The 144,179-nt window shown below is 45.6% G+C and overlaps 1 protein-coding gene across 1 annotated transcript; it reads right to left on the reverse strand.

Moving 5' to 3' along the window:
- Positions 1-3,134: 3,134 nt before the first annotated feature.
- On the reverse strand, positions 3,135-98,824 carry eepd1 (endonuclease/exonuclease/phosphatase family domain containing 1). Its single transcript, XM_033013440.1, has 7 exons — positions 97,240-98,824; positions 43,669-43,720; positions 20,088-20,198; positions 13,812-13,946; positions 11,275-11,401; positions 5,454-5,648; positions 3,135-4,273 (listed from the first exon to the last, which is right to left on the reverse strand). Exons 1-7 carry the CDS (start codon positions 98,103-98,105, stop codon positions 4,074-4,076), a joined length of 1,686 nt encoding a protein of 561 aa, XP_032869331.1. The 5' UTR covers positions 98,106-98,824; the 3' UTR covers positions 3,135-4,073.
- Between the last annotated feature and the right edge of the window lie 45,355 nt (positions 98,825-144,179).

A 144,179-nucleotide genomic window follows, 5' to 3' on the forward strand; every position in this document is an offset into this window, starting at 1 on the left:
AAGATTAGTGTTAAATCCACCAAACTTAACTCCTTTAACCCACCCATGTCTTTGCCTTCTTCCTTTGTTCAGTACTTTTTTAAACGTTATTTATTTGATCTCTCATTTTAATCCTTGCAGCATTTCATTGTCAATATATTCTGGTTAGTCCTGAGCTGCCATTTCTGATCTTATTCCTCACCCACTCCAACAGTTGTCTGACCATTGAAATTCTGGATCTAGGTTATCTCAACAAATTAAAAACCACAGATTTAGTTGGCTATTAGATACTCACAATGCTCCTCTTTGCTTCTGCCTAATCCTACCATGAAAATTGTTATTAATTCCCACGGTTTACTTAAAACCACTTAGCTTCATGTTTAATTCATGGCCCCTTCAGCCAAACTTAATTAAAATAAAAGGTTTGAAGAGCGCCATTCATCACAGAAACGTCACCAAAAATGCAGATGAATGGAAGATCTATAACATTTTAAATACCTAGCTTTCAAATATTTACCTCCTTTTCCTTAAAATAGACACCAAGCAGAGGCAAATGAAACAACAATACTCTTTCAGAAATTTGACTTTTTGACGGTTTAGATTAAACAGTCACTATACGCTGTAATATTCTAGGATCTCAAAAGATCTGTTGGAAATACGAAGTTGAGAAGTGACCAGTTATATATCAAATCACACCCAAACACAATGTTAAGATGCATTAAGTCAAGTCAGCTTAACAATCAGAAAACAGGCACTAACTGTTAAAAAGTCTTCAATATATTAGAGATTAGATTTACAGCATGGAAACAGGCCCTTCAGCCCAACGAGTCCATACCGATTGCCCGTTCATTTTTGTTCTGTTACCCCCACCCTACACACCAGGAGCAATTTGCAGAGGCCAATTAACCCACAAATCTGTAAACGTTATTCCCTAATCATGTACAATATCTATACACTGTAAATGGCTCAAATGTAATCATATATTGTCTTTCTGCTGACTGGTTAGCGCACAACAAAAGCTTTTCACTGTAGCGCCGTACACGTGACAATAAACTAAACTGTGACTGCATGTCTTTGGGATGTGGGAGGAAACTGGAACACCTGGAGGAGACCAAAGTGGTCACAGGAAAAACGTACAAACAGCACACAGACAGCACCTGAAGCCAGGATTGAACCCTGTGACTGGCGCTGTGAGGCAGCAACTCTGTCAGCAGCTGTGGAGGCGTAATACATGACACGCAGGGTCCTCAAGAAACTTAACCAGGTGGTTGTTTTCAAATGTGGCTTCATGGCCACACCGCAACCCACGATCCACAAGTAGACATCACACAGACATCCAACGCAGCCACTCTGCCTGATGTTTGGATAGACACATGGCTCTGCTCAGCAGTAGCAGCAGAGGATGTCTACAACTTCGCTTGGCCAGGCCAACCCTACAATGCTGCCACGGCAACAGCCCTTTATGGCCAGCTGCACCTAAAACAACTTAGACATTGAAAATGGCGGCACAACCTGGCGACTGTTGTACATTGTGTTAGCGGACTATTTCTATACACTTTATACTTAATCTACAATTGTGCTTATGTATTGAAGTACTTTGCTGACTGGGTGCAACAAAAAAGAATATCTCTGTACCTTGGTATATCAAGGGTAGACACAAAATGCTGGAGTCCCTCAGCGGGCCAGGCAGCATCTCTGGGGAGAAGGGTGTCAGGAGTTAAGGGGAGAAGGCAGGAGAATGGGATTTGGAGGGAGAGATAGATCAGCCATGATTGAATGGCGGAGTGTACTTGATGGGCCAAATGGCCTAATTCTGCTCCTATCACTAATGAACTTTTGAACAGCTTGCTGAATTGTAATAAGTTGTTGATGGCAGAGTACATAAGACTAGGGATGGACATTTTGTTCTTAGGCCTGGAAAGAGCGAATACGGAGAGGGTGTTTCTACCAGTGGGAGAGTTTTAGACCAGAGCTCATAGCCTCAGAATAAAAGGACATGCCTTTAGAAAGGAGATGAGAAAAAATGTATTTTGATTGACCGACTGACCATACGGTGTCAGCACAACAACCTGGCTTTCAATATCAGCAATACCAAAGAACTGATTGTGGACTTTGCAAGAGGTAGGTTGAGAACCCACAATCCTGTTTATATCAATGGGACGATGGTGGAGAGGGTCAAAAACTTCAAATTCCTGGGCGTGCATATTTCCAACGATCTTTCCTGGACCCAGCACACTGATGTAATCATAAAGAAAGCACATCAGTATCTCTACTTCCTTTTCGGTAATTCAAAGAGGATTCTCTTGAACTTCTACAGGTGCACAGTAGAGAGCATACTGACTGGCTGCATCGTGCCATGCTTCGGCAACTTGAATGTCCAGGAGCGGAAAAGACTGCAAAAAGTTGTAAACACTGCCCAGGCCATCACCGGCTCTGACCTCCCCACCATGGTAGGGATCTATAATAGTTGCTGCCTCAAAAAGACTGCCAACATCATCAAAGACCTACACCATCCTGGCCACACTAATCTCACCACTGTCATCGGGAAGAAGGTACAGGAGCCTGAGAACTGTAACGTCCGGGTTTAGGAACAGCTTCTTCCCTACAGCCATCAGGCTATTAAACACGACAACCTCATAAGCTATGAAGTACAGTAGATTATTATTATTATTATTGCACTGTTATTGTTTGTTCTTTTATATCCAAGATATTCTTATATTATTTATTATGATTACATATTCTGTTGTGCGGCAGCAAGTAAGATTTTCATTGTTCTATCTGGGACATATAACAATAAAATACTCTTGACTCATTGCCACAGACGACTGGGTGGCCAAGTCAATGTATATTTTTAAGGTGGAGATTGACAGATTCTTGATTAGTAAGGGTGTCGGGGGTTATGGTGAGAAGGCAGGAGAATGGGATTGAGAGGGAGAGGGAATTTTGAGAGGGAATTTCCCTCGGTGAAAGATAGATCAGCCATGGCGGAGTGGACTTGATGGGCCGAATGGCCTAATTCTGCTCCTTGAACCTATGAACCTTCTTCAGAGAAAACAGATGCCACTGCAGTTCTTGAACACTGAGGCACGGTCATCAGAATGCAGAGAAGTGTTTTAATCACCTCTACGTATTTAACAATAAAGGTTAAGCCACAGTTTGCTCACATGTTGTTAAATTTATTAGCTCTTTAATCAAAAGTGCAATTTCGGAGTACCATACAATCTAATATTACAAGTGGTAATTATAGTAGCAGTCATACACTGTACCATTTCAATGCGTTAGTCACAGATCTCCAAAGGACACAGTCCAGTACTGAGTATCAGACTGTGGCAATGGTTATATTGTGCTAACACTATTTCGCTGCTGGATGCAGCCTTCCCTTTTCACTCCCTGGATTCATGTAAAATGCGGATTAACACACCAGCAGCGTGATACTTATGTGCAACAGATGCAGTCTGAGCATACCAAACGTTTTTCTATTTTTTTTCCAAAAAAAGTACTTTACCATCACGAGCTCAGTACAAATATAATCTACTAATGTTTTATATTTTATATTTTGGATGCCAGAATAGGAGCAAATATATCCTAAAGTTCTGTGCAAAAACGAAAACAAAGAAAAATCACAAAATAAGATTGGATCTGCTATTTTATCTACAAGTTTAACCCTTTCACGTATTATCCAAAGCATTAAATGCCAGCAGCAGCTGTAGTTTTCAATCGTAGCTTGCTGGTGATGTCGAATAAAAATAGTGCAGTATTTTGAAGTTTTCCAAAGAGCAGGTGAACAGATTAGCCTTAAGGCCATCCAACTTTTTTTTTTAAACAGCATTAATAGACTTAAATTGCCAAATCGTTTGGCATAAAGTGTCCTTTTCTACCCATTTAAAATGTCTCTTCTTTTATCGCTTTCCAACAAAAATAGCCTATATTCAATTAAAAAAAACACACTTATTTGCAGCTGAAATTAACCACGTCATAACTGAAAGTTAATTGTTAAAAGGCAGATTAGATTTTTTTTTCACATTCAGTCGCTCACTTGCTTCATGGGTGAATAATTGTACTGTGATAACTGTCCACCGGCCACGTGTTGTGTGTCACCGCTCTTCCTTGGTGCTTCCGTCTGCTTGCTCGACAGTCACAGCACTGCCATTGCCAAATGGCACTTTCCTACCCAAGTCTCTCTCTACGTAGAGCTCTGCCCACAGCGGGCAATGTTCAGAGGCAACTCCGCCCCAGGACCAACCATCAGGAATCCAGGGGTTGGTGAGACCTTCCCTCACAACAAACCAATGACCTGGTGGTAGAAGGGGAAAAGAAAGGACATAGGTTAAGAAAGAAACTGAAAGGAGAGAAAAGAAAAGGAACAACGACTTCTTATTTGCAGACAGACGAGCTTAAATCAGTCTGAAGAAGGGTCTCGACCCAAAATGTCACCCATTCTTTCTCTCCATATTGCTGCCTCACCCGCTGAGTTACTCCAGCATTTTGTGTCTACCCTTGATTTTATCGAGCATCTGCAGTTCTTTCTCACACAAGCTTAACATAAAATTTACTACTTGTAAAAAGTTACAAGGAACCATTCCATCCCCAATACAGTTTTATCTAAAAGGCCTGTCCCACTTTCACCACCTAATTCACAACCTTTTTTTCCTCGTGGACTTTTTTTCATCATGCTAGTAAAAACGCCCTAACCTACTTGCTGCCTACGACTAGCATCACGGCCTGCTACAGCCTACCTACGACCTCGTGACGACCAGGTTGCGAGTATGAGTCAAGGGCAAACTCTGCAGAGGTCGTGAATTAGGTCGTGAAAGTGAGACAGGCCCTTAAGTGTATCTATCCTGAGAATGATCTGCAAGCCAAATGTTCCATCAGTCAGGATTGTTTGTATTCTATAACTTATTGTATTGTTCCTCTATTCTGTGACTAGTGGTGTGTTTCAGGGTTTGGTGCTGAGCCCATTACCAATTAACACTTGGTAGCATTCTGTCACAGTACCCCTAGCAAACTGACCGGAAAGGGGCACTCAAACAATATAATCTCACCAGAGTCTAATATACAAATTGTACAGATTTTAAAATGTGGCACAAGCTGTAACTTTGTGTGGGTCGAAATGATCTCTCCAGATCTGGCTGCATTGAATCTGAATATGGACACAAAATTCCAGGGTAACTCAACGGGTCAGGCAGCATCTCAGGGGAAAAGGAATAGATGACGTTACAGGTCAAGTCCCTTCTTCAGACTGAGAGTCAGGGGAGAGGGAAACTAGAGATTATGAAAAGGTGCAAAGAACAACTGAATGAAAGGTGTGAAAAGAACAAATCAAAGCAAGCCAGATGATCAAGGATAGGTGGAGCACACAAGGGTCCATTGTTGGCTGCGGAAAGGTGATAACAAGTGGATACAAACAGTGAAACTAGCAGGATGGCTAGGGTGGGGGATGGTGAGAGCGGATGCAAGGGAATGCAAGGTACCTGAATATGTCTTCTTGAGGGTACGACTAATCCAGATGTTGTCTGTCGACTTTGAGCCTTGAGGGTTTTTAGTGCTGATGTTGGTGAAGGTATTTGCTGGGACACAGTGAAGAAACTTCTCTTTCCGTAAGTAGTCAAAATCATTTGCGTCCGGCGATAGACTGAAGTCTCCCAAAATAACAACATCCTTTTCACCTGAAAATGAAAGAGAACTAAATTACACAGTTGGAAGGAGATTTACTGGAATGGTGCCAGGGATGAACGATTCCGTTATGTGGTGGGACTAGAAAACTGGGGCACACTCTGAGGGCAAAGAAGGTTGAAAGGACGGCACAAAATGCTGGAACAATTCAGCGGTTCCCCACCCGAAACGTCCCCCATCCACATTCCCCGGAGATGCTGACTGATCTGCTAGAGTTACTCCAACACTTTGTGTCGGTTTTCATAAACCAGCATCTCCACCTTGCTTCTACTCCCAAGATTGAAAGAACGTTTGACAGAAGTGCTCTCAACCATGAATGATTTTCTTACAGTAAAAACAAAGCTGTTTCACTGGCAGATACTCAGAGGGCAGAGACTCAAGTTACCGGTGGTTGGTAAATGAACTAGGACTGTTATGAGGGAAAAACACAGTAAAGGGTTTTTTTAATCTGGAACACATTATCAAAGCTCGCCGGAAGCAGTTTCACGAGGGACTGTCAAAAATTGAATTGTGTATATGGTCGAAGAGAGATAACATTTTGGAGGGCATAGGGAGGAAATTGGTTTTCTTTCATTGAGCTAGGTGAGGCACAATGGACCAAATGGCCTCCTTCTATGCTGTGTGATTCTTTGATTGCTGATATAGTCTAGTTTAGGTTAATGTAGATACAGCACGGAAACAGGCCCCTCGGCTCACCGACCAGCGATCCCCGCACACTAATATTATCCTACACACACACATTAGGGACAATTTACAATTTTACCAAAGACAATTAGCCTACAAACCTGTACGCCTTTGGAGTGTGGGAGGAAACTTGAGCACCCGGGGTAAACCTACGCGGTCACGCGGAGAACGTACAAACCCTGTACAGACAGCACCCAGAGTCAGGATCAAACCAGGCTCTCCGGCGCTGCAAGCGCTGTAAGGCAGCGCCTCTACTGCTGCTCCACGGTGCCGCGGTTAAATTGAAAGAAAAATGAGTCAAGTCCAGCATTGTGCTGCTTAGGTTCCAAAAGGGGAAAAAGCTGCAATCTGTGAACTGTGAACGATGAATATTTTCATTACATATTTAAGATAGCAGTGACTTTCCAGGAATCTGATTTTTGGCTGGAAAGGCTAAATTACAGCTGACACAAATTACTGGAAAATGCAAATAATCTACTAAATATCATGATCTGTGGCATAGTACATCAGTTAAGGGATCCCATGAGAAAAAGCAATCCCCCACATTTACTGGCTTGACTTGACTTGAGTTGAGAATTAAGGGACTGAAGTTTAGGGGTAACATGAGGGGGAACTTCTTTACTCAGAGAGTGGTAGCTGTGTGGAATGAGCTTCCAGTGAAGGTGGTGGAGGCAGGTTCATTTTTATCATTTAAAAATTGGATAGTTATATGGATGGGAAAGGAATGGAGGGTTATGGTCTGAGCGCAGGTATATGGGACTAGGGGAGTTTATGTGTTCGGCACGGACTAGAAGGGTCGAGATGGCCTGTTTCCGTGCTGTAATTGTTATATGGTTATTTAAGCAGTCCAGAGGCCTCATCCCCTTCTGTAAATGAAATGCAAGGATATAGTGCTCGAGTTATCCTGCATACCTTTATAACCAGGCAACCAGCATCAACGCAAAGACATGCTCTCATGCACAGCAAAGAGAGACCAACAGATTATCTGTCTGAGTGGCATTGATGAGAGATTAAACTAGAAACATAGAAACATGGAAAATAGGTGCAGGAGGAGGCCATTTGGCCCTTCGAGCCAGCACCGCCATTCATTGTGGTCATGGCTGATCGTCCCCTATCAATAACCCGTGCCTGCCTTCTCCCCATATCCCTTGACTCCACTAGCCACTAGAGCTCTATCTAACTCTCTCTTAAATCCATCCAGTGACTTGGCCTCCACTGCCCTCTGTGGCAGGGAATTCCATAAATTCACAACTCTCTGGGTGAAAAAGTTATTTCTCACCTCAGTCTTAAATGACCTCCCCTTTATTCTAAGACTGTGGCCCCTGGTTCTGGATTCGCCCAACATTGGGAACATTTTTCCTGCATCTAGCTTGTCCAGTCCTTTTATAATTGTATATGTTTCTATAAGATATCCCCTAATCCTTCTAAACTCCAGTGAATAAAAGTCTAGTCTTTTCAATCTTTCCTCATATGACATTCCCGCCATCCCAGGGATCAATCTCGTGAACCTACGCTGCGCTGCCTCAATCACAAGGATGTCCTTCCTCAAATTAGGAGACCAAAACTGTACACAATACTCTAGATGTGGTCTCACCAGAGCCCTATACAACTGCAGAAGAACCTCTTTACTCCTGAAATCCTCTTGATATGAAGGCCAACATTCCATTAGCTTTCTTCACTGCCTGCTGTACCTGTAAGCCAACTTTCATTGACCGGTGTACAAGGACGCCCAGGTCTCGCTGCACCTCCCCCTTGCCTAACCTAACCCCATTGAGATAATAATCTGCCCCCTTGTTTTTGCCGCCAAAGTGGATAACCTCACATTTATCTATATTATACTGCATTTGCCACGCATCTGCCCACTCACTCAACCTGTCCAGGTCACCCTGCAACCTCCTAACATCCTCTTCACAGTTCACACTGCCACCCAGCTTTGTGTCATCCGCAAACTTGCTAGTGTTGCTCCTAATTCCCTCTTCCAAATCATTAATATATATGGTAAACAGTTGCGGCCCCAACACCGAGCCTTGCGGCACTCCACTCGCCACTGCCTGCCATTCTTAAAAGGACCCGTTCACTTCTACTCTTTGCTTCCTGTCTGCCAACCAATTTTCTATCCATGTCAACACCCTACCCCCAATACCATGTGCTCTAATGTGCGGGACCTTATCAAAGGCTTTCTGAAAGTCTAGATACACTACATCCCTTCATCAATTTTACTTGTCACATCCTCAAAAAATTCCAGAAGATTAGTCAAGCATGATTTCCCTTTCATAAATCCATGTTGACTTGGACTAATCCTTTTACTGCTATCCAAATGCCCTATTATTACCTCTTTAATAATTGACTCCAGCATCTTTCCCACCACCGGTCAGGCTAACTGGTCTGTAATTCCCCGTTTTCTCTCTCGTTCCTTTCTTGAAAAGCGGGATAACATTAGCTATCCTCCAATCCACAGGAACTGATCCTGAATCTATTGAACATTGGAAAATTATCACCAATGCTTCCACTATTTCTAGAGCCCCCTCCCTGAGGACCCTGGGATGCAGACCATCAGGTCCAGGGGATTTATCATCCTTCAGTCCCATTAGCCTACCCAATACTATTTCTCGCCTAATGAACATTTCTTTCAGTTCCCCTACCCCCTAAGATCCTCTGTCCTCCAGTACATCTGGGAGATTGTTTGTGCCTCCCTTAGTGAAGACAGATCCGAAGTACCTATTCAACTCTTATTCAACTAGTGTTTTTAGCAAGTAGGCAGAACCAACTAGCAACTATTAGAACCAAAACACACAGGATTTTAAAAAAATCTTCATTGTATGTCACCAATATGGCGACACGGTGGGACAGCGGTAGAGTTGCTGCCTTACTGCGCCAGGGACCCGGGTTCGATCCCGAATATGGGAGCTGCCAATACGGAGTTTTACGTTTTTTCCCGTGACCTGCGTGGGCTTCCTCTGGGATCTCCAGTTTCCCCGCACATTAATTCCAAAGACATACAGGTTTGTCGGGTTAAATGGCTTTGGTAAACTATAACAAAATGTTCCTAGTGTGTGTGGGATAGTGTTATTGTGCAGGGATCGTTGGTCGGCGTGGACTCAGTGCGCTGAAGGGCCTGTTTTCACGCTGCATCTCTAGACTAAAAAAAACACAACATTTTTGACAGCCATTTTAAAAATGGTCGATGAGATCAAGTTCAGACAAAGGGCCTGTTCTTATGAGCCGATGGGCCTGTTCTTGTGCTGTACTGTTCTATGTTCTACATGGATAGTTGAGGCAGGTACTATAATAGCATTAAAATAAAAACCTGGACTGTATGTAGACGGGAAAGATTTAGAGGGAAGATAGACACAAAAAGCTGGGACAGTCAGCATCTCTGGAGAGAAGGAATGGGTGACGTTTCAGGTCGAGACCCTTCTTCAGACTGGTTTACAGGGATTTGGAGGGATACGGACCAAACGTGGGCAAATAGGAGTAGCTTAGATGGAGAATGTCGGTCGGCAAGTTGGGCCGAAGGGCCTATGATTGTGCTGTACTGACTCTATGACTCTAATCTGCAGGACACAGCAGCCTTGAACAGGGGCTGCTTTTATAAAAATGTGATGACCTTGAGTCTGTGACATAATCCTTCAAAATTAATGTAGCATTAACTGACAATTAAACTTAATAGATGTTTCCTCTGTTGAGGCAGTTAAACGTAAAAAGAAATAGCATAACTTTGTTGTATTATCTGCTAGACACAAAATGCTGGAGTAATTTAGCGGGACAGGCAGCATCTCTGGAGAGAAGGAATAGGTGAGGCCTCCTGACCTGCTGAGTTACTCCAGCAATTTGTGTCTACCTTCGATTTAGACCAGCATCTGCAGTTCTTTCCCCCGCGTGTATTGTCTTCCGCTGCCCTCTGACAAATAGAATTTTGGTGTGTAAACTTTGGCCTGGAGTGAAGCCCAGGAAGGTGACTGGTTACTGATGGAGTCCACGAGCAGCATCTTACATAGAACATACATAGAAAATAGCTGCATTGGGTCATTAGGCCCTTCGAGCCAGCACCACCATTCAATGTGATCATGGCTGATCATGGGGTGGGAGATTGCAACCTTCACGTGGTCCACCCAGTTTCGACGAATGCAATTAACCTGGTGTGCACAATCAAGTAAGATCAGATAGAACAAGTTGTCCTACAACCTTAGGCTGTGCACGCCATACGCAAGAAGAAGAAGATGGCTGATCATTCAAAATCAGTACCCCGTTCCTGCTTTCTCCCCATATCCCTTGATTCCGTTAGCCCAAAGAGCTAAATCTAACTCTCTCTTGAATACATCCAGTGAATTGGCCTCCACTGCCTTCTGTGGCAGAGGATTCCACAGATTCACAACTCTCTGGGTAAAAAAGATTTTCCTCATCATCTCAGTCCTAAATGGCCTGCCCCTTATTCTTAAACTGTGACCCATGGTTCTGGACTCCTCCAACATCAGGAACATTTTTCCTGCATCTAACCTGTCGAATCCCTTAAGAATTTTATATGTTACTATAAGATCCCCTCTCATTCTTCTAAATTCCAGTCAATATAAGAATCTTGACTAAAGTGCCTCAGGAAGAGGGAGAAGAGTGGCTCAGTGGCGCATCGGTAGAGTTGCTGCCTCGCGGTGCCAGAGACCTGGTTTCGATCCTGACTACAGGTGCTGGCTGTACGGAGTTTGTACGTTCTCCCCGTGACCGCATGGGATATGCCCGGGTGCTCCAGTTTCCTCCCACACTCCAAAGACGAACAGGTTCGTAGGTTAAATGGCTTCGGTAAAAATTATAAATAGTCCTATGTGTAGGAAAGTGCTGGTTGGCGTGGACTCTGTGGGCCGAAGAGCCTGTTTCCGCGCTGTAATTCCAAACTGAAATCATGCAGAGTATTTATTTCATGACATGTGTACAGTACTATACCTTTCAGGGTTTCCTGAAGAGTGTCTGTAAACAGTGAGACTTTATGGGCATGTGGAGGAGTTTTATCTCCATCTGCGAGAGTGCCTTTCAGATGGACGTTTACCAAAGTAACATCAAGGGTTCCAATCTGCAGAGAGGTCACACAAGTAATAGAATGAGACATTATAGACGAGCACTGAATGGCTAGAACTGTCAACCCTCCAAGTGTAACTCGGTCTCCCGGACATCCCAGACTCCAGGAATTCGGTCTCCCGGACATCCCAGACTCCAGGAATTCTCAATTAGTCTCTGGTGAAGACATGGATGGGACAAGTTTAGAGGGATATGGGCCAAATACAGGGCAAGTTAGGCCGAAGTGCCTGTTTCCACGCTGTATCACTCTCAGACTCTAGCTGAGTTCTGAACTCTCAGAACGTTCAAATTGACGCAGCCATCATTCATTTTGATCTTTTATTTATTAAATTAGTGGATCATAAAGTTATAAGTGATAGGATCAATAATATATCCAAATCATTAATATACAATGATATGAGAGACAGGCTCTTTGATTGGGCATAGTGGGAGAAGGAGGGTGATTGATGAAATTTCCATCCTAGACAGTCAAGATGGTTATCAAAAATTACAACAGGATCTTGATCAGTTGGGTAGAAACATAGAAACATAGAAAATAGGTGCAGGAGTAGGCCATTCGGCCCTTCGAGCCTGCACCGCCATTCAATATGATCATGGCTGATCATCCAACTCAGTATCCTGTACCTGCCTTCTCGCCATACCCCCTGATCCCTTTAGCCACAAGGGCCACATCTAACTCCCTCTTAAATATAGGTAAGTGGGTGAAGGCATGGCTAATGGAATTTAATGCAGATAAATGTGAGGTGTTGCACGACAGGAAGTTAAACCACGGCAGGACCTTCATAGTGAATGGTAGGGCCCTGACAAGTGCTGTAGAGCAGAGGAATCTAGGAGTACAGATACATAGTTCTCTGAGAGTGGCGTCACAGGTAGATAGGTTGCTACAGAAGACTTTTGGAATATTGGCTTTCATTAGTCAGAGTACAGAGGTTGAAACATTATGTTACAGTTGTACAAGAAGTTGACGAGGCCACATTTGGTGCCGTGTTCATTTGTGGTCACCTTGTTATGGGAAGGATGTCATTAAGCTGGAAAGGGTGAAGAGAAGACGAATCCTAAGTGTGGTAGGGTTGTGTTAGTGTGCGGGGATCGCTGGTCGGTGTAGAATGGGTGGGCCATGCTATATCTCGAAACTAAAGTAAAATCCTTCCACAAATTCCAATCCATTACAGGAGAAATTAAACCAAACAGCGTTAGTTTAGCAGTGAGAGGCCCAAGTGTCAGTGGTTATGGGGAGAAGGCAGGAGAATGGGGTTAGGAGGGAGAGATAGATCGGCCATAATTGAATGGTGGAGCAGACTTGATGGGCGAAATGGCCTAATTCTACTCCTATTCCTTATGACCAGTCACAGTCGTAACTAGGGTTGCCAACTGTCCCGTATTAGCCGGGACATCCTGTTTTTTGGGCTAAATTGGTTTGTCCCGTACGGGACCGCCCTTGTCCCGTATTTGACTGCTATTACTCAGGTCGAGGGGACTGTCGGGTCGGAGCGCCGCGTCCCGCCCCGCCTCACCCGTCCCGACGTAGTGCAGCCCGTGGAATGCAGCAACGGCGCCTTGCCGTGGCCCCGTCAGTCGGCAGCCCGGCCAGCTGTCCGACCTTCGAACCTTCGCTTACTGCTGACACCACCACCCCTCTTTCTCATGGCCGATCATCGGTTCATGAGTTGGATGGGGTGCCGGACTTTGCGCCTGACGTTGCGTGGGCCAAAACTCCTCACCTGGCCCGCTGGCTGGGCTATGTGTGCATTTCAGCACCCGTGCCAACTCATCGTTCACCCAGCACGGCCGAGTCGGTAAACGAATTGCCCTCGGGAATTTGTCCCATATTTTGACCTATTGTCCCTTATTTGGGAGTGAGAAAGTTGGCAACACTAGTCATAGCTGAAATCCTGTTCCACTTTTCTCACAGATGGTCAATGAGGCAATGTTCCCTGTAGTCCAGGCCTGAGCTCACTTAGGAATGTTGCAATGGCTGCATGGACAGGAAAGATTTAGAGGGATATGGGCCAAATGTGGGCAAATAGGACTAGCTTAGATGGGGCATCTTGATTGGCATGGACGGGATGGGCTGAAGGGCCTGCTTCTGTGCTGTTTGACTCTAGGACTCTCATCCGTTCAATTATTCAAAGCTCACTGCATCTCCATCACCTGCTACACTTTTGCTACAATCAGCAAAACTCTGATGGGTCCAAGGGAAAAAAAAAGCTCTTTAAACCTCCAAATCCATAAATTACCACAAGTATTCCTTGCGTGAAGCACTGGCCATTCTGATTCACAGAGTGGTTCAGAGGAGATGGTCATCGCTGCTCACAGTTGTATGTGTTTTTTCCGAAATATACGTTAAGCCGGCACGATCCCTTGTTGATTCCCATTGTAGGAGGGCTGCTCCTTAAAACACTCACCTTACAGCGCGCGAGGTAAGGCCTTGAGCCACATGGTTTGCCGTTCCCGTTGGTCTGTGTCTTGTCCAGAAGACAGGCTGTCTTTATTTCTACTCCAGCGCTGCTGTCCCACAGATAACCAGCATACTCTGCACTCTGAGAAAGAACAAAATTATTTGCATAATTGAATGGCGGAGTAGACTTGATGGGCCGAATGGCCTAATTCTCCCCCTAATCCTTATGACCGTATGAAAACTCAAACTCAAACACAGCCATTCACACAGCAAATCGGACATTCATCAGTTGTCACCAGTCTGTTTATAGACAAAAGACAATAGACAATAGGTGCAGGAGTAGGCCATTCAGCCCTTCGAGCCAGCACCGCCATTCTATGTGATCATGGCTGATCATCCCCAATCAGTTCCCCGTTCCTGCCTTCTCCCCATATCCCCTGACTCTGCTATTTTTAAGAGCCCTATCTAGCTCTCTCTTGAAAACATCTAGAGAATCTGCCTCCACTGCCCTCTGAGGCAGAGAATTCCTCACTCACCACTCTCTGTGAGAAAAAGTGTTTCCTCGTCTCCGTTCTAAATGGTTTACTCCTTAAGGGCCTGTCCCATGAACATGCGATTGCATGCGGCAAGAGCGACCTAGCATGGTCGCTTGAGCCGTACGGCCTCGCGGGGCCGTTCCCACTTCGATCGCCGGAGCCCTATGGAGTTGTGCCGAGCTGGTCCCGAAATCGCAGTGGGGCTCCGAAAAACCGACCGTGTTTAAAAATTCTACGCGGCAACGGCCTGCCGGCCCGCAACCGCCTCAACGCCATGTCACTCACTAGACCTCCGCGCGGCTCCCGCTTCTGGTTTGGTCGCGCTTGCCGCATGCAGGCGCATGCTGGTGGGGCCGGCCCTTTAGGTCGCGCTTGCCGCATGCAGGTGGGACAGGCTCTTTACTCTGTGGCCTCTGGTTCTGGACTCCCTCAACATCGGGAACGTTTCCTGCCTCTAGCGTGTCCAAACCCTTAACAATCTTGTATGTTTCAATGAGTACCCTCTCATCCTTCTAAACGCCAGAGTGTACAAGCCCAGCTGCTCCATTCTCTCAGCATATGACAGTCCCGCCATCCCGGGAATTAACCTTGTAAACCTACGCTGCAGTCCCTCAATAGCAAGAATGTCCTTCCTCAAATTAGGGGACCAAAACTGCACACAATACTCCAGGTGTGCTCACTAGGGCTCTGTACAACTGCAGAAAGACCTCTTTGCTCCTATATTCGATTCCTCTTGTTATAAAGGCCAACATGCCATTCGCTTTCTTCACTGCCTGCTGTACCTGCATGCTTACTTTAATAGACTGATGAACAAGGGTTTAGTTTTGAGATACTGCAAGGAAACTGGCCCTTCGGCCCACGGAGCCCATGCCGACCATCAATCACCCGTTCACGCTAGTTCTATGTTATCCTGCTTTCCCACTCCTTACACATTAGGGACAATTTACAGAGGCCAATTAACCTGGAAAACCCACACTTCATTGGGATGTGGGCGGAAACCGGAGCACCCGGAGGAAACCCACGCAATCACAGGGCACAAACCCCAGACGGACAGCACCCGAGGTCAGGATGGAACCTGGGTCTCTGGCACTGTGAGGGAGCAGCCCTACCAACTGCAACACTGCTCCTCCCCCTCCCATTACCCCATGAACCTGATGACTCGTCACTGTGTGTAGTTCCACAGACATTTCCTAACCCAGGCCACCATTCTTCATTTGTTTACACGAAAGAATGAAGCATTTATTCAGCATCATTCGTGGTCTTGGAGGAACCTCAGTGCATTCCACACAGTTCACTACTGTTCCCTCCAATGGCCACTGTTGAAATGTAGAACATTTTTTATGGCAGAGATGGAAAGATACTTGATTCGTCATGGTGTCAAGGGTTACAAGTAAAAAGTTCTTATTTGTAAATATCACCAGCAATTTGTCCTGGACTAGCCATACCGAAGCAATGGCCAAGAAAGCACACCAATGCCTCACAAGTGTGAAAACACATAACTCCAGATTCAGAGACAGTCTCTGAGACAGCTGTGGAGGTCGTGTCAATGGATATTTTTAAGCAGGAGGCTGACAAGGTTCTTGATTAGTACGGGCCTATCTAACTCTCTCTTGAAAGCATCCATAGAATTGGCCTCCTCTGCTTTCTGGGGCAGAGAATTCCATAGATTCACAACTCCCCGGGTGAAAAAGTTTTTCCTCATCTCCGTTCTAAATGGCTTACCCCTTATTCTTAACCTGTGGCCCCTGGTTTTGGAATCCCCCAACATCGGGAACATGTTTACTGCCTCTAGAGTGTCCAATCCCTTAATAATCTTATATGTTTCAATAAGATCCCCTCTGATCCTTCTTAATTCCAGTGTATACAAGCCCAGTTGCTCCATTTTTTCAACGTATGACAGTCCCGCCATCCTGGGAATTCACCTGGTGAACCTACGCTGCACTCCCTCAAAAGCAAGAATGTCCTTCCTCAAATTTGGAGACCAAGACCATAGGTCAATCATGATTGAATGGCCTACTTCTGCTCCTGAGTTTTATGAACTTATGAAGTGTGGCAGATTGCATAAGATCCTGTGCATCATTGGAAGAATGGTCATGTAATCTCTTTTAGTGAGTTTGGTTGAGAACATTGGGCAGAAGGTTAGTGACCCGGCAATCTGTTGATGTTCATTACGTGCCCCGTAATGCGCCTCCGCACGCTACCTTCACCCACCCTCAAACTCACCTTGTGCTTTGGTATTGACCTTTTTTTTCTATAGTTGTTTTCATAGCCATTTGGAAGTTGGAGAAGGGAAAAGTAATGCTTTTATTTTGTAAAGTCGTTTTTGATTAGCTGTTTTTTTAATGATGAAATGCTTGCTTATCACAGCTTCATCACATCTGTTTATGGGAGCTCAACACAGGCAAATTGACTGCTGAGTTTCCAGTACCTCATTTGTGGCAACACTTCGAAAAGTTATTTGGCTGTTAATAATAAAATTATTAGAGTCATAGAGTGATACCGTGTGGAAAAAGGTCCTTCGGCCTAACTTGCCCACACTGCCCAACGTGTCCCAGCTACACTAGTCCCACCTGCCTGCGTTTGGCCCATATCCCTCCAAACCTGTCCTATGCATGTACTTGACTAACTGTTCCATAAACGTTGGGATAGTCCCAGCCTCAACTACCTCCTCTGGCAGCTTGTTCCCTACACCCACCACCCTCTGTGTGAAAAAGTTACCCCTCATATTTGATTAAATATAAATCCTTTCCCCTTCAACTTAAACCTATGTCTTCTGGTCCTCAATTTCCCAACTCTGGGCAAGTGACTCTGCATCTAATGGACATCTATTTGGCTGTGAAGATATTTGGGATGTCTGGAGGTCGCCCAGGTATTCACAGTTACTCTCAGGACACCTGCCCTCATCAGTGCCAAATTCTTCGCTGCCGTGTGCTGGGGCAGCAGGGCGAAGGCCGCGGACTGCAATAGAATTAACAAACTCATCAGGTAGGCTGGCTCTGTCCTGGGGGCGGAGTTGGATTCATGGGAGATGGTCTTGGAAGGGAAGGATGCTCCTCAAACTGCAGAGCATCCTGGACAATACAGCTCACCCCCTCCATGACACACTGATCATCCTGAGGTGCACCTTCAGCAACAGACTGGTTCCACCAAGATGCAGCACAGAACGCCACAGGAGATCCTTCTTCCCCCTGGCTGTCAAACTGTACAACTCCTCCCCCTTCTGTTGTGGGGTAGACTGAGACTGAGACTCACCCGAGACCCAAAACGTTGCCTATTTCCTTCGCTCCAGAGATGCTGCCTCACCCGCTGAGTTTCTCCAGCATTTTTGTCCACCATCTATTATAGAGACATAGAAACATAGAAAATAGGTGCAGGAGTAGGCCATTCGGCCCTTCGAGCCTGCACCGCCATTCAATATGATCATGGCTGATCATCCAACTCAGTATCCTGTACCTGCCTTCTTTCCATACCCCCTGATCCCTTTAGCCACAAGGGCCACATCTAACTCCCTCTTAAATATAACCAATAAACTGGCCTCAACTACCTTCTGTGGCAGAGAATTCCACAGATTATAGCTCTTTTTTTTTCTGTCAATCTGCTGAGATGTACCTGATCTCTTGGTGTCTGCTCCTGTCTCCTGACCCACAGATTGATGACTCTGACAAGTCAGCAGAAGTTACACAAAAATGCTGGAGAAACTCAGCGGGTGCAGCAGCATCTATGGAGCGAAGGAAATAGGCAACGTTTCGGGCGGAAACCCTTCTTCAGACTGATAGGGGGTGGCGGGGAGAAGGAAGGAAAAAGGAGGAGGAGGAGGAGCCCGAGGGCTGAGGAAGGGGAGGAGACAGCAAGGGTTAACAAAATTGGGAGAATTCAATGTTCATGCCCGCAGGATGCAGACTCCCCAAGCGGAATATGAGGTGCTGTTCCTCCTATTTCCGGTGTTGCTCACTCTGGTCATGGAGGAGACCCAGGACAGAGAGGTCGGACGGGGAATGGGAGGGGGAGTTGAAGTGCTGAGCCACCGGGAGGTCAGGTAGGTTCTTGCGGACCGAGCGGAGGTGTTCGGCGAAACGATCGCCCAACCTCCACTTAGTCTCACCGATGTAGATCAGCTGACATCTAGATGGAAGAACTGAGAAACATTTTCCCCCTCACTATCAATGCCAAACCAACAGTCCTTTAAAGCAAGGGGAAGAAAATTAGAAGTGCAAGTGATCTTACGGAGGTATACAAAATAATGAGAGGAATGGATCGGGTAGACGCAGAGTCTCTTGCCCAGAGTGTGGAAATGATGGGGGGGGGGGGGGGGGGGGGAGGGGGAATTTAATAGGAACCTGAGGGGTAACTTTTTCACGCAAAGGGTGGTAGGTGTATGGAATGGGCTGTTGTAGGAAGTAGTTGAGGCAGGGACCATTGCAACGTTTGAGAAACATTTCGGCACAGTGGCGCAGTGGTAGAGTTGCTGCCTAAAGGGCCTGTCCCACCAGCATGCGACCTGCATGCGGCAAGCACGACCTAAAGGGCTGGTCCCACCAGCATGCGCCTGCATGCGGCAAGCGCGACCTAACGTGGTCGCTTGAGCCGTACGGCCTCGCGGGGCCGGTCCCACTTCGATCGCCGGAGTCGTATGGAGTTGTGCGGAGCTGGTCCTGACATCGCGCGGGGCTCCGAAAATTTGACCGTGTTTAAAAATTCCGCGTGGTAACGGCCTGCCGGCCCGCAGCCGCCTCGACGACGTGTCACTCACTCGACCTCCGCGCTGCTCCCGCTTCTGGTTTGGTTGCGCTTGCCGCATGCCGTACGGCTCAAGCGACCACGTTAGGTCGCGCTTGCCGCATGCAGGCTCATGCTGGTGGGACCGGACCTTTAGGTCGCGCTTGCCGCATGCTGGTCGCATGCTCGTAGGACAGGCCCTTTACAGTGCATGCAGCACTGGAGACCCGGGTTCAATCCCGACTACGGGTGCTGTCTGTAAGCAGTTTGTGCGTTCTCCCCATGACCGTGTGGGTTTTCTTAGAGATCTTCGGTTTCCTCCCACACTCCAAAGGCGTACGGGTTTGTAGGATAATTGGCTTGGTGTATGTGTAAATTGTCCCTAGTGTATGTAGGATAGTGTTAATGTGCGGGGATCGCTGGTCGGTGCGGACTTGGAGGGCCGAATGGCCTGTTTCTGCCCTGTATCTCTAAACTAAACTAAACATTTCGACAGGTACAAGGATAGGAGAGGTTTAGAGAGATATGGGCCAAATACAGGCACGTGGGATTAGCGTAGAAGGGGCATATTGGTCGGTGTGGGCAAGTTAGGTCGAAGGGCCTGTTTCTACGTTGTAAGACTCTACGACTGTCGTGAGAGAGGCAGCCTTAACATCTGCTGTGGAACACAGTCTGCTTTCATCTTTTTTTGGGATCTTTTCATATGAATGAACATACCTCATGATGTCAAGAACAAAGTTCCATTTCAATTACAAAACGGCACCATAAACTAACAGACGGAGATCAGCTCCAGACAGTGCCAGAGAGAATGGACGAGTGATAGTGTGCGTCAGCTGCTGGCACAGGCAAGCAAGTGAGTCGGTATTGGACGCACTGGCTTAACGGGATTACACACTGGAAAAAAATTACCTTGTCTAAAATCGGATTGCATCTCAATCCATTCAAAGCTGTGTTCGTTCGTTAACTCAGATGAATGTTGTCGATTATGAAGCACCAGTGGACAGTATCTCAGCGAATTGCACTGAACTTACCTTGAGCATTTGTACAGATGGTTTCTCGGATACCGCACACTTCCAGCATCCTCTGGGACCTTTCCATTTCCGAACATTTGGTAACATGGGCTGATTCAACTCCGCGCAGAACTGCAAAATACAAAGATCATTTGGGTCAAAGTAGGCTTACGCACTCACTAAAATAGGGCAACATTTTACGGTTTTGAAATACCTAAATATTATAACATGCTTTAAAACTGTTACGTCCCTATTTAAGAAATGCGTCAGAACAGTTAATACCGCTGCTGAATGATTTGCATGTGTCCTAGATACTGGACTATAATCGCATCGTTATTATAAAAAGCATTGAAGGAACAGCTGTAGGTTTTATACTGCGTCAATAAAACTCAGATGACTTATTGAAGCGGATTTTTTCCATGCAGACCTCATCACATGGAATAATGTGTTCAATGTAGTCTTGTATTTATGCAAGAGGTTTAACATCGGACACGGGAACAGGCCCTTCAGCCCACAATGTCCGTGCCGAACATGATGTCAAGTTAAACTAATCTGTGCCTGCATGTGATCCACACTCCTCATTGGGCCAAATGTAGGGCTGGTGGTACTAGCATAGATGGAGCATCTTGGTCAGCATAGACTGGTTGGACCGAAGGGCCTGTTTCCCTTCCGTATGACTCTATCTATGATGCAACGAGTAATCTGGGTCTGTGTGCGGCTTGCAGCTGCAAGTGATTTAATTTAATTTCCACATGGAATGAACTTCCTTCAAATCTGATAGCTGTGTTGAATAATTTACTTCTTACACTCCAAATCCTTATGTGGATTAAGACATCTAAATGATGTGGCAGGGTAGGATTTATGGAAAAATAAATGGAATTGCGTAATGAAAATGTTCAATTCAAGATCCATTCAGTTAAGTTACACGCTGTCACTTTCCCCAGCAGCAGAGAACACTAAATTATTGGGAAAAATAAGGTGACATTGCACGAGCAATAGAGTTGCTGCCTTACAGCGGCAGAAACCCAGATTGGATCCCGACTACGGGTGCTGTCTCCACACAGTTTGTACATTCTTCCCATGACCTGCGTGGGTTTTCTCCGGGATCTCTGGTTTCCTACCACACTCCAAAGATGTAGAGATTTGTAGGCTAATTGGCTTGGTAAAATTGTCCCGAGTGTGTGTCGGGTAGTGTTAATGTGCGGTGATCGCTGGTCAACGCAGACACGGTGGGCCAAAGGGCCTGTTTCTGCGCTGCATCTCCACACTAAACTAAACTAAAAAGCATTTGCTGAGGTTTAAAGTGTCACAACTTCCACAAATGCCTCATCCATGATCCATTTAGCATGCTTTCCTGCTTTCTCCCCATATCCCTTGATTCCGTTAGCCCTAAGAGCTATATCTAACTCGCTCTAGAATACATCCAGTGAGTTGGCCTCCATTGCCTTCTGTGCAGAGAATTCCACCTCCCATGAATCTGGGAGAAAAGGTTTTTCGTCATCTCAGTCCTAAATGGCCGACCCCTTATTCTTAAACTGTGACCCCTGGTTCTGGACTCCCCCAACATGGGGAACATTTTTCCTGCATCTAGCCTGTGCAATCCCTTAAGAATTTGATATGTTTCTATAAGATATTGGCAGTGTGAGGGTCCTCCCAGTCAGATCCTTCTTGCACTGTTGGAATCTGAGGAAGGATGTGCTGGCACTGGAGTAGGTCCAGAGGAGGATTACGAGAATGTTCCAAGGAATGAGTGGTTAACATACGATAGAAGGATGAGGGGAGTCCTTATTGAAACTTCCCGAATAGTGGAAGGCTTGGATAGAGTGGATGTGGGGAGGATGTTTCCACTAGTGGGAGAGTCTGAGAACAGGGGTCATAGCCTCAGAATTAAAGGACATTCCTTTAGGAAGGAGATGAGGAGGAATTCCTTTGGTCAGAGGGTGGTGAATCAGTGGAATTGATTGCTACAGATGGCAGAGATAGATAGATTATTGATAAGTACGGGTGTCAGGGGTTATGGGGAGAAGGCAGGAGAATGGGGTTAAGAAGGAAAGATTAAATAGCGGAGTAGACTTGATGGGCCGAATGGCCTAACTCTGCTCCGATCACTTATGAACATGAATATTACTACTGCCCACCTCTTTGCATGGTGTGAATTTGCAAAGAGAGTCTAGAGAAGGATGTAAGGGTCCTTGTCACAGTTTATCATTAACAGAGGACTGTGATTTGTGGACAGCTCCCAGGGACGGACGTCGAATGTTGCTGGAGGGTCATCAACTGGGTGAAGGACGCTCTTTGGTCGGCCTTAAAGTTGTTGACCTCCCAGCAGAGCGAGATGTCCGTTGGGGAATGTTGCCGACTGGCCCGCTGCAGTCTGCAGGATTACGTGCTGGCGGACACATTGAAGCTCGGTGCAGCCAAGGCCAAGGCTCGGTGGTGGAGGACCACAGTCTAGGGTCCTTCTGTTGTTGGACATGGGGGGGGGGGGGGCAGGGGGGGTGGAGACGCCCCTCAAACGATGGATGGGATATCATCCCCAGGGAGCCACATGAATGGCCAAGATATTGAGTATAATTTGCAGGATGGAACTGCAGATGCTGGTTTAAACCGAAGATAGGCACAGAATGCTGGAGTAACAGCGGGACAGGCAGCATCTGTGGAGAGAGGAATGGGTGACGATGGAAGTCTGAAGAAGGGTTTCAACCCGAAACGTCACCCATTCCTTCTCTCCAGAGATGCTGCCTGTCCCGCTGAGTTACTCCAGCATTTTGTGTCTATCTATTGGGTATAATGATGGCTTTTGTGAACACAACCAAATATAACGCTAATGAATGTACGTTCAACAGTCGTGAATGTCAGAGGAATTTTGCACAGTTCTTATTTTGGATATTTTTTAAAATTCTGAATAAACTTTATTTTGATTTTTAAAAAAAGGTCTGTACCAACTATGGTCAATAAAGGATGAAGAGTTAAACATTCAGATTCATTCCCCACACCCACAACTTGTCAGTCGATTTAAAAGATATAATGCTTTTGTTCTGGTATTCCTCCGAAATCTCGAGGCAAGGGTGGGAAGTGTATTTCAATTCATACCGTACAGAATGTCACAAATTGATGGAGTAACTCAGCTGATCAGGCAGCATCCCTGGGGAACATGGAGAGGTGATGTTTCGGGTTGGGATCCAACAATATCGCACAGAAATAGGCCCTTCAGCAGTAAATGCCCAGTGCCGAACATGGTGCCATGTTAAACCTATCTCTCCTACCCACACATGATCCATATCCATGTGTTTCTCTAAAAGCGTCTTAAATGCCACTATCATATTGCCCTCACTACCACCCCTGGCAGCACGTGCCAGGTATCCACCACTCTCAGCATAAAAACCTTGCCCCGCATTTCTCTTTTAAATGTTGAAAATTTAGCGCCGACCAGAAAGACGCTTCGACTTTTTGCGTGACTGAGGAAACTACTCCCGGCGACCACCGGCGAACATGTGGCGACAAACTGGTCGCCTGTAGTTGCCTAAAAAATCGCCTAAGTGGGACAGGCCCATAAGTCCACGTTTTATTCTTAATATAGAAGTAAAAATACAACCGAAGAGGAGGCACAGTGGCGTCACAGTAGATCTGCTGCCTCACATCGCCAGAGACCAGGGTGCTGTCTTTGCGGAGTTTGTAAGTCCGCATCCACTCCCTACACACTGAGGGCAATTTACAGAGGCCAATTAACCAACAAAGCCCACATGTCTTTGGGATGTGGGAGCACCTGATGGCAACCCACGTGGTCACAAGGTCATAAGGGATAGGAGTAGATATAGGCCATTCGGCCCACCAAGTCTACTCCGCCATTCAATCTCCCTCCTAACCCCATTCCAGCCTTCTCCCCAAAACCTGTACTAATCGAGAATCTATCTTTCTCTGCCTTAAATATATCCACTGACTCGGCCTCCACAGCCTTCTGTGGCAAAGAGTGTCCTTTAATTCTGAGGCTATGTCCTGTAGTCATAGGGAGAAGGTGCAAACTCCACACAGACAGCGTCTGATGTCAGGATAGAACCTATGTCCCTGGCGCCATGAGGTAGCATCTCTACAATATGTTTATCATATTAACCAAAATTAAGATTTAAGGACTGCAACGAGGACGGTTAATTCAATATCAAAACGGTTACAAAAATAAATAACAACCCGGAAGAAAAATATTAAAAAGTTAACAGAAAAACGTTTTCTCTAATATGTACACATGTGCAGAAGGTTTTGACACTTTATAAATATGCAATAACAATTACTACCTAAAGAAATAGGTCTCCGCAATTTTAACTGGCAAAGGTGGTTGACTGGCACCCATCACAAATTATGGTGCCATTTCGAAGGTACCTAGTTTGTTAATTGCAAGATTTGATTTTACGCTTTACGCGTCCTGAAATTTCGTCGCTTTTTGCATTCTGAATTAACATTGCTTTTGGCATTTTGAATTTTCGTCGTCTTTCATGTACTGAAGGTTCGTCGCTTTTCGCATGCTGATCATGCTTTTCATTGGAGGACAATTAATGTACAAATCATAAGATCATAAGATGTAGCAGAATTAGGCCATTCGGCCCATCAAGCCCGCTCTATTATTCCCTCACAACTTCATTCTCCTGCCTTCTCCCCGTAAATTTGGCGGCCATACTAATCATGGATATTCTCGAGTGCTCCGGTTTCCTCCCACCCTTCAAAGACCGAGAGGTTTGCAGGTTAATTGGCTTCAGTAAAATTGTAAATTGTCCCTTGTGTGTAGGCTAGTGCTAGTGTGTGGGGTGATCGCTGGTCGACACGGGCTCAGTGGGCCGAAGGGCCTGTTTCTTCGCGGTATCTGTAGAATCTAAAGTAAGTCATAGAGAGTCATAAAGTCTTAGTGTCAGAAACTGGCCCTTCAGCCCAACCTGCCCACACCGACCAACTTGTCCCATCTATACTAGTCCCACTGGCCTGCGTTGGATCATATCCTTCTACACCTGTCCTACCCATGTACCTGTCTAATTGCTGCTTAACGTTGCCATAGTCTCTGCCTCAACTGCCTCCTCCGGCAGCTCATTCCATACACCCACCACCCGTTGTGAGGTAAGGTCTGAATCATGCCGACTTTTCTCAGCCTCACAAGCACCCTTTCCCTTGCTAAACCAACAGATGCAATAGGGCATAGAAATCCATGAGAAGTGGCTCGACATTACAGGAGGATGCTGGGGCAGGCAGGCATGCGAGGTGTAGCGTGTGACTGTGGTATGAGGCAGTAGCAGTGGGGAGCGACACGATAATTATGTAAACCAGCGGGCCACAGTTATGTCCAACAAGATGCACTGCTGCCTGTGGCATGTTCAACACATTCGTTGCAGTGCTGGCCACAATGGATCGCAAATACCCAGCTCGTAACAATGGAACGACACCACAGGCACTTAACAGTGGGTGAAACGCACGCTGCCCGGAATTATAAAAACTTATGACAGTAACCTGTGCAATGAATGGGAAGTTTTTTTTCGACTGCATATGCTGGTTTACAATAAAAAAGACATAGAGGGCTGGAGTACATCAGGTAACATCTCTGGGGAACATGGATAGGTCATACAGCACAGAATCTGGCTGTCGGGCCAATTTGCCCATCTACGCGTCCCATCTGCCATGTTTGGTCCATGCCCCTTTAAACCTTTTCTATCCTTGTACATGTCCGATTGGTGTTGTTGTGCCTGCCTCAACTACCTCCTCTGGCAGCTTGTTCCATATCCCCACCACTCTATGTGTGAAAAAGTTGACTCACGATTCCTATTAAATCTTTCCCCTCTCATCTTAAACGTATATGTCCTCTGGTTCTTGATTCCCCTACTCTGGATAAAAAAGACTGTGCATTCGCCCTATCATCCTTATACACCTCTATAAGATCACCCCTCACCCTCCTGTTCCCCTCTCTCTATTGCGCGGCCCCTTAAGTCCTGACAACATCCTCGCGACAAGTCCTGGTAATATCCTTGTTTTTTTTAATAAAGTTTCAAAACAAGTTTGTAGCTCTTGGGGATAGAAACATAGAAACATAGAAAACAAGTGCAGGAGTAGGCCATTCGGCCCTTTGAGCCTGCACTGATATGATCATCCAACTCAGTACCTGCCTTCTCTCCATACCCCCTGATCCCTTTAGCCACAAGGGCCACATCTAACTCTCTCTTAAATATAGCCAATGAACTGGCCTCAACTACCTTCTGTGGCAGAGAATTCCACAGATTCACCACTCTCTGTGTGAAAAATGTTTTTCTCATCTCGGTCCTAAAAGACTTCCCCCTTATCCTTAAACTGTGACTACTTGTTCTGGGCTTCCCCAACATCGGGAACAATCTTCCTGCATCTAGCCTGTCCAACACCTTAAGAATTTTGTAAGTTTCTATAAGATCCCCCCTCAATCTTCTAAATTCTAGCGAGTACAAGCCAAGTCTATCCAGTCTTCCTTCATATGAAAGTCCTGCCATCCCAGGAAACAGTCTGGTGAACCTTCTCTATACTCCCTCTATGGCAAGAATGTCTTTCCTCAGATTAGGAGACCAAAACTGTACACAATACTCCAGGTGTGGTCTCACCAAGGCCCTGTACAACTGCAGTAGAACCTCCCTGCTCCAATACTCAAATCCTTTTGCTATGAATGCTAACATACCATTCGCATTCTTCACTGCCTGCTGCACCTGCATGCCTACTATCAATGACTGGTGTACCATGACACCAGGTCTCGTTGCATCTCTCCTTTTCCTAATCGGCCACCAATCGGATAAAAGGGGAGATGATAGAATCAGGGAAAGACACCAAGTGCTGGAGTAACAGCGGGTCAGGCAGCATCCCTGGAGAACATGGATAGGTGACATTTCGGGTTGGGATCCTTCAGACTTTGATAGATAGAATCAGGTCGACATTTACTTCATTCCTTTTACCCAGAGATGCTGCCTGTCCCACTGAGTTACTCCAGCATTTTGTATCTATCTTTGACATTAACTGGTTGGCACTGGCTCCAGAAGGTACACACTGGAAAATTACCTGTGTTCACTGCTTAAACCAAAGTTGGGTTATAACATCAAAGAACTGGAATTGTGTAGACACAGCATACAATCGGAGTCAAATAGACATAATTTAACTATCCAGACACAAGGATGGTCAAGATGAGATCATTTCTTCATGACTTGGAACAAGACATGGATTTACCAAAAATTGAATATTCTCCCTGAAGGTCCACATGAAAGAGTCAGATTTTATTTTTTCCCCGTCATTAAAGCTCCACACTGGCATAAAAGGTCAACCATGAAGAAAGCACATTTCATGTATGTTGCTTTGTGAAGGCTGACTGTGGATTCCAGGATGCTGATGCAGTTTGCTGGTCAGTCTTATCTCTTTGAGAAATGTACCGATCTGTGGTATGACTATAGAACCAGGGGACATAGGTTTAAGATGAGAGGGGAAAGATTTAATAGGAACCCGTGGAGTAACTTTTTCACGCAAACGGTGGTGGGTGTATGGAACGTGCTGCCGGAGGAGGTAGTTGAGGCAGGTACTTTTTGCAATGTTTAAGAATCATTTAGACAGGTACATGGATAGGACGGGTTTAGAGGGATATGGCCCAAATGCAGGCAGGTGGGACTATTATAGATGGGACATGTGTGGGCAAGAGGGTCGGAAGGCCCTGTTTCCACACTGTAAGACCCTATGACTGTGATGACCTGGTAGACAAGTGGTAATTCTAATGAATACAGCTATGATTGTACATGTTTTGTTATCATTACCTTTTAATCTAGTCATCCTCTACATAGCTAGAGCACTTTAATAATTGAAAAGACTATATTTTTGCATTCTACAGTGCGTTCCACAAACAGATAAAACTACATTCGCTTCTTACAATCTATGTGCAGCATTCTCAAAAGCAAAATAAATGAAATGAAAATTCTTCATGGTTGACCTTTTATGCCAGCGTGGAATTCTAATGACGGGGCAAAATGAAATCTGCCTCTTCAAAGGTTCAAAGGTTATTTATTAGTCACATACACCTAGGTGTAGTGAAATGCTTCTTGCCAATGCAGCACATAAAGAAAGAATACAGACATAACATTAATAAGAAATTTAAACATAAAGAACACCCCCCCACAATGGCTCCCACCATGAGGGAAGGCACAATGTCCAGTCCCCAACCCCAGTTCACCCATAGTCGGGCCCATTAAGGCCTCCACAGTTGCCTCTACGGAGGCCCGATGTTCCTGGCCGTTCTCGCCGGGTGATGTTGCTCCGGCGTCGGGAGAATCCTCGCAGCGGCCTGGGAACCCTGGAACGGCCGCTGCGTTCTTTCAAGTATATTTAGCTATACCCCTCCAAAACCCCACAAGAATCAAAAGCGAAAGCTGAAGACATAAAAATACAAATCCTATCTTCAACAATCAGTTCTGTCAACTCCATAACCACCCAAGTTCAAAGCTGAAGCACATCAGTTCCAGAGAACGTTATCTACTGTCAACATTAGCCACGCTGCAGAGTCACCTGCCTTCCTTCTGAATCACAAATTTCATTCCTTCGGAATTAAATCATGATTTTGTGTACAAAATCGTGAGAGGAATAGATTGGGTAAATGCATAGAATCTTACATTTAGTTTAGTTTAGTTTAGTTTAGACATACAGGGGGGAAACAGGCTCTTCAGCCCACCGAGTCCGCGCCGACCAGCGATCCCCATAGTCTCTTGTCCAGAGTAGAGGAATCGAGGATCTAGGTTTAAGGTGGGGGGGGGGGGGAGTTTTAATAGGAAGCTAAGGGAAATCTTTTTAAATGCAAAGTGTGATGGGTGTATGGAAAGTGCTGCCGGAGGAGACAACATTGAAGAAACATTTAGACAGGTACAAGGATAGGATAGGTTCAGAGGAATATGGGCCAAATGAAGGCCAATGGGACTATTGTAGATGGGGCATTTTGGTCGGTCTGGGCAAGTTTAGCCTAAGGGCCTGTATCCACGCTACACTAGTCCCACCTGTCCGCGTTTGGTCCATATCCCTTCAAACCTGTCTATCCATGTACTTGTCTAACTGTTTCTTAAACATTGGGATAGTCCCAGCCTCAACCACCTCCTCTGGCAGCTTGTTCCATACACCCACCACCCTCTGTGTGAAAAATGTACTTCTCAGATTCCTATTAAATCTTTTCTCCTTCACCTTAAACCAATTAAGTTCTACGAGCAGATTTATGCCATTCAGCCCATCAAGTCTACTCCACTATTCAATTATGACTGATCTATCTCTCCCTCTTAACCCCATTCTCCTGCCTTCTCTCCAAAACCCCTGTCATCCGTACTAATAGAATCTGTCAATCTCCGCCATAAAATGATCCATTGACTTGACCTCCACAGCCTTCTGTGGCAACAAATTCCACAGATTCACCACCCTCTGACTAAAGAAATTCCTCCTCATCTCCTTTCTAAAGGTACTTCCTTTTATTCCGAGGCTATGGCATTTACGGCAAGCAATGCAACTTCGGCCTGGACTACATTCAAAATTGATTTGACACCCTTGAAGATCAGAATATTAACATGTGTTTGCTGAAGCTCTTTGAATAGGCTTTGCACTTAGTCATAATTCTTCACACTTTAGACACATCCTCACCGTGTCTACATGCTGGCATTAATCCAAATTGTTGCTGAAAAGTGCCACTGCTTCACCATTATTTCAGGCTTCACCGTATTTCATTTCATGGAGACTTTTCCCAAACTCCCATCCTGGCAATTTTCACAAAGCTACATTAATAACCCACCTGCTTCAAATGCAAAATGAACAAAGGCAACAACAAAATCATGCTTAGATTCATACACCACTAGATCTGTGTAGGAAGGAAATGCAGATCCTTGATCAGACTTTGCTGGCTTAACCATGCACGAAACGTTATGCCCTCTATCATGCATCTATACACTGAAAACGGCTCGATTGCAATCATGTATTGTTTTTCTGCTGACTGGATAACATGCAACTAAAAACCTTTCACTGCACACTAAACTAAATTAAACTAAACTTACACCGCAGATAAGACACAAAATGCTGCAGTAACTCAGCAGGACAGGCAGCATCTCTAGAGAGAAGGAATAGGTGGCATTACAGGTCGAGACCCTTCGTCAGACCTGCTACTAGATCTGCTTTACCACCTTCAACAAAATAGTTAATGAGGCCTGAATGTGGATGACAGATGTTGCCTTGTTCTCTGAGGGATCGTTGAGGAGATACATTTCTGCAAAATCCAATTGAAAGCAGATCTTGTAGGTAAATGGATTATTTACCATTATATGAAAATGGAGTACAGCTCACAAAAAAACATTGATGTGCTATTTTCCTTAAATATATATCCTCTACTTAATAATCTTCCTACCTCAAATTCATGAGTGCAAAGCTTACAAATGCTCTCCCACAACTACCGACTTACTCTCCCAAACTTGGCTTTTAGAAGCAATTCTTATGAAGCTTGGAAGGAAATGAATTAACTTCCTTTGACAGACAAGTTCTATATATAATTAACAAATGAAATTGGACCACATAAACATTGTCTACGTTGAGGATACAGTTGCCCACAGAAAATGTGGGCGGAAACCCGGACAAAACCTACGCGGTCACAGAATGTACAAACTCCGTACAGACAGCACCCTTAAGCCCCTGTCCCATTTTCCCGAGTTATTCACGAATTCTCCCGAGTTTTCCCCTTGATTCAAAGTCGGAGAATGTCCGTAGCGAGTCCGTAGGAGGCCGTAGATATTTCATAGCGGATCATAACGCCAGCCATAGGTACTCGGGGCATCATGTAAGTCGGGACGTTTTTTCAGCCTGTTGAAAAATGTCCACGAGTAAAAAACTCTGAGCCACCGTGCTGCCCAATTTGGATGTTATGAAGTAATTTTAAGAAACAAACATGAATTCATAGGTACTGCAACTTTCATGAACTGAAGACAACCCAATCCACCAACCAATCAGTTAATGCTAAAGTGTAGTCACCCATGTAGGAACACAGCAGCCAATTATCACACTGCAACCTCCCACACAGAGGAATGAGACTAAATTCATCCCAATCATAGAAACATAGAAAATTGGTGCAGGAGGCCATTTGGCCCTTAGTGCCTGCACCGCCATTCATTGTGATCATGGCTGATCTTCCCCAATCAGTAACCCGTGCCTGCCTTCTCCCCATATCCCTTGATTCCGCGGCCCCCTAAAGCTCTATCTAACTCTCTTTTAAAATCATTCAGTGAATTGGCCTCCACTGCCTTCAGTGGCAGAGAATTTCACAAATTCACAACTCTCTGGGTGAAAATATTTTTTCTCATCTCAGTTTTAAGATTATTAATGTTTAATGTTTTATGTGTCATTCTTAATTGTTACTGTATGTCGTGTTGTTACTTGCGAGCGGAGCACCAAGGCAAATTCCTTGTATGTGTACATACTTGGCCAATAAACGTATTCATTCTTCTCATTCATTAATTCATTCATTCGTTCATTCATTCATTCCTGCATCTAGCTTGTCCAGTCCTTTTATAATTTTATACGTTTCTATAAGATTACCCTCTCATCCTTCTAAATTCCAATGAATACAAGCCCAGTCTTTCCAATCTTTCCTCATATGACAGCCCCGCCATCCCGGGGAAAATGACAAAATCCTTCAAATGAAGGCAGAGTACTGCAATGCGATTCATTTTTGTAGAAAGAACGAGGAAAGATAACAATAAATTTAGCATAATACAATTTTAAAGAGGGCCGTAGGAAGTGACTTGGAGATATATGCAGTCAAGGACTTGAATGGACAACCATATGGGATCCTTGACTTCATAAAGAATCAAAATAAAAAGTATAAAGCGGCCTTTTCACGGGGCGACTTGACGCAAGAGTTAACCAGAGTTTAACATCGTGGGAACCTCGTGCGATAACAGTACGGCATTCGTGGACCACCGTGGACCACCGTAGCGCTAACGGCAGGTAATCGTGTATCTTGGTCACTCGGGAGAAAATTCAAGAAAGTTTGAATTTCTCCAAGAGTGACTTGTACACTTGTGGTTGAGCATTGCAACATTTTATGGACGTAGTGGCCAGTGCGATATCCGTAATAACTCTTGCGGGTACCGTGGGAACTCCTGCGAACGGTGAACCCGGAAGCTGGACAGAGGGGACAGAAGGTGAGTAAAAATTGTCTTCTGTGGGATTGAATTTTAAAAATAAATAAAAATAAAGATTTGCATCCGCATATGGACATCAACTTATTCATGAGTTATGTTAATGAGATTCAAGAAAATAACTATAATCTTTAAAAGGGACTTTAAAAGGGACTTTACTGAAAGGTTACGCATTTTTATGGTCCGTGAGAAATTTTTCACATGTACTTCTTTGAGAGATACAGGTCGGAGTCCTCGCCGACTAGCGATCGATGCCTTTCCGAAGCAGGGTCCGGAACGCTACCAATCAATGTTGTACAGAGACCCGTGTAAGGAGTGAACTGCACATGCTGGTTTAAACCGAAGACAGACACAAAAAGCTGGAGTAACTCAGCGAGTCAAGCAGCATCTCTGGAGAAAAATAGCTAATGTTTCGGGACGAGACACATCTTCAGACTCAATTCCGATTAGGCTGTCTGAAGAAGGGTTCCGATTCCTATTCGTCACCTATTCTTTTTCTCCAGAGATGCTGCCTGACCCGCTGACTTACTCCAGCTTTTTATGTTTTTCTTCCCAGATCTGACTTACCTGCTGAGTTACACCAACATTTTGTGTCCTTCTGTGCATATTAACCAGCATTAACCAGCGTCTGCAGTTCCTTTAGACATTACCTAACTTCAGATTTTAGAGATATAGCACGTGGGAACTCCTGCGAACGGCAAACTCGGAAGCTGGACAGAGGGGACAGAAGGTGAGTAAAAAAGGTGGTCTCAATATCGACAAGGGAACATGTGTCCTTCGAGGACGTCCCACCTAATTGTCATTGTTGGATAATCTTTTTAACAGGAACACTTGCAGAGATGGCTCCCAGAAAATCTCAAAGAAAGGGGGTAAAGCGTGTCAGAGATGTTTTTGCCATGTTGCTCCATTCAGTTTCTATATTGTTTCAGTTTCTATATCTATATTGTTGCTCTATTCAGTTTCCCAGGGGGTCGGGACGGGACTGGAGTTGGGAGGGAAAGGTGGGGGAGTCGAGGGAGAGGAGGGGGAGACAGATGGGGGTGTCTTCATTTACTGGCGGCGGGTGTCTGTCACTGAAACAGGCAGGTGAGATTTCACATCCACCTTGTGTGTGCCTCTCTCTCTCTCTCCCTCCCTCTTACACAGGCTGAGAGACTCTGCCTCTGTGAGTGTACGTCTCTTTCTCCCCCTCACCCACACACAGTAAGACCGAGGTACTGTGCTCAGTCCATCTGTGTCTCCCACATACACAGTAAAACATGTCTCCAAATGAGCCAATTCAACCAAGGGAGGATATTTATAGTGTGTGAAAAAAAAAGTTACATCATTTGTGTCACGTGTAGTTCACGATGTTCATTCAAGATTTAACGCGAAAGCTCGGGAGACGGACAAGTCACTCGCACAAATAACAGAAATGCCAAGTACCGTGGGAACTCTTTATCTACCCCCCGTTATATCGTGCGAGACTCGTGCTGGACCACGACCACTTCACTCTGGTGACATCTTGCGTCAACTTGCCCCGTGAAAAAGCCCCATTAGAAAGAAATGCAGATGCTGGAAAAATCGAAGGTAGACAAAGATTGCTGGAGAAACTCAGTGGGTGAGGCAGCATCTATGGAGCGAAGGAATAAGTGACGTTTCGGGTCGAAATAAGTGTTCGGCACGGACTTGAAAGGTCGAGATGGCCTGCTTTCCGTGCTGTAATTGTTATATGGTTATATGGTTATATGGAGTCTGAAGAAGGGACTCGACCCGAAACGTCACCTATTCTTTCGCTCCATAGATGCTGCCTCACCCGCTGAGTTTCTCCAGCATTTGTGTCTACCTGAAATAAAACGTACTTATGGCTCAGTAATAGTAACACGTGGCTACTGAGTTCTCATGAAAAAAGAACTCAACCAGTTCACTAATGTCATTTGGGGGATGGAATCTGTCGGCCTTCCCCAGTTGGCTCCAAATCCAAATGTGTCGGAGGTGTTGGTCTAAACCGAAGACAGACACAAAATGCCGGAAGTAACTCAGCGGGTCAGACAGCATCTCTGCAGGAAAGGAATAGGTGAGGTTTTGGCTCGACCCGCAACGTCACCTATTCCTTTTCTCCAGAGATGTTGTCTGACCCGCTGAGTGACCAGCTTTTTGTGTCTATCCATGGTTCACATCAGCCCATCATCTGTGTCTATCATTCCTTCAACCACAGGAACGATAGGCTCCATGCGCCTCTTCTTTCTAAATCAGCCAAGATCTTGCACATCAGATCATATATCTCCTGCTTAGCTCAAAACAACCTTTCTCCAGTCTAACTTTGTCCCTCATCCATAGAACCAGTCCAATAAATCTCTCAGCACCCTTGCGAGGACCTTCACCACCTTCTTCAGGCTGGATGACCAGAATCACATGCACTAAAACCCTGGAGAGGCAAGAGGCTGTGGGTACTAGAATCCTAAGCTACAAAAACAAGCGCTGGAGGTACTCAGCTAGACAGCCGGCATCTGTGGAGGGAAATGGACAGATGACAACAGTCTCAAAGTTCCCCACCTAAAACATCATCCAGTGTCATAAGTGTCAATTTAAAGGCAGGGGAGGGAAATCAAATTCTTCAGTCAAGACCGCATATGGCCGTGTACAATCTACAGCAGGGCAGTCTCGCGTGGCAAGCCAATTGTTTCTTGCCTTCAACATGCCCACAAGGAGAAGGTTTAGTTAGGTGATCCTAGGACAGAAACAAAGAACTGCAAATGCTGGTTCATACCAAAGATAGGCAGTGCGGGAGTAACTCAGCAGGTCAGGCAGCATCTTAGTTTTGTTTAGAGAAACACGGCGGAAAACGGGCCCTTCGGCCCATCAAGTCCATGATGACCAGCAATCCCCGCCCACTAGCATTATCCTACACACACACTAGGGACAATTTACAATTTTAACTAAGCCAATTAACCTACAAACCTGTAAGTCTTTGGGGGGGTGGAAGGAAACCAGAGTATCCGGAGAAAACCCACGCAGATGAACCTACAAACTCTGTACAGGCAGCACCCCTAGTCAGGAACGAGCCCGGGTCTCCGGCGCTGTAAGGCAGCAACTCTACCGCTGTGCCAGTTTCCCCCCCCCCCCCCCCCCCTTCTAGAGAAAAAGGACGGGTGACGTTTCGGGTCGGGATCCTAACATCCAGCGAGTTTACTACTGTAAATTATTTCATTTTGGTCATAAGTGAGAGGAGTACAATTAGGTCATTCGGCCCATAGAAAAATAGAAAATAGGTGCAGGAGTAGGCCATTCGGCCCTTCGAGCCTGCACCGCCATTCAATATGATCATGGCTGATCATCCAACTCAGTATCCTGTACCTGCCTTCTCTCCATAACCCCTGATCCCTTTAGCCACAAGGGCCACATCTAACTCCCTCTTAAATATAGCCAATGAACTGGCCTCAACTACCTTCTGTGGCAGAGAATTCCAGAGATTCACCACTCTCGGTGTGAAAAATGTTTTCCTCATCTCGGTCCTAAAAGATTTCCCCCTTATCCTTAAACTGTGACCCCTTGTTCTGGACTTCCCCAACATCGGGAACAATCTTCCTGCATCTAGCCTGTCCAACCCCTTAAGAATTTTGTACGTTTCTATAAGATCCCCCCTCAATCTTCTAAATTCTAGCGAGTACAAGCCGAGTCTATCCAGTCTTTCTTCATATGAATCTTCATTCGTCATTCTTCATCAAGTCTACTCCGCCATTCAATCATGGCTGATCTATCTCTCCCTCCTAACCCATTCTCCCCATAACCTCTGACACCCATACTAATCAAGAATCTCTGCCTTAAAAATATCCATTGACTTGACCTCCACAGCCTTCTGTGGCAAAGAATTCCACAGATTCACCACCCTCTGACTAAAGAAATTTCTCCTCATCTCCTTTCTAAAGGTACTTCCTTTTATTCCGAGGCTATGGCATTTACGGCAAGCAATGCAACTTCGGCCTGGACTACATTCAAAATTGATTTCCCCCTTATTTGACACCCTTGAAGATCAGAATATTAACATGTGTTTGCTGAAGCTCTTTGAATAGGCTTTGCACTTAGTCATAATCCTTCACACTTTAGACACATCCTCACCGTGTCTACATGCTGGCATTAATCCAAATTGCTGCTGAAAAGTGCCACTGCTTCACCATTATTTCAGGCTTCACCGTATTTCATTTCATGGAGACTTTTCCCAAACTCCCATCCTGGCAATTTTCACAAAGCTACATTAATAACCCACCTGCTTCAAATGCAAAATGAACAAAGGCAACAACAAAATCATGCTTAGATTCATACACCACTAGATCTGTGTAGGAAGGAAATGCAGATCCTTGATCGGACTTTGCTGGCTTAACCATGCACGGAACGTTATGCCCTCTATCATGCATCTATACACTGGTATGTTTTCTCAATCGTTCTATGCTGTCAAGAACATTCTTTTACAAATAAATGAAGTCGACATTTAGAGTCATTGAGTCATGCAGCACAGAAACAGGCCCTTCAGCCCAAATTACCTACGCCAACCAAGATGCCCCACTGCACATCCCACCTGCCCATAATTGGCCTAGATCTCTCTAAACCTTTCCAATCCATGTACCTGTGCAAACGTCTTTTAAATGTTCCTGCAGTCCCTGCCTCAACTACCTCCTCAGGCAACTTGTTCCACACACCCACCACCCTCTGTGTGAAAAAGTTGCCACAGGTTCGTATTAAATCTTATCCCTCTCACCTTAACCCTGTGTCTTCTGTTTCTTGTTTCCCCTACTCTGATTTAAAGAGCGTTTCTGACCATCAGAAGAAATAAAGGACGTGATTTTTGATTGGATGTGTTTTTAAGTTACACTGGTGCTGGAGAGGAACGGTATAGTTCCAGTTATAAACAAAAATATATTGCATAAATTCATCAATTATATCCAAGGTGAGGAGTTGAACATTATTAATCTGAAAAGTTCAGTCTGAAGAAGGGTCTCGACCCGAAACGTTACCACTTCTCTCCAGAGATGATGCATGACCCGCTGAGTTACTCCAGCATTTTGTGTCTATCTTCGATTTAAACCAGCATCTGCAGTTCCTTCCTACACATCCTGAACATTATTAACATAAGTTAAAGTAATTAAATGCAACTTGGTGAGAAAGCAAGAGAAGGAAGTTTAAAAGAAGGAAAGCAAACAAGGCAAACTTCATCAATCCACACTGCAAAAATGGTGGAAAGATTAAAATTCATGACAAGATGCCATCGGATCAAAATAAATTGTTTCTCAAGGGCTTTAAAAGTGATTTCTGGCAAATTATGCTGTCAAATGCAAAGGCTGCATTTAAATAAGGAAGCATTTACTGGTTTGCTGTCTATTAGCAAGTGGAACATCAGCCAGGCTATTACTAAACTGTAGTGTTTGTGTTAGGATGTTGAGTTTAGTTTAGAGATACAGCATGGGAGCAGGCCTTTCGGCCCACCGTGTCTACGCCGACCAGCGATCACCCGTTTACACTAGTCCTATGTAATCCTACTGTCGCATCCACTCCTTACACGCTAGGGGCAATTTACAGAGGCTGATTAACTGGCAAACCCGTACGTCTTTGGGACGTGGGAGGAAACCGGAGAACCACGAGGAAACCTACACGGTTAGAACGAGAGCGTGCAAACTCCGCACAGACGGCACCCCAGGTCAGATCAAATCCGGGTTTCTGGCACTTTGAGGCATCAGCTCTACCAGCTGCACCAACGTGCCAGTATGTGACTAAAAATATCCTGACGTATATATATATATATGGGTGATTCAGATAAAGCATTGTGCATGAGTTGGCTCTCGTGTGACTCAGATGGTGTTTCCTGACTACCCCCGAGAAATAGATGTTCCCCATTGATCTCTGGCTAACTTGCAGCTAAAATGACCGATGCTCTCCCCGGTCTCCCTTCTGAAAGGGATGCTTAGATTTACAGAATGCAGAGGAGAAAAAGGAAACAGGCACGCAGAGGATAAGAACAGTGAGCTGCAGAAGACCAGTGCCAATGATCTCCCAAACAACGAGGAGAGCCTTTCAGAAGTCATTACGCAAATGAGCACTTACACCACACTGTTCACAGGTCAAAATTCATGAAGCAATTTAAACCACAAACCTAATCTGTGCTCAGTTTCAAGAGCAGTTACACCACAGGAACTGAACGTAATTTCCTCTTCTGATACTCAGCATCAATAAACTCAAAGCGGAATTTAAAAAAACATTTTAGCTCTCATTTGACACTTGGAATCTCTGCATCTAATGTTCTTATTTTCAGCCAATTTGGTGTTTTCACTTACCTCCAAATATTAATTTGTTCCATATCTCTCTCCTTCTATCTCTCGTTTCCCTTTCCCATGACTCCCAGTATGCAGAAGGGTCTCGATCTGAAATGGCACCTATTCCTTTTCTCCAGAGATGCTGCCTGTCCTGCTGAGTTACTCTAGTTTTTTTGTGTCTATCTTCGATTTAAACCAGCAGCTGCAGTTCTCATATGTTCATGTGATAGCAGCAGAATTAGGCCATTCTGTCTACTCCACCATTCAAGCATAGCTGATCTATCTCTCCCACTCAACCCCATTCTCCTGCCTTCTCCCCATAACCCCTGACACCTGTACTAATCAAGAATTTATCTATCTCTGCCTTAAAAATATCCATTGACTTGGCCTCCACAGCCTTCCATGGCAATTAATTCCATAGATTCACCACCCTCTGACTAAAGAAATTCCTCCTCATCTCCTTCCTAAATGAACGTCCTTTTATTCTGAGGCTATGACTGGTCCTAGACTCTCCCACTCGTTCTTTCCTACACATACCTCCAAACCTTACCTTTCCATAACTTTACCCTCTCTCACCCTACAGTATAACTTGTCATTCTTCAGTGTGACAAGTAATGATGTATTCTGCAATCCCAGGTAAATAATTCTGAAAGTAATTTACAGCAGATCTAGCCTTGAAAGATCCTTTCTGGTGCACATTGGCAATGTGATCATAAATTTGTCCGCATATCAAGGCCCATTCTCAGTCTGAAGAAGGGTCTGACCCAAAATGTCGTCTCTCCATCCCCTTCTCAAGTGCTGCCCGACCCGCTGAGTTCCTCCAGCACTTGGTGTTTTGCTCAAGATTCCAGCATTTGCAGCTCCTTGTGTCTACATTCTAAGTCGATGGCTTGATATCATCTCATTATGGTCACCAACACACTACAGTTCAGATGCTTCCCTGCCTTTGTCCTTTTTCAGCGCTCAGACATAACACAGAATTTAGTTTAGTTTAGTGACACAGCAGGGAAACAGGCCCTATGGCCCATCAAGTCCACTCCAACCATCAATCACTCGTTCACATTAGTTCTATGTTATCCCACTTTCCCCCACTCCCCACACGCTGGAGGCAATTTACAGAGACCAATTAACCTATAAACCCGTACGCCTGGATAGAATGGATGTGGAGAGGATGTTTCCACTAGTGGGAGAGTCTAGCACTAGTCATAGCCTCAGAATTAAAGGGCGTTCCTTTAGGAATGAGATACGGAGGAATTTCTTTAGTTCAAGGGTGATGAATCAGTGGAATTGATTGCTACAGAAGGCTGTGGTAGCCAAGTCAATGGATATTTTTAAGATAGAGATTGATAGATTCTTGATTAGTACAGGTGTCAGAGATTATGGGATGAAGGCAGGAGGGAGAGATAGATCAGCCAGGATTGAGACCTGGTTGTCATGGTACACCAGTCATTGAAAGTAGGCATGCAGGTGCAGCAGGCAGTGAAGAAAGCGAATGGTATGTTAGCATTCATAGCAAAAGGATTTGAGTATAGGAGCAGGGAGGTTCTACTGCAGTTGTACAGGGTCTTGGTGAGACCACACCTGGAGTATTGCGTCCAGTTTTGGTCTCCAAATCTGAGGAAGGACATTATTGCCATAGAGGGAGTACAGAGAAGGTTCACCAGACTGATTCCTGGGATGTCAGGACTTTCATATGAGGAAAGACTGGATAGACTTGGCTTGTACTCGCTAGAATTTAGGAGATTGAGGGGGGATCTTATAGAAACTTACAAAATTCTTAAGGGGTTGGACAGGCTAGATGCAGGAAGATTGTTCCCGATGTTGGGGAAGTCCAGGACAAGAGGTCACAGCTTAAGGATAGAGGTGAAATCCTTTTGGACCGAGATGAGAAAAAAACTTTTCACACAGAGAGTGGTGAATCTCTGGAACTCTCTGCCACAGAAGGTAGTTGAGGCCAGTTCATTGGCTATATTTAAGAGGGAGGTAGATGTGGCCCTTGTGGCTAAAGGGATCAGGGGGTATGGAGAGAAGGCAGGTACGGGATACTGAGTTGGATGATCAGCCATGATCATATTGAATGTCGGTGCAGGCTTGAAGGGCCGAATGGCCTACTCCTGCACCTATTTTCTATGTTTCTATCTATGTTTCTATGAATAGCAGAGTAGACTCGATGAGCCGAATGGCCGAGTTCTACTCCTATCACTGATGAACTTATGAACGCCTTTGGAATGTGGGAGGAAACCGGAGCACCCGGAGGAAACCAACGAGAAAGTTACAGGGATAACATGCAAACACCACACAGAGAGCATCCGAGGTGAGGATCGAACCCCAGGTCTCTGGAGCTGTGAGGCAACGGCTCTACCAGCTGCGCCACTAATTTACTGGAGCAGGCTTCATTTTTTCCATATCAAACTGAATTTGTTCGCTTTCCTTCAACCACTATTAAATCTATTCCAGATTTCTTTAAACACCAAATGATAACAGCAGTGCATGTTTAATATAGCATGGATGACTTTGTTAAATAGCATCAGTAAATGAAAAAGACATTCTCAGTGAAAGAGTTGTCATGGCCTATCAATGATATTTTCCCTTTCTTGTACACATTCCCTGCTTTCATCTGGCAATCCGCCACATACTCCATATATCTCATTGGACTTTTTGTAAGCCTCCAAATGATTTGGCATTAATGAGTCATGCACACATTCCTGCTGCTATAATCAGCTGTATGTATCTTTAGAGGCAGGTTCCGCCCAAAATGGAAAAAAATAGGTTGACAGCTGGACTAACAATAAATCCTGCCCATTATCTTAGAACATAGATAGACACAAAAAGCTGGAGTAACTCAATGGTTCAGACAGCATCTCTGGAGAAAAGGAATAGGTGTCGTTTCGGTCGAGACCCTTCTTCAGACTGGAGAGTCAGGGGAAAGGGAAACGAGAGGTATAGATGGTGCTGCAGAGAGATATAGAACAAATGTATGAAAGATATGCAAAAAAGTGTCGACAAAGTGAGAACGAGATGCTGGTGCGATGGGTGGGGGCAGGATGGAGAGAGAGGGAATGCAAGGGTCACTTGAAGTTGGAGAAATCAATATTGATGCTGCCTGTCCTGCTTTGTACCTATCCTCACAACCCTAATCCTACCTTAACAATGGATCAGGGGGTCTTATTGAAACATATAAGATTATTAAGGGATTGGATGTGCTAGAGGCAGGAAACATGTTCCCGATGTTGGGGGAGTCCAGAACCAGGGGCCACAGTTTAAGAATAATGGGTAGGCCATTTAGAACGGAGATGAGGAAAAACTTTTTCACTCAGAGAATTGTGAATCTGTGGAATTCTCTGCCTCAGAAGGTAGTGGAGGCCAATTTGCTTGATGCTTTCAAGAGAGAGTTAGATAGAGGTCTTAAAGATAGCGGAGTCAAGGGGTATGGGGAGAAGGCAGGAACGGGGTACTGATTGTGGAAGGTCAGCCATGATCACAGTGAATGGTGGTGTTGGCTCCAAGGGCCGAATGGCCAACTCCTGCACCTATTGTCTGTTGTCTATTGTCTATCACTATCAACCTCCTCATGCACTATCCTGGACATGTTTTTTTTACTGTACTGCAGAATTTGTGGCCACGACCCGAAACGTCACCTATTCCTTCTCCGCAGAGATGCTGCCTGTTCTGCTGGGTTACTCCAGCGTTTTTTGTTTACCTAGCATTGAGTTTGCTTTCTTTACTACCAATTCGACTTGCAGATTAACTTTTTTGGAAATTCTGCACCAGCACTCCCAAGTCCCTTTGCACCTCCGATTTCTGGATACTCTCCCCATTTAGAAAATAGTCTACGCCTTTATTCCTACTACCAAATTGCATGACTCCACACTTTGCTACACTACATTCCGTTCGCCACATCTCTGCCCACTCGCCCAACCTGTCCTTCTGCAGACTCCCTGCTTTCTCTGCACTACCTGCCCTTCCACCTATTTTCGTATCATCTGCAAACTTGGCCACAAAGCCTTCAATCCCCTCGGCCAAATCATTAATATACAATGATTTGGACGATGATGTTGCTGTCAGCAAGATCTCTATTATACCTGTGTCTCACCGTACGAGTGTGTATATGATGATAAACGTGACCTGACTTGAATACTTCTGACTTTCACAGGGCAAAACAGGTGATAATTGTTTCGTTTAGTTTAGATATACAGCGCGGAAACAGGCCCCCTGAATCCGCGCCAACCAGCGATTCCCGTACACAGACTCTATCCTACACACAACAGGGACAAAGTACAATTTTACCAAGCCAGATCGTCTACAAACATAGAAAATAGGTGCAGGAGTAGGCCATTCGGCCCTTCGAGCCTGCACTGCCATTCAATATGATCATGGCTGATCATCCAACACAGTATCCTGTACCTGCCTTCTCTCCATACCCCCTGATCCCTTTAGCCACAAGGGCCACATCTAACTCCCTCTTAAATATAGCCAATGAACTGGCCTCAACTACCATCTGTGGCAGAGAATTCCAGAGATTCACCACTCTCTGTGTGAAAAATGTTCTTCTCATCTCGGTCCTAAAAGACTTCCCCCTTATCCTTAAACTGTGACCCCTAGGTCTGGACTTCCCCAACATCGGGAACAATCTTCCTGCATCTAGCCTGTCCAACCCCTTAAGAATTTTGTAAGTTTCTATAAGATCCCCCCTCAATCTTCTAAATACTAACGAGTACAAGCCGAGTCTATCCAGTCTTTCTTCATATGAAAGTCCTGACATCCCAGGACTCAGTCTGGTGAACCTTCTCTGTACTCTTCCACCGATCTCTATGGCAAGAATGTCTTTCCTCAGATTAGGAGACCAAAACTGTACACAATACTCCAGATGTGGTCTCACCAAGACCTGCACATCTTTGGAGCGTGGGGGAAAACCGGAGCACCCGGAGAAAACCCACGCAGGTGAAGGGAAGAACGTACAAACTCCATACAGACAGCACTCGTTCTCAGGATCTAACCTGTGCCTCTGGCTCTGTACGGCAGCAACTCTACTGCTGTGCCACCGTGCTGCCCTTCAAATTGTTCTTCAAATTAATTGAACCATCCTTGCAAGTTTGTACAATTATTTAAAGGCAGCAAAACTTTTGAAAAACTTACCTTTTCCAGAGCTTCTCGATCAACAATTTCTTGCACTGCTAACAACTTGATGCTGGAAAACAGGAAAAAGCAATACCTAATGAAATGGACTTCTCGCATCCACTGCAACGCTTGCATATTAAAACATTTTGGGGACTTCTAAGGTTCATAAAATTATTGCTCATTAAATTCTTGATAAAGTGGATGACGCATAAGAGTCACAGGGTCATATGGCATGGAATGCAGCCTTTAGACCAATTAGTCCATGCCTACCAACATGCTGCTCCCAACTGGTTGCTTTTCTTTTTGACAAAGTGACAAATGAACATTTTCTTTAGCAGGTACACAAAAATGCTGGAGAAACTCAGCGGGTGCAGCAGCATCTATGGAGCGAAGGAAATAGGCGACGTTTCGGCCCGAAACGTCGCCTATTTCCTTCGCTCCATAGATGGTGCTGCACCCGCTGAGTTTCTCCAGCATTTTTGTGTACCTTCGATCTTCCAGCATCTGCAGTTCCTTCTTGAACACATTTTCTTTAGCAGGGTTTTAATAACAAAAACAACAAAAATGATACCATTAAGCTCTCTCACAAAAGGCAAAGCTTTGTTTTGCTCGGTGTAGAATGGTAAATTACCTTAAATAAAGGGTCATATAGTCATACAGCACAGAAACAGGCCCTTTGGCCCAACTCGTTCATGCCATAGTCATACAGTGTGGAAACAGGCCCTTCGGCCTAACTTGCCCACACCCATCTGCACTGGTCCGACCTGCCTGCGTTTGGCCCATATCCTTCTAAACCCATCCGATCCATGTACCTATCCAAATTTACTTTAAATGTTGTGTTAGTCCCTGCCTCAACTACCTCCTCTGGCAGCTCGGTCCTTACACCCACCACCCTTTGTGTCAAACAAGTTGCCCCTCAGATTCCTACTAAATCTTTCCCCCTAACTTTAAACATCTGGCGACTGCTTGGTAACCTCTGGTTCTTGATTCCCCTGCTCTGGGTAAAGGACTCTGTGCAGTTACCCTATCTAATTCCCTCACAATGTTATACACTCTGTAAGATCACCCCTCAGCCTCCTGTGCTGCAAGGAATAAAGTCCTAGCCTGCTTAACCTCAGGAATCACAACAATTTTTTCCTGGGAGGTGGGCTCTTGCTTCGGGCAGCTGAAACCAGCCCTGTGCGTGTGGCGTGTGCGTCTGTGTTTTGAGGTGTGAGTGTGTGAGACACCAAGGGCAACAGCGGTTGCGGGATTCACACAGTGGCCGCAGGGTTTGTATCAATCACTCGCTTCTCCAGGCGGGAGTCTCCGGCTTCTCCCGTTGGATTGGGGCGAGGTGGGGGGGCGGGGGGTAATTTGTTTGAAATAACTTCTTCACCTTTCCCTCCTTCTCGGGTTTCTGTCAGCTGCCACACCGATCTCCCGGCAGAGACACTGGAGACACAGCCCAGGGAAGGACAGGCTTGGCACCAGCACAGACTCGACTCTATCCTGCTCCACACCGCTCCGCAAAGCCAGCGAGTGCCTCGCACAATCGCTCCTTCCACCGATCTTTAACCCCTGCAGCCCCGGAGTTCCTTCCAGCGCTTTGGAGCGGATAGGATGAGGCCCGCCATCCGTCACAGACATGGGTCCTGTCCCCGATGCAGAACAAGGTTGCCAACTCCTGACTTATGGCACACTGACGTGTAACTTCCCGCACTACCACAGAACCCGCTAAATAGCCCGCCGCACGGAACGTAGTAAGAGCTTGCTGCGGGCCGGATAAAATCTCGTGGCGGGCCGGATGTGGCCCGCGGGCCATTGTTTGGAGACCCCTGCTCTAACTGATGAAGGCCAATGTGCCGAAAGCCTTCTTGACTACCCTGTCTATCTGTGACGCCACTTTCAAGGAACTATGTACCTGCACTCCTAGATCCCTCTGCCCTACAACCCTCCCCAGAGCATAGCCATTTACTGTGAAGGTCATGGCCTGGTTTAGGGCCTGTCCCACTTTCATGACCTAATTCACAACCTGTTTTAGGACATCCGGTGGCGCTGTCATGGCTGCCTCCGAATTCAGTCCGGTATCTTTTTTGTTTTTTGTTATGTTAGAAGTGCATTTTTTTGGGGGTTTTTTTTGTCTTTTATGTGGGGGCAAGAGGGTACGGTAAGGGGGATACCGTCCTTCAGTCGCTTCCTGGAGATGTGACTATTGTTCGAGTCGCGTCCTCGCCCCCCCCTCCTCCAGCGACCTACCTACTGGATTGGCGCGGCCTTTCCTGCCGGGACCGACCAGATCTCCAGCAGCGGTGGTGCAGCGCTGGATACATCACGGGGCGGGTGATGCCTTACCGGGGATCGCCGTTTGGAGCTCCGGAGTGCTGGGCCTGCTGCACCGACATCGCGGAGCTGTGGTTCGCGGAGCTCCGGTGGCACTGATCAACATCGCGGAGACCTGCGACCCTTTGTCGGGGGTCACCAGCGTGGGTCTCCGTCCGGCTCGGCCTGTGGGCTTCGGGAGCCGCGGACTCCGGTGGGAGGTGGCTGATTTGGAGGTCTGGGCCGCTGAGGATGTTCTCCGTCGGGGTTCGACGTCGGGGTCCCATCATTCCCGGCGAGAGGGCCTGAACATCGCGCCACCCGTGGCGGCGACTACGGGGTGCTCGGGAGGCCCCGACCACGGGTGAACATCTGGGAAGATCAGCGAGGAGGCTGACTGGACTTTGGTTCCTTCCCTAACTTTGGTGCCACTGTGGGGATGTTGTGTCGTGGACTTCTGTGTTTTTTTTATTTTTATTTTTTATGACTGTAAGGAAAATCCATTTCGTTGTCTCTTATGAGACAATGACAATAAATTGAATCCAATCCAATCCAATCTACTCGTGGACATTTTTCATCCGGCTAGAAAAAACGCCCCAACCTGCTTGATGGCACGAGTACATACGACTAGCATCACGGTCTGCTATGACCTACCTACGACCTCCGACAACCTCGTGATGACTATGCTGCGAGTATGAGTCAAGGGCAAACTCGGCAGAGGTCGTGAAAGTGGGACAGGCCCTTTAGACTTCATAAATGTATAATTTCGCACATATCTGTATTAAACTCCTTTAACCATTCCTCAGCCCACCTGCCCAACTAATCAAGATCCTGATGCTGACCAAGATGCCCCATCTAAACTTGACCCATTTGGCCCATATCCCTCTAAACCATTCCTATTCATGTACCTGTCCAAGTGTCCTTTAAATGCAGTTCGGGTGTCTGCCTCAACTACCTCTTCTGGAAGCTCGTTCCATATACCCACCAGCATGTTTCGGGTGAGTCGTGGGGGCGCTGCAAGCCGGCGCCCTGTCAGCAGCGTGTCCGTTTTTTTCAGCTTTTTTTAGTACGTTTTAAAGTATGTTTTTTGTGTATCTTTGTGTGTCTTGTGGGGGGGGTGGTGTGGGGGGGTGAGGGGGAAACCGCTTTGGTCGCCTCCTCCATGGAGAGGCGACTTTTTCCAGGTCGCCTCCCCCGTGGCCTAACATCAAGGATCGGCGCGGCCTTTCCCAGAGACGCGCCCGGGGCTCCAGCAGCGTAGACTCTCGGCGTGGAGCGGGTGAGCCCTCGCTGGGGCTCGCCAGAGGGGAGCGCTCCGTTTTGCTGGCGCGGCGTCTGCAGCCCGGGATCCCTCGTAGGGGACCCGGGGGAAGAAGAAGCTTCCACCGCCGGCCCGCGGCCAACTTCTACCGCGGGCCCGGCGCGGACTTACCATCACCCCTGGAGGGGAGCTTCGACCGCCCTCCCTGCAGTCTGCGGTGTTTCTGGCTGCGGCGCGGCGGGGACTTTAAATCTTCGACCGCCGGCCTGCGGCCTACACCATTCTGAAGCCGCGATCTCCGGTGAGGAAGAGACGACTATGGACTGGCTCTGGACTCTGGTCTCAACCACGGGGGGAAATGGAGGAGGACTGGCCAATTTTTGTGCCTCCACCACAGTGATGAATGCTGTGGTGGATGTTTGTGTTAAATTTTTATTGTGTGTTGTGTGTTCTTTCTCATTGTATCGCTGCTGGCAAATTCATTTCACTTGCACTTATGTGCAATGTGACGAATAAACCCGTATTGTATTGTTGTATTGCCTCTGAGTGAAGAAGTAGCCCCTCAGGCTCCTATTAAATCTTGTCCCTCTCACCTTAAAACAATTGCCATCTCGCTTTTGATTCCCCCACTCTGGGTAAAAGACCAGCCTATCAATTCCGCTCAGAATCACAGAAGCTTGAGAATTTGAAAATGTGAAAGTACTGCTGGACAGTGTCAGGAGAATGATGCAAACTCATATCCTTTGACTATTATGCTGTGTTTAAGAAAGAACTGCTGATGCTGGAAAAATCAAAGGTAGACAAAAATGCTGGAGAAACTCAGCGGGTGAGGCAGCATCTATGAAGCGAAGGAATAGGTGACGTTTCGGTTTGAGACCTTTCTTCAGACAGATGTGGGGGTGGCGGGGGCGGGAAGAAGAAAGGAAGAGGCGGAGACAGTGGGCTGTGGGAGAGCTCAGTTCGCACTAACCAACCTGATCTCCCGGTGGCTCAGCATTTCAACTCCCCCTCCCATTCCGAATCCGACCTTTCTGTCCTGGGCCTCCTCCATGGCCAGAGTCCCACTGCAAATTGGAGGAGCAGCACCTCATATTTTGCTTGGGTAGTTTATACCCCAGCAGTATGAACATTGACTTCTCCAATTTCAGGTATTCCTTGCTTTCTCCCTCCTTCCCCTCCCCTTCGCAGCTCTCCCACAGCCCACTGTCTCCGCCTCTTCCTTTCTTCTTCCCCCCCCCCCCCCCCCCCACCCCCTCCACATCAGTCTGAAGAAGGGATTTGACCCGAAACGTCACTTATTCCTTCGCTCCACAGATGCTACCTCTACCTACTATTATGCTGTGGTGATATTGCACTCCACTTCATCGCTATAAGTATTTACACTTACAAACAAGCTCTCTCATATCCCGTAATCTCGTGAATAATGAAAAGCCTGGATAGATTGGACGCGAACAGAATAATAAACTAAACTAAACCACCAGATTCAGGAACCTACCCTCTGTCATCCGAATTAACGAATGGTCTGTTACATCACTGTGGACATTGGACATTTTCTCTGGAACTATAATGCCACAATGCAGTAAAACTACGTTCTGCACTGCGATGTCTTTCTCTTTGTGCTACCTGGTGTACTTGTGTATGCTTTGATTATACTCACGCATAGTTTGATTTGATTTGCTTGGAGTGCACGCAAACAAAAGCTGTTTCACTGCATCTCGGTACACGTGACAATAATAAGCCAACACTAGGTTTTTCCACACGGATGGTTATAGATATGGGGAAACAAGCTGCCAGAGATGTTGCAGGCAGATACAATTACAACATTCACAATATTTATACGGGTTTTTTCCACGGTTGCTTGGACAGAAAAGGCCCAAAAGAGGCAAATGGGATTGGTCTGGATAGGCATGACAGTCACAGATGAAGTGGGCTGAAAGGGCTTGTTTCTCAGCAGTACAAATATGTGATTTAATTATTCCATTAGTGTGGCAAGGCTAAGACAGTACATGGGGAAGGGGGGGGGTGGAGAAACCAATGAGTTGGTGAGCTTCTGCCAGTCTAATCAGTCTAATTTAATAATGTGAATTTACTTTTCTCTACTCCGTGGTGGAATGTGGATCAATAGTCCAAGTATGAACACTTTAGTTTAGAGATGCAGCATTGAAACAGGCCCTTTGGCCCACCAAGTACATGCCGACCATCGATCACCCGTTCACACTAGTTCTATGTTATCCCACTTTCTGATCCACTCCCTACACACCAGGGGCAATTTACAGACGGAAAATTAACCTACAAACCCCCACGACTTTGGGATGTGGGAGGAAACCGGAGCACCCGGAGGAAACCCACACAGTCACAGGGAGAACGTTCAAACTCCACACAGACGGCAGCCGAGGTCAGGATCGAACCAGGGTCCCTGGCACTGTGAGGCAGCAGCTCTACCAGCTGCACCACTAGAATCATTTAATAGCAATGCTGCTTTAACCTAAGATAATGACGACAAAGGTGTAGGAGCTCTGGTGAATGTAATCCCAGCTCAGTCACACTGGGAACAAAGCCAGAGGCTTTGCTTTGTCATGTGATTACTGTGGAGGTTCTTGGTTAATAAACGTACTCAAAGGTTATAGGGAGAAGGCAGGAGAACGGGGTTGAGAGGGAAAGCTAGTTCAGCCATTATTGAATGGTGACGTCGACTTGATGGGCTGAATGACCTGTGACTTATGAGACTCAGCCAGGTATTGCTCTTCCTTTTTATAATGACATGTTTAGTTTAGTTTAGAGATACAGCACGGAAACAGGCCCTTTGGCCCACCGAGTCCGCACCGACCAGCGATCCTCACACATTAACACTATCCTACACACACTAGGGACAATTTACAACTATACCAAGGCAATTAACCCACGAACCTGTACGTCTTTGGAGTGTGGGAGGAAACCAAAGACCTCGAAGAAAACCCACATGGTCATGGGGAGAACATACAAACCCGGGTCTCCAGGGATCGAACCGGGGTCTCCGGGGCTGCAGGCGCTGTAAGGCAGCAACTCTTCCGCTGCACCACCGTGCCGCTGTGGTTAGCACGCAACAAAAGTACACGTGACAATAAACTAAACTAAAACTAAACTGAAGGTACACAAAATTGCTGGAGAAACTCAGCGGGTGCAGCAGCATCTATGGAGCGAAGGAAATAGGCGACGTTTCGGGCCGAAACCCTTCTTCCGAAACGTCGCCTATTTCCTTCGCTCCATAGATGCTGCTGCACCCGCTGAGTTTCTCCAGCAATTTTGTGTACCTTCGATCTTCCAGCATCTGCAGTTCCTTCTTGAACACTAAAACTAAACTGAACTACTTTTCCTTTTCATTACGTTGGCATGTGGTTAGCACAGCACCACTGACGCACTGTAACTGCCCTTGGGAAAGAGGAAGTAGGACTCAAGTACCCAGAAGAGACCATGTACTAAATTATGAAATATGACAAGCCCAGCTTTATTGCTTCTGCCTCTAATGAATGCAAGGGTCTGTATACAAAGCTGTGCCCGCTCACGGTTTGCAGAAAGCTTCCCTGTTGCCAAGGTAAGGACAACCTCTCGTCCTGAAAGGTTACGTTAATTTCCCCGTGCCAGATGACTGGAGTTCAGCTCATTGCCAGTTCTTTATGTACAAAGTTCACCCTAGTAATTTGAGGGCATCTTTTACGTATTTACGTTTACTTAACTTGGAAAGAATATCGTGCACACTCAGACACGGTCATTCAAATATTCCCAGTTAATTTGCTTCCACACATTCACAAGGTACTGAGTAATGCAACATGCTTTGGAAATAAACATTGATTAAAAAATTGATAACACCATGACATTTAAGATAAACCTCGAGTTCCTTAGCAACATAGATGAATTTGCAGAATGGAATCTGTAAAATTCATAAACACTTCACGGTACACATTGTCAATTTTCTTTGATCAACAGTTTCAATGGATGTACTCGATATGAGACAAAGCTCTGCTGTTGAGGTTGGGGACTGATGAAGGCCATTGTGCCAAAAACCTTCTTGGCCACCCTATCTACCAGTGGCGCCACTTTCAAGGAACTATGTACCTGCACTCCTAGATTTCTGCTCTACAACACTCCCCAGAGCACAGCCAGTGACTGCAAAGGTCCTGGCCTGGTTTGACTTCCCAAAATACACCTCACACTTATCTGTATTAAACCCCATTTAACATTCCTCAGCCCACTTGGCCGACTGATCAAGATCCAGATGCCAACCAAGATGCCCCATCTAAACTAGACCTCTTGCCTGCATTTGCCCCACATCCCACTAAACCATTCCTATTCATGCACCCGTCCAAGTCTCCTTTAAATGCTTAACTAGTGTCTGCCTCAACTACCCACTCTGGCAGCTCGTTCCATAGACTCTAAGTGAAAAAGTTGTCCCTTACAACCAGATGCAACAAAAGCTTTCCACTGTACCTTGGTACATGTGACAATAAACAAACCTGGAACTAAACTGAACTGAACTGCGTTTCCTTTTCATTATGTGTAGCTTGTGGTTAGCGCAGCACCACTGATGCACTGTAACTGCCCTTGGGAAAGTGGAAGTAGGACTCAGGTACCCAGAAGAGACCATGTACTAAGTTATAAAATATGACAAGCCCAGCTTTATTGCTTCTGCCTCTAATGAATGCAAGGGTCTGTGTACAAAGCTGTGCCCGCTCACGGTTTGCAGAAAGCTTCCCTGTCACCAACTCAAGGACAGACTTCCTCTCGTCCTGAAAGGTCCAGTTCATTTCCCCGTGCCAGATGACTGCAGTTCAGCTCATTGCCGATTCTTTATGTACAAAGTTCACACTAGTCATTTGAGGGCTCCTTTAGCGTATTTACATTTACTTAACTTGGAAAAAATATAGTGCATGGTCAGACACGGTCATTAAAATATTTCCAGTTAGTTTGTTTCGGGTTAGTTAGAATGGGTGTCAAGGGTTACGGGGAGAAGGCAGGAAAATGGGATTAGGAGGCAGAGATCAGCCATGATTGAATGGCGGAGTAGACTCGATGAGCCGAATGGCCTAATTCTACTTCTATAACTTGTGAACTTGTTTCCACGCATGCACAAGGTACTGAGCAAATGTAATATGCTTTGGAAATAAATATTGATTTAACAGTTGATAAACCTATGACATTTAAGATAAAACTCGAGTTCCTTCGCAACATAGACGTACTTGCAGGATAGAATCTGAACATTTTATAAACACTTCACGGTGAATGTTGTCGATTTTCTTTGATCAACAGTTTCAAAGGTCATACTAGATATTAAACAAATACTCTGCTGTTGAGGTAGTGGAGATATGGCCAAAATCACTAAGTTCAATCAGACTTAAAGCAGATCTTGAATACAGTCATTTGAGGGCTCCTTTAGCGTATTTACATTTACTTAACTTGGAAAAAATATAGTGCATGGTCAGACACGGTCATTAAAATATTTCCAGTTAGTTTGTTTCGGGTTAGTTAGAATGGGTGTCAAGGGTTACGGGGAGAAGGCAGGAAAATGGGATTAGGAGGCAGAGATCAGCCATGATTGAATGGTCTTTCCCCCCCCCCACCATGGGGCAGATTGGCCTTCCTCAGTGTTGGAGAGTTGTTTGAACATTTAGTTCTCTATTTTTCAAAAGACAATATTACCCGCTTCATACTTGCAGGGCGGAAATCAATGAGAAATATTTTTCTTGGTTTTAACTAAAACTAGAATATTCCAGCGCTTGGACTGCTGGCAGTCAATTAATCAGAATAAGATGGTCACCAAAGATAGAAACATAGACATAGAAATTAGGTGCAGGAGTAGGCCATTCGACCCTTCAAACCTGCACCGCCATTCAATGTGATCATGGCTGATCATCCAGCTCAGTGTCCTGTATCTACCTTCTCTCCATACCCCCTGATCCCTTTAGCCACAAGGGCCACATCTAACTCCCTCTTAAATATAGCCAATGAACTGGCCTCAACTACCTTCTGTGGCAGAGAATTCCAGAGATTCACCACTCTCTGTGTAAAAATTGTTTTTCTCATCTCGGTCCTAAAGGATTTCCCCTCTATCCTTAAGCTGTGACCCCTTGTCCTGGACTTCCCCAACATCGGGAACAATCTTCCTGCATCTAGCCTGTCCAACCCCTTAAGAATTTTGTAAGTTTCTATAAGATCCCCCTCAATCTTCTAAATTCTAGCGAGTACAAGCCGAGTCTATCCAGTCTTTCTTCATATGAAAGTCCTGCCATCCCAGGAATCAGTCTGGTGAACCTTCTCTGTACTCCCTCTATGGCAAGAATGTCTTTCCTCAGATTAGGAGACCAAAACTGTACACAATACTCCAGGTGTGGTCTCACCAAGACCCTGTACAACTGCAGTAGAACCTCTCTGCTCTTATAGTAACTGTAGGTACTGTAGGTGGCGTTTCAGATCGTGACCCTTCTTCAAACTGAAAGAAGGGGGTGGGGAGTGAAGAGCTGGAGGCAGGAAAAGACCAGGACTAATCAGGCCCAAAACATCACCTATCCATGTTCTCCAGAGATACTGCTTGACCCATTGAGTTACTCCAGCACTTTGTGTTAGTGGCTCTAGTCTTTGGCAGAGTTCTTGATATTAAACAAACTGTGGTAATAGTTCTAGACTTTGGCAGAATTCTTGATATTAATCAAACTACTTGCAAACGAGTCGCACCCTGGCACTCCCTCTTCTCCCCTCTCCAAATCGGGCAAAAGGTATAGAAATGTGAAGCTTCCTCAGAGACAGAGATGCACAGAGTCTCTTGCCCAGAGTAGGTGAATTGAGGACCAGAGGACATACAGTAGATTTAAGGTGAAGGGGAGAAGATTTAATAGGAATCTGAGGGGTAACGTTCTCACACAAAGGGTGGTGGGTGTATGGAACAAGCTGCCAGAGGAGGTAGTTAAGGCTGGGACTATCCCAACATATAAGAAGCAGTTATACAGCTACATGGATAGGACAGGTTTGGAAGGATATGGACCAAATACTGGCACGTGGGACTAGTGTAGCTGGGACATGTTGCCCGGTGTGGGCAAGTTGGGCCGAAGAGCCTGTTTCCACACTGATTCACTGTATGACTCCATGGCAGTTTCTTCCCAGCTGGTATCAGGTGACTGAACCATTCTACCACAACATGAGAGCAGTCCAGAAATAATATCTACCTCATTGGAGACCCTCAGACTATCTTGGATCAGACTTTACTGGCTTTATCTCGCACTAAACGTTATTCAAGTTATTCCTTTCATCATGTATCTGTCACTGTGAATTGTTTGATTGAAATCAATGTGTTGTCTTTCTGCTGACTGGTTTGCACACGACAACTGTACCTTGGTACATGAAACAATAAACTAAATCAACTCAGCGACTATCTTTGTTTCTACAGGTTAAGGTGGTCACTTCATTGTATCGGCAGGTGAATCTTGGAAAGTGTCTCTCAGGCTGCATCTTCCCCACTCCACGCTTCCGCATCTCTACACTCCAACTGAAAAAACACAACTACTTCTGCGTTTGTTAGAGTCAGGATGCTTCAATCAGGATGCCATGTTAATGAAGAACCTCAGTAGGTTTAGTTTGGAGATACAATGCAAAAACAGGCCCATCGAGGCCACACCGACCAGCGATCCCCGCACGTTAACACTATCCTACACACACTGGGGCCAATTTACACTTATACCCAAGCCTATTAACCTACAAACCTGTACGTCATTGGAGTGTGGGAGGAAACCTCCCCAAGCAGGTCAGGGGGAGATCGTACAAACTCCGTACAGACAGCACCCATGGTCGGGATCGAACCCGGGTCTCCGTTGCTGCAAGCGCTGCAAGGCAGCAACTCTACCGCTGCGCCACCGGGCGGCCGTTAACCTACTTTCACTCCCACCTGCAGTACTATTTGGAATGTCAACTTATACGCTGATGTCACAACCAAAGAATATGCTGTGGCAACAACCCAAGCAACATCAACAAGCAGCTTGCAGCAGCTGAAAGCATGGAAAATATTAAGGGGGATAGGAAAAGTGAGAGACCCTCCATGCCAGACTCTGCACAATTATCCCCTACCTGAAAAATGTGGCATCAGTGCCTGGTCCAGGTAGGTAGATTTGTATGTGCCATAGAAACATAGAAAATGGGTGCAGGAGGAGGACATTCGAGCCTGCACCACCATTCATTGTGATCATAGCTGATCATCCACAACCCGTGCCTGCCTTCTACCCATATCCCTTGATTTCGCTAGCCCCTAAAGCTCTATCTAACTCTTTTAAATGTATCCAGTGAATTGGCCTCTACTGCCTTCTGCGGCAGAGAATTCCACAAATTCACAACTCTCTGGGTGAAAAAGTTTTTTCTCATCTCAGTTTTAAATGGCCTCCCCTTTATTCTTAGACTGTGGCCCCTGGTTCTGGACTCTGCCATCATTGGGATTTTATTTCCCTGCATCTAGCTTGTCCAGTCCTTTTATAATTTTATACATTTCTATAAGATATCCTCTCATCCTTCTAAATTCCAGTGAATGCAAGCCCACTCTTTCCCATCTTTCATATGACAGTCATAGAAACATAGAAAATAGGTGCAGGAGGAGGCCATTTGGCCCTTCGAGCCTGCACCGCCATTCATTGTGATCATGGCTGATCCTGAATGGGAATCCCGGGGATTAACCTCGTGAACCTACTCTGCACTGCCTCAATAGCAAGTAGGTCCTTCCTCAAATTAGCCAATCACTCCTTGGTGTCAGGGGTTATGAGGAGGAGGAGGCAAGAGAATGGGTTTGAGAGGGAAAAATAAATCAGCCATGATTGAATGGCGGAGTAGACTTGATGGGCCAAATGGCCTAATTCTGCTCCTATCACTTATGAACTCCACTGAGGAGCTCAAGCAGAGGAGCAAGACCAGTGCTCCCTCCTTGTGCCAGTGGCTATAACTTGTGCTATCTCCAAAGTGAAGCATCTCACCAAGCCTTGGCCACAATGCGGCAGGGTGGCGCAGTGGTTGAGTTGCTGCCTTACAACGCCAGAGACCCTGGTTCGATCCTTACCTCGAGTGCTGCCTGTAGGGAGTTTGCACGTTCTCCCCGTTACTACGTGGGTTTTCTCCGGGTGCTCCGGTTTCCTCCCACATTCCAAAGCCATGCAGGTTTGTAGATTAATTGACTTCTGTAAATTGTCCCTAGTGTGCAGAATAGAACTAGTGCACGGGTTATCGCCAGTCGGCGCGGACTCAGTGGGATGAAGGGCCTGTTTCCACGCTGTATCTCTAAACTAAACTCAACCAATACTTCAGTGCCTTGGAGATCACACTCCCAGAGTCGTGACAATGTCCCCGCCGAAAACAGTGCATTGTGAACACCACCACCCAGCATAATTCCAGAGTTAAACATTAATTTCAGCTCACTTCAACACCGATGAATGTTGCTAACAATAAACCTCTCAAATCAATCCACCTCTTTTGCCAGTACCCATTGTACATATAAAGATAGATATAAAGGCTTTATTGTGTGTAAAAATAGTTAAGAATCCAACAAAAGGTCCTTTCTCTAATTTGAATAAACTCTGCCAAAGTCCAGAACTATTACCACAGTTTGTTTAATATCAAGAAATCGGCCAAAGTCCAGAACTATTAACACAAAGTGCTGGAGTAACTCAGTTCAAGCAAAGTCTCTGGAGAACATGCAGAGGTGACATTTCGTGTTGGGATCCTTCTTCAGACTGATTGTGGGTGGGTCGGAGGGGGGTGGGGGGGGAGACAATCCATGACATGTAATAAGTGCACACAGGCGAGGGAGGTTATTGAAGGAGAAAACTAGACCAGGTGCGCACCCGTTGGGCCCATCCACCACTGACCCATACCCCCAACTGCACAGGCACGGCTGAGGGGTTCCCGTTGTGACGCGAGTCACGACAACCCTCCCCCAACTGCGCCTCGCCATCCCTCTTCGCCTATCCTCCTCCATTCCCCCTCATCCCCCAGCACTCCCCCCCATCCTCTTCACCTTTCCCCTTTCCTCCTCCCTCCCCCACTCCCTCCCTCACCTCTCCTCTCTCTCCTTTCCCCTACCCTCAGTCACTCCCTTCGTCCCTCCATAACCCCTCTCCCCTCCCTACACCTCTCCTCTCCCTCTATCTCCCTGCTCCCCCACTCCTCACTTCCCCCCATCCCACTCCCCCACTTTCCGTCCTCACCTCCCCCAGTGCCCCCCTCTCCCTCTATCCCCCACTCCCTACCTCCCCCACTCCCCCTTCCTCTATCCTCCCTCCCCCCCCACTCTCCCTCCTCATCTCCCCCACTATTCCCTCCCTCTCTCTCCCTACCCCCCTCCTCTCCCCTCTATCCCCCTGCTCCCCCACTCCTCACCGCCCCCCTATCCCACCAACCCCCCACAATACAAATTGTGATTTTTATTTAATGAAACCTCCCCGTTAACCCACCGCCCCACAACGAAAATCGCAATTTTTTAAAATGAAATTCTCAATGAAAATTGCATTTTTTATTTTAAATAACCTAAACACTGTTAGCTGTTAATGGAAACGGAAGAATTTAATTAAAACTGAGTTTATTTGAAAATCGCGTCCCATTGTGAGGTCATTGTGACATTGAACGCGGCTGACGTGGCATGGCAAGTGCAAAATTGGTTTGAAAAGCGATGTTTGTAACATTTAAAATGTCAATAACTTGTAAAATATACCATCAATCTGAACGAAACTTGTTTCATTTACATCCCTGGACAATGGTGAGTAAGGTGGGCCAAAACTTGCAGCGCAATCGTGTACCGTTTTGGTGGGGTTTTGAGATCTCACGCACACGCACGCATACAAACAAACAAGATCAGACTTTTGTACATATATGTGCAGCCCAGGTGGGGCACAGCAGAGGGGGGAGGAGAGAAGTGGGGAAGTGGAGGGGGAAGTCAGCGTTGTTAGAGGTTACCTAACATTGGAGAATTCAATGTTCATACCGTTGGGTTGTAAGGTGCTGTTCATCTAGTACTGTTCCTCAATCTGGCAATGGAGGAGGCCCAGGATAGAAGGGTCAGTAGTGGAATGGGAAAGGGAGTTAAAATGGTTAGCAACCGAGAGATCCAGTAGATCCTGGCGGACTGAACAGACCGTGAACTATGAACAAAGTACGTTCAATATCAAGAACCCTGCCAAAGTTTTGAACTATTAACTATAGGTGCTTGTCTGTACGGAGTTTGTACGTTCTCCCCGTGACCTGTGTGGGCTTTCTCCTGGATCTTCGGTTTCCTCCCACGCTACAAAGAAGTACAGGTTTGTGGATTGCGTAGGAAGGAACTGCAGATGCTGGCTTAAACTGAAGATAGACACAAAACGCTGGAGTAACTCAGCAGGACAGGCAGCACCTCTGGAGAGAAGGAATGGGTGACGTTTCGGGTTGAGACCCTTCCGCAGACTGAGAGTCAGGGGAAAGGGAAAACGAGAGATATAGACGGTGATATGGAGAGATATAGAACAAATGAATGTAAGATATGCAAATATGCAAGTAACAATGATAAAGGAAACAGGCCATTGTTAGCTGATTGCTAGATGAGATTGAGAAGCTGCTGCAACTTGGGTTGGGGAGGGATGGAGAGAGAGGGAATGGAGGGGTTACTTGAAGTTGGAGAAATCAATATTCATACCACTACTGCCCACGCAAAATATGAGATGCTGTTCCTCCAATTTGCATTTAGCCTCACTCTGACAATGGAGGAGGCCGAGGACAGAAAGGTCAGTGTGGGAATGGGAAGGGGAATTAATGTGATTGGCAACCGGGAGATCAGGTAGATCCAGGCAGACTGAGTGAAAGTGTTCAGCGAAACGATCGGCCAGTCTAAGTTTGGTCTTGCCAATGTATGGGAGTGAAGGTGTAAGTTAATTGTAGCAGTATAGGTTAATTTGCTTGATATAATTGTAAATTGTTCTCAGTGTTAGTGTGCATGGATCGCTGGTCAGCGCGGACTCAGTGGGTCGAAGGGCCTGTTTCCGCACTGTTTCTCTAAACTAAACTAAACTTAACAAGTTTTGTTAATATAACCTTTTTTCAAATATTAATATTATATCATATGTTCATTTTAATATAAAGGACTAGCACTATTAACAAAAGTTTGTTTAAAATAAAGAATTCTGCCAAAGTCTAGAACTATTAACAAAGTTTGTTTAATGTCAAAGATACACTGGAAAGGCTGAGTGGTGTAAACTGCGTGTATGTGTCAGTGGATTCCCCCACAATTATGCAACCACCAGTGCCTTGCTATTTCCTACATGGGAACTGGGGGTGAGGTCATGGATGACTTGCAAGGTTCTGTTTTCTTGGGATAACAACTGGAGTCAGCACAAGTAAACAGAGCAACAGCAGCTGGAATCCAGCAGCTGACTGTCACATGCCACAGAATCAGCTGAGAGCCCTCAAAACCCGGGTCACATGTGAAGCGGAGCATGGGGCCGGCACGTCGAGTAGTTAGTGCACAAATCGGCTTCCACATCTTGCTTTCATTAGAGAGAGTTAGATTTAGCTCTTAGGGCTGTGAAGGAATATGGGGAAAAAGCAGGAAAGGGTACTGATTTTGATTGATCAGCCATGATCGTATTGAATGGCTCGAAGGGCCGAAGGGCCTATTCCTGCACTTATTCTCTGTGTTTCTATGTTTCTAAGCAACGCTTGAAATATGTTGAATGCAAAATATGCCACATGCGCATGTTATGAATCTGACATTGAGAGCTATTGTATTAACAAGGAACTGCAGATGCTGCTTCACACCAGAGATCGACACAAAAAGCTGGAGTAACCCAGTGGACCAGGCAGCATCTCTGGAGAGAAGGAATAGGTGACGTATCGGGTCAAGACCGCTTCTTCATGGACTCCTGAGCTCGCATATGAGTTTGGAAACAATATTTTCAATTTTGATTTGCAAAAGAGATGTTGAGCAAGAAATATTTGCGTCAGTGTTTGTTTACATTGATGGCAACTGCAAGCTGGACCGTGCAGAGCGCAGGCAAACAATCATTTCATCAACAAATGAGCTCCTATTAAAAAGCAATGGAGAAGTTGCAACTAATTCATAAGATTCATCCAACCCCAACCATCTTCATCTTCCCAGAGAGTAGCATTTTGTGCTAATAACCACTTTATTGCCCCGCCACAGAGCACGAGGGAGGGACCTGTCTGCCGTTTACTAAATGAGAAATGAATATTTTCAGCAGAAGTTGTGAAGCAAACCCTTCCAACAGCATCCTCTGATCAATGGTTATTGAAATGAATCCCCATCATTGCATTGTTGCAAAGATTATAGAGTCACAGAGTTTATCTCTGGAGGAGATAGTTGATGCAGGTACTATCGCAAGACTTAAGAAACATTTCGACAGGTAGGTGAATCTCTGGAATTCTCTGCCACAGAAGGTAGTTGAGGCCAGTTCATTGGCTATATTTAAGAGAGAGTTAGATGTGGCCCTTGTGGCTAAGGGGATCAGAGGGTATGGAGAGAAGGCAGGTACGGGATACTGAGTTGGATGATCAGCCATGATCATATTGAATGACGATGCAGGCTCGAAGGGCCAAATGGCCTACTCCTGCACCTATTTTCTATGATTCTATGTTTCTATGTACATGGATAGGACAGGTTCAGACGGATATGGGCCGGATGCAGACAGGTGGGACTAGTGTAGATGGGACATGTTGGCCGGTGTGGACGAGTTGGGCCGAAGGGCCTGTTTCCACACTATATCATTCTATGACTCTATAAGGATAGAAGGGTTGCGAATTGTAAAGCCAGAGGAAGGAATATAGGGGGAAGGGGAAGGGGAAGGGGAGGGGAGAATTGAATGTGAGTCCAAATGGTTCACAAGGAAGTGAGAGGGGTGGGGGGTGGGGGAGGGGGGGGGGGGGAACAAGGGCAGGTTAAATAAGTTACCTTAAATACTGCATCTCATTAAACTTGAGGTGCAGTGTGCGAATTTTGCTTATTGGATTGTCAAATCCTAACTAACAAAGAAAGTAATTGCAAAATTACAACCTGCTTGCGTTAAGACATTGATATTGTGGTCTTCTTCCTCTTAAGATTATTAAAATTGAACTTACATGCCTTACAGTGGATGTCAGAGCTGATGGAGAACAGGAGATGAGGAGGGGAATGGTGAAAAAGATGGGAGGCGGTGGTAATTGTCAGGAATACAATGGGATGCAAAAGAGAGAGGGTGAAGGCGCATGTATCTACATGGGAGATCATCATTGACCTCAAACGGCGGAGTAGCTTTGATGGGCCGAATGGCCTAATTCCGCTCCTATGACTTCTGAACTCATGAACTTTTGTCCATGCTGAACATGATGCCGTTAAGCTACTCGCCTCTGCCTGCTTGTGATCTATATCCTTGAAGATTGTTTGATGTTCATACCCCTTGGAGTAATCGAGTCACACATCACGGAAACAGGCCCTTCGGCACAACTTGCCCTTGCCGACCAAGAAGGGTTTCGACCCGAAACGTCACCTATTCCTTTTCACCAGAGATGTTGCCTGACCCGCTGAGTTACTCCAGCTTTTGGTGACTATCTTCAGTTTAAACCAACATCTGCAGTTCCTTCCTACACTCTCTCGGTTACTACTATGTAAAGAACAATGTCATGGGTTTGTGGTTGGGGAGGGACATTGAGATACGTAATTGGAGGAAGGTTAAACAATTTGCTACGGATCGGTAACCACTGCTTTTTTTTTGGACAGAAGTGACCGTCAGGAATAAAACTGGTCCATGCAAGTGTGGAACTCTTAAGACTTCTGAAATGCTGACCATGGCAGGAATTAAATTAAATGTGGCAGCTCCATTCAATGAGTCACAAAGGAAGTTTTCATTTCAATTGAATTGTTTGACCCCCACACCTCCCCCACTTCCCTTGGACAGGAATCCACACAAGCTAATTAACCATTGCACCAAGTATTAAATTAAACTGTGCAAAAAGCTGGATTTTAAACATTGACAGAAACTGGCAACTAAAAACGTTAACAATTTGAAGTGTTCAATTACTTGGTCAGTAAATATTGCTCTCTCATCAACTTTGGTTAAGATTCATCTGAAAAAATATTTGCAATTTATCAGTCTTAACAATATTAAGATATTTTTACAGATTGGAAGCAAGCCACTCAAACTCAAATTTACTCCACCCAATTGCAGGTAAACCTGTTATTATTTGGAAGATTAATTAAGACTGCCGGATATATATTAGCAGTCACAACTGTTAACAATCTGACATTTCTTATTCCTTCTAAAGATTAGTCATGCTCTTGATATTTCTCCAGCCTTCTCTTCACCGACCCCTCCCTTCCCCCACTCTACCCCACCCCATCTCCACACCCAGAAAAGAGAAAATCTGAATTGTGTGGGAAGGAACTGCAGATGCTGGTTTAAATGGAAGATAGACACAAAACACTGGAGTAACTCAACGGGTCAGGCAGCTTCTCTGGAGAGAAGGAAGAGGTAACGAAGGAAGGTCTTGACCTGAAACGTCACCTATTCCTTTTCTCCAGAGATGCCGCCCGGCCCGCTGAGATACTCCAGCTTTTGGTGTCTACCTTCAGAAAAAAATCTGAATCATTTGGTGGAACTTCAGTATAAAATATAATTTTCAACACCATATTAATACACAAAGCTTCTATCTTAATAAAAATTCAACGGGATTGGCAGGGACTACTTAGTTTTAAGCATGGCACAGTCTCGTCAGATTTTGTTGATGCTGTATTTGTTGAATTTGCTTTCTGTGATCGCTTTTGCACAAATATCTCTCGCTGCCTTTAAAATAAATCCCTGTGTTCAAATTTTCACTGACTCACTGGTGAAGGAGGCCAAGTTAATGGATTATTTTATGGCAGAGTTAGATAGAGTCTTGATTAGTACGGGTGTCAGAGGTTATGGGGAGAAGGTAGGAGAATGGGGTTAGGAGGGTGAGACAGATCAGCCAGGATTGAATGGTGGAGTAGACTTGATGGGCCGAACGGCCTAATTCTGCTCCTTTCACTTATGAACCCTTTGGGGTAAAATGTTTTAAACAGCCGGGTCAATGGTCCGCACAAGAATTTAATTGTCAGACAAACATGTGCATGGACAGATCTATTAGCTCAGAACCTGCCCCCCACCCCACTCCATGTGTGTTATTCGCTAAGAATTGAGCAATTAATCATCCATCAATTGAGAAACACGTGTTGTAGAAAGAGCAATCGTATCCTTTAGTTTTACCTTAATTGAGTGTGTCTTTACTGGAAAGAAAAGGGGGGGATAGTGTGTTATATACCTTCATGAGGTTCTGTAAAGGACAGGATGAACTGCTTCATCTTGCCCAGAATAGAAGCAGAGTTCGTGGAGTGTGTGAGGAAGGTAAATTTAAAACATGCCTGTGGAAACAAGTTTGATTGAGTGAGTGGGCAGCCTGCAAACCGAGATCTCAGGGGAGACAACAGAATAGCTAATGTCGATTCATTCAAATGCACATCAGGTTGTCTGTGTGATGCAACAGAGGAATAATTTACAATATGATTTAGCAGGATGTTTCTTTTTTAAGTTTTAGAGAAGTTTTACAGCCAGGAAACATGCCCTTTGGCCCGCCGAGCCTGCGCTGACCTCCGATCCCCGCATACCTACACTATACTACTCACGCCAGGGACAATTTACTATTTTAACAAGCCAATTTATCTACGAACCTGTACATCTTTGGAGTGTGAGAGGAAACCGGAGATTCCGGAGAAATACCCACGCAGGTCACGGGGTGAATGTACAAACTCTGCACAGACAGCACCCGTAGTCAGGATCGAACCCGGGTCTCTGGCGCTGTGATGCAGCAACTCTACTGCTGCGCCACCAAGCTGCCCTGTTGCCAGAACACGAGGGCATGAAATACAGTATAGGGAAACGTTGAGCAGGCTAGGACTCCACTCCTTGGAGCGCTGGAGGTTGGGGTGATCTTATAAAGGTGTACAAAATCATGAGAGAAATAGTTCGAGTTGACGCACAAAATCTCTTGGCCAGAATATGCAAATGGAGAAGAAGAGGACAAAGTTTTAAGGTGAGGGGGGAAAGATTTAATAGGGACCTGAGGGGTAACATTTTCATGCAAAGGGTGGTTGGTGTATGGAACGAGCTGCTGGAGGAGGTAGTTGAGTCAGGGACTATTGCAACATTTACGTAACATTTAGATAGGTACATGGATAGGATAGGTTTATAGACAATAGGTGCAGGAGTAGGCCATTCAGTCCTTCGAGCAGTACCCCGTACCTGCCTTCTCCCCATATCCCCTGACCACTATCTTTAAGAGCCCTATCTAGCTCTCTCTTGAAAGTTTCCAGAGAACCAGCCTCCACTGCTCTCTGAGGCAGAGAATTCCACAGACTCACAACTCTCTGTGAGAAAAAGTGTTTCCTCGTCTCCGTTCTAAGTACCTTACCCCTTATTCTTAAACTGGGGCCCCTGGTTCTGGACTCCCCCAACATTGGGAACATGTTTCCTGCATCTATCGTGTCCAAACCCTTAATAATCTCAAATGTTTCAATAAGATCCCTTCTCATCCTTCTAAACTCCATAGTATACAAGCCAACCACTTCATTCCCTCAGCATATGACAGTCCCGGAAATTAACCTTGTAAACCTACGCTGCACTCCCTCAATAGCAAGAATGTCCTTCCTCAAATTAGGGGACCAAAATACTCCAGGTGTGGTCTCACTAGGGCCCTATACAACTGCAGAAGGACCTCTTTGCTCCTATACTGAACTCCTCTTGTTATAAAGGCCAACATGCCATTCGTTTTCTTCACTGCCTGCTGTACCTGCATGCTTACTTTAATTGACTGATGACAAGGACCCACCCAGATCCTGTTGTACTTATCCTTTTCCCAACTTGACACCATTTAGATAGTAATCAGCCTTCCTGTTTTTGCTACCAAAGTGGATAACCTCACATTTATCCGCATTAAACTGTATCTGCCATGCATCTGCCCACTTACCCAACCTGTATAAGTCACCCTTCTTTCTCATAGCATCCTCCTCACAGTTCACACTGCCACCCAGCTTTGTGTCATCTGCAAATATGCTAATGTTACTCTGAAATTTAGAGGGATATGGGACAAATGCAGGCAGGTGGGGTTAGATGGGACATGTTGGTCAGTGTGGGCAAGTTGGACCGTAAGGCCTGTTTCCACGCTATAAGACTCTATGATGTATGGCAAGTGTAGTACACTGGCGGTGGTTTCATTTACTTTAGACTTTAGAGATACAGCGCGGAAACAGGCCCTTAGGCCCACCGGCTCCACGCCGACCAGCGATCACCACGTACACTAGCAGAGGTTCAGGGAACTGGACTTCTACATAGGAAAGGCCTGCAGATGCTGGTTTAAACCGAAGATGGACACAAAAAGCTGGAGTAACTCAGCAAGTCCGGTAGCATCTCTGGAGAAAAGGAACAGATGACGTTTCGTGTCGAGACCCTTCTTCAGACTGAGAGTCAAGGGGAAAGGGAAACGAGAGATATAGACAGTGATACAGAGAGATAATAGAACAAATTACTCGCTAGAATTTAGGAGATTGAGGCGGGATCTTATAGAAACTTACAAAATTCTTAAGGGGTTGGACAGGCTAGATGCAGGAAGATTGTTCCCGATGTTGGGGAAGTCCAGGACAAGGGGTCACAGTTTAAGGATAAAGGGGAAATCCTTTGGGACCGAGATGAGAAAAGCATTTTTCACACAGAGAGTGGTGAATCTCTGGAACTCTCTGCCACAGAGGGTAGTTGAGGCCAGTTCATTGGCTATATTTAAGAGGGAGTTAGATGTGGCCCTTGTGGCTAAAGGGATCGGGGGTATGGAGAGAAGGCAGGTACAGGATACTGAGTTGGATGATCAGCCATGATCATATTGAATGGCGGTGCAGGCTTGAAGGGCCGAATGGCCTACTCCTGCACCTATTGTCTATGAATCTATGAATCTAAATGAACGAAAGATATGCAAAACGTAATGATGATCAAGGAAATGTGGAGCCCACAATGGTCCATTGTTGCCAGTGGGCCAGGTGATAACGAGTTATACGGACAATGAAACTCTGCAGGACCTCTGGCTCCACTTCGGTTTTCTTTGTGTACCTTGGTCTAGAGGGAGACTAATCGCTAGAAACAGACTCCTGTGATACTTCCGAATAATCCTTAGGAATGTCATAGCAATATCTGCCATCACTTGCAGCAGACTAAATGAAAACAAACTGCGGTCGAACTTTTCTTTGTATTTGGCCCTTGTTAGTTCTTCTGACGGAAAACAAACTGATGGGCCAAGGTCTTTTTTTCTTTTGCCTCACAGTTTCAAATGGCAGAGACACAACAGGCCCCAATTAATCTCCAATTTTCTTCAGCAACTTTCACATGACAGCAAAATATTGCATTTGGAAAGTTTCACTCTAAATGCAAAATAAGCTACATGCTACATGTTATGAATCTGACGTTAAAAGCTATTGTATTAACAGGGAACTGCAGATGCTGGTTTATACCAAAGAAAGACACCAAATGCTGGAGTAACTGGAGGTGACATGGTGGCGTGGCAGTAGAGGTACTGCCTTACAGCGCCAGAGACCCGGGTTCAATTCCGACAACGGGTGTTGTCTGTACGGAGTTTGTTTGTTCTCCCCGTGACATGCGTGGGTTTGTTCCGAGATCTTCAGTTTCCTCCCAGACTCCCAGGCTTTGTTGGTTATTTGGCTTGGTATTGATGTAAAATTGTCCCCAGTGTGTACAGGATAGTGTTAATGTGCGGGGATCGCTGGTCTGTGCGGACTCGGTGGACCGAAGGGCCTGTTTCCTCGCTGTATCTCTAAACTCAGCGGGTCAGGCAGCATCTCTGGAGAATATGGATAGGTGCTGCTTCAGGTCGGGATCCTTTAAGAGCTATTTGTTTGTTTTTCTTGTGGAATTTGTTCTTGAACACACAATTTCCATAGCGCAAAGCAGACTGCTGTGGCCACACAAGCAGCATCTCTCCTGAGGCATCTTCGTCACGACCAGCAAACAGGTGTGGTGCAGCTTATCCAGTATTTTGTCAAAGAGGAGAGGCATCCCATGAAGATGTTTAATCACTGCGTAAAGATAAATGGCCTTAAACGCCTGCCTCAATGTCCATCTGCTGCAATAATCCAACCACCTGGTCCCTTGCCCACCCCGCATCCTTATCTTAGGGTGGTGCTGACAACTTTAATTAGACTCACCTTTGTTTTTAAATCAAAAGTTCAAAAACTTAGCGAATAATGAAAGGCCTGGATAGAGTGGATGTGGAGAGGATGTTTCCACTAGTGGTAGAGTCTAGGGCCAGAGGCCGTAGCCTCAGATTAAAAGAACGCACCTTTAGAAAGGAGATGAGGAGGAATTTCTTTAGCCAGAGGGTGGCGAATCTGCAGAATTCATTGCTACAGACGGCTGTGGAGGCCAAGTCAATGGATATTTTTTAGGCGGAGATTAATAGAATCTTGATTAGTACGGGTGTCAGGGGTTATGGAGAGAAGGCAGGAGAATGGAGTTGAGAGGGAGAGATTGATCAGCCACGATTGAATGGCGTAGTAGACTTGATGGGCCGAATGGGCTAATTCTGCTCCTTTCACTTTTATGAACTTATGAATAAAACACACGTATATTTTTTCACCTTTCCTCCATATCCCCAGCTCTACCTGTTGTGATTGTGTGTGGTTTGATTGTGTTCTTGATTTGACCGGATAGCATGCAGTGCAAAGACCTTTCACTGCATCTCGGTACACGTGGAACCAATAATAAGGCAATAAGAGGTTATTTTTAATGTCCAGGATCAGGCTAAATCACGGATGTATTTGCGGAATCAGCGCGATTTAAAATGCTCCGCCACTGGGAAGCACGCCATCTAATAAACTGGCTTACACTTGGTCTAATTAGCCAGTCTGCTCGAAATAAGGCACAGGGTGTTTTGTTGATCTCTGGGGAGGTGGTGGAGGGGGGGGGGGGAGGGGGGAGGCAGGTGCGGTGTGCAGTTTATTAAACGTTAATGGCGAAAAAGAATAAATGCACAGTTCAGGTGTAGAAAGCCAGCAAGCCCAGAGATAATGAGCTGGCCTGCAGAATGTGCTGTGAAATTGATATTAGCACAGCTAACATCACACAGAGCACTGTGTCTGACTTTCCTTCTCATCCAAGCAACAACAGCTAGCCCAGGAATTTGAACTCTGGGTTATGTATTCAGTTAGTCAATGCAACGCTCCTCTCTGCAGTCACTACTCTCACTGTGTTTAGTTTAGTTTAGTTTAGAGATACAGCACGGAAACAGGCCCTTTGGCCCACCGAGTTTGAACCGACCAACAATCCCTGCACACATTAACACTTTCCTGCACACACTCGGGATAATTTACATTTATACCAAAGCCAATTAACCTACAAACCTGTACGTCTCTGGACTGTGGGAGGAAGCCGAAGATCTCGGAGAAAACCCATGCGGTCAATGTACAAACTCTGTACAGGCAGCACCCGCAGTCGGGATCGAACACGGGTGTTTGGCGCTGCAAGTGCTGTAAGCTAGCAACTCTACCGCTGCGCCACCGTGCCGCCCTGTGTCTTGTGCATTTCCTCTTCTACTTTGAGAGTCACAGAGACATAAGTCCACCCAGCACGCAATCGGACCCTTCGGCCCAACATGTCAATGCCCACCCAAGATGCCCCATGTAAACTAACCCCCATTTTCCATGCTTGATGGTCAATGGTCTCTTTATTGTCACGTGTACCGGGTTCAGTGAAATACATTCCCTTGCATACAGATCTACAAGACTATCCCCACACATAAACACAATCGCCCCAGTTAGTGCAATACGCACAGAGCAGCCCACCAAGTCCATATGCAAGTGGCGCCACTTTGGTCCATATCGCTCAAAGCATTTACCATCCATGTACCTGTCATTGTGTCTTGTAAATGCTGTTATAATACCTGCCTCAACTACCGCCTCTGGCATCTCTTTCCATGTACCCATCACCCTCTGTGAAAAAAGTTATCCCTCAGGTTTGTATTACATCTTTTCCTTCTCACCTTAAGCCTGTTCTCCGGGTCTTGATTCTCCTATACTGGGTTAAAGACTGTATTCACCCAATCTATTCCCCTCAAGGTCTTATACGCATCTATAAGATCACTCCTCATCCTCTTGCACTCCAAGGAATAAAGTCCTATCCTGCCCAACTTCAAATTTCACTGTACCTTAATTGATACATGTGACAAACTGACCTTGCAACCTTGAATTAGGCCATTCAGCCCATCAATTCTACTCCGCCATTCAATCATAGCTGATCTATCTTTCCCTCTCATTTCCATTCTCCTGCCTTCACCCCTTAGTCCCTGACACCCTTACTAATCAATAATTTGTCAAAATCTGCTTTAAAAATATCCATTGACTTGGCCTCCATAGCCATCAGCGGCAATGAATTCCACAGAGTCACCACCCTCCGTCAGGCAGAAAATACTAAAGCTCGAGATTCTCCGCTGTCATCAACGCACCTCTCTGAGGAGTGTTCACCCGACGCCGGAGTTCCAGCTTTCCGGCAAGAGGGCCTGAAAACATCGGACTGGCTGAGGAGGCCACAAATAGGCCCTCGGGTGGACTATGAGGAGGAGGAAAACTGGACTTTTTGGTGCCTTCCCTCACAGTGGATTCTTCTGTGGGCGGATGTTTCATGTTGAATCCCATAGTGTATTGTGTCTTTTTTTAAATTTTATATGGATGTATGGAAATCTAATTTCTTCTCTGTAAAGCACTTTGGCTTCAACGTGATTTGATTTAAAAGTGCTATATAAATAAAAATTATTTACTTACTTACTTACTTACTTACTTACCCACATACCAAGGGTGCAGTCCCGATCACCCAGCGTGCAGATGCAGACTAGATATCAGACAAGCCAAAGCTTTTCACTATATCTCCTTACACATAGAAACATAGAAAATAGGTGCAAATAGGTGAAAATAGGCTCGTTTTTTAAAAATTGCTGTAATGCTGTATTCTGCATTCTGATATTTTCCTCTTTGCACTACCTGTGGTATTTGTGTATAGCTTGAATATATGGTATAATTTGACTGGACAGCAGGTAAACAAGACTTTACATTGTACCTTGGTACACGCAGCAATAACAAATCAAGACCAATACTTGGTTATCCAACTCATTGATGTTCCCGGGGCTTTGTGTGCACAGATTTTACACTGTACTATCTGCATTACAACAGTGGCAATTATTTGGTTGGATATCACTTTGAAAATTCCAAAGACGATGGAACTAGTGTAGATGGGGCGTGTTGGTTGGCATGGGCAAGTTGGGCCAAAGGGCCTGTATCGACACTGTATGACTCTTGACTACAAAGCCTGCTCCGCTGATATTGGTTAACTATGGCCACAGTCTTAGAATAAAGGGGAGGTCATTTAAGACTGAGGTGAGAAAAAACTTTTTCACCCAGAGAGTTGTGAATTTGTGGAATTCCCTGCCACAGAGGGCAGTGAAAGCCAAATCACTGGATGGATTTAAGAGAGAGTTAGATAGAGCTCTAGGGGCTGGTGGAATCAAGGGATATGGGGAGAAGGCAGGTACGGGTTATTGATTGGGGATGATCAGCTATGATCATGATGAATGGCGGTGCTGGCTCGAAGGGCCGAATGGCCTCCACCTGCACCTATTTTCTATGTTTCTATGTGTAAGGAGATATAGTGAAAAGCTTTGGCTTGTCTGATATCTAGTCAAATAGGAAATTGAGGGGTAGCTTTTTCACACAAAGGGTGGTGGGTGTATCGAACGAGCTGTCAGAGGAGGTAGTTAAGGCTGGGACTATCCCATCGTTTAAGAAACAGTTAGACAGGTGCATGGGAAGGACGGGTTTGGAGGGATTTGGACCAAGAGCAGGCAATGTAGGACTAGTGTAGCTGGGACATTGTTGGCCGGTGTGGGTGCGTTGGTCCGAAGGGCCTGTTTCCACACTGTATGACTCTATGGTACGATATAAAACGTTGTTTTATTCTGAGGCTGTGCCCTCTGGTCCTAGACTCTCCCATTAGTGGAAACATCCTCTCCACATCCACTCTATCCAGGCCTTAGCGAGTTCAGGCACAGAGTCTTACTGCATGAAGAGCACATCCACACAACTGTAAAATTAAAATAACGGAAACAGCTGCAAGGTGTGGAGAAAAATAAAAAAGTCCAATAACTTGGTCCAGATTCCAAAAAGCATATCTCTAGTGTTGTGGCCACAACATTTTGAACTTTAGTGTTTACGATAGAACAATAGGAAGATAGACACAAAAAGCTGGAGTAAACGTTTCGGGTCGAGACCCTTCTTCAGGCTGAAGAATGGTCTCGACCCGAAATTTCACCCTTTCCTTCTTTCCAGAGATGCTGCCTGTCCCGCTGAGTTTCTCCAGCTTTTTGTGTCTATCTTCGGTTTAAACTAGCATCTGCGGTTCCTTCCAACACAGAACAATAATAGCAATAATAACAACAATAATTGCTTGGCATAAAAGTGAAGCAAAATGGAGCTTATTGAGAAAATTCATCAAAACTAATGGTAGCCCAGTACTAAATCATGCATGTATATATATACACTGTACATGGCTCGATTGTCTTTCCGCTGACTGGTTAGCACGCAACAAAAAGCTTTTCACTCGGTACACGTGAGAATAAACTAAACTAAATGTAGCCTTTGTTAATGCAAAATATCGTCCCTATCATCTTCACCGAACATACCAAGTGCAGAACATTACCTTTAACAGGCAGAATATAACTATTTAAATAACACAGAGCAGCCACGGTGGCACAGCGGTAGAGTTTCTGCCACAGCGCTGGAGACCCGGGTTCGATCCCGACTACGGGTGCTGTCTGAACGGAGTTTGTACGTTCTCCCCGTGACCTGCGTGGGTTTTCTCCTGAGATCATCGGTTTCATCCCACACTCCAAAGGCATACAGGTTTGTAGGTTAATTTGCTTGGTATAGTGTAAATTGTCCCTAGGATAGTGTTAATGTGTGCGGGGATCGCTGTTCGGTGCGGACTCAGTGAGTCAAAGGGCCTGTTTCCGAGCTGTATCTCTAAAATTTAAAAAAAACTAAACTAAAACACAGATAACATTCAGGCAATCAGGCCTTTGAACAGTTTCAGTTGTTTGCTTCTCAGTACAAGTCTGGACAAAGCATAGATTTTCTGTTTCCCAACAATCAAATATCTTTCTTAAAGGCCGCAAAGTGCTGGAGTAACTCAGCAGGTTCTTTTGTGAAAATTAGCACCTGTAGTTCCTTGTTTCCAAATATCTTTCTTACTTTGTGTGGTAAGGAACTGCAGATGCTGGTTTAAACCGAAGATAGACACATAATGCTGGAGTAACTCAGCGGAACAGACAGCATCTCTGGAGAGAAGGAATGGGTAAGGTTTCGGGTCGAGACCCTTCTTCAGACCTTTCTTACTTTGTCCATTTTAGGTTCCACATGTAGTGAGCTAAGCCAACTGATCCACAACCATCTTTGCAAACATTCTCCTTCATATGCAGCAGACCATGTAGCAACAGTGCCTCTATAACACCGCTGTGCAGGAATTCTTGCCCAGCCATGCGGAAGGAACAGCAATAATTGACACAGCAATGAAAGCACCAACTAAACTTCCAACTACGAACTGTCTTGTTTGAACTAGGGACTTCAGGCTTTGCTTTGCTGTGCACTAATACTATTTTTATTCTTTTTTTTTTTTTTTTTTTTAATTATGCATATAAGTACGGTGCTTACAGACCTGTTATGCTGCTGCAAGTAAGAATTTCATTGTTCCCTTTTGGTACATATGACAATCAAACTCTCGGAAAAGATCCAGATCAAAAACGTCACCTATCCATGTTCTCCAAGGATGCTTCCTGACCCGCTGAGAAGGGTTTCGGCCCGAAACGTCGCCTATTTCCTTCGCTCCATAGATGCTGCCGCACCCGCTGAGTTTCCCCAGCAATTTTGTGTACCGGAGTTACTACAGCTCTTAGGGCCAACGGAATCAAGAGATATGTGAAGAAAGCAGGAACAGGGTACTGATACTGGATGATCAGCCATGACCATATTGGCCTACTCCTGCACCTATTTTCTATGTTTTGTGTAAACCAGCGTTTGCAGTTCCTTGTTTCTACTCTTGACTCTTGAGTTGAGTTTAGTTTTATTGTCACGTGTACCGAGGTACAGGGAAAAGCTTTTTGTTGCGTGCTAACCAGTCGACGGAAAGACAATACATGATTACAATCGAGCCATTCACAGTGTACAGAGACGTGATAAAGGGAATAACATGAATAGCGTTTAGTGCATGACAAAGTCCAGTAAAGTCCGATCAATGATAGGGTCTCCATGTCAGTGTGTTGCACGAGGTGGGAGAGGAGTCCAGGGGTGAAGAGATGTTGTTGTACCTCACTCCTTTTAGATGGGAGTTATTGTTATTTTGGGCACTGCTGGTGACGTTTTTTGGCCATGTGTTACTGGGTGAATTCGTGTCAGTTCCAACATTTACACCATAAGACATAGGAGCAGAATTAGGCCATTCAGCCCATCGAATCTACCTGCGTTCAATCATGGCTGATCTAATTTTCCCTCTCAACCGCATGCTTCTGCCTTCTCTTCATAACCTTCGACTCCTTTTCATAATCAATCACCGCCTTAAAATACTCAATGTCTTGGCATCCACAGCCGCTCGTGGCAATGAATTCCACAGATTCACCACCCTCTGGCTGAAGAAATTCCTACTCATCTCCATTTAAGAAACATAGAAAATAGGTGCAGGAGTAGGCCATTCGGCCCTTCGAGCCATTCAATATGCTCATGGCTGATCATCCAAAATCAGTACCCCGTTCCTGCCTTTTCCCCATATCCCTTGATTCCGTTAGCCCCAAGAGCTAAATCTAACTCTCTCCTGAATACACTAAGGTACATTCTGTTTTTTGTTGGGCTGTGTATCTAATATTTGTGGTGGAGCAGCCGTCCACGGACAACACGGGTGATTTATGTGCATTTAATTTGCCTGCTTTATCGCACTTAAACATTAACCTAACCGTGATAAACAAGTGTCACCCTTATATAACCCTTCTCCCATGTGCTTTCACACCTTCACAAAATAGCAACGGTGGTTTTTTCCTTCAGCGTGAAGAGCAAGCCATCTGGAATGGAGGTCAAATAAATCCACACAACAACAACAGGGAGCAATTAATGTTACAAATCAGCTTACTTCTCATCTGGGTAAACAGTGGCGATAACATTGTTTCAAGATCACACACTTATGCGCACATGCAACCACTGCAATTTCCCTGCGGATAAATGATCCATGACTGATACTGCCCGGGACTCCCATGAGAGATCAGCATTTGATCAAACCACCAGAGTGTTGTTAGAGGCAGTGGAAAACTACACCACCGCACGAGCCAGCAGCTACGGAGAGAAGGGAGAATTAACCTCATATTTATGTCTTTGGGTGTTGTATTCACATCTGCACAATAGATGCAAGATTATGATCAACTTAACTTGGTTATTTTAAGCATACTCAGAAAATTTAAAAAAAACATGTCCAGGTTCCTGTTCTGGCTTCGTAATGTACAAAGAGTATAATACAGGGAAGCTGTTTGCTTTGTGTAGAAGTGGGATAAGGGAAACCGTTCCCCGAAGCAATCAGAAATTGTCTCAGAAGATTAAGATAAAATGCCCCATATGGTACAATGTATGTGTTTGATGCCAATTCTCGGTATTGAAAAGGTCTTTTAGAAACATAGACAATAGGTGCAGGAGGAGGCCATTTGGCCCTTCGAGCCAGCACCGCCATTCATTGTGATCATGGCTTTTCCCCCCAAGGTTTCTCCACAAATTATTCCTTAAGTTCTATCTCAATGATCAAACACGACACAGGGTGGCACAGTTGGTAGAGCTGCTGCCTCACACCGCCAGAGGCCCAGGTTCGATCCTGACCTCGGGTGCTGTCTGTGTGGAGTTTGCACGTTCTCACTCAGCGTGGGTTTCCTACGGGTGTCCCGGTTTACTCCCACATCTCAAGGGCTTGCGGATGCGGCCTCGGTAAATCAGCTCAAGTGTGTATGTAGTGAGTGTGTGGGAAAGGGGGATAACACAGAACTGATATGATGGATGGTCGGCGTGGACTCAATGGGCTAGTATGTGGGGTGTTATATTTGCACCACTTGTACTATGCAGTGATCAATCCAAACGAGAAGATAACCACAACCCCTTGACTTTCAACGGCATTGCCATGATTAAATCCCTCACTGTCAACATACAAGGGGTTAATAATTGACTCTAAACCTAACAGGACTTGCCACTTCAACAATGTGACTATAAATGCCCATTAAAGACCAGGGGTTAAGGGCCTGTCCCACGAGCATGCGACTCCATGCGGCAAGCGCGACCTAACGTGGTCGCTTGAGCCGCACGGCCTCGCGGGGCCGGTCCCACTTCTAATCACCGGAGCCGTATGGAGTTGTGCGGAGCTGGTCCCGACATCGCGCGAGCTGGTCCCGACATTGAAACTGACCGTGTTCAAAAATTCCACGCGGCAACGGCCTGCCGGCCCGCAGCCGCCTCGACGCCGTATGCACCGCCTCGACGGGCTTACACAACGTCTTGACGCCGTACATCACGCGCGAACTTCCCGCGGACTTCGCTCGAACTTCACGCGGACTTCGCTCGAACTTCACATCAGTCACTCGACCTCCGCGCGGCCCCCGCTTCCGGGTTGGTCGCGCTTGCCGAATGCAGGTCGCATGCTCGTGGGACAGGCCCTGTACTCTGCAGCTTCTAACTTCTCAAACTCTTGGAGGGATTGGAGGTAAACAGGGATGTGGGCCAAACCCAGGCAGATGGGACCAGTGTAGCTGGAACATGTTGGCCGGTGTGCGCAAGTTGGGCCGAATGGCCTGCTTCCACGCTGTATCACCCTATGACTCTATGACTCTTATCAAGGTACAGGTTAGAGACCCAATGAAATGCTCTTCATTCTCCTGGATAAATGGAGCTTTAAGTAAATTAAGTAACCAAATTAGTTTTTTTTTAAATACCCACCAACACCATTTTTAAAAAAAATTGATGACGGGGGCGAACGTCGCGGGACTGTCGCACGTCAGTCACTACCGGCCTGTCGCATAAATGACGGCCAAGTGGGACAGGCCCTTAAGGGTTTGGACACACTAGAGGCAGGAAACATGTTCCCGGTGTTGGGGGAATCCAGAACCAGGGGCCACAGTTTAAGAATAAGAGGTAGGCCATTTAGAACGGAGACTAGGATACAGTTTTTCACACAGAGAGTTGTGAGTCTGTGGAATTCTCTGCCTCAGAGGGCGGTGGAGGCCGGTTCTCTGGAAACTTTCAAGAGAGATCTAGATAGGGCTCCAGTTTTGGTCACCAAATCTGAGGAAGGACATTATTGCCTTAGAGGGAGTGCAGAGAAGGTTCACCAGACTGATTCCTGGGATGTCAGGACTGTCTTATGAAGAAAGACTGGATAGACTTGGTTTATACTCTCTAGAATTTAGGAGATTGAGAGGGGATCTTATAGAAACTTATAAAATTCTTAAGGGGTTGGACAGGCTAGATGCAGGAAGATTGCTCCCGATGTTGGGGAAGTCCAGGACAAGGGGTCACAGCTTAAGGATAAGGGGGAAATCCTTTAAAACCGAGATGAGAAGAACTTTTTTCACACAGAGAGTGGTGAATCTCTGGAACTCTCTGCCACAGAGGGTAGTTGAGGCCAGTTCATTGGCTATATTTAAGAGGGAGTTAGATGTGGCCCTTGTGGCTAAGGGGATCAGAGGGTATGGAGAGAAGGCAGGTACGGGATACTGAGTTGGATGATCAGCCATGATCATATTGAATGGCGGTGCAGGCTCTTGAAGATAGCAGAGTCAGGGGATATGGGGAGAAGGCAGTAACGGAGTACTGATTATGGATGATCAACCATGATCACATTGAATGGCGGTGCTGGCTTGAAGGGCCATATGGCCTACTCCTGCACCAATGGTCTATTGTCTTTTGACACCAGGTCCACCACTGATGCCACATCCCTGGGACCCTCGTAACCTGATGTCAAGACAACAATCGTTCTCTCAATGTCAGCAAGATAAAGGAGATAGTGAGCGACTTCAGGAAGTGAAGCAGTACACATTTCAGAAAGCCTTGGATAAGGTCCCGCATGGGAGACTGGTGACTAAAATTAGAGCACATGGTATTGGGGGCAGGGTATTGACGTGTATAGAAAAATGGTTGGCAGACAGGAGGCAAAGAGACGGAGTGAACGGGTTCTTTTCAGTATGGCAGGAAGTGGTGAGTGGAGTGCCGCAAGGCTCGGTGTTGGGGCCGCAACTGTTTACCATATATATTAATGATTTGGAAGAGGGAATTAGGAGCAACACTAGCAAGTTTGTGGATGTCACAAAGCTGTGTGGCAGTGTGAACTGTGAAGAGGATGTTAGGAGGTTGCAGGGTGACCTGGACAGGTTGAGTTAGTGGGCAGATGCGTGGCAGATGCAGTATAATATAGATAAATGTGAGGTTATCCACTTTGGTGGCAAAAACAAGGTGACAGATTATTATCTCAATGGGGTTAGGTTAGGTAAGGGGGAGGTACAGCGAGACCTGGGTGTCCTTGTACACCGGTCACTTAAAGTTGGCTTACAGGTTCAGTAGGCAGTGAAGAAAGCTAATGGAATGTTGGCCTTCATAACAAGAGGATTTCAGTATAGGAGTAAAGAGGTTCTTCTGCAGTTGTATAGGGCTCTGGTGAGACCACATCTGGAGTATTGTGTACAGTTTTGGTCTCCTAATTTGAGGAAGGACATCCTTGTGATTGAGACAGTGCAGCGTAGGATCACGAGATTGATCCCTGGGATGGCGGGACTGTCATATGAGGAAAGATTGAAAAGACTAGGCTTGTATTCACTGGAGTTTAGAAGGATGAGGGAGGATCTTATAAAAACATAAAATTATAAAAGGACTGGACAAGCTAGATGCAGGAAAAATGTTCCCAATTTGGGAGAGTCCAGAACCAGGGGCCACAGTCTTAGAATAAAGGGGAGGCCATTTAAGACTGAGATGAGAAAAAACGTTTTCACCCAGAGAGTTGTCAATTTATGGAATTCCCTGCCACAGAGGGCAGTGGAGGCCAAGTCACTGGATGGATTTAAGAGAGAGTTAGATAGAGCTCTAGGGGCTAGTGGAATCAAGGGATATGGGGAGAAGGCAGGCACGGGTTATTGATTGGGGACGATCAGCCATGATCACAATGAATGGCGGTGCTGGCTCGAAGGGCCGAATGGCCTCCTCCTGCACCTATTTTCTATGTTTCTATGTTTACCAAAGCGAAATACATTGACTTCGCCAAAGTAAAGATGGTTGAAAACATCATGTTCCTAAGAGTAAATATCAGCAGGAACTTGGCCCGGACCACCCATATCAAAGCAATGACCAACAAAGCACACCAACGTCTCTACTTTCTTAGATGGCTTCGGAAGTTCGACAAGTCCCTAACAACTCTCCCCAACTTCTACAGATGCGCCGTTGAAAGCTTTTTATCAGGATGCATCATGATTTGGGAACAGCTCCATCCAAGACTGCAAGAATTTGCTGAAAATTGTAGATGCAGCCCAGACCATCACACAAACCAACCTCCCTTCCATCGACTCTGTTTACACTTCACCCTGCCTCGTCAAGGCCAGCAGCGTGATCAAGGACGAGTCTCACCCTGGACACTCCCTCTTCTCCCCTGTTCCATCAGGCAAGAGGTACAGAAGTGTGAAAACACATACCTCCAGATTCAAGGACAGTTTCCTCCCAGCTGCTATCAGGCAAATGAACTATCTATTTATCACCAACTAGAGGGCGGTTCTGACCCACCATCTACCTCATTGGAAACCCTCAAACTATCTTTAATCAGACTTTACTGGACTTTATCTTGCACTAAATGTTATTCCCTTTATCCTGTATCTGTACACTGTGGACAGCTTGATAGTAACAATGTTTACTATTCAGCTGACTGGATTGCACACAACAAAAAAAGCTTTTCACTGCACCTCGTAAACGTGACAATAAACTCGACTAAACTTTCCCTCCCAACCTCCACCACAATCAGCTGAAGAAGGGTTCCAACCTCTATGAAATGCCACCTATCCATATTCTCCACAAATGCTGCCTGACCTGTTGAGTTACTCCAGCATTTTTGTGTCCCTTTTTGTAAACCAGCATCTGCAGTTCCTTGCGTCTTCATAAACACATGTCTTACTAGGAACCTGCACATTGTGTGAAGTGCAGAAAACACCTCACCTCGGCCACTGGTTAATTAGGGTGCAAGAGTCATGGTCATATCATTGATAGATAAACCAAAGAGGCCACAAGCCACACAGACTGTAACAGGACGCGTCCTTCATTTCATTCTTTTCAGTTTAGTTTAGTTTAGTTTAGTTTAGAGATACAGCGCGGAAACAGGCCATTCGGCCCACCAAGTCCGCACCGACCAACGATCCCCGCACATTAACTCTATCCTACACATACTAGGGACAATTTACATTTACACCAAGCCAATTAACCTACAGACCTGTACGTCTTTGGAGTGTGGGGGGAAAGTGAAGATCTCGGAGAAAACGACGCAGGTCACAGGGAGAACGTACAAACTCCTTGCAGGCAAGCACCCGTAGTCAGGATCGAACCTGGGTCTCTAACACTGTAAGGCAGCAATTCTACCACTGCGCCACCGTGCCGCCCTATCTATTTCCCCCTCCCAAAAATGGACACACATTTATTGTTCTCTCTTTTGTTACTGGAAAGAAAGGCACAGCATTTTCCGTATGTTTTCAAAGTATAGCATGTTAAATTCTGCACATGCTCAATAACAGCTCCAACTCAACTCCTCCGCTGACAATGACGGTCTCTAGATTGTGAAATCAACCTAACTAATTAAACTAACCAGTTTCCACAGGCCCTTTAATATCCGGATAAGACAACATCAAAGGTCGCCTTCACTTGGATGCCAGATATTTAAATGCATCCCACTTTGGGAGCAGCAACCATTGAGAATTGATTGGGCATGACTGATGGATGTCAATGGCAGATTGGTGTTTCCACACATCCCCACCTCCAATTCCTGCCACATACCATGACGGATTGAATAGGCCTTGAGGCAACTGTACTTGATTTTTTTTGGTTCATGGAATAGCTGCAAGTATGCCTTGCAAACAACACTCAACACTCACTTTAGCATTTGTTCGAGGGTTCTCAAACAAGAAATTGATGTGGTTATAGTGGAGCGGATGTTTAAATGTTGGTCACAGTGGCAGATCGAAAGGTTCAATGGTTCTTTATTAGCACCTGTACAAAGGTGCAGTGAAACTTTTTTTGCATACAGTTCAGTAAATTATTACCATGCATAAATAAGTACAATCCCAGATTGAGTACAAAGTTGACAACAAAAACTTGTCACTGTACCTCAGAACATGTGACAATAGTCTATAGACAATAAACAATAGACAATAGGTGCAGGAGTAGTTCCATTCGGCCCTTCGAGCCATCACCGCCATTCACTGTGATCATGGCTGATCATACATATTCAGTACCCTGTTCCTGCCTTCACCCCACATCCATTGACTCCGCTATCTTTAAGAGTTCTATCCAACTCGCTCTTGAAAATATCCAGAGAGTTGGCCTCCACTGCCTTCTGAGGCAGAGAATTCCACAGATTCACAACTCTCATGGTGAAAAGGTTTTTCCTCATTTCCGTTGTAGATGGCCTACCCTTTATTCTTAAACTGTGGCCCCTGGTTCTGGACTCCTCAAACATGTAATCCCGTGCTACTTGCTCCATGATCAGATAGTTAGCGACTAAACCGTCTCCACCACCTGGTTTGCCAGGTGAGGAGGGGGCTGTGGACCCCCAGCAGGAATAAAACAAGACCTATCAAAGGGCGGATGAGCTCCTAGTGAGCCAATGGCCATCCATACTTCAGTAGAAGTTGCGATCACTGTCGTACACAGCATTGTACCCGTTGATGTTTGCAACGATGATGATGATGATGATAATGTCGATGATGATGATGATGATGATCGAGACAACCGTACTTGATTTTGTGGTTCATGGAATAAAATTGTGGGCTGATGGACCCGCTCGTGTGCTGTACTGTTCTATGCTGTAATGAAGCTAGAAATAGGGGACTGCAAATATTGGAGGACAATAGGACTGGAGGAGATTACAGATACAACAAGATTTTAAAAAAAATTTAAATTATACAATGACTTTTATTCAAAAGGGTAAAACGATCAAAACTGCCTTTGTGGCAGTATACAAAACAAGTCATCAATTTAAAAATAACGTCATCCTCAGTAATTCACTCTGCCTCCCGCGGCAACCAGCGTTCACGGAAGGCCTCCAGAGTCCCCGTATACACCGCGCGTTCCCTCTCCAGGGACACGTCGGCACGGACGTAGGCCCGGAAAGGGGGCAGGCAGCCGACCCCGGTGTGGCCGTCGACGACCCACCCAGATACAACAAGATGCGAACATCTGGTTGGATCAGAACACTAGGCATGAGCATTTTAACAATGGATCAGCATGGGTTAGCAAATTCTTGTCATCGTGTTCGGCATGGACATTGTGGGCCGAAGGGACTGTCCCTGTGCTGTACTGCTCCAAGTTCTATGTTCAAACACACAAGGGCATTAGGGTGTCTGCAGTGCTTAGGGTGGCCTCGGGTTTATGAAGAGTAGTCAAAGAGAACAGGTAAGAAGCTCTTTGGAGTCTTAGGATCCAGGCTCGAAGCTATTTCAGCGGAAGATAAGCCTGGCAGAAGGTGGGAATTAAGCATCGTTTCATGGTCCTCCTGACGGCACAGGCATGAAGTCCAAGAGTCAACAAGGGTGCAAACACAAAACAAAAAATCCAAACTAACAATTCCTAGAGAGTCTGCGTCCACTTTGTAACTTGAACTAAGGATAACAACTTTCGCATTCCCATTATTTAATTGGCAGACATTTCTTCTCATTCTACACCAGATATTAGATAGTAACTTAGAGACACAAGGAACAGCAGACGCTGCAGACTGGAATCTGGAGGAGGTCCCCGAGCCGAAACATCACTTGCCCATTCCCTCCCCAGATGCTGCCTGACCAGCTGAGTCCTCCAGCATTTTGTGTGCAACTTGACCTATTTATAACACAGGAGGCCATTTGCTCCATCGGGTCCATAACAGCTCCCAGCAGAGTAATCCCATTAATCTCATTCCTTTTCTCCATGCTTCCCTGTATCCCGAGCATTTATTCTCTCGCACATGCCCAGCAACTCCCTTGTCATTATTTTTTTTGTAACTTACCTACAACAGGAATAATTGCAGATGCTGGGCCTCTACTCGCTGGAGTTTGGCAGGATGAGCAGAGTCCTCATTGAAACTTACTGAATAGTGAAAGGCCTGGATAGAGTGGATGTGGAGAGGATGTTTCCACTTCTGGGAGGGTCTAGAACCAGATGTCAGAGCCTCAGAATTAAAGGATGTCCCTTTATGAAGGAGACGAGGAAGCATTTCTTCAGTCAGAGGGTGGTGAATCTGTGGAATTCAAGGCTGTGGATGCCAAGTCGATGGATATTTTTAAGGCAGAGATAGATATATTCTTGATTAGTACGGGTGTCAGGGGTTATGGGGAGAAGGCAGGAGAATGGGGTTAGGAAGGAGCGATAGAGCGGCCATGATTGAATAGCGGTGTAGACTTGGGCCGAATGGCCTAATTCTGCTCCTAGCACGTATGAACATGAATTTACAGATGACAGTTAACATACCAGCTCATCTTAGGAACATGGGAGTAGACCAGACCACATGAAATCGCACAAGAACAACACTGGAAGTTGGGATCAAATTAGCAGAGCTGTAAGAAGGTAACGCTACTGTTGTGTCACAAGGCATGTTAAGTCATAGAGTCATACTGCACAGTAACTGGCCCTTCCGTCCAACTTGTCATAAGTTCATAAGTGATAAGGTCAGTATGGGAATGGTAAGGGCAGCTTGCTCCTACTTCTCACTTTCTCTCTGAAGTTAGTTTATCTAATAAAAAATATCAGTGTAATTTCAGGGAATAGCTATTTATTCCTACTTGCTTTAAAAAAAGTGTCTGCTGCTTTTCAGTTGAATAAGGAGAAAAGAGCAAGTCTGCATTGATTTGGTGTGATTTTTAACTTGCCCGTGTACGGAATAACTTTATAATGACAGAAACGCTTTGTAAACATAGCTCAAGAAATATATAAGCTAATTTACACAAAAGAAGATTTCATATACAGACAAAATTTAGTTTGGTTTAGTTCATAGATACAGCGCGGAAACAGGCCCTTCGGCCCACCGAGTCCATGCCGCCCAGCGATCCCAGCACATCAACACTATCCTACACACACTCGGGACAATTTACCATTATACCAAGCCAATTAACCTACAAACCTGTACGTCTTTGGAGTGCGGGAGGAAACCGAAGATCTCGGAGAAAACCCACGCAGTCACGGGGAGACCGTACAAACTCCGTACGGACAGCACCCATTGTTGGGATCGAACCCGGGTCTCTGGCGCTGCAAGCACTGTAAGGCAGCAACTCTACTGCTGCGCCACCAAGCCGCCCTTGACAAAAAGGACCCAGCTCCTCAGAGTGGAAACCCTACAAGGCATAGCTATACGGTGAGCGGGAGAAAGTTTAATGGAAATGTGCGGGGCAAGTTTTTTTATGCAGAGATTGGTGGGGGCCTGGAACGCACTGCCAGGGGTGGTGGTGGTGGTGGCAGATACGAGAGTGGCATTTAAGAGGCTTTTGGATAGGCACATGGAAGTGCAGGGAATAGATGAATATGGATCGTGTACAAGCAGATTTGATCAGTTTAACCTAGGATCATGTTCAGCACAAACATTGTGGGCCGAATGGCCCGTTCCATGCTGGACTGTTCTACATTCTGTTACAGCAATGAAATTTCAGTAAATCCGTAGAAGTGAATGTCAGCAGCATGGTGTTGGGATCGATGCTCAATTGCTGTCGTTTATTAAAGTAACAAGCTTCATATTTCAGTCCACATCAGCACAACGCCGTGTCCATCAAACAACCCAACATATAGGCATATGATGTATGTGCTGTATCATGAAACATTGGCCTTGGCCAGTGTTCCCCTGTTGCCAAAGATCCCTCCGCAGCTCCTTCACTTTAAGCAGATTTGATGCAGCACTGCAAATAGTCAGGGGAAAAACACCTTGCAACAATGATAACCTTTGTTGCCAAAAGTAAAATTGCCCTTGTGACTGAACTCTAGACTTCTAGGTAAACCATTGTGCAACCACAGATCGAGACTTTGTGGTGGAGGTCGGGATGGTGTAGAGATTTTTCCAGTCTCAAAATCTATAGTGAAAAATCTATAGAAACAGGAGTAAGCCATTCAGAGTCTTCAACCGGTTTCGTCAGAGAATTAGATTGGATAATCTTGCTTTTGATGCATATCCCTCCATATTAAGGGCTTCGCTGTGGCGCAGCGGGTGGAGCTGTTGCCTCAAAGCTCCATAAACTCGGGTTCGATGCTGTCCGTGTGGAGTTTGCACATTCGCCTTTTAACCGCGTGGGTTTCCTCCTGGTGCTCCGGTTTCCTCCCACACCCCAAAGATGTTTGGGTTTTGTAGGTCAATTGGCCTCGGTAAATTGCCTCTAGTATGTAGGGAGTGTATGTGAGCGTGTGAAAACACATAACACATGTGACGTGTGATCAATTAAAACCTATTGCCCTTCAAAACATTAGAGTTTGTTGTTGATGCCCAATAGGCTTTTTGGTTCAAATATTCCATATTGCTATTAGTCCTTGTATGGATAAAATGCTTTCTGGTGACCTAGCTCTAGTTTAATTCAGTTTAGTTTGGAGATACAGCTCAGAAAAAGGCCCTTCGGCCCACCGAGTCTGCACCGAACAGCTAGCCCCGCACCATAACACAATCCTACACACACTAGGGACGATTTACATTTATACATTTATGCCAAGCCAATTATCCTACAAACCTGTACATCTTTGGAGTGTGGGAGGAAACCTAAGGTCTTGGAGAAATCCCACGCAGGTCATGGGAAGAACGTACAAACTCCGTACAGACAGCACCCGTAGTCGGGATTGAACCCGGGTCTCTGGCGCCGTAAGGCTGCACCACCGTGCTGCTCTAATTTAATGTTCTTTCATTCTGAATTCTGTGACTGTGGAAAAGAGTTGCTCAGTTACCAGATCAATTTTTTCCACCATTTTAAACATTCCAATCACATCACCCCTACTTTTTGGAAGTCTTCCAAGATTCAGTGGAGTTTCAAACACTTATTTCATGTTTTACACACTTTCACGATAGATACTGTTCGAGTTTCTTGACTTTTCGGTGTGGGTTTTGACTTCCCAACGCTTATGCTGATCTCTGGGTAAAGCAGAGATCTTTGCTGACAGTTGAGCCAAGGTATGTGAACTCAGAACCACATCAATGTCAAGAGTGTATAGTCATCAGTATTTATTTTGGAAGGTCACTGGGTTCTCGGTTGATGTGAACTGGGCGCGTCACGCCAAGTTAAAGGATCAACTAATATCTGACTAAATAATGGATTAGAACCAAAGTGGTGACTGGCCATAGCCTTGCTTCCCTTTCATACCTTGCATAATCATAACCCGTGTTGCAATGCACTGCCCATAGGAATCCACATCGGTTCAGTCACAAATTAACCTGTGAAGCCCTGGCATTATTTTGGTGAATTTTGGTTTCGCTGAAAAACGATTGTCGGTCTAGTTACCCCCAAAATGTACGTTGCACAGGTCCACCGCCAATTTTTCCGCACCTTTTGTTCCAGAGCCTTGCTGGATTATCCGTTTTGCCGGACCGACAGAGGTCACGGCCTCCAAGAGGAATTGAACGGTACCGGAATGATCCTCCGAAGTCGCCAGGGAGCCGACATACCGGGCCCGCAATGTTGCCCTCGGAAGTCGGATTTGGGAACACATCTGCTTGCTCCGACTGGGCTGGACTTCCAGAGCCACGGCCGCAGGGGGTGAAATTCGACCCGACGATCGGCCACGGAAGTCCCGATGAAGTGGAGATCGGCCGCCTCACCCAGCCTAGGCAACACATTTTCGGGAGGACTTCCAGGGGGGGGGGGGGGGGGGGATATCAAGTGCACTGTTGTCATTTTACCCGGATTAAAGGAGGTGCCAGACTACCAGTTGCCGGAAAATCGGTGGTGGACATGTCGTGCCAAATAGGATCAGACAAAGATTTTGTGTATCTGAAGTATAATTTCCTCCATGCTGCCGACACGAAGAAATAGTGGCAAAATGCCATGAAGCTTTTTATTGATAGATTCTATTCCTCTCCATTAAACTATACAAAAATTAAAATCCCTACAATTCTGTAGCTTCTTGCATCCAACCGGGCTTCACAAACATTGTGTTTGTGGCTAAAAGTTCAATGCAATAAAAAGTACTGTTTATAGTTAGTGCAAATACTATTTTCATAAGTTCACGTGATAGGAGCAGAATTAGGCCATTCGGACCATTAAGTCTACTTTGCCATTCAATCATGGCTGATCTATCTTTCCCTCCTAACCCCATTCTCCTGCCTTCTCCCCATAACCCCTATCTATCTATCTATTTATCTATCTATCTATCTCTGCTTTAAAAATATCCATTGACTTGGCCTCCACAGCCTTCTGTGGCAATAAATTCACTCTCTGATCCTCTGACGAAAGAAATTCCTCATCATCTCCTTCCTAATGGGAACGTCCTTTAATTCTGAAGCTATGACCTCTGGTCCTAGACTCTCACTTTTTCCCGCACTCCCACGTCCAATTTTCTACATTATCCCACCCCTTGTCATTCCTTCATCTCTCTGCTCCTCTCTGTCAGAAGGTACAAAAAATTGAAAGTGCACATCACCAGACTTAGGAACAGCATCTTCCTCTCTGTTATCCTGCTTCTGAACGGTCCTTCCATAAGTTAGTGTACTCACTGATTCACCTCTCCTCATTGTGGACATTGGACTTTATCTCTGGAACTGATGTGCCACAATACTGGGAACTATATTCTGCCCTCTGTATCTTACCCTTTGGTCTGCCTAATGTACTTGAGTTTAACTTGTTTGTATTAATGTATTCACCATTAACTTCCATCCGACACTCAAATACACCTGGACCATTTCCAACATCTCCCTACCGTTTCTAGACCTCACTATCTCCATCAGAGGTGACAGACTACTGACCGACATCCACTATAAACCACTGACTCCCATGGCTATCTGGACTACACGTCTTCCCACCCTGCTTCCTGTAAGGACTCCATCCCCTACTCCGAATTCCTCCGTCTACGCTGGATCTGCACCCAGGATGAGGTGGTCCAAACCAGGGCATTGGAGATGTCCTCATTCTTCAGGGAACGGGGGTTCCCCTCTTCGACTACAGATGAGGCTCTCACCAGGGTCTCCTCTATATCCTGTAGCTCTGCTCTCAATTCCCATCCCCCCACTCGTAACAAGGACAGAGTCCCCCTTGTCCTCACCTTCCACCCCACCAGCCGTCACATACAACAGATAATCCTCTGACGTTTTCGCCATCTCCAACTGGATCCCACCACTGGCCTCATCTTCCCATCTCCTCCCCTTTCGGCTTTCCACAGAGACCAGTCCCTCCATAATGCCTTGGTCAATTCGTTCCTTCCCACCCAAACCAGCCCATCCCCTGGTACTTTCCCTTGCAACCGCAGGAAATGCTATACTTGCCACTTTACCTCCCCCCTCAACACCATCCAAGGACCCAAGCAGTCTTTCCAGGTGAGGCAGAGGTTCACCTGCACCTCCTCCAACCTCATCCATTGCATCCGCTGCTCTAGGTGTCAACTGCTCTACATCGTGTGAGACCAAGGGCAGGCTTGGCGATCGCTTCGCCCAACACCTTCGCACAGTTCCAAATAACCAACCTGATCACCCGGTGGCTCAGCACTTCAACTCCCCCTCCCTTTCCAAATCCGACTTTTCTGTCCTGGGCCTCCTCCATTGCCAGAGTGAGTTCCTCCCCAAATTTGAGGAGCAGCACCTCATATTTCGCTTGGGTAGTTTACACCCCGGTGATATGAACATTGACTTCTCCAATTTCAGATGGCCCTTGCTTTCTCCCTCCATCCCCTCCCCTTCCCACCTATTAATGTATTAATTATCTTATCTGATGGATGGCATGCTAAACAATTTTTTTTCTCTGAAGTTCCATACACATGACAATAATAAACCTGAACCTATATTAATTAAATTATTTGGCCTTTTTCCTAGTGAGGTCCAATTAGTTTAGTTTAGTTTATTTTTGTGATCCAGCAAGGAAACAGGCGCTTCTGCCCGCCGAGTCTATCCAACCATCGATCATCCAAGTTCAAGTTCAAGTGAGTTTATTGTCATGTGTCCCTGTATAGGACAATGAAATTCTTGCTTTGTTTAAGCACACAGAAAATAGTAGGCATTTACTACAAAACAGATAAATGTGTCCATATACCATGATATAAATATATACACACATGAATAAATAAACTGGTAAAGTGCAAATAACAGAAAGTGGTTATTAATAATCAGAGTTTTGTCCGAGCCAGGTTTAATAGCCTGATGGCAGTGGGGAAGTAGCTATTCCTGAACCTGGTTGTTGCAGTCTGCAGGCTCCTGTACCTTCTACCTGAAGGTAGCAGGGAGATGAGTGTGTGGCCAGGATGGTGTGGGTTCCATTCTCATTAGTTCTACGTTGTCCCATTTTCTCATCCGCTCCCTACATTCTAGGGGCAATTCTAGAGAGGGCCTACAAACCCACACGTCTTGAGGGGGGATCTTTTAGAGGGAAGATTGAGGGGGGATCTTATAGAAACGTACAAAATTCTTAAGGGGTTGGACAGGCTAGATGCAGGAAGATTATTCCCGATGTTGGGGAAGTCCAGAACAAGGGGTCACAGTTTAAGGATAAGGGGGAAGTCTTTTAGGACCGAGATGAGAAAAACATTTTTCACACAGAGAGTGGTGAATCTGTGGAATTCTCTGCCACCGAAGGTAGTTGAGGCCAGTTCATTGGTTATATTTAAGAGGGAGTTAGATGTGGCCCTTGTGGCTAAAGGGATCAGGGGGTATGGAGAGAAGGCAGGTACAGGATACTGAGTTGGATGATCAGCCATGATCATATTGAATGGCGGTGCAGGCTTGAAGGGCCGAATGGCCTATTCCTGCACCTATTTTCTATGTTTCTATATTTCTATGTCTTTGGGGTGTGGGTGGAAATTGGAACAGCCGGAGGAAACCCACGTGGTCACATGGAGAGCGTGCAAACTGCCCACAGACGGCACCTTTGCATCTATCTGTGGGTGCAAGGACCCATGGATCAGTATCTATAGTGCATTCCACCTGGCTTTGGAGTCACCTGTTTTTTCCCCAGGTCAGTTCCCAGATCCATTCGTCTGAATTCCAATTGTGTTCTGGGACATGGACGCCTGCCAGACAAAACCTCCAGGTACAGAATCTCTTCGGCATTTCTAACATTGTTCAAACTATGGACAGGACACAGCCATCCCAGATGTCGTTGGCTCAATATTGCCTACATACATGGCTAAACAAGTGCTGGAACTTGTACGTTCTCCTCGTGACCGCGTGGGTTTTCTCCGAGATCTTCCGTTTCCTCCCACACTCCACAGACATACAGGCATGAATATAAATATGAATGAATATGAATATTTATTACATGTCATTTGAACCTCAGTGAGGCTCAAACGAAACTTAGTTTCCACAGCCATACAAACAGAGACAATTCCTACAAGACACACACACACAATTCAATTTACACAAACATCCATCACGTTGAATCTCCTCCTATTAACCTATGTAGGTTAATTGGCTTGGGTTTGTATACTTGGTATAGGTGTAAATTGCCCCTAGTTTGTGTAGGTTTGTGTTAATGTACGGGGATCGCTGGTTGGTGCGGGCTCGGTGGGCAGAAAGTCCGGTGTGCGCGCTGTATCTCTAAACTAAATTGCAGTTTTCTGTCAATCTGACCAATTACAGTTTATGTTCAAACACATGACAATTAAGCTTTACTTCCTTTTTTAATGTTACTTTAGTTTAGTTTAGAGATACAGCATGGAAACAGGCCCTTCGGCCCACCGAGTCTGCGCTGACCAACGATCACCTGTACATTATCCCAGATTTGCATCCCACACACTAAGCCAATCAATCTACAAACCCGCACATCTTTGGACTGTGGGAGGAAACCGGAGCACCCAGAGAAAACCCATGTGTTCATGGGGAGAACGTGCAAACTCCACACTGGAAAGATGTCTGAGTCGTTCCGTTTTATTTATAGATGTATTGGTCCGCTTCCAGATCCAAACACCATCTCTATAACTTTCACAGGGATGGATTCAGTGAGTGTAGACTGAACTCCCCTCTCCCCTCTTCCTCCTCCCACCCCCATCCCTCCTTCTCTACTCCCGCTTATCCTTCTCCTCTCCCCTCTCCCCCCTTTTTACCTTCCCCCCTTCTTACCTTCCCCCCTCATCCTCCTCCCCGCTTCACTCTTCTCCCCCTTCTCCACTCCCCCTCCCCCCCCACCCCTCCCATCTCCCATTCTCCAATGCCCCCCCCCCCCACTTCCCCCACAATTTATACGCATAGAAACATAGAAACATATAAAATAGGTGCAAGAGGAGGCCATTCGGCCCTTCGAGCCAGCACCGCCATTCATTGTGATCATGGCTGATCGTCCCCGATCAATAACCCGTGCCTGCCTTCTCCCCATGTCCCTTGATTGCACTAGCCCCTAGAGCTCTATCTAACTCTCTCTTAAATCCATCCAGTGACTTGGCCTCCACTGCCCTCTGTGGCAGGGAATTCCACAAATTCACAACTCTCTGGGTGAAAACGTTTTTTCTCACCTCAGTCTTAAATGACCTCCCGTTTATTCTAAGACTGTGGCCCCTCGTTCTGGACTCGCCCAACATTGGGAACATTTTTCCTGCATCTAGCTTGTCCCGTCCTTTTATAATTTTATATGTTTCTATAAGATCCCCCCTAATCCTTCTAAACTCCAGTGAATACAAGCCTAGTCTTTTCAATCTTTCCTCATATGACAGTCCGGCCATCCCAGGGATCAATCTCGTGAACCTATGCTGCACTGCCTCAATCACAAGGATGTCCTTCCTCAAATTAGGAGACCAAAACTGTACACTGTACACGCAGGGCGAGACCCTTCGTCAGACCTGCTACTAGATCTGCTTTACCACCTTCAACAAAATAGTTAATGAGGCCAGAATGTGGATGACAGATGTTGCCTTGTTCTTTGAGGAATCCTTGAGGAGATCCATTTTTACATCTGCAAAATCCAATTGAAAGCAGATCTTGTAGGTAAATGGATTATTTACCATTATATGAAAATGGAGTACAGCTCACAAAAATACATTGATGTGCTATTTTCCTTAAATATATATCCTCTACTTAATAATCTTCCTACCTCAAATTCATGAGTGCAAAGCTTAGAGATGCTCTCCCACAACTACCGACTTACTCTCCCAAACTTGAACCTATGCTGCACTGCCTCAATCACAATGATGTCCTTCCTCAAATTAGGAGACCAAAACTGTACATAATACTCCAGATGTGGTCTCACCTGAGCCCTATACAATTGCAGAAGACTGCAGACTGCTAGGCTTATATCAAGCCTAGCAACCTAGAGTTAGGGTTACGGTTACGGTTAAGGCTAGGGTTAGGGTAGGGCTGGGGCTAGGGTTAGGGTTTGAGTTTCCTCCCGCACTCCAAAGGCGCACAGGTTTATATAAATTGTCCCTGGCGTTTGTGGGATAGTGTGCGGGGGATCGCTGGTCGCAGGCTGAGTCCACAAATGGGGGGGCGTTGGGGAAATTGTGTGGGGGGGGGGAGAATGGGAGAAGGGAGGGAGAGGGGAAGAAGGGGATGTGAGGGAAGGTGCAGTGATTGGATCTGGAAGTGAACCAATACATCTATAAATAAAATTGAACGACTCAGACATCTTTTCTTTTGCACAATTGATTTTATTGTATTAATTTTAATATATTAATGTTTAAAATCAAATCCATGCATTGAAGGAAGAATATTTTACAGCCTCGACCCTAACCGGGCATCACCCGCAGGACAGCATACGTCAGCGTGTATGTCGTGCAACTTGACGGTTTTATGGCCGTCAGTCACTGATGCTCCGCAGTCGCCCAAATGTTGCCCAAGTGGGACAGGCCCTTAAAGAGGACACCGGACTGGGCAACTCCAGCGGAGTAGGATTCCAATGTCTGGGTGGGGAAGTACTTTATATAATCCAAATCATAAAACATTGCATCATTCACAGTTCAAACGGGTTTTTTTTCCCACAACCTAAAAGCCAAGAAAGGACTTGCACAATGCTGAAAACATGCAGAATCTAGGCATTGGCAACACTTTCTCTAGCTCGAACTCCATCTTCCCAAAAAGCTAAACAAACTCTGTGCAGCAGCTTTGGTGTGTATGCACACACACACACACACACACACACACACACACACGCCCACACACACGCAATACCTGGAGAAACCATCCCTAGAGTATACAAAGGTGCAGTATTCATGTTATTGTTTTTATCACTGTGTCTCAAAGTCAAATTATTTTCGCAATGAGCTTCATTAACCCAAGCAATTGAATTAATGCTTGCACACAGTCCTTGCCTCTGCTCTCTCTGTTTCTCAAATGCTTTGTAAATACTGATTACTTCAACATATTACCTCCTGACATTCAATTGATGGTGGCTCAGACACAAGATACAACAAAGATAGACACTGAACTCAGCGGGACAGGCAGCATCTCTAGAGAGAAGGAATGGGTGACGTTTCGGGTTGAGACCCTTCCTCAGACTGAGAGTCAGGGGAGAGGTAGACTGGAAACCTTCCATTTCTCTCATCTCCCTCTCCCCTGACTCTCAGTCGGAAGAAAGGTCTTGACCCGAAATGTCACCCATTCCTTCTCTCCAGAGATGCTGCCTGTCCCGCTGAGTTACTCCAGCATATTGTGTCTGTTTTCTGTGTAAAGCAGCATCTGCGGTTCCTTCCTAACACAAGATACAACATTAGAAAATAATTTCAATACCACATTGGATCATTTTTGACCATCAGCCAGACAGCTCTTTCCCACCCCGATCCTGCAGACTCCATTTTGTATTTACAGCCAATGAACCAAAGCACACAAGCGTGAGATGATTCATTTAGGGGTTGGGCATATAAACAATGAATGGTACAGCACCAAGCAATGCTGATGAACAGAGATCTCCTGGGGTACAAGTCCAAAACTACCTGAAAGTGGCAACATGGGTCGACAAGCGGTGAAGAAGGCCGATTGCACATCTGCCTTTGTAGATCAGGGCACAGCTGCCATTGGTGATGATGGAGGCAGATACAATAGTGGCGTACTAGTGGGTTTTAGATTGGCACATGGTTATGCAGGGAATGGAGGGATACAGATTATGTGCAGGTAGATAAGAGTAGATCTTGGCATCGTGTTTATCACAGACAGTTTGGACCGAAGGGCCTATTTCTGTGTTATACATGTGTAGGGAGGAACTGCAGATGCTGGTTTAAACCGAAGATAGACACAAAAAAGCTGGAGTAACTCAGCGGGTCAGGCAGCATCTCTAGAGAAAAGGAATAGGTGATGTTTCAGGTTGAGGTCCTTCTTCAGAAGGAGGGCCTCGACCAGAAATGTCACATAGGTCCTTTTCTGCAGAGAATGCTGCCTGACCCGCTGAGCTACTCCAGCTTTTTAGTGTCTAGCGTGTGAAAGACTAATCTATGTTCCAATATTCCGATTCCAATGCTTGCTACAACACCATCCTGCAATCCAAACATTTCAAAAAAATCTCCGGATCAAACCAAGTTAAAGCCCATTTACACAGTGGTGTTAAATAAAAAGTCCAGGAAGGAGGTGAAAACAGGTCGAGATTATTATGTAGGGGGGCAGTTCAGATTCACCAGAATGAGACCAAGACTGAAAAGGGTTAAATTACAACGACAGGTTCAGAGACTAAATGTAATTAAAAAAGGAACCGTTAATGCTGGTTTATACCAAATATAGACACAAAATGTTGGAATAACTCAGCAAGTCAGGCAGCATCTCTGGAGAAAATGGAGAGGTGACGTTTCAGGTCGGGACAATCTGAGGAAGGTTTCCGATCCGAAGCGTCACATTTCTAGTTTCTCCCGAGACGCTGCCTGACCTTCTGAGATACTCCAGCACTTTGTGTCTATCTTGCAGGGACTAAACGTGTGTTCTCTTGAGAAAAGAAGATGAAGAGGTTAAATAAAAAAGAAGTGATTAAAATACCCCAAATTTGAACGGACAAAGCTAGAACACAGTTCTTAACCTTACAATTAGACGTGGATACACCAGGAAACTGCATAAAAAGCCCAAAACCCCAGTGTCCCAACAAGTTGGTGCGGGTATATCAAATGAAGAGTTTGCAACTGAGAATGGCAGATTTTCAAGGGTTGCAGAAGCTGGGCAGATGTTTTTAAGATTCAGGTCACTGAGATCTGACTGAAAGGTGGTGCATGCAGATGTGGTGTACTGTACTCACCAGTTACCGTGGCCCAAAACTATGCTCTACATCAGGAATGTAATCAAAGAAACGAATCACATTTATGATCAAAAACGGCACATCTGGCGAAACCTTTAGCTGATACTAAGTTCACGCCGAATGTTCTTTGGAAATGGAAGGCCGCAGAGGAATAAAACAAAAAATGTAGAGCCTTTTACTTGAGGAAATTACACTCACACACCCACCCCCCCCCCCCCCACCCACATCTAACCCACCCCCCACAAAGCCCACCCCACCCCTCTCATCCCCCAATGGAGAAAGGGCCATTCTTCCAAAAGACTGACCCCATACTTTCATTTGGCCAGGCCTGGATAGAGTGGATGTGGAGGGAGTTAGATGTGGCCCTTGTGGCTAAAGGGATCAGGGGGTATGGAGAGAGGGCAGGTACGGGATACTGAGTTGAATGATCAGTCATGATCATATTGAATGGCGGTGCAGGCTCGAAGGGCTGAATGGCCTACTCCTGCACCTATTTTCTATGTTTCTATGTTTCTATGTTTCCACTAGAGGGAGAGTCGAGAACCAGAGGCCATAGAATTAAAGGACATTCCTTTCGGAAGGAGACGAGGAAGAATCTCTTTGGTCAGAGGGTGGTGAATCTGTGGAACTCATTGCCACAGAAGGCTGTGGAGGCCAAGTCAATTAATATTTTCAAGGCAGAGATAGATAGGTGCTTGGTTAGTACGGGAGTCAAGGGTTATGGGGAGAAAGCTGGAGAATGGGGTTAGGAGGGAAAGATAGAGCAGCCATGATTGAATGGCGGAGTAGACTTGATGGGCCGAGTGGCCTAATTCTGGTCCTATCTCTTATGAAAGGAGTCACGAAGGCTGGAGGTGCCATGCTGTGTCCTGCCCTCCACTCTGCTTGCTTTCATTCCTTCCACCCCAGCGATCAGTCAGGAGAAGGGTACTAACCCAAAACTAATTTCAAGTAGCCCTTGCATTCCCACTCTCTCCGTCCCTCCCCCTCCCTAGTCGTCCTGCTGGTTTCACTGTTCGTATCCCCTTGTTATCACCTCCTCCAATAAACCTACAATGGCCTATTGTGGGCTCCTTGGCCATCGGTGCCAGCTCTGATTTTTATTCCGTACCCTTTCCTCTAGTATACCCGTACCTAGTTTCCCCTTTATACCCGTACCCATGCCTCTAGTTTCCCTCTCCCCTGACTCTCAGTCTCGACCCGAAAGGTCACCCACTCCTTTTCTCTAGGGATGCTGCGTGACCCGCTGAGTTACTCCAGCATTTTGTGTCTTTTCTTAGTAAGCCAGCACCTGCAGTTCCACGTTTCAACAAAGGCTTTACGACAGCACGTCCACTTTATGAAATATTAATTTCAATACCAAACTAGATTAGGCAAGCAGAGCACAACATTGCAGATTGTACTCTCCAATGCGTTTCCGCAGCAGTGACATGCAGACCTGCAATAGTGTTTTTCAGAGGACTGTTGTTGGTGAGAAGCCCTCACCAACAACACCTCCTGTAGCAGCATTTCAACGTTAAAACGGCATCAGTAAAATATAAAAGTGGTGAACTACACTGAAGGACTGTTACTGGAAGGCTGCCAATGGAAAGCGGGCTCATTAAAATCACAAGCATATGACTAGCCAGAGAGCTTTGAGGAATTCAAGGAAATAAAAAATACTAAAGCTAAAAGGTGGAAGGAACCTAAGCTACAAAGGTTAGGAATATTTGATAAAATAACTGTATTAGAGATACAGCATGGAAACAGGTCCTTTGGCCCACCGAGTCCATGCCGACCACCCATCACCCGTACACTAGCTCTATCCTACACACGGGGGACTATTTACAGAAGCCAATTAACCTACAAACCCGCACGTCTTTGGAATGTGGGAGGAGAAAACCCTCACGGGGAGAACGTACAAACTCCGCACAGAAACACCTGTGGTCAGGATCGAACCCGGGTCTCCGACGCTGTCAGGCAGCAACTCTACCACTGCGCCATCGTGCCACCACCCTTTTAAAACCAACATTCAAACAACTACCAGGGCGGCACGGTGGCGCAGAGGTAGAGTTGCTGCCTCACAGCGCCAGAGAACCGGGTTCGATCCCGACTACGAGTGCTGTCTGTACGGAGTTGTACGTTCACCCCGTGACCTGCGCGGGTTTTCTCTGGGAGAGGCGGTTTCCTCCCACACTCCACAGACGTACAGGTTTGCAGGTTAATTGGCTTGGTATACATGTAAATTGTCCCTGGTGTTTGTCGGATAGTGTTACTGTGTGGGGATCGCTGGTCGGCACGGACTCGGTGTGGGCCTGTTTCCATGCTCGATCTATAAACTGAAACTTAATAAAACTATAACCAGAGATCTTGAAAATGGGACTCACCCGTTCTCCAGAAGAGTCATACACACAACCTCCCTCACTCCTGGGTTAGTGGCCTTTTCAGCTGAGCAGTTCTGGAGGTTCCAGCTGGCCACCCTAAGGACACGCTCGCCGTCCCTCAGGCCGTTGAAGACCTCCACGTTGGGGCGGGTGGAGATGATCTGAGTGGGTCCACCAGGCGGGAGGTCCAGGTCCTCGCTCTGCAGGCTGAGCGAGGTGGGGCTGGGCCGAGGCTTTGCGGCGAAGTCGATGCCGCCATTAGCCGTGTGGGTGGAGGCGGGCCGCGACAGGCCGACGGAGACGCGCGGCCTGAGCCGTTCGAGGAGCGACCAGCCGACAGAGGCCACCTTGGCCAGGTCGTCGACCGTCTCGAACGGCCCGCGCTCCTTGCGGTAGCTGACGATGCCGCGGGCGATCTCGTCCGTCACGCCGCGCAGGCCGGCCAGCTGTGCCGCGCTGGCCAGGTTGACGTTGACCCGGCTGGCGGACCAGAGGGTCTCTGAGTAAGGGTCCCTGCGCGTGGAGCCGGGCGAATGCTGGGCTGAGCCAACGCTCTTACTGCTGGCCACGCAGATCTCCAGCTTGACCTGTGCCAATCTGGCGGCGCCCACCCCGCTCACCAGCGCCAGGTCCTCCACCTTCTTGAAGCCCCCGATGCACTCCCGGTACGCCACAATATTCTGTGCCACCATTCGGTTGACCCCGGGTAGGGTCATCAGCTCCTCCTCGGTGGCAGTGTTGATGTTGAGACGCTCCTGGTTCACCAGGATGTGGCTGAAGTTGCACGCCGCGCTGAACTTGCGATTCTGCCCGGTCTCCAGGGGATCTTGGGGAATGGAGCGGTGGCATCCTAGATTCCCCCCCATCATCAGTCAGACATGAGCAGCGGTGGGCTGAAAGGATCATTCACTCCCCGCGTAGCAGTTGGTAGCAGCTCTCCCCGCGTAGCTCGAGGTTCAACAGTCCCATTTGTCTCCTGTCTCCCCCCCCCTGCTCGAGATGCTTTCAAACCGGAACAAACTACTGACCGATAGTTACCCAGGCGGCTGGCTCACGCATCGGCTAACCACAGGACATAGCAAGCTTCCTCAAGTCTCCTTCTCTCCTCGTTTCCCTCTTCCTCCACCGCAGTCGCCTGCCCTTCAACAAGCCGCTTCTTCCCCCCGTTTAATTTACTGCTGAATCCAGAGATGTATGCAACACAGGCGGCTCTGTGCCAGTTCCGCTGTCAAATCACTGTGCAGCATTAGCAACGGTCGTGAGCACACATCATTGGGGGGGAGGACCCAGCTTCTCCGGCCGACAAATCACACACCGAATCCAGGCTGAGTCACGAGGGGCCAGATCAGGTTACAGCCGTCGGCCCCGGAGTGTGGATTCTCTCAAATAAATGATTGAAGCCCTGCAGTCGGAAGAAGCAGAGAGTTTCCACATGCACCCGACCTGGCCTGGCTTCAACTCACTTGCTCAATCCATGACCGCCGAAGAAACAGCCAGCGAGCAAACACTCTCCCTGTTCAGAGTCAGGATTAACGCCGATATTTCCACTCACACCCAGAGCTGGCATTTGTCTGTTGTTTCAGCAGCCGGAATGCTTCTTGGCTTCTGCAGGAAAGAGACAAGGAGCCTGTTAGTGCGCCGTAGTCGCCCAGTGTGCAGTTACAAACTCATTGAAACTTAATCCCAGTTACAAACCAGATCAATCGCAGGAAGGTTCACTTTACATCAACACTCACAGGCCTGACGAACATTTGCTTTCAAACCCTCCTATTCTGGCAAATCACTTCATAAACTGCTTCATGAAAAATAACAAAAAGTTTCAAGCTCAGCGCAAGATCATTTAAACAACAGCATTTTTTTGGTGAGGTCTGAAAATACCTTAATCATGTCAATCTGAAATAAGATAGCTCTATTTTTTGGCTATCAGCACATTAGGGCACAAATCCATTGGCCAAAAGTGTTATCAGCCCATATTAAGCACAAGTACAAAAACATCATTGCTGAAGCAGGACTAAAGATAAATGCAAGGCATCAAACCATAGTGAGGTAGTGGGAAGGAACTTAGGGCGGCATGGTGGCGCAGCGGTAGAGTTGCTGCCTGTACGGGGTTTGTACGTTCTCCCCGTAACCTGCGTGGGTTTTCTCCGTGAGCTCCGGTTTCCTCCCACACTCCAAAGACGTACAGGTTAGTAGGTTAATTGGCTGGGTAAATTTGTAAATTGTCCCTAGCGTGCGTAGGATATTACTAGTGTGCGGGAATTGCTGGTCGGCACGGACTCGGTGGGCCGAAGGGCCTGTTTCCGCGCTGTATCTCTAAACTAATCTAAACTAATCTACAGATGCCGGTTCTTACCGAAGAAGATAGATGCAGAATGCCGGAGTAACTCACTGCTGGAGTGAGGTCTTACATTAAAAAGACAAAGTGGTCAAAGTATTTAATTACAGTACAGAACCACTTACTCAAAATCTGTAGAGACAAAGGGACAGTCGACATTTCGGGCCCAGATCTGCCTGCAGGGATCTCAGCCTGAATCATTGATTATCCCTCTGCTTCCACAAGATGCTGCCTGACCCGCTGATTTCATCTAGCAGTTCTGTTTTTTTGCTCCAGATTCTGGCATCTGCAGCCTCATGCCTCTGAAAGTACTTGTTTAATATTGTGATCTAGGGGACCACAAGTGGAAGGTCATAGTTTAATGAAAGTCACTGCATTTCTGTTAATTCAGTTTACAACCAAGCATGAATAGTACATTGGCAGAAGCCTGTCTATACAGAGTTTGTACGTTGTCACTGTGACACTGTTTTCTCAGAGAGTTGTGTGTCTGTGGAATTCTCTGCCTCGGTGGAGGCAGGTTCTCTGGATGCTTTCAAGAGAGAGCTAGATAGGGCTCTTAAAAATAGCAGAGTCAAGGGATATGGGGAGAAGGCAGGAACGGGGTACTGATTGGGGATGATCAGCCATGATTACAGTGAATGGCGGTGCTGGCTCGAAGGGCCGAATGGCCTACTCCTGCACCTATTGTCTATTGTCTATTGTGACCATGTGGGTTTTCTCCAGGTGCTCCAGTTTCCTCCCACACTCCAAAGACTTACAGGTTTGTAAATTATCAGGCTTTGGTTAAAAAAAAGTTAATTGTCCCTAGTGTGTAGATAGTGTGAGTGTACAAGGATCGCTGGTCAGCACGGACTCAGTGGGCCGAAGGGCCTGTACCGCACTGTATCTCTAAACTAAACTACTACGACAATATGAAGTGGATTCAAAAACAGTGAACTATGATATTGACATATTAAATATACATCCAAAAAATAATTCCAAACACATGACGATTGTTCCAGGAATTACAAGAATTTTTGAATGTAAGATTAGATATGAGATTTTAGTTTAGTTTAGTTTAGAGATATACGGCGTGGAAACAGGCCCTTCGGTCCAAGTCCCAGCCGGCCAATGATCATCCGTACACTACTTCTATGTAATCCCAGTTTCACATCCTGCACACTAGGGGCAATTCACGGAAGCCAAATAACCTAAAATCCTGCACGTCTTTGTAATGAGAGAAGAGACCGGAGTACCCAGTGAAAACAACACATGGTCATAAGGTCAGAAGGAATAGGAGTAGAATTAGGCCATTCAGCCCATCAAGTCAACGACATTCAATCATGGCTGATCTATCTCTCCCTCCTAACTCCATTCTCCTGCCTTCTCCCCATAACCATATAACCATATAACAATTACAGCACGGAAACAGGCCATCTTGACCCTTCTAGTCCGTGCCGAACACGTATTCTCCCCTAGTCCCATATACCTGCTTTCAGACCATAACCGTCCATTCCTTTCCCGTCCATATAACTATCCAATTTATTTTTAAATGATAAAAACGAACCTGCCTCCACCACCTTCACTGGAAGCTCATTCCACACAGCCACTGCTCTCTGAGTAAAGAAGTTCCCCCTCATGTTACCCCTAAACTTCTGTCCCTTAATTCTCAAGTCATGTCCCCTTGTTTGAATCTTCCTACTCTCAGTGGGAAAAACTTATCCACGTCAACTCTGTCTATCCCTCTCATCATTTTAAAGACCTCTATCAAGTCCCCCCTTAACCTTCTGCGCTCCAAAGAATAAAGCCCTAACTTGTTCAACCTTTCTCTGTCACTTAGTTGCTGAAACCCAGGCAACATTCTAGTAAATCTCCTCTGTACTCTCTCTATTTTGTTGACATCCTTCCTATAATTAGGCGACCAAAGTTGTACACCATACTCCAAAATTGGCCTCACTAATGCCTTGTACAATTTTAACATTACATCCCAACTTCTATACTCAATGCTCTGATTTATAAAGGCCAGCACACCAAAAGCTTTCTTTACCACCCTATCTACACGAGATTCCACTTTCAGGGAACTGTGCACAGTTATTCCAAGATCCCTCTGTTCACCTGCATTCTTCAATTGCCATTTACCATGTACGTCCTATTTTGATTTGTCCTGCCAAGATGTAGCACCTCACACTTATCAGCATTAAACTCCATCTGCCATCTTTCAGCCCACTCTTCCAACTGGCATAAATCTCTCTGTAGACTTTGAAAATCTACTTAATTATCCACAACCCCACCTATCTTAGTATCATCTGCATACTTACTAATCCAATTTACCACACCATCATCCAGATAATTGATGTACATGACAAACAACAGTGGACCCAACACAGATCCCTGTGGCACCCCACTAGTCACTGGCCTCCAACCTGACAAATAACCATCCACCATTACTCTCTGGCATCTCCCATTCAGCCACTGTTGAATCCATCTTGCTACTCCACCATTAATACCCAACCATTGAACCTTCTTAACCAACCTTCCGTGAGGAACCTTGTCAAAGGCCTTACTGAAGTCCATATATACAACATCCACTGCTTTACCCTCATCAATTTCCCGAGTAACCTCTTCAAAAAATTCAAGAAGATTAGTCAAACATGACCTTCCAGGCACAAATCCATGTTGACTGTTCCTAATCAGACCCTGTTTATCCAGATGCTTATATATATTATCTCTAAGTATCCTTTCCATTAATTCGCCCACCACTGACGTCAAACTAACAGGTCTATAATTGCTAGGTTTACTCTTAGACCCCTTTTTAAACAATGGAACAACATGCGCAGTACGCCAATCCTCCGGCACTATTCCCGTTTCTAATGACATTTGAAATATTACTGTCATAGCCCCTGCTATTTCTACACTAACTTCCCTCAATGTCCTAGGGAATATCCTGTCCGGACCTGGAGACTTATCCACTTTTATATTTCTCAAAAGTGTCAGTACTTCCTCTTCTTTGATCCTCATAGTTTCCATAGCTACTCTACTTGTTTCCCTTACCTCACATAATTCAATATCCTTCTCCTTGGTGAATACCGAAGAAAATAAATTGTTCAATATCTCCCCCATCTCTTTTGGCTCTGCAGATAGCTGTCCACTCTGACTCTCTAATGGACCAACTTAATCCCTCGTTATCCTTTTGCTATTAATATATCTGTAGAAACCCTTTGGATTTACTTTCACCTTACTTGCCAAAGCAACCTCATATCTTCTTTTAGCTTTTCTAATTTCTTTCTTAAGATTCTTTTTACATTCTTTATACTCCTCAAGCACCTCATTTACTCCATGCTGCCTATAATTATTGTAGATCTCTCTTTTTCCAAACCAAGTGTCCAATTTCCCTTGAAAACCATGGCTCTTTCCAATTTTTACTATTTCCTTTCAACCGAACAGGGACATAAAGATTCTGTACTCTTAAACTTTCACCTTTAAATGTCCTCCATTTCTCTTCCACATCTTTCCCATAAAACAAACTGTCCCAATTTACTCCTTTAAAATCCTTTCGCATCTCCTCAAAGTTAGCCTTTCTCCAATCAAAAATCTCAACCCTAGGTCCAGTTCTGACCCTCTCCATAATTATATTGAAACTAATGGTATTGTGATCACTGGTCCCGAACTGTTCCCCAACGCATACCTCTGCCACCTGACCCGTCTCATTTCCTAACAGGAGGTCCAGCACCGCCCCTTCTCTAGTAGGTACTTCTATGTATTGCCGCAAAAAACTATCCTGCACACATTTTACAAACTCCAACCCATCCAGTCCATTTACAGAATGTGTTTCCCAGTCTATGTGTGGAAAATTGAAATCTCCCACAATCACTTACTTGTGCTTACTACTAATATTTGCAATCTCCTTACATATTTGCTCTTCCAATTCTCGCTCCCCATTTGGCGGTCTATAATACACCCCTATAAGTGTTGCTACCCCTTTCCCATTTCTCAGTTCCACCCAAATAGCCTCCCTAGACGAGCCCTCTAATCTATCCTGCCAAAGCACTGCTGTAATATCTTCCCTGATAAGCAATGCAACACCTCCACATCTTGCCCCTCCAATTCTATCACACCTGAAGCAACGAAATCCTGGAATATTTAGTTTCCAATCACAGCCCTCCTGCAACCATGTTTCACTGATCGCCACAACATCATACTTCCAGGTGTCAATCCAGGCTCTAAGTTCATCCACCTTTCTTACAATGCTCCTAGCATTAAAATATACACATTTAAGAAACCCACCATCTCTTATTCTCTGTTTATTTTCTTTTTCTTCTCTCTCCCCTACATTTTGGGTCAGAGTGCTACCATTCTCTGCCTCCTGCCTTACACACTGACTGCTAGCTTTCCCAATTTGAGTCCGTCCCCCCAACCATACTAGTTTAAAGTCTCCCCAGTAGCCTTTGCAAATCTCCCCGCCAGGATATTGGTCCCCCTCGAGTTCAAGTGCAACCCGTCCTTTCTGTACAGGTCGCACCTTCCCCAAAAGAGGACCCAATGATCCAGAAACTTGAATCCATACCCACTGCACCAGTCCCTCATCCACTCATTTATCCTCCACCTCGCTCCATTCCTACTCTCACTGTCGCGTGACACAGGCAGTAATCCTGAGATTGTTACCTTTGCAGTCCTTCTCCTTAACTCTCTACCTAACTCCCTAAATTCTTCTTTCAGGACCTCTTCTCTTTTTTTACCTATGTCGTGGGTACCTATATGTACCACAACCTCAGGCTCCTCTCCCTCCCATTTCAGGATTTCTTGGACACGTTCAGACACATCCCTGACCTTGGCACCAGGGAGGCAAACTACCATCCGGGTCTCCTGTCTGCGTCCACCGAATCGCCTATCCGACCCCCTGACTATAGAGTCCCCTATTACAATTGCCCTCCTCTTCTTTTCCTTACCCTTCTGAGCAACAGGACCGGTCTTTGTGCCAGAGGCCCGGCCGCTGTCGCTGCCCCCAGGTAGGCTGTCTCCCCCACCCTTACTCAAACATGAGTACTTATTTTCAAGGTGTACAGCCACTGGGGTACTCACCAGTCCCTGCCTCTGCCCATTGCCCTTCCTAACTGTGACCCAGTTTTCTGTCTCCCGTGGTCTTGGAGTGACCACCTCCCTGTAACTCCTTTCTATGACCTCCTCGCTCTCCCTGAGCAGACAGAGGTCATCGAGTTGCTGCTCCAGGTTCCTAACACGGTCCCTTAGGAGCCCCATCTCGACGCACCTGGCGCAGATGTGGACGTCTGGAGGGCACTCAGACTCCATGACCTCCCACATCTGACATCCAGAACAGTAAACTGCCCTGGTCCTCATACTCCCCCTTGTCCCAATACAATAAAGCCAATCAGCTGCTTCCTCTAGTCCTGTAACGGCTGCTTCCTCTGGTCCTCTTCCACTAATCAGAGGCTTCCACCAGAATCCTTCTCTGGAAGAGAGATGGAACGTTGCCTCGACACCTGCACTAATCAAGAATATATCTATCTCTGCCTTAAAAATGTCAACTGACTTGGTCTCCACAGCCTTCTTGTGGCAAAGAATTCTACAGATTCACCACAGGAAGAACATGCAAACTCTGTACAATCAGCACCCGTAGTCAGGTTTGAAGGCGAGTCCCTGGCGCTGTAAGGTAGCAACTCTATCGCTGCGCCACCGTGCCTCCAGAAATGATGGTGGGAGTTGCCCTGGCTGCATCTTCTTGTGCTGTAAAAGAGAACACGGCATCCTCTTGATCAACTCTTGATTTCTAATCTCACTAAGTCTGATTTGTAACAAAACATCTCATTCGAAGGCAGATGAATGAATGGAATGCCTGCTATGATCAAAAATGTGCATAATTCAACAGAACGACACTTTTCTTTGAGGAAATTATACCAATATATCACTGCATTCCCCGACTCAAAAAATCATCGCAACTAACGCAATCAAGGTGCCTTTTAACTCTTTCTTCGTCGTTTTAAATTTCTTAACCTGGCCAAAGCTCTCAGGACTGTTACAGTTTAGGTTTGGGTTTTTTAGTGTTGCTCGTAGCGAGAGATAGTGAAAAGTTTTGTTTTGCATGCAATCCAATCGAATCAGATAACACGATTCATAAATGCAATCAAGGCAAACTCAAGTACAATAGGGCCAGCCAAGGGAAAGATACAGAGTGCAGAATATTGTTCTCAGCATTCTAGTGCAGCAGTTCCAGAGACAAAGTCCAATATCCGCAATGAGATAGAGGAGGATCGGCTTATACCTTTGTTTATGATAGGACTGTTCAGAAGCCTGATAACAGAGGGGTAAAAGCTGCTTCTGAACGCTGGTGGTGGGCCCTTTCAAGCTTCTGGATCTACTGCCCGACGGGAGTGGTGATATGAAGGAATGACAGGGTGGTCTGAAGAAGGGCCTCGACCCGATACGTCACACATTCCTTCTCTCCAGTGATGCTGCCCGTCACGCTGAGTTACTCTGGCTTTTTGTGCCTATTGACAGGGTGGGAAAGATCTTCAAACCCTGTCTACCTTTGGAGCATTTGGATTTTGCTAAGTTCCTACTAATGTTACCCTGCCTGGTTTTGCCTAACGCATAGAGAAATTCTTACCTGGATTAGTGGGACTCAACACCCAATTTAGCAGCACTGCTGAGCTGTACTCTGACCCTGAAATTCATTCCGTAATAGTCATAGAGTCATTCAGGATGGTAACAGCTACAAAAGACAGAAGTGAGGGAAGGATAGAAAATTAAAGTGAAGATAGACACAAAATGCTAGAGTAACTCGGCGGCTCAGGCAGCATCTCTGGATAGAAGGGTCAAGGGTCAAGAGTGTTTTATTGTCATATGACCCAGATGGAACAAGTAAATTCTTACTTGCAGCAGACAAACAGAATATGTAAACATAGTACACTGTCTATATTACTAAAAGTCTGATCTTGACCTCTTTTGGCCCACTGTGCTGCGATTTCCGCGAGAATGCCGCCACATATGGCTGTCATTTTTGACACCTCGCTTAGAGCCCCCCTCCGCCTTCCGGGACCGGAGGATTTTTCCCATTGATGAAAAATCAGAGAGATATTAATGTTTTTTTTTAAATTCCCCATTCTGTCTGCTGTCCCCGCTGGCGGCAGGGGGGAGGGACTATATAACCCGGAAGTGTAGTCCCTCACTCAGTCTCTGCCAGACGCAGGAATCGAGAGGGTCACGGCTCTCTGAGCTGCAAATAACACTGAACGCACGTCTACTCCACGGTGAGTCCCCTCGATGCGGCTGTAAGGTGGCTGCTGCCCAATTGTTTGCCTCGCCTTTTTAAAAAGTTTGAGTTCACAAAATGAATTTTGGTTGTCAGGTGTCTGCTGCCCAATTGTTTGCCTCGCCTTTTAAAAAAGTTTGTGTTCACAAAATGAATTTTGGTTGTCAGGTGGCTGCTGCCCAATTGTATGCCTCGCCTATTTAAAAAGTTTGTGTTCACAAAATGAATTTTTGGTTGTCAGGTGGCTGCAGCCAAATTGTTTGCCTTGGCTTTTAAAATCGTTGCAACTGTTGGCTGCCAGCCCAAGAATCCATTGGGCCCACAATGTCTATACTAGTCCTCTGGAAACCAGTACCTTCGGTCATTCGAGCCAGCACTGCCATTCACTGTGATCATGGCTGATCATCCCCAATCACTACCCCGTTCCTTCCTTCAACCCATATCCCTTGACTCCGCTATCTTTAAGAGCTCTATCCAATTCTCTCTTGAAAGCATTCAGAGAATTGGCCTCCACTGCCTTCTGTGGCAGAGAATTCCACAGATTCACAATTCTCTTGGTTAATTTTTCCTCATCTCCTTTCTAAATGGGCTTCCCCTTATTTTTAAACTGTGGCCCTTGGTGAACATGGGGAACATGTTTCCTGCCTCTAGCGTGTCAATTCCTTAATAATCTTATATGTTTCAATAAGATATCCTCTCATCCTTCTAAATGAGAAGTGCTGCAACAATAATAGTGCAATAATAACATTAATAGTCTATGTAGTTCAGAGCTTATTTGAGGTTGTAGTGTTTAATAGCCGGATGGCTAAAGGGATAGAAGGAATGGGTGACATTTCAGGTCGAGACCCTTCTTCGGACGACTGGAAGATCAGGGACACCTTTACAAAGGAGTGTTCCGACTTGCACTCAATATCTTCGATGTACAGGAGACCACATGACCAGTGTAGAATACAGCACACCAAATGGGAAGTACACATAGATATCTGTGAAGGAATGCTGCCAACTGGCCCTCTCCAGAATGCAGGGGCCACGTGCTGAGGGACGCACTGAAGCACGGTGCAGCCACCGCCAAGGCTCTGTGGGGGAGGACCACAACCTTGGGCCATTCTGCTGCTGCTGCACATTGAGGGGCTGTATCGAGACACCCCTCAAACAAGGGAAGAGATATCATCCCAGGGAGCACAAGTGGAAATGGTGCCATGTGTGAAGAACAAGGCAACTATTAACATTAATTGGGGTATGACTTGCAATTTTAGTTTAGACAATAGACAATAGACAATAGGTGCAGGAGTAGGCCAATCGGCCCTTCGAGCCAGCACCGCCATTCAATGTGATTGGGGCTGATGATCCGCAATCAGAACCCCGTTCCTGCCTTCTCCCCATATCCCCTGACTCTGCTATCTTTAAGAGCCCTATCCAGCTCTCTCTTGAAAGTATCCAGAGAACCTGCCTCCACCGCCCAGGCAGAGAATTCCACAGACTCACCACTCTCTGTGTGAAAAAGTGTTTCCTCATCTCCATAAATGGCTTACCCCTTATTCGTAAACTGTGGCCCCTGGTTCTGGACTCCCCCAACATCGGGAACATGTTACCTGCGTTTAGCGTGTCCAAACCCTTAATAATCTTAAATGTTTCAATAAGATGCCGTGCATCTGCCCACTTCCCCAACCTGCCCAAGTCACCCTGCATTCTCATAGCATCCTCCTCACAGTTCACACTGCAATCCAGCTTTGTGTCATCTGCAAATTTGCTCATGTTACTTGTAATCCTTTCATCTAAATCATTAATATATATTGTAAATAGCTGCGGTCCCAGCACCGAACCTTGCGGTACCCCACTAGTCACTGCCTGCCATTCTGAAAAGGAACCGTTAATCCCTACTCTTTGTTTCCTGTCTGCCAACCAATTTTCTATCCATGTCAGCACTCTACCCCCAATACCATGTGCCCTAATTTTGCCCACTAATCCATTATGTGGGACCTTGTCAAATGAATGAATGAATGAATGAATGAATGAATGAATGAATGAATGAATTAATGAATGAATGAATAAGTTTATTGGCCATGTATTCACATACAAGGAATTTGCCTTGGTGCTCCGCCCTCAAGTGGCAACGACATACAGTGACATCCTGGAGAGGATGCTTTCTGAAAGTCCAGGTACACTACATCCACTGGCTCTCCCTTGTCTATTTTCCTAGTCACATCCACAAGCTTTTAGAGATTCAGCATGAAAACAGGAAGTATTAGTTCTATCCTCCACACTAGGGGCAAAGGGGAAGTTTGTTTATGGATACAGCGTGGAAACAGGCTCTTCAGTCCATCGAATGCCCGCCGACCAACTGTCCTACACACACTGGGGACAATATTTAGACATACACCAAGCCAATTAACCTACAAACCTGTATGTCATTGGAGATCGGTTCCACAATGTCTGAGCTGAACATGATGCAAAGACCATTACCTACCTCCCTGCACATCACCCATATCCCTCCATTCCCTGCATATCCATATTTTAGTTTAGTTTAGTTCAGTTTAGTTTAGAGATACAGCGTGGAGATAGACCCTTCAGCCCACCAGGTCCGCGCTGACCAGCAATACCCGCATATCCTACACACACTAGGGACAATTTTTACATTTACCAAGCCAATTTACCTACATACAAACCTGTATGTCTTTGGAGTGTGGGAGAAAACCGAAGATCTTTGAGAAAACCCACGCGGTCACAAGGAGAACGTGCAAACTCCGTAGACAGCACCCGTAGTCGGGATCGAATACAGGTCTCCGGTGCTGCAAGCGCTGTAAGGCAGCAAGCGCTGGAAGGCTGCAAGCGCTGGAAGGCTGCAAGCGCTGTAAGGCAGCAACTCTACTGCTGCACCACCGTGCCTATCCAAAGTATTTTAAATGCCATTGTCATAACTGCTTCAACCCATCACCCATGGCAGCTCATTCCAGGCACTCACCACCCCATGTGTTAAAACAACTTGGCCCCTCTCACCTTAAAGCTATGCCTTAAAAATAATTACATTGAAGGAATTGGACACCAGACTTGAAATTGTTTTGTTTGTTTCTGTGCCTGGACAGATTTTCGTTAGTAAATACGGAATGGTATTTATTTTAGTTTAGAGATACAGTGCAAAACAGGCCCTTCAGCCCAACGAGTCAGCTCCGACCAGCGATCCCCGCACACTAACACTATCCAACACACACTGGGGACAATTTACATTTATATCAAGCCAAAGAACCTACAAACCTGCAAGTCTTTGGAGTGTGAGAGGAAACCAGTGCTACCCAGAAAAAACCCCACGCAGTTCACGGGGAGAACGTACAAACTCTGTAGACAAGCACCCGTAGTCAGTTTCAAACCCACACCTCTGGCGCTATAAGGCAGCAACTCTACCACTGCGCCACCATGCTGCCCTTCCATGTAATATCTTTGTCTAAGTAATTATTTAATTCACAAGAGATTTTGCTTTTCAACAACAGAATATGAACCTGTAGAAGCTATCGTTAAACCACTGATTTCAAAAGGATTTCCATTTACAAGGACTTCATTAGCATACTGAGTGGAGGGGTGGTGTCACCTGGCCATTTGTGGGTTTTTGATTCAGCAACTTCAGCATCCTGTGCGGCCTCCGTACCACACAGAGCAAGCGTAGTTGAGGCGCGGCGGCACAGTGGTAGAGTTGCCGCCTTACAGCGACAGAGACCCAGGTTCGATCCTGACTACGGGTGCTGTCTGTACGGAGTTTGTACGTTCTCCCTGTGACCCCTTGGGTTTTCTCCCGGTGCTCCAGTTTCCTCCCACATTCCAAAGACGTACAAGTTTGTAGGTTAATTGGCTTTGGAAGGAGTTGTAAATTGTCCCTAGTGTGTCGGATAGTGTTTGTATTCGGGGATCACTGGTCAGCGTGGACTCGGAGGGCCGAAAGGCCTGTTTCTGCGCCGTTTCTCTAAACTAAAAATTGTCCGCAATTTCCATCATATTACAAACACAGAATCTGGGTCATTACCTCTCATCTCCCATCTAAATAATTCAAGATTTTACTGCTCCATCCCCAGAGACTTGTCCTTCGGACTATCTTTGATCGGACCTAACTGGATTTTATCTTGCACTAAATATTATTCACGTTATTCCCTTCAAGGTGTATCTGTACACTGTGAATGGCTCAATTGTAATCATGTATTAATCTTTCCGCTGAGTGGTCAGCACACAACTAAAGCTTTTCGCTGTACCTCGGTACACGTGACAATAAACTAAACTACCTAACTAACTTGTCTCAATAATTGCTGAAGTGAAATACTTGGTGAACAGTTCATCATTATCTGGTTATCTTCCTTTAACTACAATCCTTTCCTCTCATGATTTCCCACTTCCTGCTTGACTATTTCCCTTAAATGATATCAATAATGTATTTAACTTTACAAATAATTCCAAGAGTCTTTCCCCGTGTATCTTCCAGCTTTCCTTGCATTGTTCCTCTTATATTGAAATCTCATCCACAGGCCACACAGGGCTGGAGAAGATGGCAAGACTGCAAGCAGTCCTGACCTATCTACTCCATTGGAGATCTTTAATCGGACTTAATCTTGCACTGAATGTTGTCCAGGCCACACATGGCTGCGGGAGATGGCGGGAGATACGAAGGGGTGAGGGCACTGAGGAATTTGAAAGTAAAGTGGAGAATTTTAATTTTAAAACTTGAAGAGCAGATTAACAGGGCAGCACAGTGGCGCAGTGGTACAGTTGCTGTGTTAAATCACCAGAGACCCAGGTTCAATCCTGACTACGGGTGCAGTCTGCACGGAGTTTTACGTTCTCTCTGTGTCTGCGTGGGCTCTCTCAAATGTTCTCTGGTTTCCTCCCACACTTCAAAGAATTGAGTGTTTGTCGGTGAATTGGCTTCTGTAAATTGTCTCTAGTGTGGAGGATGGAATTAGACTATTGGTCGGCGTGGACTCGGCGGGACACACTGAAATGGTCACATCTACCTCGGCATGAATAAGGCTGATGTTGATTTGAGGACGGGAGTTTGACCAGCAAGTGCATCAAGCAGCAGCACAGCGGGCGGCGCAGCGGTAGAGTTGCTGCCTCACAGCGCCAGTGACCCAAGTTCGATCCTGACTACGGGCGTTGTCTGTACGGAGTTTGTACGTTCTCACCGTGACCTGCGTACGTTTTCTCCGGGAGCTCCGTTTCCTCCCACACTCCAAAAAAGACGTACAGGTTTGTAGGTTCATTGGCATGGTACAAATGTAAATTGTCCCAAGTATGTGTCGGATAGTGTAAGTCTGTGGGGATCGCTGGTCGATGCAGACTTCGTGGTCCAAAGGGCCTGTTTCTGCGCTGTATCTCTAAACAAAACTGTAAACTACAACTGGTATCGGCCTAATAGCTGAATTCCTCATTTTTACCATTTGCCCTTTTTTTTCTTAAAACAGTGGGAACCAATGTCAGAATATTTGGACATTTTGATGACAACAACTAATTTCCAGTATTACCACGTTCAAAACCTTTGGATAGAGGTCACCTGGGTCAAGAGTTAGATTTAGCTCTTGGGGCTAAAGGAAGCAAGGGATATGGGGACAAAGCAGGAACGGGGTACTGATTTTGGATGATCAACCATGATCATATTTAATGGCTCGAAGGGCCGCAGGGCCTACTCCTGCACCTATGTTCTATGTTTCTATCTGGTCCTGACGGTGATTGGCTTTCCATCTCATTAATTACTCCAGTATTTTTAAACAAAGACTAGTATCTTTCAGTTCCACATTCACTCTCGACCCGTTGTTCTTCATTATTGCCACGTTTCCGGCATCTTCTTGCATAAAAACCAAGATATTTGGTTTAATTTCTTTGTTCCCCAATGTAATTCCACAATCCTAACCTGTATTAAGCCACTTCAGCTTCTGCTCATTTTTTTCCATTGCAAATATCTACAGAAGCTTTTACAATGCATTTCTAAGTTTCTTGCTAGATTATTCTCATATTCTGCTTTGCCCGAACACTGACTGGTAAATGTCAACGTATTTTTAAGTGCACGAACCAATAAAGTTTTGCTGCTGCAGGGCATGATAATGTGGCTGGCGTTGAGCTGCCTTAATCAAGTGCTAACATTTAGCCAATTGAGAATGTTACAGCGCCAGAGACCCGGGTTCAATCCTGACTAAAGGTGTTGTCCGTACGGAGTTTGTACTTTCTCCCAGTGGCCGCATGGGATTTCACCGGGTGCTCCGGTTTCCTCCCACATTCCAACGACGTGCAGGTTTGTAGGTCAATTGGCCACTGTAAATTGTCCCTCGTGTGTGGGATAGAACTAGTGTATGGGTGATTGCTGATCGGCGAGGACTCGGTGGGACGAAGGGCCTGTTTCCACCCTCTATCTCTAAAACTAAAACCAGAACAAAGGGGGAGATCGAAAGCTCACAACAACATCCTGTACTTTATTGATGCTGGGGCAAGGCTGGCATTGTGTTCCTTTCATTGGGCATCCAGATGTTGTGGACTGCCCTGTTAAGATGCTGCAGTCTCCATGGTGAAAATCCTGTCAATGCCATTGAGTTCAGGGTTCCAGGTTTACTGTGAATAGCACCGTCCCAAGAACCACAAACAAGTGGTGTTTGTTCCAGACCAGTGACTGCAACCTGCAACTTCTGCATTCTGGCATATAATTATGTAGGTACGTTGCAAAACATACCTACAGCGGCGCTGCAGTTCTGTCACTGGCCGTGTGCGCAACTTTGGCGCCTTTCAGAGGGGGGCGGGTTTAAAATGCTGTTTTTCTCCAGCCTGTTCAAATCGATCTTTGTCAGGCTGTTTTGTTGCTGAAGAAAAATTACTTCGATTGCCGTTTTATCAAGTTTATTAAAAATAGCGCTGGATAATTTAATAGCAGGAGTAAAATTAAAATCATCTTCTAAAGCCGTCAACGCCGACAACGGGATGGATCTCACGTAGGGGACAAGGCAAGGTACGCCGTTTATTTTTACAAATAAACTTGCTTCTTAGGATGCCTTTAATCAAAATTTTACGTTGTGAAAAAGTGACTTAGGACCCATACGAACCAGCAGTATTTTTCCTGCCAATATGGTGTTTAAATTCACCACAACCGCAAAGTTCCAATCGATCGCATTCCACAAAATCCCACTCACAAGATGATTAAAATGGCCATTAATTTACGGGAATTAAACACTAAATTCCTTCCATTTGGCCTATAAATTCATGACAATGAGATTTAAAAATCATGTTATATTGTGAATTCTTGTGTGAATGTTATTTGGACACTTAGGCTATATAAAAATGTTAACCTTTTCTTAAGAAACGGATAGATGTTTAGATCTAGTAATTGAATTTTGTAATTAGCTACAATTAGGTAACTAACTAATTATATGCTTTAATTTCAGGTCATCCAAGTAAGATTGTTTCATATTTGTTTCAGAATGCTTCAATCTATAATAACTGAAAATTTAATTCAGTTTTCTTAATTTTTAAGAAAGTTATGGGCTTTTGACTGTCCTTGATCACAGCTTTTGAGTTAAGTCAATGGAAAAGCAATAGGGAACAAGATGCTAATTTCTGAGTATGAAAATGGCCATAACCTTTTTAATACTGAAGATATGAAAGTGAATTAGGTGTCCAATTAAACTTCTTTTTATGCTTTATCTGATGGGGTAAATTGCAGACTTGATTTTTTAAATCTCAAAATTTTGTAACATTGCTAAATTATGGTTAGCTTTCTGCAGACATTCATAATAGTGAAAGGCCTGGATAGAGTGAATGCGGACAGTTTGGATGTTTCCACTAGTGCGAGAGTCTCAGACCAGAGATCATAGCCTCAGAATAAAAGGAGGAAAGAAAGCAGGAAGAAAGTGGGGGCGGAACAAATTCTCCTGGAAGTCTTTGCTTCTTTGCTGCCGTGTGCTGGGGCAGTAGGGCGAAGGCTGCGTATGCCAATAGGATCAACAAACTCATCAGGAAGGCTTGTTCCGTCCTGGGGGTGAAATTAGATTCAAGGTACACAAAATTGCTGGAGAAACTCAGCGGGTGCAGCAGCATCTATGGAGCGAAGGAAATAGGCGACGTTTCGGGCCGAAACCCTTCTTCAGACTGATGGGGGGTGGGGGGGGGGAGAAGGAAGGAAAAGGGGAGGAGGAGGAGGAGCCCGAGGGCGGGCGGATGGGAGGGTGGGAGGAGACAGCTAGAGGGTTAAGGAAGGGGAGGAGACAGCAAGGGCTAGCAAAATTGGGAGAATTCAATGTTAATGCCATCCGGACGCAAGGTCCCCAGACGGAATATGAGGTGCTGTTCCACCAATTTCCGCTGTTGCTCACTCTGGCAATGGAGGAGACCCAGGACAGAGAGGTCGGATTGGGAATGGGAGGGGGAGTTGAAGTGCTGAGCCACCGGGAGTTCAGGTAGGTTATTGCGGACTGAGCGGAGGTGTTCGGCGAAACGGTGGTCTTGGAGGGGAGGATGTTCCTCAAACTGCGGAGCATCCTGCACAATACAGCTCACCCCCTCCATGACACACTGGTCAACCAGAGGAGCACCTTCAGCAGCAGACTGGTTACACCAAGATGCAGGACAGAACGCCACAGGAGATCCTTCTTCCCTGTGGCTATCAAACTTTACAGCTCCTCCCCCTTCTGTCGTGGGGTAGACTGAGGACCCCCCCCCCCCAATCTTTGCACATCCCCCAAGCCTTTCCGCTCATCACTTTAATTTCATGTTTCATGTATTTTGTGTTTTGTGCATTTTGTGTTTTTCTTCCTGGGATGAATACAGTCCTATCGCATCATATCGTATCGTAAGTCTATTATTCCTCTTAAAAGTTCACAATGTCCCCAAGTTCTACATCATCTGTAAATTTAGAGCCTATGAATTTAGACCGATTCAAGTTGCACCCAATTCCAATTGTGTTGTCATCTGCATACAATAGCACTCCAGGATAAATTCCGCATCCCATCATTGCGATCCATCCCTGACAGGGTTAACAAATCATGTGTCCTTAAAGAGCTTTACTTACAGCCATGCTATTATTCAAAGCCATTATCAGTACAGTGAAGGGCATTCATAATCATTAAAGAATAAGGGATATGGCATTGTGAAAGGAAAGAAAGGGGTACATTAATGAAGCATCATGTAGATTTGGAACACATTCTTTCATGTTAACAGTGTTCTGAATTTCGGCTGGAAAGCAGGAAACAGAAAAAGTTCTTGGTCTAATTGGCGGAGATTGATCAGCATTGCTTCTCTAGACTGCGACTCCACCTACTGGATTGTTATCGCGTCATCGAGACATGGAAACACCTCGTTCTCCGACTATTTTCACTGCCCTTCTGATTCATTTTACTGATTGTGTGCCTCGTCATCTTCCCCTCAGCTAACAATGAACCATTCTACTTTTCCTTAACATCGTCTGCTTTGATCTGTCGTTCCCACACCTTACCCTTCCATATCTTAGACTACCTCCACCTCCCCCCTCCACCACACCCGACTCTCAGTCGGAAGAAGGGTCTCGAACCAAAATGTCACCCATTCTTTCTCCCCAGAGATGTTGCCTATCCCGCTGAGTTTTGCCTATCCTCCAGCGATTTGTGTCGATCTTCAGTTTAAACCAGCATCCTTCCTACCCAACTTGTCCAATTCGACCAAGCTGCCCCATCCACACCAGTCCCACCTGCCCCCTTGTGGCCTATATCCTTCTACCATGACAGTGGTGCCTTGCAGCAAACCATGGTCCCAGCCTTTCACCCGGATATATATATGTCTGGGGTTGGCATGCTACAGCATTTGTAACATTACAAAACTATTATTGTTTATTTTTATGTGTGTGTGTGTGTGTGTGTGTGTGTGTCTATATATATAAACACACACATATAAATATATATATACATATATCATCTTAAAAGCAAATAAACAATAATCATTTTGTCATAAGGTCATAAGGAATATGAGTAGAATTAGGCCATTAAGCCCATCAAGTCTACTCCTCCATTCAATCATGCCTGATCTATCTCTCCCTCCTAACTCCATTCTCCTGCCTTCTCCCCAAATCCTCTGACATCCGTACTAATCAAGGATCTAACTATCTAAAAAATACCCACTGACTTGGCCTCCACAGCCTTCTGTGGCAAATAATTCCACAGATTCCCCACCCTCTGACTAAAGAAAGTAATTTTGTAATGCTACAGGGGCTGCATTCATTACATAGAACTCACGGCACCAAAACAGGGCATGCTACCCACGCTGCCAAATCATATTCAGCTGAGTTTCTCCAGCATTTTTGTCTACCTTCGATTTTTCCAGCATCTGCAGTTCCTTCTTAAACATATTCTCTGCAGAAGTCACTTCAACTGACCATACATATATTCCTATCCTGACCTTGTAGCTTCACAAACTTTTGACTTCCTCAGCTGCTTGGGGTGGACTGTAGTTCACAATTTATCCCAACATTTAAGAAACAGTTAGACAGGTACATGGATAAGACAGGTATAGAGGGAGATGGACCAAATGCGGGCAGGTGGGACTAGTGTAGCAGGGACATGTTGGCCGGTGAGGGCAAGTTGGGCCGAAGGGCCTGTTTCCACACTGTATCACTCTCTATGACTCTATCTACATGCAATACTACACTTCCCGCTTTACGTATCATAGAAACATAGAAAAATAGGTGCAGGAGTAGGCCATTCGGCCCTTCGAGCCAGCACCGCCACTCAATATGATCATGGCTGATCATCCAAAATCAGTACCCTGTTCAGGCTTTTTCCCCATATCCCTTGATGCTCTAAGAGCTAAATCAGCTGTATCAGCTGCCCATATCACAAAAACAAACCTTGTTTGGTCACCGCTCCTGTACATATATCCGCTTGTTGGACTTGCTTAGGTGCATTTGGAATGACGACTTTGGTTTGGCCTTTACTCACCTCTTTGACGCAGGATTCTATTAGGAAATGCGAATGGGGACATTCGCTTTCAACTGGAACTGACAAAATGTGTAGGAAAGAACTGCAGATGCTGGTTTAAATCAAAGGTAGACACAAAATGCTGGAGTAATCTAGCGGGACAGGCAGCATCTCTGGAGAGAAGGAATGGGTGACGTTTCTGGTCGAGACCCTTCTTCAGACTTTCATACACCCATCAACCTTCGTGTGAAATGTGTTGTTTGTCCCAAAGACAATCCTTGTTCCTCTCCCAAGACCAGAAATTTACCAGCTCTTTATCCATTCCAGTCTGATAAAGATTAAGCTGGCTGCACTATTTTTCAATATTTCTTTACAACATAGGAGCTAGTCAAATCGGCCCATCGTTAACTGCAAAGAGCTTTCCCAATCCTCAAATAATTATCCCCTCCATTTGACCATCCTGAAGGTCTTTTAAAGAATGATTCCAGGAATGAGTGTGTAAGCATATGATGAGCGTTTGATGGCACTGAGCCTCTACTCGCTGGAGTTTAGAAGGTTGAGGGGGGACCTCATTGAAACTTACAGAATAATGAAAGGCATCAGATAGAGTGGATGTGGAAAGGATGTTTCCACTGGTGGGGGAGTCTGGGACCTGAGGACATAGCCTCAGAATTAAAGGGTGCTCTTTTAGAAAGGAGGTGAGGAAGAACTTCTTTAGTCAGAGGGTAGTTAATCTGTGGGACTCATTGCCACAGAGGGCCGTGGAGGCCATGTCAGGAGGTATTTTTAAGGCAGAGATAGACAATTTCTTGACACATGACAAGGGTTATGGGGAGAAGGCAGGAAAATGGGATTAGGAGGAAGAGATCAGCCATGATTGAATGGCAGAGTAGACTCGGGTCGAATGGCCTAAAATTCTACTCCTATAAGTTGTGAACTTGTGAACTTGTCTTTGGGAGATGTGAAGAAAATGGAAGCAAGGAAGAGCGTGCAAACACCGTACAGATAGCAACTGTGGGCAGTGTCCGGGTCTCTGGAGCTGTGAGGCAAGAGATGTAACAGCTGTGACAGCTGAAGATTAGTTAGGAGATGCGGGCATGATCTGAGCACCATGGAAATGACACAATGGACTGTGCATCTTCACTCACTTCCAGGGCCACTGATTAAACCAGTTACCATTCATCATAAGTAAACACAAAAATCTGGAGTTACTCAACGGGACAGGCAGCATCTCTGGAGAGAATGAATGGGTGATGTTTCGGGTTGAGACCCTTCTTTAGACGTCTCGACTCGAAACGTTACTCATTCCTTCTCTCCAGCGATGCTGCCTGTCCCGCTGAGTTACTCCAGCTTTTTGTGTCTATCTTCGGTTTAAACCAGCATCTGCTGTTCCTTACACATGCATCATAAGTAAACATACTGTCCTGTTGGCAGTTTTGCAGGATTGCCCTGGGGAGTTGACCGGGGCGGCACAGTGAGGCAGCGGTAAAGTTGCTGCCTTACAGCGCTTGCAGCGTCGGAGATCTGGGTTCGATCCTGGCTACGGGTGGTGTCTGCGGAGTTTGTACGATCTCCTCCTGTCCACGTGGGGTTTCTCCGAGATCTTCGGTTTCCTCCCACACTCCAAAGACGTACAGGTTTGTAGGTTAATTGGTTTGGCGTATGTGTAAATCGTCTCTAGTGTGCGCAGGATAGTATTACTGTGTGGGGATCGCTGGTCAGTGTCGGCTCGGTGGGCCGAAGGGCCTGTTTCCGTGCTGTATCTCTAAACTAAACTAAAGTTGACAAGGTCAGCATTGGACAACCAAGATGTTTCCCCAGCATTTAGATATTAGTTTAGTTTAGAAATGTAATATGAAATCAGGCCCTTTGACCCACCGAGTCAGCGCCGACCAGCAATCCCCGTACACTATCGCTATCCTACACACTAGGGACAATTTACAATTTCTACCAAAGCCAATTAACCTACTCTGTGTGGGAGGAATCCGGAGATCCTGGAGAAAACCCACGCGGTCACGGGGAGAACGTACAAACTCTGTACACATGGCACCCGTAGTCAAGATTGAACCCAGGTCTCTGGTGATGTGCGGCAGCAACTCTATCGCTGCGCCACCGTGCCGCCATCTGCTTTAGATTAATCTTCCATCTGCTACCAAAATTAAATCTTTCTTTTCACTAACTTTACCATAAGATATTAAACTAACACTGTTTTCTTATTCAACTGTATGTGCAAAATACCCCCGCACCGTCTGAGCTGGAGCTTAAGTCAAGATCATACGTTACTCCAGTATTTGAGTTACTCCCCTGAGTTACTCCCCCCTGTCTCCTCAGATTCTGGTGAACTTCTACCGCTGCACCATCGAGAGCATCCTTACCAACTGTATCACAGTATGGTATGGCAACTGCTCTGTCTCCGACCGGAAAGCACTGCAGAGGGTGGTGAAAATTGCCCAACACATCACCGGTTCCTCGCTCCCCTCCATTGAGTCTGTCCAAAGCAAGCGTTGTCTGCGGAGGGCGCTCAGCATCGCCAAGGACTGCTCTCACCCCAACCATGGACTGTTTACCCTCCTACCATCCGGGAGGGGCTACAGGTCTCTCCGTTGCCGGACCAGCAGGTCCAGGAACAGCTTCTTCCCTGCGGCTGTCACACTACTCAACAACGTACCTCGGTGACTGCCAATCACCCCCCTCCCGGACACACCTCCCACAGGAAAAACACTATGTCTGTATACATGTAAATAGATTTATTTATTGAAATCATATTCTATGTCGCTCTTCCAGGGAGATGCTAACTGCATTTCGTTGTCTCTGTATTGTATACTGACAATGACAATTAAAGTTGAATCTGAATCTGAATATGACTCCAGCATTTTGTGTCCACCTCCAATTGATTTGATTAATTGTATGCCTTGTTGTCACCTTCCCCTCAGCCAACAATGAACCATTCTACATTTCCTTGATCATCGTCTGCCATGATATGTCATTCTCACACCGTACATTCTCCTTGTACCCTTCCATATCTCCAGTTTCCTTCTCCCCTGACTCTCAATCTGAAGAAGGGTCTCGACCCAAAACGTCACCCATTCTTTCTCCCCAGAGATGCTGCTTGTCCCGGCTGAGTTCCTGCAGCATTTTGTGTCTACCTTCGGTGTAAACCAGCATCTGCGGTTCCTTCCTACACAGTTCCAAATAAAAGCCAGGTTCACTCCTGCAGAGCAAGACGGAATGCCACACATCAAGGCATTAGATCCGGTGGGGTTAAATCCATCAAAAATAGAAAGAAGCATTCCACGAACTAACACTGCACTCTGTAATGGATGATTAACTGCTAACAATATAACAACTGGTCTCACATACGAGGGACTGCCTCACACAGGGACGGAGTGTACCACAAAAGTAGCAAGTTCAAGAGTGTTTATTTATCACTTGCACCGGTTACGAAGCGTAACAATGAAAATCTTTACTTGTTGCAGCTCTACAGACACTTTTAGATGAGGCAACAACAACAACAACAAATAAATATACAATAATCTCAGTTATTCTAAATAAATCGGAAAATAGTTGAGCAAAAACCTTCCGTCAGCCATCAAAAAAGCTCTTCACTATCATTCCCATGGACATTGAACTAACGCAAGATAGACACAAAATGCTGGAGTAACTCAGCGGGACAGGCAGCATCTCTGGAGAGAAGAAATGGGTGAGGTTTTGGGTCGAGATCCTTCTTCAGACCCTAACACCTTATTCAACTGTATGCGAAAAGTACCCCTGCACCTGCTGACCAAGGTGCAGAAACCAAAGTGCTTTAAGGTGAGGCCGCCTCCCCCTCTCTGTACCGCACGCTCCCGACATCAGCCTGAAGAAGGGTCTCGACCCGAAACGTCACCCACTCCTTCTCTCCAGAGATGCTGCCTGTCCCGCTGAGTTACTCCTGCATTTTGTGTCTACCTTCGATTTAAACCAGCATCTGCAGTTCTTTCCTACACATGGTTCAAGAACTTGATTGTTAATGGGAAGTGGTGGCTGTTGCACCTGGATATATTGGTTCTCAGGCTCCTGTTCCGAAATCCTGATGTTTGCAGCTGGGAAGGAGCATGGCCAGGGTAATGTGCGTCTTTGATGACATTATCTGCCTTCTTCCAGCAGCGCATCCAGTAGATCCATTCGATGGTGGGGAGATCAATACCATTGATGGATCGGACAATGTCCACCCCTTTCTGCTGCCTCCTTCGTTATCGAGCGTTTTAATTAAAGAACCAAGCCATGAAGCAACCAGTCAATATACTCTCCACCATACACCTGTACATGTTTCATAGAAACATAGAAATTAGGTGCAGGAGTAGGCCATTCGGCCCTTCGAGCCTGCACCGCCATTCAATATGATCATGGCTGATCATCCAACTCAGTATCCCGTACCTGCCTTCTCTCCATACCCTCTGATCCCCTTAGCCACAAGGGCCACATCTAACTCCCTCTTAAATATAGCCAATGAACTGGCCTCAACTACCCTCTGTGGCAGAGAGTTCCAGAGATTCACCACTCTGTGTGAAAAAAGTTCTTCTCATCTCGGTTTTAAAGGATTTCCCCCTTATCCTTAAGCTGTGACCCCTTGTCCTGGACTTCCCCAACATCGGGAACAATCTTCCTGCATCTAGCCTGTCCAACCCCTTAAGAATTTTGTAAGTTTCTATAAGATCCCCTCTCAATCTCCTAAATTCTAGAGAGTATAAACCAAGTCTATCCAGTCTTTCTTCATAAGACAGTCCTGACATCCCAGGAATCAGTCTGGTGAACCTTCTCTGCACTCCCTCTATGGCAATAATGTCCTTCCTCAGATTTGGAGACCAAAACTGTACGCAATACTCCAGGTGTGGTCTCACCAAGACCCTGTACAACTGCAGTAGAACCTCCCTGCTCCTATACTCAAATCCTTTTGCTATGAAAGCTAACATACCATTCGCTTTCTTCACTGCCTGCTGCACCTGCATGCCTACTTTCAATGACTGGTGTACCATGACACCCAGGTCTCGCTGCATCTCCCCTTTTCCTAATCGGCCACCATTTAGATAATAGTCTGCTTTCCTGTTTTTGCCACCAAAATGGATAACCTCACATTTATCCACATTATACTGCATCTGCCAAACATTTGCCCACTCACCCAGCCTATCCAAGTCACCTTGTAGTCTCCTAGCATCCTCCTCACAGCTAACACTTCCCCCCAGCTTAGTGTCATCCGCAAACTTGGAGATATTGCCTTCAATTCCCTCATCCAGATCATTAATATATATTGTAAATAGCTGGGGTCCCAGCACTGAGCCTTGCGGTACCCCACTATTCACTGCCCGCCATTGTGAAAAGGACCCGTTTACTCCTACTCTTTGCTTCCTGTTTGCCACCCAGTTCTCTATCCACATCAATACTGAACCCCCAATGCCGTGTGCTTTAAGTTTGTATACTAATCTCTTATGTGGGACCTTGTCGAAAGCCTTCTGAAAGTCCAGATACACCACATCCACTGGTTCTCCCCTATCCACGCTACTAGTTAAATCCTCGAAAAATTCTATAAGATTCGTCAGACATGATTTATCTTTCATAAATCCATGCTGACTTTGTCCAATGATTTCACCACTTTCCAAATGTGCTGCTATCCCATCTTTAATAACTGACTCTAGCAGTTTCCCCACTACCGATGTTAGACTAACTGGTCTGTAATTCCCCGTTTTCTCTCTCCCTCCCTTCTTAAAAAGTGGGGTTACGTTTGCTACCCGCCAATCCTCAGGACCTACTCCAGAATCTAAAGAGTTTTGAAAGATTATTACTAATGCATCCACTATTTCTGGAGCTACTTCCTTAAGTACTCTGGGATGCAGCCTATCTGGCCCTGGGGATTTATCGGCCTTTAATCCATTCAATTTACCCAACACCACTTCCCGACTAACCTGGATTTCACTCAATTCCTCCAACTCCTTTGACCCGCGGTCCCCTGCTATTTCCGGCAGATTATTTATGTCTTCCTTAGTGAAGACGGAACCAAAGTAGTTATTCAATTGGTCCGCCATATCCTTGTTCCCCATGATCAACTCACCTGTTTCTGATTGCAAGGGACCTACATTTGTTTTAACTAATCTCTTTCTTTTCACATATCTATAAAAACTTTTGCAGTCAGTTTTTATGTTCCCTGCCAGTTTTCTTTCGTAATCCATTTTTCCTTTCCTAATTAAGCCCTTTGTCCTCCTCTGTTGGTCTCTGAATTTCTCCCAGTCCTCTGGTATGCTGCTTTTTCTGGCTAATTTGTACGCATCATCCTTCGCGTTGATACTATCCCTGATTTCCCTTGTTATCCACGGATGCACTACCTTCCCTGATTTAATCTTTTGCCAAACTGGGATGAACAATTTTTGTAGTTCATCCATGCAGTCTTTAAATGTCTTCCATTGCATATCCACCGTCAACCCTTTTAGAATTAATTGCCAGTCAATCTTGGCCAATTCACGTCTCATACCCTCAAAGTTACCTTTCTTTAAGTTCAGAACCATTGTTTCTGAATTAACAATGTCACTCTCCATCCTAATGAAGAAATCAACCATATTATGGTCACTCTTGCCCAAGGGGGCACGTACAACAAGACTGCTAACTAACCCTTCCTCATTACTCAATATCCAGTCTAAAATAGCCTGCTCTCTCGTTGGTTCCTCTACACGTTGATTTAGATAACTATCCCGCATACATTCCAAGAAATCCTCTTCCTCAGCACCCCTGCCAATTTGATTCACCCAATCTATATGTAGATTGAAGTCACCCATTATAACTGTTTTGCCTTTGTCGCACGCATTTCTAATTTCCTGTTTGATACCATCTCCAACTTCACTACTACTGTTAGGTGGCCTGTACACAACACCCACCAGCGTTTTCTGCCCCTTAGTGTTTCGCAGCTCTACCCATACCGATTCCACATCCTCCAAACTATTGTCCTTCCTTTCCATTGCGTTAATCTCCTCTCTAACCAGCAACGCTACCCCACCTTCCTTTCTCTCTATCCCTCCTGAATATTGAATATCCCTGGATGTTCAGCTCCCAGCCTTGGTCACCCTGGAGCCATGTCTCCGTGATCCCAACTATATCATAATCATTAATGGCTATCTGCACGTTTAACTCATCCACCTTATTACGAATACTCCTTGCATTGAGACACAAAGCCTTCAGGCTTGTTTTTACAACGCTCTTACCCCTTATACAATTATGTTGAAAATTTTGATTTTTGCCCTGGTTTTGTCTGCCTGCCACTTTTACTTTTCACCTTGCTACTTATTGCTTCTACCCTCATTTTACACCCCCCTGCCTCTCTGCTCTTGTACCCATCCCCCTGCCACATTAGTTTAAATCCTCCCCGACAGCACTAGCAAACACTCCCCCAAGGACATTGGTTCCATTCCAGCCCAGGTGCAGACCGTCCTGTTTGTACTGGTCCCACCTCCCCCAGAACTGGTTCCAATGCCCTAAAAATTTGAATCCCTCCCCCTTGCACCATTTTTCAAGCCACGTATTCATCTGCAATATCCTCCTATTTCTACTCTGACTGGCCCGTGGTACTGGTAGTAATCCAGAGATTATTACCTTTGAGGTCCTACTTTTAAGTTTATCTCCTAGCTCCCTAAATTCATCTTGTAGGACCTCATCCCTTTTTTTACCTATATCGTTGGTGCCAATATGCACCACGACAACTGGCTGTTCACCCTCCCCCTCCAGAATGTTCTGCAGCCGTTCAGTGACATCCCTGACCCTTGCACCAGGGAGGCAACATACTATCCTGGAGGTACACAAAATTGCTGGGGAAACTCAGCGGGTGCAGCAGCATCTATGGAGCGAAGGAAATAGGCGACGTTTCGGGCCGAAACCCTTCTTCAGACACCGCATACTATCCTGGAGTCTCGTTTGCGGCCGCAGAAACGCCTATCTATTCCCCTTACAATTGAATCCCCTATTACTATTGCCCTTCCACTCTTTTTTCTCCCCTCCTGTGCCGCAGAGCCACCCATGGTGCCATGAACTTGGCTGCTGCTGCATTCCCCTGATGAGCCATCTCCCTCAACAGTATCCAAAATGGTATACCTGGTTAGGAGGGAGATGACCACAGTGGACTCCTGCACTACCTGCCTACTGCTTTGCTGGCTATTGGCCACCCGTTCCCTTTCTGTCCTCTTACCTTTTACCTGCGGTGTGACCAACTCACTGTACGTGCTATCCACGACTTTCTCAGCATCGTGGATGCTCCAGTATGAATCCAACCGCAGTTCCAATCGTTCAATGCGGTCTGCCAGGAGCTGCAGCTGGACACACTTCCTGCACACGTAGTCACCAGGGACACCGAACATATCCCTGATCCCCCACATGTTGCAGGCTGAGCAAACCACGGGGCCAATCTCCACTGACATATCTTACTCCCAAATTAACTCTATATTAAATATTAAAAAACACAAAACTTTATCCTTTAAACTTTACTAATAAATACTAATAAATACTGTACACTCAACTCCCAGAATCCTTAACCTGAAGGCAGAAATGTAAAAATGTAAACCCGGTCCTCGTCCACCAATCAGAGGCTTTTACCAGACTCCTTCTCTGGAACGTTGCCGATTTTGGTGTCAGGTCCCCTCACACCAACGGCTCCCTGGGCCTCTGTGAAAGCAAGTCCCGCGATGTATTTTATACTTACAGCGCAGGTACTCCTCCCCTCGCACCAACGGCTCCCTGGGCCTCTGTGAAAGCAAGTCCCGCGATGTATTTTGTACTTACAGCGCAGGTACTCCTCCCCTCGCACCAACGGCTCCCTGGTCCTCCCATGTTTCAGCAACATGGAAGGCATATGGCGTGGTGGGTGTACGGAACAAGCAGCCAGAGTAGGTAGCTGAGGCTGGGACTATCCCAACGTTTAAGAAAAAAGTTGGACATGTACATGGATAGGACAGGTTTGGAGGGATATGTACTAAGTGCAGGCAGGTGGGACATTGGCGGCTGGTGCGGGCAAGTTGATCCGAAGAGCCTGTTTCCACACAGTATCACTCTATGATTCTATGTATCGTCAAGGATGCCAGCCATTCTGGTCATTCCCTTTTTGCTCTTCTACCTTGCATGGCCTCTCCTCTACCTCGTACCACCTGCACCACTTTGGCAGCAAGTGTGACAGTTGGCCTCAGCATCAGAGATCCCGAGTTTGATTCTGACCTCGGGTGCTGTCTGTGTGGAGTTTACACGTTCTCCCTGTGGCCGCATTGGTTTCCTTGGGATGCTCCAGTTTCCACCCTCATCCCAAAGACGTGCGGGTCTGTAGGTTAATTGGCCCTCTGTAAATTGCCCCTAGCGTGCATTCAGTGGACGCGAAGGCGGGTTAACCTAGAACTAGCATGAATGGGCAATCGATGGTTGGCGCGGACTTAGTGGGCTGAAGGGCCTGTTTCCATGCTGTATCTCTAAACTAAAAAAGATCTTCTGAGAGAAGGTTCAGATGTTTGAAAACTCAGACATCCAGACTTAACAGCTTCCTCCCCACTGCTATCAGATTCCTAATCAATTCTTTCACATTCCTTTTCCCAGGGGTGCTGCCAAGTACACTTACTCTTACTTCAGATTCAGAGGTGGGCCTGTCCCACTAATGGCCCTGTCCCACGGTACGAGTTCATTCCAAGAGCTCTCCTGAGTTTGCCCCGATTCGAACTCGGAGATTTACGGTAATGGCCACTCGTCGGTGCTCGGGGCTCTCGTGGACATTTTTCAACATGTTGAAAAATCTTCACGAGTCTTCCCGAGCTTACCTGCCATTAGCGAGTCTTCCCGAGTACCTGCCGTTAGCGTTATGAACCGCTAAGAGACGTCCCCGAGCTCCGACGTACCCGCTACCCTCATTCTCCGTGCTTACCACGAGTTTGATTTTTTTTAAACTCGGGAGAGCTCTTGGATTGAACTCGTACCGTGGGACAGGGCCATTAGGCTACTTTCTAGGCGACTCCAGGTGACTAGGCTGTCGCCACATGGTCGCCGGGGTGTCACCTGTATGGTCGTGAGTAGTCTCCTCAGTGGCCCAAAGAGTCGTAGGGTCTTTCTGGTCGCCGCTGGATTTTCAAGATGTTGAAACATTTTCAGAGACAGTGGGTTTGACGCCAATGAGCGTAGCTTGACTTCTCTTGACGTAGGTGCTGTCGTAGTTGTCGCCAGGTTAGCGTAAGTTGTCGCCGGTGCTGACTGTTTTGTTGTTGTTATAGTAATGATTCTATTTCAAATTTTATGTCGAAAGGGGGTCCAGTTGCCGTTTTTTCGGCGACCTTCTACGACTATGACAGTCGCCGGCAGTCGCTTAAAAATAGCCTTAGTGGGACAGGCCCATTAGTTTCTTCCCAGCTGTTATCAGGCAACTGAACCATCCTACCACAACTAGAGAGCAGTCCTGAGCTACTATCTACCTCATTGGTGACCCTTGGACTATCTTTGATCGGACTTTACTAGCTTTATTCTGCACTAAACGTGTTATTCCCTTTATCATGCATCTGTACATTGTGGATGGCTGAACTGTAATCATGTATAGTCTTTCTGCTGACTGGTTAGCATGCAAAAAAAACTTTTTATTGTACCTCGGTAGGGGGCGCCATCTTGGGGCACGGCTGCTAGCTAGCAGCTGTCCGTCTTTTTCACCCTTTTCTTTAATTTTTTTGTGAGTTTCAGTGTTTGTTTTTAGGAGGTCTAGACTTTTTTATGTGGGGTGAGGGGGGGGGAAGGGGGAAACTACTTTCTAGGTCCATACCTGGTCGGAGAGGCAGCTTTTCTCCGGGCTGCACTGTCGACCCGTCCTCGCGGCCTACCAGCGGGCCTGGAGCGGCCTTTTCCCGAGGGGACCGCCCAGCACCTCGTCTTCGGCAGCAGCAGAGCACTGGAGCGCTATCGCGGAGCGGGCGATGCCTTGCCTGGGTCGCCGCGCTGGAGCTCCGGTGAGCTGAAGACCGCCAATAAAAACATCGCGGAGCTGCGGGTCTGCGGAGCGGGCAGCTGCGGGCGGCAGCGCTGACTTCAACATCCGGACCCTGGGGTCTCTCGATGAGATCGTCAGTGGTGGAGCTCCAACCGTCGCGGCCTTGTCGGCTTCGGAAGCCGCGGTCTCTGGTAAGGAAGCGGCCGTTCCAGGTGTCCCTAGCCGCTGAGAGGACTCTCCCGACGCCGGAGCACCATCTTCCGGCGAGAACGGCCTGGAACATCGGGCCTCCGTTGAGGCAACTGTGGAGGCCTCAATTGGCCCGACTATGGGTGAACTGGGGATGGGGACTGGACATTGTGCCTTCCCCCATAATGGGAACCATTGTGGGGGGATGTTTCTATGTTAAAGATCCTTATTGTTCCGTTTCCAAGATGGCTGCTGGAAGGGAGAGTGAACGCTGGTGCGATTAGTTGCCGCTGCTCTCTCTTTGAATTGTGTCTTTGAATTGTGTCTTTGAATTGTGTATTGTTGATGTCTTTACTATTTTTTTTTGTCTTTATTTTTTGTTTTGTTTCATTCCGCTTACATGTTTTGTATTCTGTTTACTAAATTTTGTAAGGTGTCCTTGAGAGTCTTGAAAGGCGCCCATAAATAAAATTTATTATTATGTGATAATAAACTAAACTAGATTGTACCTAACTCAATTATTCTGTTATTACACTTAGGTATTTTGTCTCGGATTGCACTGTAATCTTCTGCTGTTTTGCATTCAATGTTGCATTTATTATTGTATGTATCATTAACATGTACACAGTGTACTCTGAACTTCATGCAAACAATGAATTGCATTACTCCCTGGTGTACGAGACACTAAACTGCTCTGGGTCAGGGTTTTCCTCCAGGTGTTCTGGTTTAATCCCACATCCCAAAGACGTGTGGGTTTGTAAGTTAATTGGCCCGTAAAATTGCACCTGGTGTGTCGGTGGTGGGGTAGCATAGAATCAGTGTGACTGGGTGATCGATGGTCAGCGTGGACTCGGTGGGCCGAAGGGCCTGTTTCCCATGTTGTATCTCTAAACTAAACTAAATCATCTGGGAGAAGAATCAGAAGCTTGAAAAATTTGACACCCAGACCCGCCCAGCATCTTCTCGACTGTTATCAGATTCCTAATCATGTCTTTCTCATCCCCTTTCCCCAGATTTGCTGCCACGTATTCTTTTTAGTCTTAACTCTACCTAACTTAATTATTCTGTTATTGCACTTCAGTATTTTGTTTTGCACAACCTCAGATTGCATTTGTAATCTTTGCCCTATTCTGCCGTCGGTTTTGCAATCAATGTTGTATTTTATCATTAACATGAACACAATGTACTCTGAGCTTCATGCAAACAATGAATTTCATTACACCCTGGTATATGAGACAATAAGCTAAGATAGACACAAAAAGCTGGAGTTACTCAGCGGGACCAGCATCTCTGGATGGAAGGAATGGGTGAGGTTTCGGGTCGAGACCCTTCTTTAGATGGCTCCAGCTTTTTGTGTCTATCTTCGGTTTAAACCAACATCTGCAGTTCCTTCCTAGACAATAAACTAATCTGGATCTGGGTTTTCCACCAGGTACTCCAGGTTAATCCCACACCGTGAAATTGTCCCTAGTGTGTAGGGAGTGGATGCAAAAGTAGGATGGCAAAGAACTAATGTGAACGGGTGGTCGATGGTCGGCGTGGACCCGTTGGGCCGAAGGGCCTGTTGCCAAGCTGTGTCTCCAAACTAAACTAAACCATCTGGGAGAAGAATCAGAAATTGAAATCTCATATGTCCTGACAGTTTCCTCCCCCCTGCTATCAGATTCCTAAACAAATCACCACCTTCACCTCCCAATCCCAAAGGTGCTTCTTGATGGCCGGCGTGGACTTGTTGGGTCGAAGGGTCTGTTTCTACACTGTATCTCGAAACTAAACTAAATCTTGATAAATGCATTGAAGGAAACAAACTAATCCTTGGGGGAGAGTGAGGAATGGGGGGGGGGGGTGAAAAAAGTGTGATACATACCTATGCTCAGCAGATGTACATAAAGTAGGTTTTAAATACTCTGATAATCATTAGATCATAAGTGATAGGAGCAGAATTAGGCCATTCGGCCCATCATGTCTATACCGCCATTCAATCTATCTCTCCCTCCTAACCCCATTCTCCTGTGTTCTGGTCAAAACCTCTGAAGGTGGCGCTGCAGTAGAGTTATGCCCCTGTCCCACTTATGAAATCTGAACGGAAACCTCTGGAGACTTTGCGCCCCACCCAAGGTTTCCGTGCGGTTCCCGGAGGTTGCAGGTGGTTGCTGGAGGTTGCAGGTAGTGGAAGCAGGTAGGGAGACTGACAAAAACCTCCGGGAACCGCACGGAAACCTTGGGTGGGGCGCAAAGTCTCCAGAGGTTTCCATTCAGGTTTCCTAAGTGGGACAGGGGCATTACAGCGAATGCAGTGCCAGAGACCCGGGTTCGATCATGACCATGGGTGCTGTCTGTATGGAGTTTGTATGTTCTCCCTGTGACCTATGTGGGTTTTCTCCGAGAGCTTCGGTTTCCTCCCACACTCCAAAGACGTACAGGTATGTAATTGGCTTGATAAATGTATAAATTGTCCCTAGTGGGTATAGGACAGTGTTAATGTGCGGGGATCGCTGGTCGGCGCGGACCCAGTTGGACAAAAATTTAAAAACCTGTACTAATCAAGAATCTCTGCCTTAAATATATCCACTGACTTGCCCTCCACAGCCTTCTGTTGCAAAAAAATTCCATAGATTCACCACCCTCTGACTATTCCTCCTCAGCTCCTTCATAAAGAAACGTCATTTAATTCTGAGGCTATGACCTCTAGTTCTAAACTCTCCCACTAGTGGAAACATCCTCCCCGCATCCACGCTATCTGAGCCTTATTCTTCTAAAGTCCAGCGAGTACAGGCCCAGTACCATCAAAAATCTTCACTTTCCTGATCAGAACCATTTTCATAGGCTAGGCATCAACAGTGAATATTTGCACGACTGATTTTAAATCCATCCCACAAAGGAAGAGAGAAGTCTTACAGAGAGGAAGTTCTGGCAGCACTTGCTCTCAATATCAGCAAAAGAATGATTAGACTCTTTAAGCACGCCCTGTTTTTCCAGTTGGCAAATTGGAATTCCTCCCACGTACATAACCTTCTGTTGGAAAACAGATTGGTGTGGGTGAAGAGTTATTTTTAATACCTTCTAACACAATGTGAATGATAATTGAGGGCTCCAAAAGTCTACATTTGCATGTGCTACACAAGGATACCTCAGGCAAGTGAACAGAGACTGGAAGGAAATACCATCATCCTTGCATGCAAGATTTATTGATTAACAAAGCAGGTGATATGGAAAAATGGAATGAGGTGGAAAATAAATACAGAAAGCGAATCCTTGCAACATAAGACCATAAAACATGGGAGCAGAATTAGGCCATTCAGTAGGTATGTTGCAAAGCCTACCTGAAGCGTCGTTGAAAATCTGTCGCTGCGGGTGTTCGCGATTTTGGCGCCGTTTAGAGGGGGGCGGGTTTAAAACGCGATTTTCTCTAGGCTGTTCAAATCGAAGATGTTCAGCCTAGTTAATTATTAACGAAAAATCGCTGGAAGACCCCGTCGCAAAAGCTATTATTAGTTTTAAAGGCCTCGTATAATAGTTATAGTAGTTTAAAAATCCATCTCTAAACCCGCGACCGCCAGCAACCGCAAGGTCTCATAAAGCAAATAATTGAAGTTAGACTGTATATTTTTACATTAAAAAGGGCTTCTAAAGATCCCTTTATACAAAGTTTAATATTGCGAGTAGCTCAATTTGGGCCCATTATATCCCGCAGTATTTTTCTGGGCATTTGGGGCACAAATCTACCGCAATGTGAACGTTCTAAACCAGCGCGTTCCACAGGGACACACTGGAAAGCTGATTTAAATGGGCATTTATTTACAGCAATTGAACACTGAATTCCTTCCATTTGGTCTATAAATTAATGTAAATGAGATTTAAAAATCATGTTTTATTGTGAATTATTTGTGAATATTATTTGGACATTTAGGCTATTTAAAAATGTTAATCATTTATTAAGAAATGGATAGATGTTTAGATCTAGTAATTGAAGTCTGAAATTAGCTACAATTAGGTAACTAACTAATTATATGCTTTAATTTCAGGTCATCCAAGTAAGATTATTTTATGTTTGTTTCAGAATGCTTCAATCTATGATAACTGAAAATTTCATTCAGTTCTCTTAATTTTTAAGAAAGTTATGGGCTTTTGACTGTTCACGATCACAGCTTTTTTGTTATGTCCATAGAAAATCAATAGGGAACAAGATGCTCATTTCCGAGTATGAAAATGGCCATAACTTTTTAAATACTTGAGATATGAAAGTGAATTAGGTGTCAAATTAAACTTATTTTTATGCTTTATCTGATGGGATAAATTACAGATTTGATTTTTAAAATCTCAAAATTTTGTAACATTGCTATATTCAGCCCATCGAGTCTACTCCGCCATTCAATCATGGTTGATCTATTTTTCCCACTCAACCCCATACTCCTGGCTTATGCCCATAACCTTTGAAACCCTTCCGAATAGAGACCTTATCAATCTCCGCTTTAAAAATACCCAATGTCTCGGCCGCCTCAGCCATATGTGGCAAAGAATTCCGCAAATTCACCACCCTCTGGCTAAAGAAATTCCTCATCTTCAACAGACTCTTTAATAGAGATATAAACCCTTACATTTCCTCAGGGCAACGGTTTTCACCTCTCAGGGATCCCCCTCTGTGATTCCTGCTACCATCCTGCCCTTCAGCCATGTTCTGACCAGGGACTTGAAGAAGGGTCCCGAGCTGAAACGTCATCTATCCATTCCCTCCACAGATGCTGCCTGACTCGCTGAGTTACTCCAGCACTTTCAAGATTCATGCATCAATACTTTCTAATGTGCCCCTTACAGCTCCCATTTGTTTTCTACCTGCACTGGATGCTGCAAACTGTGCAGCTGCAATTTATTTTTAATATATGGGTAGCTGTAAACACATGGTAGCCGCTGGCAAGATTAGCGTTGTTGCAGAGGTGAGCTCCCTCAAAAACTACTGCAGTCAATGGGGAGAGGAGGGCGGCATGGTGGCGCAGCGGTAGAGTTGCTGCTTTACAGCGCCAGAGACCCGAGTTCGATCCTGACTACAGGTGCTTGTCGGTACGTTCTTCCCGTGACCCGTGTGGCTTTTTTCCCCCGGATGCTCCGGTTTCCTCCCACACTACAAAGACGTATAGGTTTGTAGACTACTTGGCTTGGTATAATTGTAAACTGTCCCCAGTGTGTGTAGGATAGTGTTAATGTACGTGGACCACTGGTCGGCGAGGACTCGTGGGCCTAAGGGCCTGGTTCCGTGCTGTATCTAGAAACTAAACTGTATTAAAGACACAGATGACAGGTAAGGAGGTCCAGCACTTATCACAGCAACAGAAAAAGGACATCAATATACTACACAATCTCAAAACACATTATCAGTCTACTCACAAGTTATAGGAGTAGAATTAGGCCATTCGCCCCATGGTCTACATCATTCAATCATGGCTGATATCTGCCTCCTAATCCCATTTTCCTGCCTTCTCCCCTATAACCCTTGAGACCCATTCTAATCAAGAATTTGTCTCTCTCTGCCTTAAAAAATATCCACCGATTTGAGTTCCACAGATTAACTACCCTTTGACTAAAGAAGTTCATCCTCACCTCCTTTCTAAAAGAGCGCCCTTTAATTCTGAGGCTATGACCTCTGGTCCTAGACTCTCCCACCAGTGGAAACATCCTTTCCACATCCGCTCTATCTATGTATTTCATTATTCTGTAAGTTTCAATGACATCCCCCCTCAACCTTCAAAACTCCAGCGAGTACAGGCCCAGTGCTGCCAAATGCTCATCTTATGCTAACCCACTCAATCCTGGAATCATTCTTGTAAACCTCCCCTGGACCCTCTCCAGAGCCAGCACATCCTTCCTCAGATAGGGGGCACAAATTTGCTCACACAACTCCAAATGCGGCCTGACCAGCACCTTGCAGAGCCTCAGCATTACATCTCTGCTTTTGCATTCCAGTCATCTTGATATAAATGCTAGCATTGAATTTGCCTTGCTGGCTTCAATACAATCCAACTGAGGTGTCTGGCTAATAATCAGAAAATAATTACCTTTCCCTCCCCTCACAATATCAAAGCATTTTAATTGCAGCTCGACCTATGTCAAAATATCAGCATACCAAGAAAAGGATTCAAGTGTCAAGGGTGAACTTCACACAGTCTATAAGCTGCTCTATATAGCATTCCTTAGGCATTGAAAGCAGCGTGGTGCATCAACCTAATGCTGGCCACAAAAGACGGATGTAAAATGAGAACTTTAATCAGAGGTTCATTTAACACCACAGCTGGATTTCCCAGCAAATCCTATTGATGTGTCCCCACCAATGCCACCATGGTCTTTGCAGTCACTTTGTGAAGGGATACGGCACTGCACAACACAAACAACACACCTCCAGCTACAATAATGTGGATGTGGAGAAGATGTTTCCACGAGTGGGAGAGTCTAGGAGAGATCATGCCCTCAGAATTAAAGGACGTTCTTTTCCGAAGGAGATGAAGATAAATTTATTTAGTCAGAGGGTGGTGAATCTGCGTAATTCTTTGCCACGGAAGGCTGTGGAGGCCAAGTCAGTGGATATTTTTAAGGCAAAGTTAGGTAGATTCTTGATTAGTACAGGTGTCAGAGGTTAAGGGAAGAAGGCAGGAGAATGGGGTTAGGAGGTAGAGATAGATCAACCATGATTGAATGGTAGAATAGACTTGATGGGCAGAATGTCATCAGTCTACTCTCACTTATGAACTTATGACCTAATGACGTGGCTTATAGAGTGATACTCTATACTTGCCCACTTCGACAGCATGCCCCATCTACACTGGTCCCACCTGTCTACGTTTGGCCCATGTCCCTCAAAACCTATCCTAGCCATGTACCTGTCTAAATGGTTCCTAAAATTGGCGATGGTACCTGCAGAATCGGTTCAGTTTAGTTTATTGTCATGTGTACCAAGATACAGTGAAAATCTTTGTTTTGTAAAGGTATATTTGTTCATATAAAGATTATTCCCGATGTTGGGGAAGTCCAGAACTAGGGGGTCACAGTTTAAGGATAAGAGGGAAGTCTTTTAGGACCGAGATGAGAAAATCATTTTTTACACAGAGAGTGGTGATTCTGTGGAATTCTCTGCCACAGAAGGTAGTTGAGGCCAGTTCATTGGCTATATTTAAGAGAGAGTTAGATGTGGCCCTTGTGGCTAAAGGGATCGGGGGTATGGAGAGAAGGCAGGTACAGGATACTGAGTTGGATGATCAGCCATGATCATATTGAATGGCGGTGCTGGCTCGAAGGGCCGAATGGCCTACTCCTGCACCTATTTTCTATGTTTCTAATGTATGGGTGCTGCAGTGATGGGAGGGAGGACTAAGAGTTCTCCCAGAGTTTTGGACAATCTAGTGAGGATTTAGAGGGCAGGATACAGGGCCCCCCTTCAGGAACTGGCCCTTTCATAAGGAAATGGGGTTAAGTAAATCAAGCTTGACATGAATACATATAAAGAATCTTTTATTGACCAGAGAAGTTGCAAATCGCACTGCAGACAAATTTAAAGTGTTATACCATTGTACCCGATTCATGTTTTGGCTTGCATAGAATTCTATGAAGTTGCATTGAATTCTTTGTAAAGTTAAGAGAAAGGGTTTGTAACGTTTAAAAAAAAAAAAAAAAAAGCAATTAGGATCCCTAATGTCTTGGAGTTCTTGATTTGTTTTATTCCTGGTGACTCCACATGTACTGCATGCTATTTCCATTTGAGTATTCAATGGAGATCTTGTAGATTAATCGGTGTTCCTTATAATTAAAATAAATTGCAGATGTGTGCTGCATGGGAGGAGATTTCACCCACATTATGGAATTCTGAAGCATGCAAAACATAAGAAATAAAAAGTCATAATTTTGTTCATGGACTACCCCAATCGATGGCTTGGGATCACCTAGATCAGGGGTTACCCAACCTTTTGCGCCCGTTTACCCCTGGCAACTTTAATAGCACATAACAATGTTATTTCACTTATTTATGAACAACTAATGATGAACAGATACCGGTATAGCAGAACCAAACACAGTCAGTCAATGAGAAAAAATATGTACAAATCCATAATCAACAAATTTACTCCCTGGGTAGGCAAAATTTACCCTAAATTTACCCCTAGAGTATAAAGCTTCCACTGTCTTAAAATCTATGAAAAACAAGATAATGTGCATGAACGACTTTGAGAGGCTGGTTATGGTGCACCTCAACCTCCTAGAGAGCCTAGATCTAGCTTCCCCCTACCTCCAACACCCCCCCCCCCCACGATCTTCCAATCTACCTTGTTGCTGCCATTGCACTTTTATCTTTAATCTGCAGTTTCACTGTAACTGTAACACTATATTCTGCTCAGGATTTATTTTCTCTTTATCACTACCTAAAGTACTCATGCAAGGTATGATCTGCCTGGATAGCACGCAAAACAAAGCTGTTCACTGTATCTCAATGTAGGTGTTAAATATAAACCAAAACTGATATTAAAGAAAGGATCAAACTGGGAGGAAATTGGATAAGCACATGCGGGAAAAATAACTCGTAATGCTATGGTGAATGGGGATGACAAGTTTATGCCGAGAGCCAAGAACTGGCATGACTGTTATGGGTCCAATGACAATATTGTGTTCAGTTGTGGGCACCATGTTATAGGAAAGATGTTGTCAAGATGGAAAGGGTACAGTGAAGATTTACAAGGATGTTGCCAGGACTAGACGGTCTGGGCTATAGGGAGAAGATGAATAGGCTAGAACTCTTTTCCTTGGAGTGGAGGAGGATGAAGGGATGATCTTACAGAGGTGTATAAAACCATGAGACGAAAAGATCGGGTAGATGCAAAGAGTCTCTTGCCCAGAGAAGGTGAATCGAGGACCATAGGACATAGGTTTACGGTGAAGGGGAAAAGATTTAATAGGAATCAGAGTGGTAACTTTTTCACACAAAGGGTGGTGGGTGTATGGAACAAGCTGCCAGAGGAGGTAGTGGAGGCAGGGATTATCCCAATGTTTAAGAAGCAGTTAGACAGGTACAGGTGTGGAGGGATATGGCCCAAACACGGGCAGGTGGGACTAGTGTAGCTGGGACATGTTGGCCGGTGTGGGCAGGTTGTTTTCACACTGTATCACTCTATGACATCCTTCTGTGCGTTACTGATTTTTTTTTAACCCTATGTTTCCCCCACAGACCTCCAACCACCCCGATAAATAAAACTCACCAGCAATGGTACAGAATCAAGCACCATCCAGAGAATTAGCGCGAAAATGTAAAAGGACTTCAGTGCGTAAGATAACACAAAAGCTAAAAATATTTCCTAAAGTGTTGGCATTTAATCTGTGAGTAGAACGCCAATCTACATCAAGTTCCCCAGCACAATTTCCTTGCCACTTATCAAACAAATGATCTCATTTCCATCAGTATGTTGCAAGATTTGTTTCCTTCAATAACACATTTTCTCTGAACAAATTCATGTCGTTATTGCAATGTAACATTTACACCTGTTACCCTTCCAAATGTTCCCACCAAATATCTGTTGAAATTCAGCCTTAGATACAACTGCTATAGCACATAGCACAGAGCAAAGTACAGCACAGAGGAAACAGGCTTTTCGGCCCAACGTGTCTGTGCTGAACTGAAGGCCGCTCAGTCCGCCTAAACCTACTGATTTTGCGGTTGCTTAACACTTTAACTCCCCCTCCCATTCCCACACTGACCTTTACGTCCTGGGCCTCCTCCATTGTCAGAGTGAGGCCCAGCGCAAATTGGGGGAACAGCACCTCATATTTCGCTTGGGCAGCTTACACTCCAGCGTTATGAACATTGACTTCTCTCACTTCAAATAGCCCTTGCTTTCCTGCCCTCTCCATCCCATCCCCCTTCCCAATGCTCCCACCAGTCTTACTGTCTCCGACTACATTTTATCTCTGTACCGCCCACTCCCCTGACATCAGTCTGAAGAATTGTCTGGACCCGAAACATCACCCATTCCTTCTCTCCGGAGATGCTGAGTTACTCTAGCATTTTGTGTCTACCTTCGATTTAAACCAGCATCTACAGTTCTTTCCTACATAAACTACTCACATTTGCTAAGGGATGATCCACCCCCTCCATTCCCTACATAAACTCCTCTTAAATGCTGCTAATATTTCTTCCTGCACCACCACCACCACCTCTGGCAATATGATCCAGGCACCCCCCACTGTGTAAAAAGCTTTGTCCCAGACCTCCCCTTTGAACTTTGACCCTCTCACCTAAACGCTATGCTGTCTAGAGTTTGAAATTTCCACCCTGGGAAAAAAAGGTTCTGACCGTCTGCCACCTAAGGACTGGAGTTTGAGACAATGAACTAATTAGATTGAAATTAGAAAACCCTAGCACACCACAGTGCCTAGTGGTTACACAAGTGGTTACCCTTCACCCATCTGTTTACCCATTCGCCCTTTTCATTTTTTTTTTAGTTTTTAAGTTTACAGAGCGTAAACCGGCCCTTTGACCCACCGAGTCCACACCGACCGGCGGTCCCTACACAATAACACTATCCTACACACTCTAGGTACAATTTACATTTGTACCAAGCCACTTAACCTGCAACATATACGTCTTTGGAATGTGGGAGGAAACCGGAGCACCCGGAGAAAATCCACGCGACAACGGGAAGAACGTACAAACTCCGCTCAGACAGCGGCCGGTAGTCAGTATTGAACCGGGTCTCTGGAGCTGTAAGCGCTGTCAGGCAGCAACTCTACTGCTGCGCAACCGTGCCGCCCCTGCTTTGCACACGCGGACAGAAGATAGTGAACTTTTGTCACTTAGTCGGCGTCACACACGTGGCGACACTAGTGCACTGCCGAGGTACAGTCTGCTGTATGATTTTACCGGGCTGTGTGCAAAACAAAGCATTTCAATTTACTGAAGAAGGGTCTCACCGATTCCTTCTCTCCAGAAATGCTACCTGTCCCGCAGAGTTACTCCAGCATTTTTTGTCTATCTTCATTATACTTAGGTACATATGACAATAAAATATCATCGAATTCTTACCTTTCGGCCAACTAACAGATCCATTGCTTCCGCTTAAATCAAGTAGACAGAAAGCAATAAATAAAATACCCTTTTTGTGGGTTGGGAGGGTGTGACTAGCTGATTGTTGCATGGATCAGTGTTGGACTCAAGCTGTCCAAGATCAAACCCAATGATTTGGAAATGTTATTTTTAACCCCACCATCCAAGTTTGCTGATGATAGAAAATTTGGCCACAGATTGGAATAAAATATGTAAATTTAGTGGAAGGAAATAAAACTACAAATATTTTTCCAGTGGTAAAAGATAGAAATCAGTTGATGTTCAGATGTCCTTTCCGTGAATCGTTGTAAGTTAATAGGCAGGCAGAATAAACAATTAGAAAGAAAAACAATATGGAGAAACAAGGAACTGCAGATGCTGGTTTACAAAAAAAGACACAAAGTGCTAAAGTAACTCTGCGGGTCAAGTGGCATCTGTGGAGAACATGGATAGGTGTTTCGTTTAGTTTATTACTAGACTAAGTGGGACCCGTTGGGTCCCATGTTCACACGGGAGGGCTGGTCCCCCGACGCAATATTCCACCTCTCCACCAATTCCAATATTGGTGGCCAGTGGGGGGGCTTTCTGGAGTGCTGGTATGGGTTCTTGGGGTGGCAGCTCAGTCCCTCAAGCCTGATCTGCTGGCAGCTCACTCACAGCTGGTGGGCCGGCAGTTGACTCATGACTATTCCTTGAAATTCCATTTCAAGCAGGGTGCAAGTCCACCAAATTCAAATCCATGTTCCAACCACTTCAAGCAGGGTGCAAGGCCACCAAATTCAAGTGCAGTTTCATACCACTTCAAGTTGGATCCAAGGCCACCAAATACAAGTGCAGTTTCATACCACTTTCAGCAGGGTGCAAGGCCACCAAATTCAGTGCAGTTTTATTCCACTTCAAGCAGGGTCCAAGGCCACCAAATTCAAATGCAGCTTCATACCATTTCATGCAGGGTGAAACCACCATAAAACCACACAAAACACCAAGCTCACAGTTCAGTAGACATTCAGTGTGTTCAGTTGATTCACAGCTCAGACAGAGTCATCACCTCTCCCTCCCCCATCATGCAGACACTGAGCCACACCCACACTTCCGGGTTTTATAACCCCTCCCCCTCCCACCGGAAAAGGTGTTGCTTTCAGGGCGTGATTGAAAGGAGAGAGATTCTCAACATTTTTTAAACATTAATAACACTTTTATTTTTCATTGATGGGAAGAATTCTCTGCACCTGCTCAGCAGAGGGGGGACTGAGTAAGATGGCCAAAAATCACAGCCGTAAGTGGTAGCGTTTTATCTAAAATCAATATAAAGTGCAAACAGGAAGTGCATTTGCAGTAGTGCCTTTTAACTTCAAGCCAAGGAAACTAAGCTGCCATTTGCAGTAAGTAGTGCCTTTCAACTTCAAGCCAAAGCACCCAAGCCACCATTTGCAGTAAGTAGTGCCTTTCAACCTCATGCCACCATTTGCAGTAAGTAGTGCCTTTCAACTTCATGCCACCATTTGCAGTAAGTAGTGCCTTTCAACTTCAAGCCAAAGCACCCAAGCCACCATTTGCAGTAAGTAGTGCCTTTCAACCTCATGCCACCATTTGCAGTAAGTAGTGCCTTTCAACTTCAAGCCAAAGCACCCAAGCCACCATTTGCAGTAAGTGCCTTTCAACTTCAAGCCAAATCACCCACCACCATTTGCAGTAAGTAGTGCCTTGCAACTTCAAGCCAAAGTGCCCGAGCCACCATTTGCAGTAAGTAGTGCCTTTCAACCTAAAGCCAAAGCACCCAAGCCACCATTTGCAGTAAGTAGTGACTTTCAACTTCAAGCCAAAGCACCCAAGCCACCATTTGCAGTAAGTAGTGCCTTTCAACTTCAAGCCAAAGCACCCAAGCCACCATTTGCAGTAAGTAGTGCCTTTCAACTTCATGCCACCATTTGCAGTAAGTAGTGCCTTTCAACCTCAAGCCAAAGCACCCAAGCCACCATTTGCAGTAAGTAGTGCCTTTCAACTTCAAGCCAAAGCACCCAAGCCACCATTTGCAGTAAGTAGTGCCTTTCAACTTCAAGCCAAAGCACCCAAACAACCATTTGCAGGCAGTGCCTTTTTACTTCAAACAAACCATATTTTCATTTTCAAACCACATTAAGGGTACGCGCAGTTGTGTAGACATTTGTTCAGTGTCATTCAGAGCTCAGAGTGACGTGACCCTTGGCTTCATCCATCTTGCAGAGAATGAGTGAGGCATACCACGTCATGATTTTATAGTCCCTCCCCTCCCTCCAGCAGGTGCAGCAGAGAGAATGGTGATTTTTTTAAACTTCAAGCCAAAACGTCAAGCCACCATTTGCAGTAAGTAGTGCCTTTTGAACTTTTAACCAAAGCTCCCAAGCCACCATTTGCAGTAAATAGTGCATTTCAACTTCAAGCCAAAGCACCCAAGCCACCATTTGCAGTACGTAGTGCCTTTCAACCATGCCACCATTTGCAGTAAGTAGTGCCTTTCAACCTCAAGCCAAAGCACCCAAGCCACCATTTGCAGTAAGTAGTGTCTTTCAACTTCAAGCAAAGCACCCAAGCCACCATTTGCAGTAAGTAGTGCCTTTCAACCTCAAGCCAAAGCACCCAAGCCACCATTTGCAGTAAGTAGTGTCTTTCAACTTCAAGCAAAGCACCCAAGCCACCATTTGCAGTAAGTAGTGCCTTTCAACTTCAAGCCAAAGCACCCAAACAACCATTTGCAGGCAGTGCCTTTTTACTTCAAACAAACCATATTTTCATTTTCAAACCACATTAAGGGTACTCACAGTTGTGTAGACATTTGTTCAGTGTTATTCAGAGCTCAGAGAGACGTGACCCTTGGCTTCATCCATCTTGCAGAGATTGAGTGAGGCACACCACTTCCTGGTTTTATAGTCCCTCCCCCTCCCTCCAGCAGGGGCAGCAGTGAGAATGGTGAATTTTTAAAAAACATTACTATCTCTGATTTGACATCGATGGGAAAAAACCTCCGCACCCGTAAGGCGGAGGGGGGATCTGAGCGAGGTGGCCAAAAATGACGGCCGTAGGTGGCGGCGTTCTGTTGGAAATCTCAGCACAGTGGGCCAAAAGCGGTCAAGATCAGAGATTTAGTAATATACTAGACCAAGTGCAGACCCGTTGGGTCTGTTCCCCCAACGTGCAATTTTCACAGTTGGCCTTCTTATCAGGGAAGGGGTCTATTTCTGGAGGAAAACCAAATCTGAACTTTGTAAAGCATGCAAGATGCATGATGAGATTGTCAAACCAAACCGAGGATTAATTATAAATGAGATCTCACAATGGGACATTCACCTTTAGCCTCACAATCGAAAAATATTTACATATTGCTTTGTGCGTGAAGATAAAAGAATCTAACTCATTCCTTCCCCGACAATGTGTTTCCCAAAATCTGTAAGTTAGGTTAGAAGATTATACTTATTTCACCTGCGTGTGAGAACATCACATTTTTTAAAAGGGGAACAAAAACAGGGAAGCCCTTATGGCAAATAAAATGAGAAAATACTGTCATAGTTGCAAGAACAATATAACTCTGAACTGCACCTAGAGTCATAGTCATAGGGTCTTACAGCATCGAAACAGGCCCTTCAGCCCAACTTGCCCACATCTACACTAGTCCCACCTATCTGCGTTTGGCCCATATCCAAATCTATCCAATTCATGCACCTGTCTAAATGTTTTTTTAAAATGTTGCGATAGTACCTGCCTCAACTACCTCCTCTGACAGCTTGTTCCATACACCTACCATCCTTTGCGTGAAAAAGTTACCCCTCATATTCTTATTAGATCTTTCCCCCCTCACCTTAAACCGATGTGCTCTGGTTCTCGATTCCCCTACTCTGGACAAAATACTCTGCATCTACCCGATCTATTTCTCTCATCATTTTATTCATCTCTATACGATCACCCCTCATCTTCCTGCGCTCCAAGGAATAGAATGCCAGCTCACTCAACCTCTCCCTATCATAGCTCAGGCCTTCGTGTCCTGGCAACATCCTCGTAAATCTTCGCTGCACCCATGCCAGCTTGATAACATCTTTCCTAGAACATGGTGCCCAAAACTGAACACAATGCTCTAAATTATCGAAGCTGACATTTCAGTGCAAATTTGAGGAGTGCTGAAAAATTTGATTGACTTTTGTCCCGAGAGACATATATAAGTGAAGGATGAAAAAAAACACTCGGTGGTCTTTCTGAGGGGAGTGGCAATGATC

This window comes from Amblyraja radiata, chromosome 2 (genome assembly GCF_010909765.2).
Source record: "Amblyraja radiata isolate CabotCenter1 chromosome 2, sAmbRad1.1.pri, whole genome shotgun sequence".
NCBI classification, from domain to species: domain Eukaryota; kingdom Metazoa; phylum Chordata; class Chondrichthyes; order Rajiformes; family Rajidae; genus Amblyraja; species Amblyraja radiata.

Bases quoted from the DNA above. Each gene is read 5' to 3' on its own strand.
- eepd1 (XM_033013440.1), bottom strand. From the start codon at position 98,105: ATGATGGGGGGGAATCTAGGATGCCACCGCTCCATTCCCCAAGATCCC. The intron at 20,199-43,668 runs GTAAGTTTTTCA...TGTATTTTGCAG, and splicing joins ATCGAGAAGCTCTGGAAAAG to TTCTGCGCGGAGTTGAATCA. The intron at 5,649-11,274 runs GTATAGTACTGT...TTTCATTTTCAG, and splicing joins TCTTCAGGAAACCCTGAAAG to GTGAAAAGGATGTTGTTATT.